This window comes from Acinonyx jubatus, chromosome A1 (genome assembly GCF_027475565.1).
Source record: "Acinonyx jubatus isolate Ajub_Pintada_27869175 chromosome A1, VMU_Ajub_asm_v1.0, whole genome shotgun sequence".
Classification (NCBI taxonomy): domain Eukaryota; kingdom Metazoa; phylum Chordata; class Mammalia; order Carnivora; family Felidae; genus Acinonyx; species Acinonyx jubatus.
Window position 1 is genome coordinate 93512391 of NC_069380.1, and position 127940 is coordinate 93640330.

At 42.4% G+C, this 127940-nt stretch overlaps 2 protein-coding genes and 1 non-coding gene across 8 annotated transcripts; all 3 read left to right on the forward strand.

Moving 5' to 3' along the window:
* The first annotated feature begins 19739 nt into the window (after nucleotides 1-19739).
* Nucleotides 19740-96892, forward strand: LVRN (laeverin). 6 transcript variants are annotated; one of them, XR_008297276.1, is made up of 21 exons: nucleotides 19745-20649; nucleotides 39730-39872; nucleotides 41721-41860; nucleotides 46329-46455; nucleotides 53233-53387; nucleotides 55339-55452; nucleotides 62227-62370; nucleotides 63131-63196; nucleotides 63299-63364; nucleotides 63594-63766; nucleotides 65829-65905; nucleotides 66269-66408; nucleotides 69619-69674; nucleotides 72969-73122; nucleotides 75017-75111; nucleotides 76888-76995; nucleotides 78537-78704; nucleotides 79149-79286; nucleotides 86924-86999; nucleotides 92075-92292; nucleotides 92818-96881. XR_008297276.1 is itself a non-coding variant. In XM_027076867.2 (20 exons), exons 1-20 carry the CDS (start codon nucleotides 19952-19954, stop codon nucleotides 92213-92215), a joined length of 2979 nt encoding a protein of 992 aa, XP_026932668.1. In that variant the 5' UTR covers nucleotides 19745-19951; the 3' UTR covers nucleotides 92216-92685. The 6 variants fall into 6 exon arrangements, 2 of the variants coding, with proteins under 2 accessions (XP_026932668.1, XP_053075888.1); XR_008297281.1 differs by lacking the exon at nucleotides 92818-96881 and adding an exon at nucleotides 81828-81945 and having other exon boundaries at nucleotides 92075-92092; XR_008297277.1 differs by lacking the exon at nucleotides 78537-78704 and having other exon boundaries at nucleotides 19740-20649; nucleotides 92818-96892.
* LOC113604583 (U2 spliceosomal RNA) lies at nucleotides 89587-89779 on the forward strand. The gene has a single exon (XR_003426562.2). It is a non-coding gene; the product is annotated as a U2 spliceosomal RNA (small nuclear RNA).
* Nucleotides 96893-115803: 18911 nt separating the features above from the next.
* On the forward strand, nucleotides 115804-124691 carry ARL14EPL (ADP ribosylation factor like GTPase 14 effector protein like). Its single transcript, XM_027076865.2, has 4 exons — nucleotides 115804-116713; nucleotides 118026-118140; nucleotides 120309-120448; nucleotides 123975-124691. The coding sequence occupies exons 2-4, from the start codon at nucleotides 118048-118050 to the stop codon at nucleotides 124195-124197; spliced, it is 456 nt and encodes a 151-aa protein (XP_026932666.1). The 5' UTR covers nucleotides 115804-116713; nucleotides 118026-118047; the 3' UTR covers nucleotides 124198-124691.
* The last annotated feature ends 3249 nt before the right edge of the window (nucleotides 124692-127940 follow it).

The window sequence follows — 127940 nt, forward strand, 5'->3', positions numbered from 1 at the left end:
GAGATCATGACCTGAGCTGAAGTCGGACGCTTAACCAGCTGAGCCACCCAGGCGCCCAACTTTGAGGTGATTCTAATGCACACCCAGGGTTGGAACCACTGCTCAAATTCTGGCACATCAGGCTCACTGACTGTAGGTTAGTCAGTGAGTTAAACTGCTGAGTTTAGGATCCAATTAATTCCAGTCCAGATCTCCAAGCTAACATATTAAATATGGAGTCTTCAATGAGTTCACCAATATCAAGAAATTTGACCTGATTCAATCGTACGCAGTAAAACCTTGGTTTGTGCTTATAATTTGTTCTGGAAACACGCTTGTAATCCAAAGTACTTGTATATCAAAGGGAATTTCCTCATAAGAAATAATGGGAACTCAGATAAGTGGTTCCACAACCCCAAAATATTCATATAAAAAGGATTACAATACTGTAATATAATACAAAATAATAAATATAAAGTATTGTAGGCTGTAATAAAATACAAGATATAAAGAAAAATAAACAGATTAACCTGCACTTACCTTTGAAAACCTTCGTGGCTGGTGTGAGAAAGACAAAAGAGACAAGGGTTATTATGTAGGATGACTTTCACTATCACTAACGGATGTCGACTACAGTACAGTATTAATAAACTCTTGTCATGTACTGTATTTAATGTAACTGGCAGTAAGACAGAAAAGGAAAGGGTCTATATCTGCCGGCAGGCTGACTTATACTGAAGCAAAGCATTCCTAAACTTACTCTTATAGGGAAAAGCAAAGAACTGTCCATAAGTGCTTTGAAGTGACAAAAAATACATTAGTTCCAGTTGTGGGCACGTTGCAACGTTCTGAAAAATCGCTGATTTCTGCCAAACACTGTGGCCTGCGACTAAGCATCCAAACATGAGAGACCATCACCCACAATCCCACAGAAATAGAGAGAGAGAGAGAGAGAGAGAGAGAGAGAGAGAGAGAGAGAGAGAACCATTGGGTCAGATGTGATCATGTAATGTTAGGCATCACGTACTACTCGTATTGCAAGACATTGCTCGTTTATCAAGTTAAAATGTATTAGAAATGTTTGTTCATCTTGCAGAACACTTGCAGAACAAGTTACTTGCAATCCAAGGTTTTACTGTGTTTGGTGTAACACCCTTAGAATCTATTCCCATATATGCTCCCCAAGCTTCTGGGGGAATTAGAAGAACCCAGATGTGTAGGCTCTCTTCCTGGAGAAGGAATAGAGCACTTCTTCTTCTGGGCTATTTTAGGGCCTCATTTTAAGCCTTAGGGCAATGAGAAGTGAGTGAGTGAAGCCTGAGAATAAGTATCTCTTTATAAGGCACCTGCTCCAGATGAGGCACAAAGGTGTTTCTGCAAGAAGACACTGTTTCCTCAGACAGAGTGGAGGGTTGCTTCCCCTGGTAGAGAAGGGTCTGAGGGAACTGATGGCTTGAAATTCTCAGCTTTGTTTTTGTCCAAATATCCTCATGCCCCTTCTTAGCCTCCTACTCTTTTCCAAACGGTGCCATTACCTTAGCATTTATAGACCTGGTGGGGTTGCCCATTTAACTGATGTAGCAACCAGGGCCCTAATCCAAACTATGCTGGTCTCCCATATGACCATAAGATGGTCACAGGATATGAGATGAGATAAGGGACTTCTTTAAAGTAACTGTAGAAGTTTTCTGAATGTTCACTTATACCTTGGAATGGGAATTTAAAGCCTTATACTTATCTTTCGCTTTTTGGCTCTCCCTGGGGCATTCGGAAGAAGCCATAATAATCCATAACCCTCATAATCACCAGCTCAGTCAACAACTCAGTCCTACAGCCTCTCCATCTCTCAATGCCTTGCTTTCTCCCTGTAATCCATCCTGTGCTGCCATTGGTGAAGATCTGGGTAAGCACCATCCCATAAAGGAGGATATTCATGTGCTCTTGAAATATGTGAGCTGCCCAATCCCATAGTCACATTTCGAGAGTCTGTTTCCTGGGACGTATATTCCTGATTAGATGATTGTATCAGGTCCCAACAGAAAACACATTGCACAATCCAAGGGTTTACCTGGAGGGAATTTAGCAAAGCAGCTGTTTCTGGAGTTGTGGACATGATAAAGGGAAGCAAAAAGGAATCATCACACACCCAGGGATTAGCAACCACGAGAAGTCGTTACCACACTTGGATCCCAAGTGGCAAGAGGAAATGGTTGTACCAGTCCCTGGAGAGAGCTGGATTGTGCAAGAGAACCCCTCCACAGGAGCTGAGACTACAGACAGGCTCAGCGCCTGCCAGAATCATAGAGCTGAGTGAGGTCCAGAAGGAGTCAGGGGGAAGAAGTACCTCAACCTCTCTCTGCCTTTTGATCTCTTGATGATGCCTCCCACTGGTCAAACTCATCTGGACTCAGAGGTCAAGAGAGGCTGGCTGATGCAGTTAGCAAAGATCGGCCTCCTACAGCAGAGCACAAGGCAAAAATTGAATTAGGTGCTGGGAAACTGAGAATAATTTGCCCGAGATACCAATCTGTGTCCAAAAAGCTGCTGCAGGAGCGAAACAGATCATTTTGAAATCTCTGCTGATCGTAGCCTTTGCTACCTATGAATTTATCTTTGGCCACCGATGAGATGCTTCCAGGATATGGGAATTAAAATAAATATTTTATCATTCTTGATCTTATTTTGATACTGTCCCTCCACAGAGAAGCTTCTTAGTGAGGTCGTAATAGAACCAGGAAGGAAAATGAGATGATCTAACTCTTAGCCTACTGTTCGGTTCTCTATCTTAACTCCAGAACATTCCCTGTCTTGCTTTTGTATGGTGAACCTGACTGACACAAATGCTGAAGCTTCACTTGATGCTGGCTAAGAGCCTTCTGGCCTCTGAGCAGGCTGAGTGAGATGCCGATTATAGGGCAGGGCTCAGTAAAACTCTCGCCTTCTTAGGGCATAGGAAATGGGGTGGAGTGGTGGTAATTTCAGACAGAACCCTGGAGAAGTGAAGATGAGTTGGTAGCTCTGAGCCTCATTTTGGGGGTGAACTTCGTTGCTTTCCTATGGCTCATAAACTGTGTGACAAACGATAACCACACTGTGAGTGATTTCTGTGCATTCTTAGATAAAAATAACGTTTGGCATTACACAGCATTTTTTCTGAAGTTTAGCTTCGTGGCAGCTTCCTCTTTGTAAGCATTTTATGTAAATCCTGAGGCAAGAATGACTGCACTAAACTGTTTTTTTTTTTTCCCAAGCATGGCAAAATGGCTAATTGTCTTCAATATCTGTTTGTTCCTCCTTTTAATAATAGAAATCTTTCCATAGGATTATAGAGACAAATCTCGTTTTCCTTAGAGCTAGATAGATACAGCCATATGATTTCCTAATCGTTGGAATATGAACAAAAAAGACATGTGCAACCCATCTGTGTCCTAAAAGAAAACACTAGCCCTCTACTTTCTCTCTCTTCCCTCCATGGGGCTGGGTTGCAGCTGTATCGGTGGACCGGTGCTGAGCGCGTGCACAAGGACGACCCGCTTGGGGGACAGGTGATGTCATGGCCAAGAGCCACCTGCCCATCTTGGATCCTCCACGTAGCTCTGGACGATCCTGTGAAAAAGTAAACTTCTGTTTTGCTGGAGCCACTGCTCTTTTGTGATCCCTTTGTTACAGCAGCTTAGCCGAACCCTTAACTAACGCTTCAGGCTCGTCTGGAAATAACTGGCCATTTTGCACAAACGTGTCTGAGAAGTTCTCCTGTGATCCTTGACTTCCCATCTCAGTAAACAGGTGTCCAAACGCAGTGTTTTATTGAAAAGCACCTTTATTGGATTTTATGTAATTAAATGGCTAGCTGGAAGAAAGGAAAAGAATTGAGCAGAAATTTAAAAAAAAAATTTTGTTTAATGTTTATTTACTTTTGAGGAAGAGAGAGAGAGAGATCGAGTGTGAGTGGGGGAGGAGCAGAGACAGGGTGAGACACAGAATCTGAAGCAGGCTCCAGGCTCCAGACTGTCAGCACAGAACCTGAAGGGGGGCTCGAACTCATGAACCATGAGATAATGACCTGAGCCAAAGTCAGGTGCCCCTACTGAGCCACCCAGGTGCCCCTGAGCACAAGTTTGAACGTACATTTTTTAATAGATTGGTTTTCTCCTTCATGTGTTTTTCTTCCTCTCCTTTTTTTTTTCTAGTGACAGTTTTCCCTACTTCTAGTTCCCACGCCAGACTGTGTTCAAGATACTCCACAGAAAAAAACATTCATGACTTCATCTTTCTCTTCTTTACAGTTTGTTCTCAATTATTATATATGAACTGCCAAAGTCAGGCAGCATGTTTGCCCATTTAGGAGAGAGGGTTGATTTACACAGTCGAACTTTATTTTAAATACATTAACTTAGCGAAAGTACCAAAGATATATACCATATGACAGAGTAAGAGAACTTAACTCTTTGGGGGAACTAACTGCTTGGGTCCCATCGTTCAGTACACAAACATTTATTGAACATATTAGGCTGTGAGGGTGCTGTGCTCAGTGTTTCATTAACACAGTTCGTGCCTTCTGTGCCAAACGCCTTTCGCGGATGGTTCGTGTGTCTAGCGTAAGACTGCTAAGTGATGAGGGGAGAGGCCCTCTGTAAAACAGCCTTTCAAGAGAGCACCTGGTCCACCCTTCCCGGCTTGCCACTACAATACCCAATCAGCTAGAACTCCACTATCGACTCCTTAGATCAGACACAGTGGTGCCGGTGGTAGTGGGGCAGAGAGTGGAGACTATTTCGAGCTCGGGAACACAGCCCTGACTTGAAAGGGCAGGCCTACTCCGGCCGACTCCATCTTGTTCTCTGTGTCCTTCACCTACACCACGCCTCCTCCCCTTGAGTAACCTCCCGCTCACCCATTCAAACTTCCTGATCAAAACAGCCCAGCGACCTGCGTAACAGGACTCTGACCCTTCCCCAGCCAATCGGCCGAGGCCACGCCCCTTCCCCAGCCAATCGGCTGCCCCTAGACCCCTATAAAACCTTTGTGCTTTGGAAACTGGCTACCGCTGCGTCAGTGCAGATAGGGGACTGAGCTTGAGCTAGCTCGAATAAAGGCTCTTTTGGTTTTGCATCGGACTCAGCTCCCTGGTGGTCTTTGGGGATCACGAATTCTGGGCATAACAGACTGAGAGCCACCGTCACCATCCGTAAGTGTGTGAGACTCTTGATTTCACTCTCTACTTGGTCAAATATCTTTCTCAATACAAAGCCTGGATACTGTCCTTACCTGAGTCTCGATACTGAGTAGATTTTGTCTTTTTGTGCAGCTGTGCTGTGGGAAGAACACACTTGATGAAGTCTCCAAGAAATCCAGAGGAAAATGACTTAAGAAAAAAATAAGGAGGGGGGCTCCTGGGTGGTTCAGTCGGTTAAGGGTGTGACTTTTGATTTCTGTTCAGGTCATGATATCATGATGAGATCCAGCCAGCCATGGGCCCTGTGCTGACAGCAGGGAGCGTGCTTGGGATTCTCCCTCTGCCTCCTTTCTCTGCCCCTCCCCCACTCGTGCCTACCCGCGCATGCACACTCTCTCTCAAAATAAAGACACATTTTTGGGGGTACCTGGGTCGCTTAGCTAGTTGGGCCTCCGACTTCAGCTCAGGTCATGATCTCACAGTTGGTGAGTTCCAGCCCCACGTCAGGCTCTGTGCTGACAGCTGGGAGCCTGGGGCCTGCTTTGGATGCTCTGTCTCCCTCTGTCCTTCCCCAGCTCCCACTCTCTCTGTCTTTCAAAAGTCAATAAACGTTTAAAAATTTAAAAACAAATAAACATTTTGAAAAAAATCAATGAAAGAATCTTGTTCTTAAACACAATGGCAATAATTTTTGAATTATGAAGATAAAAAAATTCTGTGTATATACTGACAAACGTGTGACAGAATTTTATGTATTTATTTAATTTACTTATTATTAAAAATGGAACGCTTCCGAATTTGCTCACCATCCTTGCTGCAGGGGCCATGCTAATTTTAGTATATGTGGTTGCCGAAGCGAGCACGTGTCACAGAATTTTAAACAGGACTTGTTCTATCATGTGCTAGTGTGGGTGGTCCAAGAAGCTCCAAGATGGGATTAGATGTGGAAAGGATTTGCTGGGGGAACTAAGTGCGAGGGAAAGGTCATGGAGCCAGGGGAGGTGGGTCAGCCTTCGGGCTGTGATGCTGTTGTGACTTTCTCCGTTGGAGGGAGGGAAGAGGAGGGCTGGATAAGAAGCGTCTCAGACTACAGCGCTGGGTTAAGAAAGTTTCTGGCTGACCAATGGGAAGTTTTTCAGCTAAACTTGTCCATCAGCCAAGAGTCCTTCCTAGGGCCTTCATTGACATCCCTGCTAGGCTCAGTCATTCATTGGCCCGGAGGAGACCAAGGAGGCGTGGCCTCAGCATAGACAGGAAATGGCGGAGGGGGGCGGGGTTCACAGCAGCAGCTGGAGCTGTCAGTCAATTGCATTTTCTCTCCAGCCTGAAGGATACACTTTCATGGTCACCGCATGCAATCAGCCAAAATCCTAAACCTGAGAACCATAGATGGTAAATATTGACTCCTTTACAGTTTAGACACACATAAGCAGGACTTGGTAACTGACAGCGGAAGTAGTCTAGAGACTGGTACCCCAACCAAGCTCTATAAGGAAAGGCTACAATTTGGAATTTCCAAAGAAAATAGTTGAAAGGAAATTTCTCTCTTCCTGGAAGGCTACTATTCTCTCTTCAGTTATCTCTATCCTGCTTTAATATCAGGTATGTGACATATATATCCAGCAAAGGACTCATATCAAAAAAATATGTAGTCAATAAGAAAAAGACCACCGATAGAAGAACATGCAACACCCTTGAATAAGCCCTCCACAAATGAGGAACCCAAAGACCTAATGATTATGTGAAAAAGTCCTTAGCTTCACTGTAAATCAAAGGGTGAAAACTGAAACCACACACCAAAGCAGCTAAAAATCACAAGATGGGTAATATTACATATTAGCAAAGTTATGGAAGACTGGGAACTCTCCCACACAGCTGTTGAGAGTGTGCCTTAGTACCACTAGTAGCTTTGCAACCTCTACTTAAGTTGAAGGTACACACATATTGTATAGTTTAATAATTTCATGCCTAGATATATACTCAACAAAAATACATACCAGAATACATATATACAAGAGTACTTATAGCATCATTTTTCATAATAGGTCCTTATTAAAAATAACTCAAATATCTATCAACAGTAGAATGGACAAATCATGGAATATACATGCAATGGAATACTGTAAACTCCATTAAAAATTAAGAATAAATCAAAAGTTGGGACACCTGGGTGGCTCAGTCAGTTAAGCACCAGACTTCAGCTCAGGTCATGATCTCACGGTCTGTGGGTTGGAGCCCCACATCAGGCTCTGTGCTGACAGGTCAGAGCCTGGAGTCTGCTTCAGATTCTGTGTCTTCCTCTCTCTCTGTCCCTCCCTTTCTCGCACTCTGTCTCTCTCTCCCAAAAATGAATAATCACTAAAAAAAAAAAAAAAAGAGTAACTCAAAAGTTAAATGCATTATCATGCATAAATGTGACAAACATAATGTTGAACCAAAAAAGCCAGACATCAAAGAGTAATATTAATGTTCTTTTCTATATAAAGTCTAAAAATAGTAAAAACTAATATATAAGGATTAGAGATGCACATATAGATGGTAAGATGACACAGAAAACAAAGTGAATATTGTAAAACTAAGAAGACAGGAGTTTTAGGGGGAAGGGGGATTTACCATCAGGAGGGAATTGTAACAAGGTTTCTAGGGGATGCTGGTAATGTTTTCTTTCTTTTTTCTTTTTTTTAAAAAACTTTTTAATGTTTATTTATTTTTGAGAGAGAGAGAGAGTGCGAGTGGGGAAAGAGCAGGGAGACACAGAATCTGAAGCAGGCTCTAGTCTCTCAGCTGTTAGCACAGAACCCGATGTGGGGCTCAAACTCACAGACCTCGAGATCATGATCTGAGCTGAAGTCGGACGCTTAACCAACTGAGCCACCCGGGTACCCCACTTTCTTTTTTCTTATTTCTTCTAGTCTTTTTTTTTTTTTAATGTTTATTTATTTTGAGAGAGAGAGAGAGAGGGAACGCAACTGGAGGAGGGGCAGAGAGAGAGGGAGACAGAGAATCCCAAGCAGGCTCTGCACTGTCAGCAGCCATGTGGGGTTCGATCTCACAAACCATGAGATCATGACCCGAGCCACAATCATTTGGGGAGCCTGGGTGGCTCAGTCGGTTAAGCATCCGACTTCAGCTCAGGTCATGATCTCACAATTCGGTTCATGCTTGGGTTCAAGCCCCACATTGGTCTTTGTACTGACAGCTCAGAGCCTGGAGCCTGCTTTGGATTCTGTGTCTTCTCCTCCCTCTGCCCCTGCCCTGCTTGCGCTCTCTCTCTCTCTCTCTCTCTCTCTCTCTCAAAAATAAATAAGCATTAAAAGAAAACCTTAAAAAAAAAAGAGTTGGATGGCTAACCGACTGAGCTACCCAGGTGCCCCTGGTCCTTTTTTTTTTTTTTTTTAATTTTTTTTTGAGAGAGAGAGAGAGAGAGAGAGAGGCACTGAGTGGGGGAGGGGGCAGAGGGAAAGAGAGAGAATTTTAAGCAGGCTACACGCTCAACTCAGAGCCTGACTTGGGGCTTGATCCTATGACCCTAGGATCATGACCTGAGCCAATATCAAGAATTGGGCCCTCAACCGACTGAGCCACTCAGGCACCCCTCTTCTAATCTTTTATTCCAACATAGTATTTATTTTTTCCCCTAGAAGCTCAACTGTTACATTTCCAAAGCAACACATACAATTGTAAACAAGCATTCATGGACTAAAACACCCAGTGACAACAACTCTTAACCTAATGCTGTCTGCATATTCCTGAATTTTATTGAGTAATAGATCTTGATCACTATTAATAATAAAATCTTACTATTATGCTTAGATTTACAGTCTGTTTTTAATGGTGTATATATATATATATATATATAAAATGTATATATATCATATATGTGTGTGTACATGATATATATATCATATATATCTATCTATATATATATCATAAGCTTTATCATTTTAACCATTTCTCAGTGTATAATTCAATGGCATTAAATACATTCACACTGTTGTGTAAACATTACCACTATCTATACCTGAAGCTTTTTCATCAATCCCAACAAAAACTTTTTAGCCATTAAACAATAATTTTCCCTTTCCCCTCCCCCCAGGCCCTGGTAACCTCTAACCTGCCTTCTGTCTCTGTGTGTTTGCCTCTTCCAGGTAACGTCATATAACCTCACACGATCACACAATATTTACTTTTCTGTGTCAGCTTACTTTCCTAAGCATGCTTTCAAATCCCATCCATGTAGCATAAATCAACATTTCAATCCTTTTCATGGCAGAATAATATTCCATTGTATGTATATACCACATTGTGTTTATACACTTATCTGTTGCTGGACATTTGGGTTTCTACCTTTTGGGTGTTGTGAGAAATGTTGCTATGAACGTTGGTATACAAATGTCTTTTTGATTCCCTGTTTTCAATTATCATGGATATATATACATAGGAGTAGGATATGCTTGGTCATATGGAAGTTGTGTGTTTAATCTTTTGAGAAACCACCAAACCGTTTTCCACAGAGGCTGCATCATTTTCTGTTCCCACCAGCAACGCATGATAGTTTTTCCACATCCTTGCCAACACTTAGTTTACTTTTTTTTTTAATTGTAGCAATCCTAATGGGTATGAAATTGTATCTCATTGTGGTTTTAATTTGCATTCCCTAATAAGTAATGATGTGAGGCATCTTTTTATGTGCTTATTTGACTGCTTGCCTGTCTTCTTTGGAGAATTGTCGATTCAAGTCATTTTCCCATTTTTGAATTGGGTTGTTTGTTTTTTGTTGTTGAATTGTAGGAGTTGTTTCTATATTAATAAAATAACATATTAGTATTATTGTAGTATATCAATATTATATTAATTAATAATTACATTATAATATAATTATTAATATATAACATAATTATATTAATGTTAATTACTATGCTCATGTTCATAAATATAATTATTAATATATACTATATTATATTACATATAAGGTATGTTAATACCTTATCAGATATATAATATACAAATATTCTCATTCTTTAGGTTCTTTTGTTTTCTTGATAGTATCTTTTGAAGCACAAAAGTACTTAATTTTGATAATGTCCAACTTAAGTTTCTTTTACTCTCTGTGTCTTTGATGTCACATTCATGAAGTCATCACCAAATCCCATGTCATAAATACTTTCTCCAATGTTTTCTTGTACAAGTTTTAGGTTTTTAGCTTTTACGTTTAGGTCTTTGATCCACTTTGAGTTTATTATTTTTAGATGGTGTGAAGTAAGGTTCCAGTTTCATTCTTCTGTGTATGGATATCCAGTTTTCCTAGCACCATCTGTTGAAAAGACTGTCCTTCCCCCATTGAACAGTCTCAGCATACTTGTGAAAAGTCAACTGACCAGGAGCACATGGGTAGCTCAGTTGGTTAAGCATCTGACTCTTGATTTCGGCTCAGGTCATGATCTCACGGTTGTGAGATGGAGCCCCACGTCAGGTTCTGCTCTGGGTGTGGAGCCTGCTTAAGAATCTCTCTCTTCCTCTCCTTCTGCCCCTCCCCAACGTTCTCTATCTCTCTCTAAAGAAATACAATTATAATCAACTGACCATATACAAAACTTTATTTCTGGGCTCTCTATTTTATTCTGTTGATCTATATATTTATCCCCATGCCAGTGCCACACTGTTTTAATTACTTTAGCTTTATATTGAATTTCAAAGTCAAGAAGTGTTTGTCCATCAGCTTTCTAAAAAGATTACATTGGCTATTTGGGGCCATTGTAAATCATATGAATTTGAGTACCGGCTTTTCTATTTCTGTGAAATAGGCTGTTGGGATTTTGATAGGGATTGTGTTGAATCTGTATGTCTTTTTGTGTGACATTAACATCTTAACAATGTTAAGTTTTCCTATTGATGAATATGGGATATCTTTCCATTTATTTAGATTTTCTTTAAATCATTTCAGCAATGTTTTATCATTTTTGTCATACAAGTCTTTCACTTTCTTGTTTCGATTTATTCCTAAGTATTTGATTCTTTTAGATGCTATTTTAAACAGAATTGCTTTCCCAATTTCCCTTTCAGACAGTTCATTGCTGGCATATAGAAACAGAACTGATTTTTGTGTGTTGATCTTATATCCTGCAACTTTGCTGAGTTCATTTTTTAGCTACAATACCTTTCATGTGAATTCTTTGGGATTTTCTGTACATAGGATCATGTCTTCTGCAAACAGAGATAACTTTATCTCTTTCTTTCCAATTTGGGTTACTTTTATTTATTTATTTATTTATTTCTTGTCTAATAGCTCTGGCTAGAACTTGCAGTACAATGTTGAATAGCAGCAATAAAGGCAAACACGCTTGTCTTGTTCCTGATCTTGGGCGGGGGGTGGGGGAGAGGGAGTATTCAGTCTTTCACTGTTGAATATGTTATCAGTTGTGGGCTTTTCATAAATATTCTTTATCATGTTGAGTAACTTTCCTTCTACTTCTAATGTCTGAGAAGTTTTATCAATATAAGTTTTTATAAATAAAAGGTTGTATTCTGTGAAATGCTTTTTTTCTGTATCAATTGAGATGATCATGCTCTATTAATGTGTTGATGCATTTTCTTGTGTTGAACCACCCTTCCATTTGGGGTACAAATTCCACTTGTATTATTCATCATGATGTATTCATCATGATGAATAATCCTTTTAACTCTCCTGGATTTTATTTGCTAATATTTTCTGGAGAATTTTGCAACTATATTCATAAAGATTTTTCTTTAATGTTTATGTATTTATTTTGAAAGAGAGGACGGAGTATGAGCAGGAGAGGGGCAGAGAGAGAGGGAGACACAGAATCTGAAGCAGGCTCCAGGCTCTGAGCTGTCAGCATAGATGCAGGGCTTGAACTCACGGACCATGAGATCATGTCCTGAACCAAAGTTGGAAGCTTAACTGACTGAGCCACCCAGGAGCCCCTCAATTTCTTTACTTGTTGTAGTCTGTTGAGATTTTCTGTCTCTTTTGAGTCAGCTTAAGTAATTTGTGTATTCAGAAAATTTGTCCATTTCTTTGAGTTAACTAATTTGCTGGCATATAATTGCTTATATTTTCTGTTATATTCCTCTTGATCTCTGTAAAGCTGATAGTAATGTCTCCACTTTAATTTCTGATTTCATTTTTTTATGTCTTCTCTCTTTTTTTTCTGTCAGTCTAACCAATCGTTTGTCAATTTTGTTGATCTTCTCCGGGAACCATATTTATTTCCATTGATTTTCTCTATTATTTTTCTATTCTCTATTTTCTTTGTTTCCACTCTAATCTTTATTATTTCCTATTTTCAACTTTAGTTTGCTAAATTTAGGTTACTGATTTGAGATCTTTATTCTTTTTTAATGTAGACATTTATACATTTATAGCTATCAACTTCCCTCTGAGCATTGACACATTAGTTGTTTGAGATTTGTGTTGTTTAATTTCCACATATTTGTGAATTTTTCAATTTTCTTTCTGTTATTTATTTCTGACTTCATCTTTCTATGTTCAGAAAAGATGTTTTGAATAATGTCTTTCTTTTAAATTAATTGAGAATTGTTTTCTGGCCTAACATATGGCCTATCCATGGAGAAATCTCAGGTGTGCTTGAAAAGAATGGGTATTCTGCTGTTGTTTGGGTGGAATGTTGTGTATAGACTGTTAGACCTAGGTGGTTTCTTGTATTGTTCAAGTCTTCTAATTCCTTACTTATTACCCAGCTGATTGATCTATCCATTATTGAAAGTGGGATGCTGAAGTCTCCAACTATTATTGTAGAATATTATTGTGGAACTGTCTAGTTCTCCTTTAGACTTTGTTCATTTTTGCTTTATGTATTTTGCGGATATGTTATAGATGTGTATAAATGTTTATAATTCTTACATCTTACTGTATTGAACCTCTTACTGGTATGTAATATCCTTTTTCTTTTGTAACATTTTTTGATTAAAAGTCTATTTTGTCTGATATTAGTATAGCCAGCTCAGTTCTCTTTTGGTTACTATAAGCATGGAATATTGTTTTCCCTTCTTTCACTTTGAACACATGTCTTTGGATCTAAAATGAGTCTCTTGTAGACAACAGGTAACTAAGTCATGTTTAAAAAAAAATCATTCTGCCAATCTCTGTCTTTTGGTCACAGAGTTTAATTCATTTACCTTTAAAGAAAATTACTATGAGGAGGGATTTAGTTCTGCCATTTTGCTATATGTTTTCTATATGTCTTGTAATTTTTTTCCATTTCCCCCATTAGTGCCTTCTTTTGTGTTTAGTTGATATTTGATTGAAATATTTTGATTCCTTTCTCATTTCATTATGTGTATAATCTAAAGATCTTCTTTGTAATTTCCAGGGGTATTATATTTAACATTCTAAAGTCATACCAACCTAATTTGAATTTATACAAACTAACTTCAGTAACATACAAAGACTCTCTCCCATACAGTTCAATCCCCCCTTCTGTTAATGATGACACAGATTACATCTTTATACATTGTGTGTTCAATAACATAAATTAATATTTGTCTTTATGCCTTTGTCTTTTTTTTTAAATGCTTATTTATTTTTGAGAGAGACGGAGTACTAGCGGAGGAGAGGCAGTGAGAGGTGGCCAGAGGATCTGAAGCAGGCTCTGTGCTGACAGCAGCGAGCCCACTGTGGGGCTTGAACTCAAGAACTCTGAGATCATGACCTGAACTGGAGTCAAATGCTCAACTGATTGAGCCACCCAGGCACCTCTATGCCTTGTCTTTTAAATCACATAGAGAATTAAAAAATGGACTTACAAACCAAAAATTACAATACTACTAGCTTTTATAATTGCCCATCTGTTTACCTTTCTCAGAGATCTTTATTTCTTCTTTGAGTTACTGCCCAGTGCCCTTTCATTTTAACCTGGACTCCTCTTAGTATTTCTTGAAGGGTAGGTCTAGTGGTTCCAAACACCTTCAGCTTTTGTTTATCTGGGAATGTCTTATGTCTCCCTCATTTTTGAAGAACAGTTTTGCTGGATATAGAATTATCAGTTGATAGGGATTTTTTTTCTGGCACTTTGAACAGATCAACCTTCTCATCTCCAAGATTTCTGATGAACAGTCAGCTGGTAGCCTTAATGGGAGTCTCTTGTGTGTGAAAAATCACATCTGCCTTGCTGCTTGCAGGATTCTCTCTTTGTCCTTGGCTGTCGACATTTTGAGTATAATGTGTCTTGGTACGCATTTCTTTGAATTTATCCTACTTGCAATTTGTTGAGCTTTGTTAGATTTGTAGATTTGATTCTTGCAAAAAATTGGGGGAATTTTTGGACATTATTTCTTCAAGTCATGTCTCTGCCCCCTTCTCTTGCTATTTTCCTTCTGGAACTTCTACAATCTGTACACTAGTCAGCTTGATGGTATCCCACAGTTCTGTTAAGCCCTCTTCATTTTTCTTTGTTCTTTTTTCCTTTCTGTTACTCAGACTGAATAATCTCATTTAGCCTATCTTCAATCTCATTGATTATTTCTCCTTTCCGATAAAAAACAAAAAAACAAAAAACAAAACTGCTGTTAAGACCCTTTAGTGATTTTTAAATTTTCAGTTACTGCACTTTCAGCTCTAGAATTTCTATTTGATTCATTTTTATTAGGTCTTAATCTTTTTATTGATATTTTGCATTTGATGAGATATTATTCCCCTACTTCCCTTTAGCTCTTTAGACATGGTTTCTTTTGGTTCATTCAACCTTATTTAAAATAGCTAATTCAAAGTCTTTGTCTAATAAACCCAATGTTTGAAAGTCCTTAGGGACACTTTCTATTGATGACTTTTCTCTGTGTATGGGCATACATTTGTGTTTCCTTGTATGTCTCATAATTTTTTGTTGCTGTGGGAAACACAATATGTTAAATAATATGACAAGTCTAAGATCTCTTGCCCTTTCAGGACTTGTTGCTGATTATGGTTGTAGTTATTTGTATGCTTAGAGGCTTTCCTGAACGAATTCAGTAAAGTCTGTATTCTTTGTTTTGGTGGCTACTTATGTCTTTGCTCAGTAGCTTAGAGGTCAGCTAATGGTGAGACAGAGAGTCCCCTGAATACCTGGAACCAGTAAATCTCCCATTTTTTAAGATTTTTAAAAATGTTTTTATTTATTTTTGAGAGAGAGTGTGAGCAGGAGGAGCACAGGGAGAGTGGGGGGACAGAGGATCTGAAGCGGGCTCTGCACTGACAACAGAGAGCCCAATGTGGGGCTTGAACCCATGAACTGTGAAATCATGACCTGAGCTGAAGTCAGACACTCAACCCGCTGAGCCACCCAGGCCCCCTAAATCTCCCGGGTTTTGCCAAGGGGCTCTGTGTAGGTGTTGAGGTATCCCTTCAACATTCAACCAGGCAGTTGACAACTCTGTCTTAGGCTTGACATCCAGTTTGAGCAATGCCTCAAGATAAGCTGGATGTGCTTAGGGCTTTCTTGGGTCTTTTCCAAGCATGTGGGTAGCCTTAGTTGTGTGCACGGCCCATAGCAGGCATATGGCCTTTTAGTTTTTCAGGAATCTGTTGGAGCTTTTCAAAGCCCCCTCTAGATATATAATTCCTGCACGTTTCCTTTTAAACTTTCTGACAAGCTTAATGTTTGCTTCAATTGTTTGCCCGCCGCAGGCAGTTGCAAAATTAAATAATTGCCTATGGTTATTTTCAACCAGTGCCCCTTAGGAAAGGCTGTTCACACAGACTGAACTGTGAATCAGGTCAAATAAAGATAACCTTGAGAGCAGTCTTCCAGGGAACACCCCGGTAGTTCAAATATGACAATTCTCTGAGAATGAGGCTTTAAAGGGTCTTTAAAGGGACTATATGCTCCTTCCAGTGGTGGCCAGGCTACTGATTTGCACCATGATAGCAGGCTGTTGATTTTTAAGGCTACTGCAGAGCTGAGAAGAAGGAAATGAGAATAAAGCAAGTTAGAATGTTATAAAGCTCAGGTTTGTTTCTTTTTAACTGAGATTGGGCTGTTTATTTTTGAACAAACACTCTCCAGATTGCTCCAAGATTTTGGCTATTTCCCAGAGTTCTTAAATAGTTAATTCAGACCATTTTTTCCCAGCATTCACCTTGCTTTCACAGAGGAGAGGATTTTCAATGCTCCTTCCTCTGCCTTAATTCTGGTTATTTGGTTTCTGACTCTTGATCAATTTATTATGTGTTGACTCAGGTCTGAAATTCTCCCTGGAGACCCCTAGCGTTAGTTTTGTTACTGGTAGTTTGCAGTTGGATTTATGGGTCTGATATACCTGGCTTGATTATTTAAAAGGGGTTCTCTAAGAGTTTCTCCTTTGAGCTTTCTGTAAACAAGGTTCCTCTCACAGACCTTGGTGGACTGAGCTGGTGACACAGCAGGGACCATTTATGCAAATAAGGGCCCTTGGGGAGCTGGCACTGGTGATGTCTCTCTGACCTCCTATACTTGTCTGTAATCTCTGTTGCTGCACTGTATCCTTTGCCTTTGTTTTCCAGAGAGAGAGAGAGAGAGAGAGAGGAGCGTGAGTGGGGAGGGGCAGAGAGAGAGACACAGAACCGGAAGCAGGCTCCAGGCTCTGAGCTGTCAGCACAGAGTATGACGCATTGCTCGAACCCACAGACGGTGAGATCATGACCTAAGCTGAAGTCGGACGCTTAAATGACTGAGCCACCCAGGCGCCCCTCCTGTGCCTTTAAATATAAGCCTTTGTGAAGATACTCTGTGGAGTCTGGTGAATCCGTCCAAATAACCAAACTAGGAAAATCTCTGCAATAGTATAGCCATACAATGCAGCTGTAGAAATGAATGTGAAAGATATCTGTGGAGTGATATGGAAAGATCCCCAGAATATAATGTTAAATGAAAATGCAAAGTGCAGAGTGCACTTTACTACACTATTTCTTATGTAAGAAAGGGGAGAGATACAAGAGTATGCAATTGTGTAAGGAAACACAGAGAAGATACACATAAAAACTATGGAAGCAGTGGAAGCAAGATATCTCAACATAACTGTCCATACTGTTTTGATTGTTGAGCCTTATGACTATATTACCCATTCAAAAAAATCAGATTTTCAAAGTAAATGAAGAAAAATGAAAAGAAAAATTGAGTCATATGGCCCAAGGGAAATAATAAAGTATCACAGAAGTTCATAATAAGTACCAAGATATAAAGATGGAAGAATAGGGGCACCCGGGTGGCTCAGTCGGTTAAGCACTGGACTCTTGGTTTCAGCTCAGGTCAGGATCTGGCTGTTCATGAGTTTGAGCCCTACGACAGGCTGATAATGTAGAGCCTGCCTGGGATTCTCTCTCTCTCCCTCTCTCTGTCCCTCCCCCGTGTGTGCTCTCTCAATAAATAAAGCTTTTAAAATTTTTTTTAAAAGATGCAAGAATAATAGACATGTCAAAGCATAAGCATAAACAAAAGTAAATAGGTACAAAGATGCAAAGGTGAAGTCCCATTTGGACAGTATATAAAAGCCTGGACCTCTACCCACTAGATGCCAATAGAACTCGCTCCCCCAATCCCCCACCCCCGCCAACCCTTCAAAGTTGTGACAATCGAACGTCTCCAAAAATTGTCAAATGTCCAGGAGAGAGTCAGCAAAAGCACCTCCAGTTGAGAATCACTGCTTTTAGCTGGTCTGAATAGTGAGTGGATTTTCTGAGCATCTCCTTAAGTTTTTTGTTTGTTTTTAGGGGCATGTGGGTGGTTCAGTCTGTTAAGCATGGGTCTCTTGAGCTCAGCTCAGGTCCTGATCTCAGGGTCATGAATTCAAGCCCCGCCTTGGGGCTTGGTGCTGGTCGTGAAGCCTACTTGAAAAAAAAAAAAAAAGAATTTTGTTAAAATTTTTAGTGAATGTATTCCCGGCAAATGGTCTATTTCCCAGAACTATTCTTTCCCTGAAGTGTCAGAAATTTCATGTAATAATATTCTCCAGTTTTTAAGTAATTGACATAAGCATGACTCGGCTAGTGTGTTATTTAGCAACTTTTGAGTGACATGAACGATTTCTCAGAATCATTTGGTGCCATTTTATTACTTTGAGTCTTTGTGTGGTGGCCAATTTCTATTTGTTTAATGACAAACTGAGGGGAGGAACACCTCTAATACGAATTTGAAGTAACTGAGTTACTGACTCCTTTTATCTCTTTAACATTTCCTTGGGAGTCTGGAATCCTTCAAGAAATTGTCCTGTGGGTGGTAAGGACAATTATTAGCTCTACATCTGGGACACCCCACTAGCTCAGTAGCACACAGTTCCAACCGAAGGAGCTGTTTCTCCCTCAGCTCTACCCAGGACCTTCTGGAAGTGATGCAGGTGGCCACCATTATTTTCAAATATGATCGTTTCATTGCAGAAGAAAGCAGGTCAAACCTGTAATCGGGACACGGGTCTGTCTACAGATTACAGCACAACCATCTGTGTGAGCTTGGTGTTGAAGTTTCCTTCTTCCGCCCTGTCCCGTTCCGGAAGTTTATTTTTAACGTGATTAATTTCATTGGGAAGGTCAATTTGCCAGGGGAATCACCTTGGTTTACCCCACCTCTGAACTCAGGTGGAAGGGTTTCCTCCTTGGATGGGACCTAGCAGGAGCGTGAAGACTGTTTTCTGGCAGAGATGGAAAATTTCTCTGAGTTCTGAAAGTCTGAAGATGGGATGCGCTCAAGTAAATCTTCAGCCAGCAAGAGAATTTTTAACCACCCTCTTGCCTCCCCCAGTGCCTCCGGAGTAAGCGCAACCCCATTCGCAACGCACGCGAGCGCTTGCTTGCAGACTCGGAGCTCCGCTCCCAGGCCGGGGAACTCTCCCTGCAGCACGGGCTAAATAGCAAACAGATGCCCGGCAAGCCAAAGATCTCACCGACTGGGGCACCGCCTGGGACACGGGTCCCGCCCCGGCAGTTTCCGAGTGGAAAGGCTGGCCGCACTACTATGTCTTGAAACGGACCGGTTTGGAAATCAGAACGTCCCCTTTCCCAGGGACGACCCCTCTCCACCCCGCAGCCCCGGAGGAACTCCCCTTGCCTTTCGGTCGGCCCCTCCTCCAGCCCCACCTCGCCAGCTCGGAAAGGCTCAGGGACTCCTGGCCTTGTCTCCATCTTCGCACTCTCTGTCTGGGCTGCGTGAGTCCTGAGCTTATTCAGGAGGCGAATGTAGGCCCAACGGTTTGGCTCCGGGAGATAGTGCTGATGGTGTGGATGTCCTTCTGAGGGTCATTTCAGAGTGCGTCTCCAAAAGTCCCGATCCTTAAGCCCCTCACCCAACCCCTAGCACTGGCTTCCCCAGCTGATGGCCAGCAGGTGTGCTGTCCGCAGACCGTCCGGCAGTCAAGGAGCAGCGTGGGCCCTGCACTTGTCTCTTTTCCGACAACACCTGAGACCGCACTGGGGCGCATCGAACAAATCCCATGAATCCAAACATCCTCGTCGGAAGTGTCTAAGTTCGAGTGTGGTCCGACCGTCCCCTTAGCGCGTCGTCTCTGGAAGCCTCTTGTGCGAGGTCTTTTCCTTTGGACCCAAAGGGGCGCGCGCTGCGGTGCGCGGGATCCGCCTCTTCCCCAGGCTCCGGCGGGGCGGGGGTGGGTGGGCAGGGACCTGGATCTGATTAGCTGGGAGGGGGAAGCCGTGGTCCCAACCGTTCGCTCCTGTCTCCCCAGCTCCTCGCGGAGGAGGAGGCGGGACGGTACAGAGAAGAAGAGCGAAGGGGGTCCCATCACTGAGCACCCGGGCCACGATTTGAGCCGCCGAGGTCTCCCGGCTGTCGCCCGGTCCTCGCCCCGGCCCCAGCCATGGGGCCCCCTTCCAGCTCTGGCTTCTACGTGAGCCGCGCGGTAGCCCTGCTGCTGGCCGCGCTGGCCGCCGCACTCTTGCTGGCGCTGGCGGTGCTCGCCGCCCTGTACGGCCGCTGCGCGCGCGTCCAGCCGTCCGACCTCCATCACGGCGGGGTCCCGGACGCCGCGTCCTCGCCGCGCGGCACGCAGGAGGAGCAGCTGCCCACCTGGCCGCCCCGCCCCACTCGTGAACCGGCGGGTACGGCCACCCCGGGCCACTGGCGACCCCCGGGCCCCTGGGACCAGCTGCGCCTGCCGCCCTGGCTCGTGCCTCTGCACTATGAGCTGGAGCTGTGGCCCCGGCTACGTCCGAACGAGTTCCAGTCTCCGACGTTGAGCTTCACCGGCCGCGTGAACATCACCGTGCGCTGCACCGCGGCCACCGCGCGGCTGCTGCTGCACAGCCTCTTCCTGGACTGCGAGAGCGCCGAGGTGCGGGGTCCTCTGTCCTCTGGCCCCCGAGACGGCGCGGTGGGTCGCGTGCCCGTGGACGACGTGTGGTTCGCTTTCGACATGCAGTATATGGTGCTGGAGCTCGGCGCGACCCTGCAGCCCGGGAGCCGGTATGAGCTGCAGCTCAGTTTCTCGGGCCTGGTGTACCGGGACCTCAGGGAGGGGCTCTTCTTCAGCATCTACACGGACCAGGGCGAGCGCAGGTAAGGACAGGCCGGCCCCGGTCCCCCGCTCTAGCTGGGAGTCCCGCTGCTACCTGCGTCCCAGTGCGCGTCTCCTGCGCTTCCCCGCAAAGCCCCCACCCCTCGCGACGCTTGCTTGCAGAGCCAAAAGGCGAGCGCCTCCACCCCCCGCTGCCCTGCAGAGACCGTACTTGTCATAAAGCCTCTCGGACCGTGGTCCTGCCTCTGGCCAGTTTTCAGCCCCATTCCTGCCCGTCCAGTTTGTTTCTGTCCTTGCTTTTCTAAGGTCGCTACTACCCTAGAGGTTGATGGAAGGCTTCAGAAAGCCCCGCTTCTGCTCTAACCCCGGAGGGCTTGCTTCACCACAGGGGTCAAATAAATCCCTTGCTATTCGGTTTGGTCCGCGGGCCGGCGGTCGCTGTAATATCTGGGAGCTCGTCCGAAATGCAGATCTCCCCCCGCCCCACCTCGATCAAAGGGATCAGACTCTGCGTTTTAACGAGATCACCGGGGGATTTCTGGGGGTTAGAGGTGGAGAAGCCTGGGGCTGCCGCACCCACGGGCTCGCCGAAGTTCCCTCCCCCAGCGCCCCTCCGCGCTCAGCTCCCTGCTCTGCCTTTCCCCTGGGCGCTCCGTAGATGCTACTCTTGCAACAGGCAGACTCACGTCGGTGCTCTTCTCATTTTTTATTTCTTTTGCTGAGGGTTCTCCCAAATTTAAGAATCCCCTTTAATTCATCCCCTCCCACCCCCTGCCTGGGGAAGGCGTCTTGTTTTGGGGATGAGCAGCAGCACCCCCACCCCTCCCAAGCTTTTTGAACGGCTCTCGGGACGCTGCTTGGGGTGGGGGTGGGGGGAGTACTAACAGCGGTGACAAGAGACCTCCCCTCTGAGTTTGCAAGCTCATGCAGCTTACATGTGTTCTCTTTACACTCATTTGGGATAATGTCTTCCACACGGAATGTTTCCAGCGCAAGAATTGCCTCTTTCCACGCCCTGAGATCACGCTACTGAACTCAGGAGAGCGCTGGGGAAATCGTTTCTGCGGAAGACACCAGAAAGGTCTTTCTCCAGGCTGGCGAGCTTCTTCACTCACGCACTGGTGGGGCATTTGCGGTTTACACAACTGCATGTACTTTGCCTTTTATTATTAGCGAAAATGTTCTCAGATGTTCTCTGGGGGAGAGGAACCTAGTAAATTACCCCCTAAATCATCTCCTGCCCTGTTTTCAAAACGCCAGGGGTTTTAAAATAAGTTTAATAAGCTGCCTTAGCGGATGTGTAATCTGTAACTTTTGTTTTTAAGGACTGTATGCTTTGTTTGTTTGTTTGTTTGTTTTCTTTCAAAAATGCACCAGTGCTTGAAAAAGAGTTTTGGAAACTTTCTCATTGGGATGATGTGTCACGGGACTTATGGACACCAGAAACCTTTTAAAGTGACTGTATGTGTATTTCAGAATGCAAGATTTTTAGAGGAAACACACACACACACACACACACACACACACACACACACACAAGGGACCACTGCACATACACCTGACAGTATTTTCTGCTGTCAGCCAGTAAATCTTCATCTGCTAATCCATCTCTTCCTTTTTCCTAATAAGGCCACGGCCTGGATGAACTGCCCTAGAAATATGGGAAACGAAAGGCCCCTTTCCATTTTTCCATCGTGTGGCCAACTCTAGTGGTAACTAGAAACCATATTTTGAGAACATGAAAATTCAAACAAGCAGAAATCCTAATCAAGTCCCACAGATGTTCATAGACCGATATAGAGTTCCAAAACTGTGGCATCTTGAAGGGGCTGTTGCTCAGGAGTTGTTCTCCTGGGTCTCTGCTTTGCAAACCGCAAGGAAAGCAAACGGCCAGTGGAGCTGGAAGCCAAGGTCGCAAAGAACTTGGACAAAATGATGACTTATGGTGAAGCAGATTTTGGAAGCCCAGCAGGCCCGAGTCTGAGCTGTGTGCCTTGAGTCGGTCTCTTCATGTCTCTGAGCTCATTGCCTCATTCACGGAATGGAGCTGAGTGTCAGCTTTTAGGGCATTGTGAGAATTAACGAGAGAGAGGTCGGTGCCTGGCACATGTCTATGCAGTGGCAGCTACTGTCGTTAGCTCACAGTGTAACTGTTAGGGGCAGCTTCTTGTCACCTAAGCGAGAAACCTGCCATGTTCTGGGTAGATCTGAGTCGAAGAAGAAGAGGGCCCCCACCTGGGGCACAAACTGCCTAATCCCAGCTGCCAGTGGTTGAACATGTTTGCCTCTCGTTTGGTGACCCCTTATCACAGTCTGGACAGGCTGAAGCCTTTAAATAATTTTACTACTCAACACTAAGGGAAGAGAAAAAGAAAACCCTTCCAGAAAGTGCAAAGAGCATCGCTGTCTCACACTTCTAAGGCTTGGGTGAAGATTTTCTGGCTTAAGAGTTTGCTGGGGAAGCTTCTCTGCCTTTCTGCACGTGGCAGGTGCCATCCCATGTCTGCATGTAGGAGCCATCCACTGAGTGCCTTAGATGTGTGCTTCTGTGTGTGAGTGTGTGATGCTCTCCTCATTCCATGTGCCAAAAGTTGAGAGCAAACTCCAAATGTTAATGTTCTTTGAAGCGGTGTTTCCCAGACTTGATTCTCTGGCATATTGCTACCCAAGGTTTTGCCCTATTCACACACCTCTGGCCATATTTTTTTGCTTAAAAAAATTGCTCAATTTAAACAAAAATAATAAGTAGATTCATTAAAAGGCAATGCTACGTTATTATCATAAGTCAGAAACCATTTGGAATTTATAGACATGCAACCGACCAATGCAATGAAAAACAATGTCTCTAAGTTCTCCCTGCTTTTATCGTCTGCTGAAGAATCCGATGCCTCTGAATCCACGGGCTGCTCTCTCTTTCTTAAAAAGGGAAATTGGAACTAGGTGTTCAAGAGAAATAACACCAAACCAAGGTTTTTTCTTTTGATCTTACCAGAATGATTCATAAAATTTGAAAAAGACTGACGTTCTCGTGTGTGAGTCAGATCTCTATAATAGTGTGTGAGGGCTACCCCAAATCCTTGCCCATCTACACGTGAGGAAATCCTGAATTAGAGTTGTGGTTCACAAACTTTTAAAGTATATTAGAGGGGTGCCCAGGTGGCTCAGTTGGTTGAGCGTCGGACTTTGGCTCAGGTCATGATCTCGAAGTTCGTGAGTTCAAGCCCCGCGTTGGGCTCTGTGCTGACTGCTCAGAGCCTGGAGCCTGCTTCAGATTCTGTGTTTCCCTGTCTCTCTGCCCCATCCCCCTCTTGTACTCTGTCTCTCTCTCAAAATAAATAAACATTAGAAAAATAAAAAAATATAAGAATAAAGCATATTTAAAAAATAAATAAAGTCCATTAGAGCCACCAGAGGAGTTTATGAAACAGAGTCCTGGGGCACACCTTCAGAAATTCCAGATCCGTACACATGTTCAGAGCAACATTAGTCAAAACGGCCACCAGGTGGAAGCAATGCATGCCCATCAATGGATGGATGGATGAACAAAAGGTGGCATATACATAAAAGGGAGTATTATTCCACCTTAAAAAGGAAGGAGATTCTGACCTATGCTACAGCATAGATGAACCTTGAGGGCATTGTATAAGTGCCTAGAGTAGTTAAATTCAGAGACGGAAAGTAGAATGTAGGTTGTTAGGAGCTGGCAGGGGCAGGGAGAAGCTGTTACATGGGGACATTTTGGTTGTTTCCAGGTTTGCCTATTACAAACAAAGCTTCCATGAGCAATTTTGTATACGTTTTTGGACAAACACAAGTTTTCATCTTTCTGGAATCAACACCCAGATTCCACGATTGGTGGGTCATACGGTTGTTTCACATGTAGTTTTCAAGAAACTGCTAACTTGCTTCCCAAAGTGTACCATTTACATTCCCACCAACAATGTATGAATGATAGTTTCTCTGCCGCTTAGCCACCATTTGCTTTTACCACTGTTTTTATTTTTTATTTTAGCTGTCATGATGAGTATGTAGTGATACCTCATTGTGGTTTTAATTTGCATTTTTCGAACGGCTCATGATATTCAGCTTTTTCTCATGCTTACTTGGCATCTGTATATCACCTTTGATGAAATGTCTCCTCATGTCTTTTGCCCATTTTCTAATTGAATTGTTTGTTTACTTTTGAGTTCTGAGAGTTCTTTATACATTCTAGATCTGAGTCTGTTGTGAGATATGTGGTTTACAAATGGGTTCTCCTGGTCTGTAGCTTGTTTTTTTCATCTTAATAAGGTCTTCCAGGAACACCTGGCTGACTCAGTTAGAAAAGGATGCAACTCTTTGTTTGTTTATTCTTGAGAGAGAGAGCACTTGAGCAGAGGAGGAGCAGACAGAGGGGAACACAGGATCCGAAGTAGGCTCTGTGCTGACAGCAGAGAACTCATGAACTGTGAGATCATGACCTGGGCCCAAGTCAAACACTTAGTCAACTGAGCCACCTACGTGCCCCTAAAAAAGGACGCAACTCTTAATCTCAGGGCCGTGAGCCCCGTGTTGGATGTAGAGATTACTTAAATAAATAAAACTTTAAAATAATAGTAATGATAATAATCATCTCCAGGGAGCAAAAGTTTTTCATTAAATGAAGTCCGATTTATCAATTATTTCTTTATTTATTATTATTTTTTTCCGATTTATCAGTTGTTTAAATAGACCAGGCTTTTGTATCATGGCTAAGGATGCTTTCTTAAAAAGGCTTTTGTTTTAGAGCAATTTTAGGTTTACAACAAAATTGGAGGTAAGGAGATTTCCCATATAGCCCCTGCACCTACACCTACATGGCCTCCCCCATTATCAATACCACCCGCCAAAATGATATATTTTTTTTAACCAAAGGTGAAGCTATATTGGCATACCGTAATCACCCAGAGTCCATAGTTTACCGTAGGGTTCACTCTTACTGTTATGCATTCTATCTGTTTGGACAAGTGTGTAATGACATATATCATTATAATATCATACAGAGTACTTTAACTGACCTAAAAATTCTCTGTTATCTGCCTGTTCATCCCTTGCCCCCATCACTGATCTTTCTTGTCTTCATCGTATTGCCTTTTCTAGAATGTCTTATATTTGGAATCATATTATGCAATATGCATTTGAGATTCCTTCATGTCTCTTCATGTCTTGATAGTTCATTTCTTTTCAGCACTGAATAATATTCTATTGTCTGGGTATACCATTGTTTATTTATGCATTCACCTACTGAAAACTATCTTCGTTGCTTCAGGTTTTGGTGATTCTGAAAAAGTTGCTCTCAACTGTTTGTGCAGATTCTTGTGTAGACAAAAACTTTCGGGTAATTTTCTTTAGTTAAATACCAACGAGCATAATTGCTGAGTCATATGATAAGACTGTGCTTAGTTGTACAAGAAGCCACGAAACCGTCTTTCAAAGTGGCTGCACCATTTTACATTCCCACCAACAATGGATGAGAGTGCTTGTTACTCCATATCCTCACCAGCATTTGGTGGTGTCAGCGTTCTGGATTTTGGCCATTCTAATAAGTCGATAGTGGTATCTCGTTGTTTTAATTTGCATTTCCCTGATGACACATGATGTGGAGCACCTTTTAATGTGCTTATTTGTCATGTGTATAATTTCTTCAGTGAGTTGTTTGTTGGGGTTTTGGCCCATTTTTAAATTGAGTTGTTTTCTTACTGTGTGTTTTAAGAGTTCTTTGCATATTTTAGGTAACCATCCTTTATCAGATATGTCTTTCGCAAATATATTCTCCTAGTCTGTGGCTTGTCTTCTCGTTGTCTTTATATGTCTTTTGCAGAGCAGAGTTTTTAATTAAAATTTTTTATTATGTTTATTTATTTATTTTGAGAGAGAGAGAGAGAGAGAGAGAGAGAACCCAAGTGGGGGAGGGCCAAGAGAAGGAAAGACAGAATCCCAGGCGGACACGGCACCACCAGTGCAGAGCCCGATGCAGGGCTCAAACCCACAAACCGTGAGATCGTGACCTGAGCAGAGATCAAAAGCTTATAACTGACTGTGTTACCTGGGCACCCCAGAAGTCTTTAATTTTAAAGAAATCCCCCTTATCAATTATTTCTGTCATGGATCATGTCTTTGGTGTAGTATCTAAAAAGACATCAGCATACTCAAGGTCATATAGGTTTTCTCCTGTGTTACCTTGTAGGAGTTTTGTGTTTTTGCATTTACATTTTAAAGTGGCCCATTGTGAGTTAATTTGACCCTTTATGAGCTTAATTTTTGTGAAAGGTGTAAGGTTTTGTGTCTACATTCATTTTTTTTGCATGTGAATGTCTAGTATTCCAGAAACATTTGTTGAAGAGACTGTCACTGCTCCATTGCATTGCCTTTGCTCCTTTGTCAAAGATCAGTTGGCTGTATTTGGGTTTATTTCTGGGCTATTCTGTTCATTGATCCATTTGTCTGTTCTTTCAGCAATATCACAGTCTTGATTACCGTAGCTTTCTGGTAAGTCTTAAAGTCAGATAGTGTCAATCTTCCAACATTGTTCGTCTCCTTCAATATTGTGTTGGCTATTCCGGGTCTTTTACCTCTCCATATAAATTTTAGAATTGGCTTATTGATATTCACAAGTTTAGCTTGCTAGGATTTTCGTTGTGATTGCATTGAATCTATAGACTAATTTGGTAAGAACTGACATCTTGATAATATGAGTCATCCTATCTATGAACATGGAATCTTTCCCCATTTATTTAGTTCTTTTTAAAATTTCATTCTTCAAAGCTTTCTATTTTTCCTTGTATAGATCTTGCATATATTTTGTTAGATACCTAAGTATTTCATTTTTTGGGGGGAGTACTAATATAAATGGCATTCTGGTTTTAATTTCAAATTTCACTTAATTGTTGGCAGGTAGGAAAGCAATTGGCTTTTGTGTATTAGTCTTGTATACTGCAACCTTGCTATAATTGCTTATGAGTTTCAGGAGTTTCTTTGTCAATTCTTTTGGATTTTCTACATAGATAGTCATGTCATCTATGACTAAAGACTGTTTTGTTTCTTCCCTCCCAATCTATCTACCATTTATTTCCTTTTCCTGACTTACTGCATTAGTAAGGACTTCCAGCACAATGTTGAAGAATGGTGAGAGGGCACATCCTTGCCTTGTACTTGACCTGAATGGGAAAGCCTTCAGTTCTCACCAGTAAGTGTGAAGTTAGCTGTAGATTTTTTTGCAATCTTTAATTCAGGATGAGTAAGTTCCCTCCTATTCCTATTTTACTGAGAGTGTTTTTTTTTTTTTTTTAAACCATGAATGGATGTTGGATTTTGGCAAATGCTTGTCCTGCATCTATTAATCAGATCATGTGATTTTTTTCTTATTTACTCTCTTGATATGATGGATTACATTAATTATTTTTCAAATGTTGAACCAGTCTTGTATACCTGAGATAAATCCCACTTGGTTGTGGTATACAATTCTTTTTATACATTGTTGGATTCAATTTGCTAATATTTTGTTGAGAATTTTTGCATCTGTGTTCATGAGAGATGTTGGTCAATAATTTTCATTTTTTGTAATGTGTTTGTTTTGATATTAGGGTAATGCTGTCCTCACAGGATGTGTTAGGAAGTATTTGCTTCTATCCTCTGAAAGAAATTGTAGAGAATTGTTATCATTTCTTCCTTAAATATTTGGTAGAATTCACCAGTGAACCCATCTGGGCCTGGTGTTTTGTTTTTTGAAAGGTTATTAATTCTTGATTCAATTTTTAAAATAGATATAAGCTTATTCAGATTGTGTCTTCCTATGTGTTTTGGAAGATTATGTCTTTTAGGGAATTGGTCCATTTCATCTAGGTTACCAAATCTATGAACATAGAGCTGTTCGTAGTACTTACTATCCTTTTAATGTTCATGGGATCTGTACTGATGTCTCCCTTTTCATTTCTGATCTTGGTTTTTTTTTTAATGTTTACTTATTTTTGAGAGAGAGAGAGAGAGAGAGACAGAGTGTGAGCAGGGGAGGAGCAGGGGCGGGGGAGGGGGAGACACAAAATCCAAAGCAAACTCCAGGCTCTGAGGTGTCAGCACAACACAGGGCTCAAACCACGAATCATGAGATCATGGCCTGAGCCAAAGTTGGATGTTTAATGGACTGAGCCACCCAGGCACCACTCTGATTTTGGTATTAATATAGTTGAATTAATATTTATCACATGCATTATTGTTTTTTTTTAATTGCCATTGCTCTTTGCTCCTATTTTTGTCTTCTACTCCTGTTCTCCCTTTCTTTACTATGTTCAATCTGCCAATCCATGAACATAGTATGTATGTACATTGTTTAGATCTTTGATTTATTTCATAAGCATTTTATTGTTTTCACCATACAAGTCCTATACTCTACCCATGGGTAGAGTGCTTTGGGTTTCCTAATCCAAGGTCAAATTGGGCAATTGAAACTGTATCTAACCCCTAAGCACTTAATTTTATTTGAACAATTGTGAATGGTATTGTATTTTTAATTTGAGTCTTCATATGATTGTTGCTACTCTCTAGAAATACTGAATTTTGTATGTTTGTTTTGATATCCTATGGCTTGCTCATCTCACTTACTAGGTCTGGGAATTTTTTTTGTAGATTCCTTGGGCTATTATACACAAAGATTTGAGAAGTATTCATGTATCAGTCTGTGTATGAATTCTTTGTGTGAATTCCTTTTTTTTCCCAGTAAATAACTAGTGGAGTGGATGACTGGAAAATACAGTAGGTAGGTGTTTAATTTCTTAAAAAATTATAAAATTATTTTCCAAATATTTTTACTATTTGACATTTTCATCAATACTATAGGAGAATTCTAGTTGTTTATCTTCATCAACACTTGGTATTGCCAGCAGGCTTTCTCATTTTAGCCATTCTAATAGGTGACTCTCACTGCAGTTTTAATTTGTATTTCCCTAATGACTAATAATGTGCATCATTTCCTGCACTTGTCATCCATGTATCTTAGCAAAATGTCTGTTAAAATCTTTTGTCCATTTTTGTTGTTTTGTTGTTGAATTTTTAAAGGGTCTTTTCTCAAACATAATTTGCAAATATTTTCTCAGTCTGTGGTTTGTGTTTTTATTTTCTTAATAGCATCTTTGAAAGCAAAAGTTTTCCATCTTGATGAAGTCCAATTTATCATTTTTTTCTTTTATGTATCAGCCTTTTAGCATTGTATCTAAAAAAGCATTGTCTACACAAAGTTCACAAAAAATTTCTCCTATGCCTTTTATTACAAGTTGCATAGTTTTAGGTTTTGTAGTTACACCTATGATCCATTTTGAGGTAATTTTTAAAAAATGTTTATTTTTGAGAGAGAGAGAGAGAAAGAGAGAGAGAGAGAGAGAGCACAAGTGGAGGCCAGGAAGAGAGAGGGGAACAGAGGGTCTGAAGTGGACTCTGTGCTGACAGCAAGAGGGCCAATGCAGGGCTTGAACCCACGAGCCATGAGATCATGACCTGAGCCAGAGTTGGACACTTAACTGACTGAGCACTCAGGCACCCCTGAGTTAATTTTGGTATATGATATGAGATATGGATTGAAGGTCATTTTTAAATTTTTTGCATACAGATATTGAATGGTTTTGATACGATTTGCCGAAGAGTCTACTGTTTCTTCTTTGAATTGTCTTTATACCTTGTAAGACATCAATTGTCCATATATAGGAGGGTGTATTTTTGAATTTCCTCTTCTACTTTATTGGTTTATTTGTATATCTTTATGCCAATTCCACAGTGTCTTGATTGCTAAAGCTTTATAATAAATCTCGAAACCTGATAATATTTATCACCAACTTTGTTTTCTTTTTAAAAGTTGTTTAGGCTATTCTAGATCCTTTGTGTTTTCATATGAATTTTAGAATTAGCTTGTCATTTTCTACCAACAAAAACATCTGCTGAAATCTTGGTTAAGATTGTGCTGAATCTATAAAGCAATGGGGGAGAATTCAAGTTTTAAAATATTGAGTCTTCTAACCCATGAATATGATATATCTCCCTATTTATTTGTGGTCCTCTTTAATGTCCCTTGGCAAGGTTTTATAGCTTTAACTGTACATATCTTGCACATGCCTTATCAAATTTTCCCTATTTTATATTTTAAACGTATTATAAATGGTATTTAAAAAAATTCCAATTTCCAATTGTTTGTTGTTAGTTAATTTTTGTGTATTGATTTTCTATGCTGTCACCTTACTAAACTCACTTCTTAGCTTTAGCAGCTTTTTTGTTAATTCCTGTTTTGACTTTGTTAAATTAACATGTTACATAGCCTTGGGGTGTTAGATAGTGAGCCAAGGTTCAACAGAAGACCGCAAAGGAATTGAAATGGAGAAGTTTATTATTCCTAGGCTCTGGAGGAAGTACATGGCACACCTTGAGGGGTCACATGGGGAGATCAAGGCAAGGTATAGGTAGAACAACAGGAGCTGGGGCGCCTGCCTTTATTAGGGTTCATGGCCAGAGTGCTTTGGGGTTCTTAGTCCATGGCCAGATTGTGTAATTCAACTGAAAAAGAGTGAGGTTTTGTTAAGCTTTGCAGGGATGGCCCTGCAGGTGGGGAAGGCTTTATCACAAGGTATATCAGGAGTCACATCAGGAGCTTGTATATACCTGTGACTCTGCAGGCTGTTGTCTAGAGCATGTACTTGTATGAGGCTAATGTCAGGTTAAGGCCCCTAAAGGCTGCTTGGCCAAACAATATGGATGCCAAAGCAGCAATACCATGGAGTAGCTTAGCTAAACTGAGAATTCCATTAAATTTTCTGTATCAGTGATTATATAGTCTTGAATAAAGAGAGTTTTACTTTTTGGTTACTTTAAGTAGCTTTTATGTCTTTCCCTTGCTTTACTTCCATGGTTAGAGCCTCAATACAATGTTGGATAAAAGTAGTTAAGTACAGATATCCTTGTATTGTTCCTTACCATAAGCTGAAAGCATTCAGTCTTGCACTGCTAAGTATGATTTTTTCCTGTAGTTTTTCTTCTTTCTCTTCTTCTTCCACCTCTCTTCCCCTTCTCCTTCTCCTCCTCCTCCATCTCCTCTTCCTCTTCCTTCTTCATCGTCTTCTCTTTATAGATTCCCTGTATCAGATTGAGGAAGTTCCCTTCTGTTTCTAGTTTTCTGAGAGTTTTTATCAGATTGGATGCCAGATTTTGTCAAATGCTTTATCTGCATCTATTGAGATGATCATATGGTTCTTTTTTTAGCCTGTTAATATGGCAAATTACATTACTTGATTTTCTAATGATAAATTAACATTGCATTTGCAAGATATATACTACTTGGTTTTGATGTATTATCCTTTTTATATTTTGTTGCATTTGATTTACTAAAATTTTGGTTTTAATTTTTGCATCCCTGTTCATGGGGTTTCTTTTTCTTTGTCTTGTTTTGGTATCAGAGTAACGCTGCCTTCAAAGAACACATTTAGAAGTTTCTTTGATTTTGGGGGAAGAACTTATATGGAATTGGCATTGATTATTGCTTAAATTTTTGGTTGAATTTCACTAATGAAGCCACCTGGGCCTCGAGGGTTTGTTTGTTTGTTTGTTTGTTTGTTTTTGTGGGATGGTTTTAAACTACAAATTAAATTTTTTTAATGAATAGAGGGCTATTCAGGTTATCTATTTCCTCATGAGCAAGCTTTGGTTGTTTGGGTCTTTCAAGGAATTTGCCCATTTAGTCAAAGTTGTCAAATTTAAGTATAATTAATGTTCAAAATATTCCTTTATTATTTTAATATCTGTAGAATCTGTAGTGATGTCACTTCTCTCACCCCTGACATTGGTCATTTGTGTCTTCTCTCTTTTGGGAGCTGAAGCCCTGGTTGTGAAATCACCTCTGCCACTTACTAGTTGTCTAACCAGTGGCATACACTCTGGGGTGTTCAGCTTTTTGTAAGGTAAAAGGATGGGGTTCTCCAATGTCTCTTCCACTTCTGACAGACAATGAGTTTGATCAGTGTGCCTTGAGATTTATCTACTTTGTTAATCTGTTTCAATGATTTTCTCTACTGTTTTTTTGTTTTTCACTGCAATGCTTTATGTATTATTCTTTATTATTTCCTTTCTTCTTCTTACTTTGGGCTTCCTTTTCTTTTTCTATTTTCTTAAGGTGGGTGCAAGGTGAGTGATTTAAGGTATTTTTTTCTTCTCTAACATAAATATTTAGTGCTATAAAATTTCCAGTAACTACTGCATTAGTGGCATGCCACCAATATTGTCATGTTGCTTTTAAAATTTTCATCCAGTTCCACGTACTTTGTAATTTCCCTTTTGATTTCTTCTTTGAATCATGGGTTATGTAGAACTGTGCTATTTAGTTTCCAAATATTTGGGCATTTTCTCATTTTTTATTGCGTGCCTGACATTTCAAAGTTTATGTTGCTCAATGCCACATTTTGTTACATTGCTTTAATGAATGCTGGTCTTTTTTGGATAGGTGTACAAGTTATTTGGTGACCTTGATCCTTGTTTGATCCCCCATGTCTTGTGTTTAAGTTCTTTGAGAATGGATCTAAAGTCCTCTAAAGTCACTAAAGGGGCACATAGGTGGATCAGTTGGTTAAGCATCTGACACTTGATTTTGGCTCAGGTCATGATCTCATGGCTTGTGGGTTCAAGCCCCGTGTTGGGGTCCATGCTGGCAGTTGGAGCCTGCTTGGGATTCTCTCTCTCCCTCCCTCTCTCTCTGCTCCTCCCCGACTTTCACTCCCCCCCCCCAAGATAAATAAATAAATTTAAAAAAAAATTAAAGTTGCTTTTACTCCAAGGCTACTTTAGTTCACCGCTCAGGCATTACCTTCCTGGTCTCTGTTGAAAATCCATTTATTCTAGCAATTTCTGTACTCTGGCTTGTGGGAATTGGAACAATTCCTAGCATTGTGTGAGCTCCAGGAATTGTTCACCTTTCCTCTCCATGGTAGCTGTTCTTTCTTTGCTTGACCTCTTAAAGTACAGGTTAATATTTGACCAAAGGCTCGGGGTGAGGAGGGGTTATGTGGACTCTGCAGATTTCTGGATTTCTGCCCTGAAGATTCTAGCTATCTAGGTCTCCCTGAGCATCAGTCATAGTCTCCCCAATTCAACGAGACCACTGCACTCTGTTTTTGTTCCCTTTCCTTGTGCTGCAGTTGAGAAATTACATCCAGGTAGGCGAGGTGATTATAGAGTTCACATCTTTTGTTTCTCTTCTCTTGGAAATCACAGTCCAGTGCTTCCTGTTACCTAATGTCTGAAAACAGTTGTTTCATATATTTCATCAGAGTTTTTAGTTGTTTTCAGCAGAAGGCTAATTCTAGCCTGTGGTACTACAGAAGTCTCATCATCTCTAGATTTGGTAATGTTATTAAGTATAAAGTTAATCCTCAGTTCTTCCTCATGATATCTTGGTCTGCTCATAGTTTCTATTACATGATGTTCTACAAAGCACGTAAAAGGATCCCAGGAGAGGGAGCTAGCTGGAAAGGACCCCAGGTTGGGAAGCTGGAGCCTTCGTTCCGGTACTACCCCCGACCCCTGCCACTTACTAGTTGTCTAACCAATTATATAAATTCCCGGGGTGCCAGCTTCCACATCTATAAATTGAGATGGGACTCTCCAAGGTCTCTTCCACTTTGGAAATTCAGTGAAAGAAAGAATTTGTAATCCCATTGTTGTTCAAAGTGTCCTTTAAGAATACTTGTTGCATTTCCAATCATGCCATGTCCTGTATAAAATATAAGGTAGAACAGGGAGGTATTCAGGGGAATGAGAGTAGGAAAATTAAGAGATGAGGGTGGCTCACTAGTGTGAAATGGCTGGAGAAAACTAGGATTTTTATCTGGGACCCGTTAAGGGGAGAACCATGTGATTAAAATCCATCAGCATGTGCAGGTGTAGAAAGAATGAACAGAGAACTGGAAAAGACGTCCTTCCAGTTGCTGTTTATGCTAGGAAATCTGGCACCAGCCTCAGAGAATGACACACGAGAGAGAAATTTGAGCAATATTAGGAAAGAATTTAGAAGTATCCAAACAAGGTCAGTGAACTCAAATACCGAGCACATGATCTCACTGGTGTCACAGATAAAAGAGGTCATTTCATTATCCTATAGAGGTGTTGAGGCCACATGTCTCACGGGGCCCAGCTGTCTTCTCTGGGAGATGGTTTTGCTCATCAAAGATTCAGATCCTTTATCTTTTGCAAACAAGTGTAACCAGCCTATCGAAAAGGCACACCTCCCAGTTCAGTAAAAATGCAACTGTGTTTCTCCCACTGTGCTTTTACAATTTAGTCTCAGAGATCATCTTTCCTGCTCCTGCTTAAATACTCTAACAGCCCCATAATTTACTGCTCATTCTTAGGTGACAGATGAGCTACATTCCCTAAGTCACAAACACTGTCCAGATGCAAAAATTTGAGCATCCAGTCCTGTGTCAAAGCTTTTAAAAGCTTTGAACTGAGTTAGCTGTTAAATCTCCCTTTCTCTCCCTCCACCCTCACTCCCCCAAGCTTGGGTGGGCTTTCAGGTTAGAAGCCTGCAGTCGGTCAGGGGTAGTGGTGCTTCCTTCCCTTTCTCCACCTCAGGGTTCTAGCCCCCCCCCCCTTTATCTTGAGAGCTGCTTCTACACCCCGACCAGGTCCGGTGGGTCTGGGGGAGACATGGAGAGGTGACACGTAGGGCAGTTCTCACCTGAGCCAGCACTCTTGCTGTTTGGCCTGACTCTGGCCTAGCACATACCTTTTTTCCCTTGAGATGTCATTTTCTCACTGTTTCCCTTTCTACTACAATGTTCTTGACCCTGCAGAATGCTGCCTCTAGTTCTCCATTCTGGTGGTCATTAGTGGCTACTTCCTCAGCCCCTAGACATGGAGGAGTGCATCTCCAAGCTCTTCTAGTTTCATGCAGGTGGGCCCTGTTGGACAGAACCCAAGTCAGTCCCCGTCCTGGCTCAGTCCGCATCTCAGGGCCCACAGCTGTTCCAAGGAACACTCCTAATCCCTGGCCTGGGGCTCACGTGGGTCCCAAGGCAAGAGTATTCTTCTGGTTCCGCCTCCAACGCCTTTCCTTTTGCCTTTTACATTCCCACTGGTGGGAGTTCAACTCCAACCGGGGTCAATTTCGGCTTTCCCAGCAGTAAGCTGGGTACCAGGCTCTGAGTCTCTCTGCTTCTGCTCTCTGAGGGATCTTCTCCCCCATGGCTCACCCCAGTTCGGGAGTTTCCCTCCTCCCAGCACCCTGAGATCAAGAAGCTTGGCTAACCTGCACCACCTCCTCCCCCCCACCTAGAAATCTCTCCTCTCCTCCCTGGCCTCCGTTGCCTGACCTTCCTTCCATGTGTTTTTGGTGGAGCCCAGAGGCCCCAGAAGGGCCCCAGGTTCTCAAGGCCATCTACTCCGAAAACTTTCATATGGTGGTTTGGCACCTCTCTCTGGGATTTCACATCTATTGTGTTTTGTTGCCTGGTGGAAACTTCAGCTTTAAGATCCTATGATACAAGTAATAAACAAACATGATTCATGGGCCAATCCTTGAACCACAGTCCAGTGGTGTAATATCCGTCTTTACTAAAACATTTTGATTTCTGAGGGTGTTGTTGTGTAAAAACAACTTGGGGAGACAAGCTTTCCGGTCTTATTTAACCCTTGACCAGTTATGTCATGTAGCACTTGCTAGCTAGAGCTGTAGGCAGAGTTCATACAATGATTTGGAATGAATGAATGGATATTTTTTATATGGCAGTAGATGGATCCCAAAGGATATCATGTGGTCTTGACCCCTAAGCCCTCTTCTAGCACAAGAAAGTGGTGAGCCCATGATTCCCTGGCCACACAAGAGGGCAGGAGAGTGGCTTTGCAATACTGAGCCGTTACGGGACAAATTGTCCCAAATTAACTCCCTCACCAACTGACCGCGCTAAACCCAGACTTGTCAGGCACCATAATAGCATGTTTCGGCGAGGTTTGAAGGGAGCAGAGGGTGGATGGTTCTATTTTCTGAGGTCAAGATATCTTTACAGGGTTGCTTGAATCCAAAGCAGAGAGAGAGAGAGAGAGAGAGAGAGAGAGAGGGAGAAGGGAAATAAATACCAGTGCTGAGTTCCCAGATGTGGCATAACCAGATCGTGTGTGTTTCTGGCTGGCCCTGACCTTTGTAGTTAGGACTGTGAGCCAGAAGGGCTGTGTGTTGTAGGGACTTTTTTCCCTTTTTGTTTGTTTGTATAAAACCAGGGAGGGAAATAGTTGAGTAAAATCCAAGAGTTTCTTCTATTTCACCTCTCAAGAGGCCTGAATCATGGAATAGGAAGGCACTTGCTTGCTATTTGCTTCAAGTGGTGACTCTCTGAGCTGATGTCTCTTAGCCTTTTTGAACCTGTAGCCCCCTTTGGGAAGGTTAAAACTTTCCCACTTCCTTGAAGAGTCTGATTTTCTCTCCTGACCTTGCAGCTTCCTTGAGAGGCCTATGCTTTGTGAGGTCATGGCAGTGGAGATGTTACCAAGCTTTATGTTTTATAGTTTCTATTACAAAAACAATAGGCATGTGGTGGCTTTCCAGATGGATAAGCACGTTTTATAAAATTGGCTGTGCTTTTTCACTCTACATTATACTTTTTCAGGCTAATTTATTACCATTAGTACAAAATGACCTACAATTCCAGGGAGCTCACAGGCCTCATGGAGGCCAGGCATGAACTTCCAAGGGGGCTGTTTCTCCCAACCCTAGATGACTCAGTCATGGTCACCTCAGGGGCTCCTTTCTCAATTCTGTTGGATGTCTTTATCCCTGTTAGAATCCATTTTGGGGGGCACCTCGGTAGCTTAGTTTGTTAGGTGTCCCAGCTCTTGGTTTCTGCTCAGGTCATGATCTCATGGTTCGTGAGATCAAGCACCGTATCAGGCTCTGCACTGACAGCGTGGATTCTCTTTCTCTGACCCTACACCACTCATGCTCACTCTCTCTCTCTCTCTCTCAAAATAAATTAATTAATATTAAAATTTTTTTAATGTTTATTTTTGAGAGCGAGCTCAAGTGAGAGAAGGGCAGAGAGAGAGGGAAACACAGAATCTGAAGCAGGCTCCAGGCTCTGAGCTGTCAGCACAGAGCCCCATGGGGAGCCCGAATTCATGAACCACAAGATCATAACCTGAGCTGAAGTCAGACGCTTAACCGACTGAGCCACCCAGGCGCCCCGTCTCCTTGAATTCTATAGTTCATCTACGTGGAGAGCAGTTTGTGAGGTTGCAAGGAATATAGCAGAATTCAGAGGTGGTTTGTTGATACATTCAGCTACTAATAATGTGAAAGCTCAAACAGCAATAAAAGGTTGGTAGTGCCATTGCTTTCTGGATGGGGAAACTGAGGCTTGGCAGGAATGTGGGACCTGTCCAGGATTACTCAGCTAGCAGGAGATGGAACAGAGTCCTGCAGACAAAGTGGCTGGTATCAGAGTTCACAGGCCACCTTCCAGTCCATGCAAGCAAGAGCAACGTACAGTGGGAAGCTGCAAGTAGGGAAGGCTTGTTGAAAATTACACTTTTGTCACGGTGAGGTGATGAACACATCCAGTTAGCTGACTGTGGGTTGCTTTTGAACGTGCTGATCATTGCCTGTGAATTTTCATGTGAATAGAGGCCTTATCGTGGTAGAGGAGGGATCCCAGAGGTGGGTGGTGGTGACGGAGGGACCATACTCTCTTGTGGCACCTGTTGAATTCCCCTGTTACTTATCTAAGAGCTGGGCCTGAAGTAAGAATAAATCCATCAGGGACACTAAGTCTCAGGGTCTTAGGAGAAAAAAAAGAATTAGCATCCACAGTTGTCCTCCCAAAACAGGTTCCCAAGTCCCTAAGTCTGTCTGTCTTTCAGAAAGAGAGAGAGAGAGAGAGCTAGGAGGGGAGGGGCAGGGAAAGAGGGGGACAGAGGATCTGAAGAGGGCTCCATGCTGACAGCAGAGAGCCCAATGTGGGTCTCGAACTAGTGCACTGTGAGATCATGACCCAAGCCAAAGGCAGATGCTTAACTGAATGAGCCGCTCAGGAACCCCCCACCCCAGGTGACTGAGTCTTAGTGATTCCACAGGTTTATTCTGACGAGAGTTGTTAGCTAGGCCCCATGTCCTGTCAGACTTAGGCCCCATTGACACAGAATGAACCTGACCATCTCCTCATTTGCTCAGGACACTCTTGACCCTAAACTATTCCCCATAAATCACCAGTGCACTGTGAGATAATGCCACTTTTTAAAAATTTTTCCATGGAGATGGGGGGAAGGAGCAGAAGGGATTTGATAAATCTACCCACCTGGAAACAAAAATTGTCTTTTGCACTTGACACGCACCTGTATTGTTTACCCCAAAGAGAGTGCAAAATAAAACATTTTCTAAATTTTCAACCCGGAAGAACAGGTGAGAAAAAGATAAAAATGTGGACATTCTTGGGGTGCCTGGGTGGCTCAGTCACTTAAGCATCTGACTTCAGCTCAGGTCATGATCTCACGGTTCGTGAATTTGAGCCCCACATCAGGCTCTGCACTCACAGCGTGGAGCCTGCCTAGGATCCTCTCTCCTTCTCTCTCTCTCTCTCCCCCCCTTCCCCAATTCGAGCTTTCTCTGCTTTCTCTCTCTCTCTTAAAATAAATAAATAAACTGTAAGAAAATGTTTAAAAAAATGCATTCTTCAGCAGACACTGCTTACACTTTGGTGGAAGATGAAAGCAATAGTCCGTTCCCCAAAAAGAAATCCTAGTTTAAAAAAATACTTGGTTCTCAAAAGCCTGCCATTGCATATTTGCTATATTTGTTCCTATTTTGTTTGCAGAAGGTTTTAAAGGCATATGATGTAATGAAGTAAATAGTATTTTGTGGTTGAAAATTAAATAGGTCTTTTGTATTTTAGGTCTTACAAGAATTGCAAGGTGCGGTGAGCCTTGGGAGCGTGTGTGTTTTAACTGGAAGGCAGTGCGGAAGATGAGGGGAAATGTTCTAGCTCCTTCCTGAATATAATTACAAGCCATCATCCCTCAATATTTTTGTGTGTGTGTCCACTAACTTGAAATAAAAATAAATAGGGTTTCCCCCCCCCCCAAATGTGTTACAGGGCCCTGTTAGCATCTCAGATGGAGCCAACATTTGCCAGGAGTGTTTTTCCTTGTTTTGATGAGCCAGCTCTAAAGGCAACCTTTAATATTACAATTATTCATCATCCAAGCTATGGGGCCCTTTCCAATATGCCAAAGCTAGGTAAGTAAGATTTCCTGTCATGGTATGTGTGAATATGTTAATTACAATAGTGTGCATATATATGGACCTACAGATATATGTGTATACTCGCACATACATATGTATTTAACTCTTTAATAGCTTTTATAGCAATGGCTTTTCTAGGCCGTGTGTTGGTAGTGTATTATAATTAGGGAGAGCAGTCACATGGGGTACGTATCAGCACCCACATTTTAGAGATGGCAGGTCCTGATTCTTTTTGCACAGGAATCTGGGGACGCCCTTTCGTTCTACTTTGGTAGCCTGTCTGCCCACGAGTTTGGGCTTCAACATTGATCGTTAGTGATAAGCTCGCGGACTTAGGCTGAATCTGGTACACAGATGTGTTTCATTTGGCTCGTGTGATTTTTTTTTCCTTCTGATTGAACTTTTAAAAATCCAGAGATTTCTCATAAACATCGAGATTTTTACTCCCTTGTAAACTTAGAAGATCTAACAATGCAGGGCCTGCAGCTCCTTTGTGACAGCAATAGTTACAGCTCACGAGAGACTGTCCCCTGCAGACGCCTCCCCCCCAGACTTGCCATGGTCCCCACCACTGCCCTGTTAATGTTTGCCAGCCTGATTCACATCAAATACCTGCCCTCGGCTTTGAAGGCCCAGCTTGCCTCTACTGAAGATCTCGCTGAAACCTAGCAATGGCAAAATTATCCTTCCATGACCTGTCATAGGCTCTAGATTAAGCATCATGAGAGGTGGCCTGGTCAATGAAACAGTAGAAGTAGATGGAAAAGATGAGAGATGGGTGGTGGGCGTCACTTGAGGTGCCCATGGATTAGGTCCTCAGTCAAGACCGTGTTATTCAAGATACTGATTCGGAGCAAAGAGGCTGTCCTTAGACCTTCCTAACACGGTTTGTTTTTAAATGTCTATTTATTTATTTTGAGAGAGAGAGAGAGACAGAGAGCACAAGTGGGGCAAGGGCAGAGAGAGAGAGAAGAGAACCCCAAGCAGGCTCCACCCGATCAGCGTAGAGCCAGATGTAGTGCTCGATCTCACTAACCATGAGATCGTGACTTGAGATGAAATCAAGAGTCAGATGCTTAACCTACTGAGCCATTCAGGTGCCCATTGTTTGTTTGTTTTTAATTGAAGTACAGTTGACTACAAGACTACATTGGTTGCAGGTGTATACCATAGTGATTCAACAATTATGTAATATGCAATGCTCACCATACAAAGTTAGGACTTTTATTTTTTTAGTCTTTATTTTTGAGAGAGAGAGAGAGAAACACACATTCAGGAGAGGGGTGTGGGAGGAGGGAGACACAGAATCTAAAGCAGGCTCCAGGCTCTGAGCTGTCAGCACAGAGCCCGACGCGGGGCTTGAACTCATAGACCGCAAGATCTTGACCTGAGCCCAAGTCGGACGCTCAACCGACTGAGCCACCCAGGCGCCCCTAAAGTTAGGACTGTTAATGACAGACTTCTCTCTGCTGTACATTCTTTCCCCATGGAATTGGTTTTATAAGCTAGAAGTTTGTAGCTCTTAATCTCCTTTCCCCATTTTGCTCATCTCCCTAGCCCCCTCCCCATTGGCAACCACCATTTTATTCTCTGTATTCCTGAGTCTGTGCTTTTTTGTTGTTGTTGTTCATGTGTTTTGCCTTTTAAATTTCACATGTCAGTGAAATTGTATGGTGTTTGTCTTTCCCTGACTTATTTCACTTAATATGGTTTTGACAGGCTTAGGGGTGCAGAAATCCACACTGCTAGACTATGGGTGACAGTCGACTCCACACATTGTTTCAAAGGTAGCTATTACTGCTTAGGTTTAACAGTGATTTGGACTAAAACCAATTTCCGTAGGTCAGTCTGAAAAAAGAGACGTGAATGGAAGCGTGTGGACCATTACCACCTTTTCCACCACTCCCCACATGCCAACTTATTTAGTCGCGTTGGCCATATGTGACTATGACCACGTCAGCAGAACTGAAAGGGGCCAAGAGGTGAGTGAGGAAGATTCTGCAGGTAAGGGTGCCTTCATACTGGCCACAGGTGGTTCATCCATTCTCTCTGCATCCAGGGGTTATGCCTACATTTCCCATCGTCACCTCCTGGTGGCCCCTCTGACTTTTTCCAAGCCCCGTTGAAACCCTTAGGGTGGCTTTGCAGATGGGACGCCACCATTCTCCCTTTTGGCTCTGTGGAAAGTCTGCACTCAAGGTAGGTTCTGGGCCCCCTCTTCCCGGGCTTTTGGCACCTTTCAGAAGACAGGGGAGCTGCCAAACTAGCACCTCGAAGCTCAGGTTTACCTGTTGTGTAGCCGATGCCATTCATGACGCGGGGGTGATAATCCAAGTGTCCGGCAGTCTGGGCACCAACCGACCAGAAGGGACACCAGCTGGGAACAACTGTAATGGCAGACGGAGTGCCTGCAGGACGGATACCTGTAGGTAGGTATCGCCCCATCGAGAAGGAGCCCCGCTGGATTCCTCAACTCTGAGACACCCGGCACCTCCCCACAGTTGTATGAAGTGGGCGCTCTGTCCTGAAATACCCAGTTTTCACCCAGTTACAGCCTCATCACATAATAATCCTCTTGGAATGGGACGCCTGGGTGGCTCAGTCGGGTACACATCTGACTCTTGATCTCAGCCCGGGTCGCGATCTCACGGTTCGCGTGTTCGAGCCCCACGCTGGGCTCCGTGCTGGCAGCGTGGAGCCTGCTTGGGATCCCCTCTCTCTCTCCCCCCCCCCCCACCGCCTCTCTCTGCCCCCCCCCTTCAACATAAATAAATAAACTTCAAAAAATAATAATTCTTTAGGAAAATGTCAGGGCTGCTGTGACAAGTGCTTTACATGCTGGTTCACTGTCTCTTCTGCAGTGTGGAGGGAAGGCCGATTCCGTAGGCCGGGATCTTGCTTGCCAGATGGACTCCACAGAGCTGAGGAAAATCAGGCCCCCACAGTCCCGAGGAAAATCAGGCCCCCACAGTCCCATCTGAGACTCTCTCCTGGGCCTGCCCCAGATCTTCCAGGCTTGTCCCACTGACTTGTGGAGATAACAAAGCTGTGCATGAGCCAAGTCTGTCGCCAGGGGGAAAATCACCCAGAGCTGCTCCTCTGGAGGATGCATTAGTAACACCATGTTAGACGGAGACCACAGCTTCTCTTCCTCAACTGTTGGCTCCAGCCTGAAGAATCACTGGTAGACCATTGATATCCACAGATGGAACACAGGCCACGTCAAGCACAGCCAGAAATTTTGGGCACGATTTAGTGTTTTAATCTTTCTTAATGTTTATTTATTTTTGAGAGAGACAGAGAGACAGTGTGAGCAGGGGAGGAGTAGAGAGAGACAGAGACACAGAATCCGAAACAGGCTCCAGGCTTTGAGCTGTCAGCACAGAGCCCGACACAGGGCTCGAACTCACAAACTGTGAGATCATGACCTGAGCCGAAGTCGGATGCCTAACCAATGGGGCCACCCAGGAGCCCCCTTGGGCACTATTTACAAGCGTGTGCTTTGTGCCTGGCATGAAGGAGCCGAGCCCTGGAGCTCACGAGCGACCCGAGGTGGTGTGTCAGTATCCACATCTCAAGTGGCTTGCCCATCTCAGTGCTGCCATACTGCAACCACGTCTCACAAAAGGGACAGGTCTGTTTCTTGGTGAAGGACAGCCCTGAAAAGAAAACCAGCTGCTGTTGGAAGCAGAGAAGAAATGGAACATGCCTGAGAAGGTCATGTGCTTAGCCAGAAAATTGAAATTTGGGATGAATTTATCAGCGGAATGCTGCATTTGGCGATGGCTCAGCTCTGCAAAGGGAAGGAGTCCACCATAGTCTACAGGGGAGCCAGAATGTACTCTTGGAATAGTGTCCAGAGTATATGAAGAGTTGCTTATTAAGTAAGAGATAAAAATTTAAGTAAGAGATAAAAATATTAAGTAAGAGATAAAAATTGAAAATGCGGTTAATCCTTGTTGACATCAAGATAAACGTGGAAATGTAACTAAGGATGGAAATCATATATATATGTATATTATAAATATTAAGTTTATTTATTTTTGAGAGAGAGAGAGAGAGAGAGGAGGATGAGTGGGGGAGGGACAGAGAGAGAGGGAAACACAGAATCTGAAGCAGGCTCCAGGCTCTGAGCTGTCAGCACACAGCCCCACGCAGGGCTTGAACCCATGAACCGTGAGATCATGACCTGAGCTGAAGCCAGACGCCCAACAGACTGAGCCACCTGAAAATCACATACTTTGAACAGAGCTTAGCACGCACAGGCATGTGTAAAGGTACTCCTCTCTCAGGCGGTAAGGTCCGCTGTGTTCGTGGAGAACCACAAGAATACACTGGTGGACTAGCCGTGGTGTTGAAAGAACTTTGTGGCCGCATCTCCAAAGTGTTCCTCACTATTTTGTGCTCCTGGCGGCCCTGCTGGGGGCTCCCTGCCCCTTCCCACACAGCTTGAAATCTCCATCCTTTGCCTCCCCTTTGGCTTATAAAATGGTAGTTTATGAGAGGGGCTTTGGAAACGTTGAGTTAAATATACAAAGGCTTGATTATTTTCCCATAGGTTACAGTGGAAATGCACACATCTTGAATGTGGGGAATGGGGACTATTCTTTCCACTCGGTAGCTTAGGTTTTGGTTCAGCAATCTTCCCCTTGCCTCTGGAGTTAGAAATGAGGGGGGTGGGGGGAAGGTGGGTAGGTGTAGCACAGGGGCAGGGCTGAATCCTGGGGCCTCCTTCCGAGATAAGGAGGCCTCTGCAGCATGGGGGAGGCCGAGGAGAACGAGGTAGGAGGCCTCAAAAACAGGTGGTTGCATTTTGTGAAAGGGGAACATTCCTGAAGACCTCACGTAATGCAATGTTCACATAATTCAAGACAAGTTTTCCAGCAGAAATAAAAGTGAAGTTAAGGTGGATGTGTTCTTGGGCTGCAGCCATCTGCAAATATCGTCGCTCTGCTTCTCATTTTCCTAGCATTCTCTCTAATGTTTTGCAGAGAACCCTTTCTCAAAGCAACTGTGTTCACATCAGGACAATTGCCCTCACGCCCTCATTGCTAACTTTTGTAACAAGGTTACTGAATTTCACACACGTTCTGCGGCATGAATGTTAGCGACTCCATTAAAAAGTGCTCCGATGGTGGTGGTGTGGGATAGAAAGTGATTTCATATTAAACTAATAACGAACGGTATAACAAGAGCAAATTAGCCACCGAGTCGCGCAAATAAATTCCCGAGTCCCCAAACAACAACACAGTTACATTAACCTAACAAAACGTGGCAAGGTTTTCTCTTTACCTGCTACAGAGGAAGGGGGTCCTAAACAGAATAGAATTCCCTTGTTTAACAACTGTAAAATCATAAGACTTGTGATGCACTTCTTTAAATTAGGGAAATTAACCTTATTGAAAAACTTTGAAAACAAGATCACACTGTTAATGATCTTAGCATTGAAAACATTAACAAACCGTTTTAAATTTGCACAACTCAGGTGTGTTTCATAATGTACCATATCGTGTGAGCCCTGCTAACTGCACAGTTCTGTTTTGGAACATTGGAAACATGTCCTAAAAAGGGAAGCAAGGGTCTGAGATACCCTCTTACTCTAAGATAGAGTCTACATTTTCTGTAGGGTTAGATACCATCCCAGAGATTATTTCTGAATTCCAAAAGTTACACATGTTATTGTGAAAAACAAAACAAAACAAAACACGACTAAATAACACCCTTTCCAGAGAATCACAGCTCACATCTTAGTGACTAGCCTTCTGGACTTTCTCCAGAGCATGTACACATTTACAGTTGACCTTGAAGAACACACATTTGAACTGAGTGGGTCCATGTACACACAGATTTAAAAAGAAATTTTTTTTTTAGCACTTATTTATTTTTGACAGAGCGTGAGCGGGGGAGGGGCAGAGAGAAAGACACACACAGAATCCGAATCAGGCTCCAGGCTCCGAGTTGTCAGCACAGAGCCCAACATGGGCCTTGAACTCACGAACTGTGAGATCATGACCTTAGCTGAAGCTGGATGCTTAACCAACTGAGCTACCCAGACACCCCAACTTCCTCATGATTTTTTAAAATAACATTTGCTTTTTCTTTTTACTACCTTTATTGTAAGTTTACAATATATGATACATATATAAAATATGCATTAATCTACTGTTTACGTTATCGGTAAAGGCTTCCCGTCAACAGTAGGCTGTTAGCAGTTAGGTTTTTGGGGAGTCACAAGTTACAGTTATATGCAGATTTTTGACTGCACGGGGTCAGCACCCTTAACCTCCATGCTGTTCAGGATTCATCAACTGTCAACATTTTGTCGTGTAGCTTCTTCTGGAAAGGTAAGTCTTTGACTCGAGAGCATCAGAAAATTGGCCCATGCAGGCTGCCTCTTTCCAAAGTTCACTACCGCTTTCCCTAATCACTGCTTAATTGTTTTTGATTTAGATACGCATCTGGGCCCGGAAAGATGCCATCGCAAATGGAAACGCAGCCTTTGCTTTGAACATCACAGGTCCTATCTTCTCTTTTCTGGAAGATTTGTTTAATATTAGTTACCCTCTTCCTAAAACAGGTGAGCCATCTTCTGTTCCAGTGCCATTGGTTTCCTATTGTTGGGGCCCTGGGTTAAGGTCAAGGGTACACAGAAGAGCCTCCTTGGACCCATTGTTACCACTTAGCCACTGTCAGAGGCAGCCCTGCGGGCGTCCCATCCGTAAGTTTGACACCTTCCCAAACACAGAGAGGCCTATCGGCTATTTCTCCATACACTGCCCAGTGCCCGCAGGTATTCTCAGCATTTAGATTCCTCCTGGGTGTTCGATGCCAGGCTCTCCCCCTACAGAGGCTGCTGTCCCTCCTGCATTCTGTCCTTTCCTCTCCTAGTGCATGTGTGTGACAACACAGTTCTGGATCCTTTTAGCAGGCCTACGTGAGTTACTCCATGTCCCATGAATAAGGTTGGTGGTGGTTTATGGGGGGTAGCGTTTGTATGTCTGTTTTTTAATATTCTTTAGCTGTGAGTCATTGGATTAGGACGTGGGGGTCCTTTCTGTCGTACAAACTTGGAATCACGTGTGAACCCTATACAGTCCTTGAGGAAATATAGAGACATTTTGTTGCTCCTAGATCTGTACAGTATGCCCTTAAAATTGTGTTGAGCCCCTCCGCTCAGAAAGCTGTCCGGCGTTTTCTCTGTCTCTGGTATCGTGTCAATGTATCTTGTTCCTCTGACCTGTTCTGCGAAGTCTTGGAAAAAGTGTGCTCTGCCTTTTTCACCATCAGCTCGGCTGATGGTGGAAGAGGGTAGGAAGTAATTGTCTGGGAGCTCAAGCCTCCTGAACACCGGCGAGCCAGGGGTCTAGGCAGCTTGAGCCTTCTGGCTGGGGAGGAACGGGGAGCAAACCAGGCTTGGCCCATTCAGGGATCCCGGAAGTGATACCTCTCCTTCTGGGAGTTGGAAGCATCAGGAGCCTGGGCTTGGAGACATCTGTGACTGGAGGATCTCACGGTGACACTTGTCTAGGCAAGAAAAGTTCCATTTGTCTTTATTTACATAAACAACGGTCCAGAGTCACCCTCCGTTCCCTGTTCCGTAAAGCACCTCCTCCCTCCAGTTAGTCTCCTCATTATTGTCCCCACCCCTTCCCTGCTGGCCCCCTTGAGCCCGTCTTGCAACACTGAGGCACGGGGGATCTTTCCACAGCAAAACGTGACAACCGTGGTACTGTAATATTACATATTGCTGTCCTCTTTAAAACCTCTCTGTGGCTTCCTGTTGCCCTGAGGATACAGTCCAAACCCTGTGCCCTGTCTTTACAACAGTGCGTCTCTGGCCAAACTCTCAGGGCTTTTGGCAACTCCTCCGAGTTGGAAGGATGCCCTAGCATCCGCTCTGTCCCCTCTCTACCTTCCTTTTCTCCTCTCCCTCAGGCTCTTGCACATGGACTTTGTACATCCTGCAATGCAGTCTCTCCAGCTTGTTAATTTGTATGTTTCTCAACCCAGTGCCTCCTCCTCCAGGAAGCTTTCCCTGGTTCCCTTTTCCTCATCCTTCCACAGCATCCTATGCACCCCTCCATTTGAGCGCTTGACTTAAGTACAACTTAATTGTTTCTCTTATTAGATCAAGAGTAACTTGGGTTCAGGATCCGGCTTGTCTTTTTCTTTGTGCACACAGAGCCTATTGAGACTTCTTCTTCTAGAATGGTAGACAGTAACTTTTTTTTTTCTTTTTTAATGTTTATTTTGGGGGAGAGAGAGAGAGAGAGAGAGAGAGAGAATCCAAAGCAGGCTCCAGGCTCTGAGCTGTCAGCACGGAGCCCAACACAGGGCTCAAATCCACAAACCATGAGATCATGACCTGAGCCCAAGTTGGATGCTTAAGTGACTGAGCCACCTAGGCGCCTCTGCGTTGTTAGAAGATTTGAAAGAAGAAGTGGCATGATGCTTTTAAGAATAAATGTGGACATTTAAAGATTTATAGACTTTTAGAATGGCAACTTCTCTTCTAAGTTTTAATTGTGCTTTTAACTTAAAAAAATTTTTTTTAACATTTATTCATTTTTGAGACAGAGAGAGAGCACGAATGGGGGAAGGTCAGAGAGAGAGGGAGACACAAAATCTGAAACAGGCTCCGGGCTCCGAGCTGTCAGCACAGAGCCCGACGCGGGGCTCGAACTCACGGACTGCGAGATCATGACCTGAGCCAAAGTCAGACGCCCAACCGACTGAGACACCCAGGAGCCCCTGTGCTTTTAACTTTAAATAAGAGTCCAAACTATATATACTACACATCCACACGATTTGTATTTTTGGTAGCAATGAAACTCAGGTACAATATAAATCATAAAACAGTGAAATAATGACCATAATCAGTGAGAATCTATGGAGCAAATACTGGTTACCTATTACTTTTTTAGGTGCTTCTTTTTTAAAGATTTTTTTGGAATGTTTTTATTTATTTTTAAGGAGAGAGAGAGAGACAGAGCGTGAGTGGGAGAGGAACAGAGAGAGAGAGGGAGACACAGAATTCGAAGCAGGCTCCAGGCTCTAGCTGTCAGCACAGAGCCCGATGTGGGGCTCAAACCCACAAAGTGTGAAATCATGACCTGAGCCGAAGTCAGAGGCTTAACTGACTGAACCACCCAGGTGCCCCTCTAGGTGCTTTTTGAATGCAAAAGAAGTGGCTGGGGCTCTCTGTTTAAGTAGCTGAGTTGGGGTGATACTTTCAATATGTAGAAACAAAAGCAACAGATCACCAAGTAAGGGATAATGTACTGGCTAAGTAAAAGTCTTAAAAGAAAGAGGGTTAAGAAGTGGTAATGGGAGTAGCCTACATATATAAAGAACACCTACAAATAAATAAGAAAATACAGTAGAAAAAAATAAAAGATACCTGGATAGATGTTATAAAGAAAAAGGAACACATGTAGCTAATACACTTATGAAGAGATATTGAACCTCATTAGTAACTGAGAAATGAATGTCCAAGGCCATGGTGAGGCCCCATTTTATACCTACTCACTTATCAAAAAGGAGGCATGTGACAAATGCCAAATGTTAGAAAATGGAAGGGAGTATCAATTGCTACAACACCTTTGAAACATATTTATCATCTTGCAATGTTGATCATTAGAATACCTTAAGACCCAGGGGCGCCTGGGTGGCTCAGTCGGTTAAGTGTCCGACTTCAGCTCAGGTGATGATCTTGTGGTTTTTGAGTTCGAGCTCTGCATCAGGCTCTGTGCTGACAGCTCAGTGTCTGGAGCCTGCTTTGGATTCTTTGTCTCCCTCTCTCTGCGCCTCCCCTGCTCACACTCTTTCTCTCTCTGTCTCAAAAATAAATAAATGTTAAGAAATACTTTTTAATTAAAAAAAGAATATCTTAAAACCCAATAATTCCATTTCTAAATAGATCTCCAAGAGGAATTTGATCACTTATGTACCAGAAGACAAGTGCAAGAATGTTCATAGCTACAGTTCTTATAATAGCCCCAGACTGAAGGCAACCAAAATGGTCATCGACAGGCAAATGGATAGATAAATTACAGTTCATTCACACAATGAAAAACTCTATAGCACTGAAAGTGAACCACTTTTTCTAAAGTTAAAAAAAAATGAACTTGCCGATAGTAATTTAACTTCTGGAAGAATACACTGAAGGGTGAGTTGAGAGGCAGCCCAAAGAAAGATACAAGTCAGAGGTTCTCAAACTTTAGCATGCATTGGAACCACCTGAAAGGCTTGTTAAAACACAGATTGTTGCTGCTGTCCCAAGAATTTCTGATTCAGTAGGTCTGCAGTTGGTCCCAGAATTTCCATTTCTAGTAAGTTCCCAGGTGGTGCTGATGATGTTGGTCTGGGGGGGGGGGGTGGATCACAGTATGAGTTATTACTAATATTCTCCATTAGGGGCTGGCAAACTATCAAATATGGCCCACTGCCTTTTTCTCTACGGCCCACGAATTAAGAGTGGTTTTTACATTTTTAAATGAGTTTAAAAAATCAAAAGAAGACTATTTTGTTGACATGTGACAGTTATATGAAATTCCAATTCCAAGGTCTGTAAGTAAAGAGCCAAAGTTGGGTGCGTAACCAACTGAACTGCCATGGTGCCCCTGCTTGTTTATTTTTAATGGAAATGGAACTATAGTTTGAGACTGTTCTTTGACTTTTTTTTTTTTTGGTTGTTTTAAAAGGTTGTTACTGTATGTAGCAACATGGTCCAGGTAACTAACTATTCTTTTGTATCGTCATTTTTATTTTATTTTTTGAGAGAGAGAGAGTGAGTGTGTGTGTGTGTGTGTGCGTGTGCGCGTGCACACATGCACACGAGTAGGGGAGAGGGACCAAGGGAGAGGGAGAGAGAGAATCTTAAGCAGGCTCCATGCTCAGCACTGAGCCCAAGGTAGGGCTCGAACTCAGGAACTCTGAGATCCTGACCTGAGCCTAGGAGTCAGACACTTAACCTACTGAGCCACCCAGGTGCCCCTCTATTGTCATTTTAAACACAGAGAATGCTTACACATTGATTTGACGAAATAACTTATTTAATCCTCTGTGGTTGAACATTTGGACTAATTCTACACCTCCCCTCCCCCCCCCCCCCCCATTTTGGGCCACTTTAGAAACACTAAAGAGGGGCGCCTGGGTGGCTCAGTCGGTTGAGCATCTGACTTCGGCTCAGGTCATGATCTCACGGTCTGTGAGTTCGAGCCCCGGATCGGGCTCTGTGCTGACAGCTCAGAGCCTGGAGCCTGCTTCAGATTCTGTGTCTTCCTGTCTCTCTGCCCCTCCCCCACTCATGCTCTGTCTCTGTCTCAGAAATAGACATTAAAAAAAAATTAAAAAAAAAAGAAACACTAAAACATAAGGAGTGTGTACAAATATCCATGCTGTTTGCCCTAGTGTAAATTCCAAAAGTTAAATGACTTAGCCAAAGCGTAGGAACGTTTTTAAAAATTATAAAGCATTTTGCTGGATTGTTCCGGAGAGATTGTAGCAGTTCACACCCTTATCAACAGGCATTATGCCAGTTCTTCTTTACCTAATTATTAATACTAATACAGTACTAATTATTAACTTTGAAAGATTAAGTTATATCATTGTTTTAATTTTTGTTTCTGATAATTAAGTTGAATGTTTCAAGTAAGATTTTTGACTATTTTAATTGTTTCTCTAGTGAACTGTTCACATTTTTTTTTAATTTTAATTTGTTAGGGTTTTTTTTTAAATATTGAAAAAAACCATTGTCTAGTTGTTTGTGCTATATGCTGCAAATATTTTTTCCAGTTTGTGGCTTGCCTTTCATATTTGTTTATAGCGTCTTTTGGTGAGCTAAAATATTTCATTGTAACTAGACGACTATCTAAAGCAGTTGCAGGTTTATCGGAAAATTACACACAAAGCGTAGGGTTTTCCCATTTACCTCCTCTCCTCCCCCCGCCCCCAGTTTATCCTTCTGTAAATATCTTCCATTAGAGTGGCACATTTGTTACAATTGATGAACCAGTATTGATACGATATCATTAATTAAAGCCTGTAGTTTACATTAGGTTTCACTCTTGGTGCTGGACATTCTATGAGTTTTGACAAATGTATATTGACACGTGTCCAAAATTACAGTATCCTACAGAATAGTTTCACTGTCATAAAAATCCCTTGTGCTCTACATATGCATCCCCCACTTCTACCCGGAGTCCTGATAAGCACACATCTTTTTCCTGTCTCTCTGGTTTTACCTTTTCTGTAAGTAAAACCTTGGATTGCGAGTAACTTGTTCCAGAGTTCCAGAGGATGAGCAAACATTTCTAATAAATTTTAACTTGATCAACGAGCAGTGTTCTGTAATATGAGTAGTACGTGATGCTGAACGTCACACGGTCACTACTGAGCCAATGGTTCCTGAAATTCACTTGGATACACCAGTGCTTTGGATTACCAATGTTTTTCTGGAATGAATTATGCTCGCAAACCAAGGTTTTGCCGTAGTTGGAATGGTACCATTGTTTAGCTTTTCCCAGCTAGCGTCTTTTGCTTAGCAATCTGCGTGTAAATTTCCTCTGTGATCTCTCATAGTTGGATAGCTCATTTCTTTTTACTGCTGAATGATGCTCTATGGTATGGATGGATATACTGAAGTTTGTTTATACGTTCGCCTTTTGAATTCCATCTTGGTTGCTTCTGATTTTTCCCAGTTACCAATAAATCTGCTGTAAACATTCATTTGCTATTTTTTGTGGACTTAAGTCTTCAACTCACGTGGGTGAAGAACTTTGGAGTTCAATGGCTAGACTATATGGTCAGCGTTTATTTAGTTTTTTAAGAAACCGCCGAACTGTCTTCCAAAGCGTCTATGCCATTTTGCCTTCCCACCAGCAATGAGGGAGAGTTCGTGCTGTTCCGTATCTTCTCCAGCATTTGTTGGTGTGATTTAAACCATCCTAATAGTTGTGTCGTAGTATCCTGTTGTTTTAATTTGCAATTTTCTGATGACCTATGATGTTGGGCATCTTTTAATATGCCTATTTCCTTTTTGCCTATCTTATGTCATAAAGTGTCTCTTCAGATGGGTTGTTTGCCAAGTTTGAAAAGTTTATTTTTTATAGTTATGTTTTAAGAGTTCTCTGTGCAGATTCTTTATCAAAAGTATGTGATTTTCAGATAATCAAAGCAATTTGTTTTCTGGATTCTGTCTTCGGTATTAGTCTTCTCTCCCCTCAGATTAAAAATACTCACTTGCATTTTCTTTGAGTAATTTTATGATTTCATTTTGACATACTTATATCTGGAAATCTCAAACTTTTTGGAAGAGATGATTTCATTTTTCCCTCCATTTAAATCCACTTAGATATAATTGCCTTGCCTACTTTTGACAACAGTGCAATGGAAAACTGGGGACTATTGATATTCGATGAGTCATTATTGTTGATGCAACCAAATGATCAAGTAACAGACAAAAAGGCTGTGATCTCCTTCATTCTCTCCCACGAGATTGGACATCAGGCATGTGGTAAAATGTTCTTTCTTATTTCACATGAAGATATTCTCCAGCTGCTCTACCAAGGATAGCAAAAACCAAACCAAAACAAAACAAAACAAAAAACTGTATGGTACACCAGATTACTTTCTTTCATTCATTCATTCGTTCATTCATTCATTCATTCAATGTTTATTTATTTATTTTGAGAGGGAGGGAGAGAGAGAAAGCAGGGGAGGGGCAGAGAGAGAGAGGGAGACAGAGAATCCCAAGCAGGCTCCATGCTGTCAGCTCAGAGCCAGATGCAGGGCTGGAACCAATGAACCCTGAGATCATGACTGAGCTGAAATCAAGAGTTGGATGCTCAACGTACTGAGCCACCCAGGTGCCCCTATGGTACACCAGATTTTAAAAAATCATTCAAAAAGTGGGACAGTGAAGGAAGGATCTGTGTAATCAGATCTTGTGTGGATTTGAACTATTGGTGATGGATCATAGAGATGAGACCTTACAGGCCATTCAGAGGTCAAGTATTCATACCCAAAGGTAGACTTTACTCCACAGAGCCCTGTTTAAGGAAAGTAAGTCAACCAGAGGGATGATAATTTGTTTTCATTCCATCTTAAAATAAGGGATATTCAAAAAGGTCACTGAAAGATATCCACATTTCTTTCATCACTACATCATTATAGACTTTGTTTTGTTTTTTGAAGAGAGGTTAAAGGGGTGTCAGCAATGTTAATGTCAGTGGGATGAGTAGTTAACAATCCTCAAGCTGCATACCCAAAATCAGTGTAAACAAGGAATTATTTCTTTAGATCTGTGCCTTCACACCGTGATTTTAGAAGCTTTGCTGTGTGTTTAATGGAGGTTCTCACACCTGCTTTTTGACCTTGACTCCATTCATACCAGTTTGTCAAGAAAGAAATGCTCTAAGCTATGAAATTGTTATCTTCTTGCCATGTGGATCTATAAGAAGTTTTGGGAAAGAGTGATTTACTAGGATAGAATAACCCCTTGTTGCGTAGTCAAAACAAACCTTGACAAGTTTTGATCAGTCCCCCCAAAATGTCATTTTTTTATGATTCTCAAGCGACACATTGTTTTGGAAGACAGGCTGATGACTATTAGTATATCACAGCTGTTATAAGAACTTGACTAAATACTAGGGTATGGATTAGTTGGTTTTAGAAATTATTCTGTTTTTCTTTCCTGATTCTATGCATCGTCCATTTGGCACTTTCTTTCTGTTAAGGTCAAATAGACAATAATTACAGCTGGACCACTTTGTAGAACATATGAGTGATTTGTCTATGGCACAGCTCAAAACATGTTCTTGAAACATAATAACTGCTTCCAGAAAAATCCTGATGTAGTCTATTTGTAGGATGCTATAATTAGTAGGTGTTAATTGAACATTCCAAACTTCTGCTTTATTTAACTTAATGTAACTTTTGAGGAAGTGGACAGTTTAGGAAATGATACTCTAGCTTACCTCATCTTTGAACATGACAGTTTTTTTTTTTAATGTTTATTTACTTTTGAGAGAGAGTGAGAGTGAGCGAGGGAGGGGCTGAGAGAGAGGGAGACACAGAATCCGAGGCAGGTTCCAGGCTCTGAGCTGTCATCACAGAGCCTGACATGGGGCTCGAACTCGGGAACCGTGAGATCACGACCTGAGCCGCAGTTGAACACTTAACTGACTGAGCCATCTAGGCGCCCCTGAACTTGACAGTTTTAAAACAAATTGCTTTCAGTCATTTGGATGTGAAATAATTATTTCAGAGAAATGCACGACTGCTATCTCTTCATGTTAAAGCAACAACCTGCTTTTTGGAGTCCTATTTTCAAGTTTGATTATTGAAGGCAAATAACGTTTAATTGTGTCTTTGACCTTACATTTATTTAACATGCAATTACAGTAAATATTACTTAAGTTAAATTTAAGAAAGCTCTTTTTTCTCCCATCTCCAAAAGTGGTTTGGAAATCTGGTTACCATGAATTGGTGGAATGATATCTGGCTCAAAGAAGGTTTTGCATCTTATTTTGAATTTGGAGTCATTAACTACTTCAATCCTAAATTCCGAAGAGTAAGTGTGTCTGTTAAATTTACTTATATTTTTTTCTCCTAATTATAAAAGTAATGCATTTCATTGTTTCGAGTGTGTGAAATACAGAAAAATATAGGGAATGTTAAATTATCTGTAATACCAGAGATGATCAGTGTTCTCTTTTTCGTGATTTCTTTTTCCAGGATTTTACTCATTATAAATATTCGTAAAAGTGGGAATTACTTTTTTTACACAGAAACATGTAATGCCTTCTGTACTACCTATTGTATCAAGAGAGTTTCCACAAATCATTATATCATTTTTGAAAACAGGAATTTTTTTTAATATGAAATTTATTGTCAAATTGGTTTCCATACAGCACCCAGTGCTCATCCCAACAGGTGCCCTCCTCAATGCCCATCACCCACTTTCCCCTCCCTCCCACCCCCATCAACCTTCAGTGAAAACAGGATGTTTAAGGGTTGCCTAATATTTTATTATGTCACCTTATGAGATATATACATATTTTATTCCCCTACTCTCAGATTTTAGGTCATTTTCACTTATTCCTACCTAGACTAAATTCTAAAGCCACTGTAATTAGTAGTCTCTGACTTTAATGGTAAGTAATATCATTAAATAAAATAGAATAATATGGATAATATAATATTTTATAGTATTTATAAAATATATATGTAATATATAATATGTAATGTTACAATATTTATAATATTATATTATTGTGAAATTATATATCAGCTATGTTGCTGATAGCATATGGAATAGTATGGATAACATATTTTATGGTATTTATAAAATATACTATACATAATATATAATATGTAATGTTATTTATAATATGTTATTATATTATTAAATTATATATCAGCTATGTTGCTGATAGCATATATGTTATAGTTGATAGTATTTTGCCATTTTCAATGAATAGTAGTATGAAAATATAACTTCATGAATATGCAAATCTGGTGATTTCAACTATAAGTTGTACTTCTGGTCGTTTAGGTAGATTAATTAGGTACTGCTTTTAGAATGTCATGATAAAGCTGAATTGATTTTACTTGGCTTTGATCTTTAAATGTTTAGATGTAATATCATCCTTTGCCATGTCCCTCATTTTTTTATAGCAGCCTGGGGTCCTTGCTTCCCCTCTGTCCCTGCCTCCCTTTACCTTTGTTTCTTTCTTTTCATTTTTTAAAATGTTTATTTACTTTTGAGAGAGAGTGCGGGGGGGAGGGGAGGAGCAAAGAGAGAGGGGGACAGAGGATCCCAACGGGGCTCTATGGGGACAGCAGCAAACATGACGTGGGGCTCAAACTCATGAACCCATAAGATCATGACCTGAGCCAAAGTCTGCTGCTCAACCAACCGAGCCACCCAGGCACCCCTGCCTTTACCTTTCAGATGCTCAGGGTTGCTTATGCCGCTGCTCTTTGCTGGCCTGTCCCTCATCCCTTCCCCCCGTGTTTCCAAGCTTGGTTCTTGGCCTCTTTCCTTCTTTCCCCATCCTCACGCAGTATACTGATATTTGAAAGGCTGATTAATCTCCACTGGCCAGGTCATTATTACAGGCTAAATGTACTTACTTCGAAGGAGATTCTAAGCTTATGTTTTTCCTATTACATTGGCAATAAAATTTCTCTGTTTTTAATGAGAGGATGGAGACGGTAGGTAGATGATATTCTGGTTTTTTTGCTGATAATTTGGCAGAATAAAACATTGGCAAACCTAACTTGGCCCCATGGAAACTTTATTTAACCCCCCCCCCTTTTTTTTAACCTATTCATGAATTCAGTTTGTGGGAAGCACTGATGTAGCAGCCTCTTTTTTTTTTTTAAGTTTATTTATTTATTTTGAGAGGGAGAGAGTGAGCATGGGGGAGGGGCAGGCGGAGATGGAGAGAGAGAATCCCAAGCAGGCTCCACGCCATCAGCACAGAGCCCAACGCAGGGTTCCATCCCACGAACCGTGAGACAATGACCCGAGACGAAATCAAGAGTCGGATGCCCAACTGACTGAGCCGCCCAGGCACCCCGCAATACCCTGGTTCCATGCAACTCACCGTATACTTTGTGGACTTCCTATAAATTGCCCACCACCCTGCAGTCCAGCTGCCCTGAGGTGCCCCTGCCCTCCTTCCCTTGGGTTGGACATCATTACGTAGATAAGGAAACTAAAGTACTGGATGGTCAAGTGACTTGCCCAAGTCATTTGCATGATTGAGACAGAAGTGTGATTATAACCCAGTTGTCTGGGTCTGGTCTGATGACGAAGGTGATGACAATAATAATGGCAATAATACTGCCTTTCGTATACACCAAGTGCTTAGGACTTACATCCCAGGTAGTGTGAGTTTCGTACATGCCTCAACTTACTCAGTTCTCAAAATGATCATAGGAGTCTAGTTGTCATTTTGTCCATTTTCCGGTAGAGGAAAGTGGCTTAGGAGCATTAAGTAAGTTGTTCAAGGTCTCATGGCTACTAGATATCAGAGATGAGGTTCGGTCCCAGGTTTCTCTGACTCCGAGCCCATGCCTTCACCCCACTGTGCTCTGCAGAGAAGATTCACAGGAGTGTTCTTGTCCTCTAAGAGCTAATGGGATGTGTGTGTGTGTGTGTGTGTGTGTGTGTGTGTGTGTGTGTGTGTGTGAGAGAGAGAGAGAGAGAGAGAGAGTTCATTATATGACTCTTTCCATTTAAACTTTAAATATGTAAACATCAGTTGTCTTCAAAAGTCCTTTCAATATACTCTATACCTACAAAATTGTTTATATCTCTCTTTGAAAAGCTAGGATCTATGCATGGTTTATGTCATCCATAACTGTTTATGAAAGCATTTGGTTGTATCCCAAATAAACCCTGCTTGGATTCAATAAGAAAAGAAGTTCCATTCCTGCGAAACAATTAGATTCATCCTTTATTTTCTTAGCTGAATGGAATATATCATTGCCATCGATCAATTACCCCTTAATGCAATTGAAATGGCTAAGGTATTATCATATCTGGGAAAATTTGGTGAAAATATATTACTGGTGTTTTTGAAGCAAATATAAGATTAGCCTCTTTTTGTAGCATTTAGTTACTTGTTTTAATCGTTGCTTAAAAAAATTTGTTTTATACTTAAAAAAATTTTTTTAATGTTTATTTATTTTTGAGAGAGACAGAGACAGAGTGTGAGTGGGGGAGGGACAGAGAGAAAGGGAGACAGAATCCGGAGCAGGCTCCAGGCTCTGAGCAAGCTGTCAGCACAGAGCCCGACACAGGGCCTGAACCAACAAACTGCGAGATCATGACCTGAGCCAAAGTCAGGCACTAAACCAACTGAGCCACCTAGGTGCCTCAGAAAAATTTTTGAATGTTTACTTATTTTTGAAGGAGAGAGTGAGCATGAGTGGGGGAGGGACAGAGAGAGAGGGAAACATAGACTCTGAAGCAGGCTCTAGGCTCTGAGCTGTCAGCACAGAGCCTGATCGCAGGGCTCGAACTCAAGAGCTGTGAGACCATGACCTGAGCTGAAGTCAGACACTCAACCAACTGAGCCACCCAGGCGCCCCATAAGCCTTGCTTTCTTAACACCTCTTTTCTGAATCTACATTTCTCAGTGTTTGTGAAGCTGACTGAATATAACTCTGGGCAAAAGAGCGTGAGATCCTGGCGCTTGAGGAATCTCCCGTGAGCTTTGTGTTTTAAAAGCTTAAAGCCTTATTTCAGTGATCTTTGAGAGATCAAGAACTTTGGCTTCCTTTTAATCTGGTCATTACATTGACATTGGGGAAGAGAATCACAGAACCATATGCCGAATCAGATTCCCGTTTTTTTTCTTTCTTGGTCTCATTTCAGCTGAAAGTCATTAAAACATGTTATGAATGGGTCATGGTCCCAGATTCAGAAAACATCAGGCACCAGTTGGTTTCTTGGTCCCTGAAGCCCCAGCTCTGATGCTGCCACCCACTGACTTTTCTGTCTCTCTTTCTCTGGCTTAAGGAAGCAACAGACTTGGCGGAGGGAAAGGAACATAGGAGCCTTGCAGACAGTCACGTCTCAACTCTGTTTTTATAATCATTGTAAGCTGCCCACCTCTAAGCTTTAGTTCCTCATTGGTAAAGTAAGTTTCATGCAGTCACACAACAAATTATTGAGGATCTACGAGGCAGCATCGTGACAACTACCGTTTATAGAGCGTCGTATCCATCATCTGACTCAGTCCTCAGCGAACTCTACAGAAATCATAATAGTGACAATTTTGATAAGTAATTGTGAGTGAGTAACCCTCACTGAGCATGTTCTGTTTGCCAGGCACTGTGCTACGAACTTTATGTAAATTGATTTAGTCCTGATAATAATCCCATGAGGACACTTTTCTTTCCTCCATTTCTAGATGGAGAAACCAGAGTTTCAGAGAGATAAAGTTGGTTGCCTTTTATGAGTAACACAGTTCCAAAGAGGGTAAGGTAGGATTCACACTCAGGCAGCTCAATTCCAAATTCTGTTTTTCTTTTTTTCTTTTTTTCAGTTTATTTATGTATTTTGAGAGACACAGAGAATGAATGGGAAAGGGCAAAGGGGGGGGGGGGAGAGAGAATCCCAAGAAACTCTGTGCTGCCAGCACAGAGCCCGACTCAGGGCTCGAACCCACCAACCATGAGATCATGACCTGAGCTGAAATCAAGAGTTGGATGCTTAACCGACTGAGCTATCCAGGTGCCCCCAAAGCCTGTGCTTTTAACCACAGTGATAGTCCATGCAAATTGATTGTAATAAATACTGTTGTGTTTCTTAGGATAAAAATAGATTTAATAGGAGTAGATCTTTTTCTCTATAATCTCACAGCTACCGGAAGAAAGTAATGGTGAGTATACAGACTCCCTGTCTCCAGTCACTGTATGTAGTGGCTAGATAACGAATTTCTAAAAGTCTAACATCACTTTTTGTGAAGTGTTTTCCTCCAGCAGACTGGAACAGGCTGGAACAAGCATTAATTTATGGGAGGCCCAGAGGAGAATCGACCTCAAGGATATTGAGGAAGAGGTGTTTGCCCCATTCATCACAGTTAACTTGTATGATTATAATGACAACTAGAAGATGATATAAGATCTTACACCAGGCAGGCAGAAGAGAGAATCCATTCAGGGGGCAAGGGTGGAGTTCACAAAATCTGGAAAAGTCTATGTATAAAGGTGTTGTTAAAACAGTGTTCATAACAACAGAAAGCTGGAAGCAACTTCAATGCCTAACTAACAGGAAAATGATGAAGTCAGTTATGGTTCATTCATTGACTCAACAATGGGCCGTTCTGCAACTCTGCATTTATTTATTTGTTTTTATTATTTTTTTTAATGTTTAGTTTTGAGAGAGAGAGAGAGCATGAGCAGGGGAGGGGCAGAGAGAAAGGGAGACACAGAATCCGAAGCAGGCTCCAGGCTCCGAGCTGTCAGCAGCACAGAGCTCGATGTGGGGCTGAAACCCACAAACCCTGAAATCATGACCTGAGCCAAAGTTGGACACTTAACCGACTGAGCCACCCAGGTGCCCCTGAATTCACACATGTTTGATTGTGATCAGATCCACAAGGCATCCTTATTCACATTAAAGTTTGAGATGCACTGGTCTAAATGACAGGCTTTCTCATTTCTAGAAGAGCAGAGTTTGATAACCACAGAATCAATGGTGTTAGTAAATGAAAAAGGAGAGAGTTGGTTAGAACATTGGCTAATGGAAGCAGGCAGAAATTGAAGGAGTCAGCTTGAGGACCCCAGAGATAGCCGCTGGGGAGTTGAGGCTTCTTGTGGATTATTAGGGGGCTCGCCCAGCTCTGTGGGGTCTGAGCCAGCTGTCTCTGTCTCTTCTTAACCACTATCCTTTCTTCAGCTTTGCCGTCCCACGCACCTCTCTGGCTGTACCTTGGTTTTCCTTTTATCTTTCCTTCCAAAAAGAAATGCCCTTTGTCGTGTGTCTGAGAGAAGTCTATTTTTTTTAATAAAATTATTTAAGTTTATTTATTTTAAGAGAAAGAGAGTGTAGAGGAAGGGCAGAGAGAGAGGCAGAGAGAGAGTCCCAGGCAGGCTCCATGTTATTAGCATGGAGCGTGATGCGGGGCTCGAACAAACGAACTGCAAGATCATGACCTGAGCTGAAACCAAGAGTCGGACGCTTAACTGACTGAACCACTCAGGCACCCATATTTTTTTTTTTTTTTGCAGAGTTCTGTTATTCTCATTAAAATATAATAAGTTGTCATCTCATAATGCATGATCTGTAAGCTGTACTCTCCAGTCTGTGGATTTATTTCCAATTACAAATTCTGACATCATCATTGGATTTGTAAATCTGGCCTGGTTTTGGTTTGCAAATGTTCATATAAGAGAGGTTGATCCATTTTAAGGGGTTACTAATAAAATAACCAATAAAATTCTAGAGGATTAAAACCACCTAAAGATGCTATTCTCTGGTAGGTCCTGTCTGTATGGCCAGGGATCTGCTTCGGGGGAATGTAGATAAGCTCTCTTGGAAAACACATCAACTTTGTAATGGGTTTGGTGTTTGTTTGTTTCTTTGTTTGTTTTCATTAAAATAAAAAGGGCTATTAAAGGGGAAGGAAAGTAGCTTAGAATTTTGTTATTCAAGGATTCCTAACTTATTTGGCATACGACAGCTCATAGAGCACATCGGAATGATTTTTGTCCCCTCTTCTGTGTCAGTTTTTGAAAGTATTTTTTGTAAGCATTTTGAAAGCATTTGGATTTTGTGTTTCTGTGAAACCTGAGAAGTTAATGCTGCTCACTCTTTTCCTTTTAGAATGAGGTCTTTTTTTCTAACATTTTACATCATGTCCTCAGTGAAGATCATGCCCTGGTGTCTAGAGCTGTGTCCTTGAAGGTGGAAAATTTCACAGAAACCAGTGAAATAAATGAACTCTTTGACTTATTTACTTACAACAAGGTAAAATTAGTTACATATTTTCTTTTGTTTTGCACTCCCGCATGAAGGTGCATAAAGTGGATTCTAAGAATAATAGATTAATAATAGGATACTAGAAAACTTTTGATACAGAAAACTGTGATTTTATTGAGTGGGTGCATTTCAGAAGAGGTGTATAAATAAATCAATTCTCATCTAGCAAACATTAATCAAGCCTATTTTAGGTGCTCAGTACCATCCATCATTATAAAAACACTGAGACAACTTGCTGCTTTTAAGGAGAACCCTTCTGTTTGGTGGAAATTTATTCTTACCATGTAAATATCTCAGCTTAAAACATGTTGTATATCCTGAATTCTTTTTTTTAATTTTATTTAATGTTTGTTTATTTTTGAGAGAGAGAGAGAGAGAATGAGCAGGGGAGGGGCAGAAAGAGAGGGAGACACAGCAGGCTCCAGGCTTCAAGCTGTCAGCACAGAGCCCGCCATGGGGCTCGAACTCACAAACTGTAGATCATGACCTGAACCGACGTCGGGTGCTTAACCAACTGAGCCACCCAGATGCCCCCTGAATTCCTTATATGTAGGACATTTGTTCACTTTTTACCTAGTAATTAGTGACAGTCTACTATTTTATCAGCAATTTGGGCATAACCCAAACATTCAACTCAAGTCCACAAAGCAATGAGGAGAAAAGCCCAGAATATTGCTCATCAGAATGGAATGTGTTGGTATTTATATGTTGAATTTGTTCAAATGATGGACTGTTTCTTATGTCTTAGGGAGCATCTTTGGCCCGAATGCTTTCTAGCTTTCTGAATGAGAATGTATTTATCAGTGCACTCAAGGTGAGTTTGCAAAATTGTTGTTACTTGGCAGAAGTAGACCTACATGGTTTTGGCATGTTATTTATTTTAACCTTGGCTTTTCCATTCTTCTATTTTTTACAGTCATATTTGAAGACATTTTCTTACTCAACTGCTGAGCAAGATGATTTATGGAGGCATTTTCAAATGGTAATTGTCCTACTTCCTGACTTGTGTTGAATGAATGAATGAATGAATGAATGAATGAATACACTAAGGATTCATTCACATATAGAGTTCAATAGGGTTCTGAATTTGGCCCTGAAGATCACCCACTGGGAATCACTGCATAGATGAGGAACAGAATAGCCAGGTAGTTTCTTTTAGGCAGAAGATTTTGATGGTAAATATCTGCTCTTGTGATGATTTTCTAAAACAGGTCGTAGACGACCAGAGTAAAATTCTTTTGCCAGCGCCAGTAAAAAGCATAATGGACCGTTGGACACACCAGAGTGGTTTTCCAGTCATCACCTTAAATGTATCTACTGGTGCCATGAAACAGGAACCATTTTATCTTGGAAAGGTTAAAAATCAGACTCTCCTAACCCACAAGTAGGTACATTTGCTTCTCTGTACTCACCTTCCTTGGGGGTAGAGCTCTCTGATCAAATGGAAAGCAGCCTGCGGGTGAGGAAGCATGTAATTCCAGCTGGGTACACACTCTTCTGCAGAGAGGCTCTGGGATGGCAACTTCATGGTCCATGCAGGGTGTTGTTCCTGGGGTGCTGGGTTGAGGCAGAGCCCCTGATGTCCTGAGCAAGGCCAGAGACCTGCACTGAAGGGTTCAAGGCAGTGCCCCTCCCCTGGCATTTAGGATGACACCACCAGCCAGTGCTTTGGGGGTTATGTATTTTATCCGTCCTTCGGACAGAAGGAATGCATTTCCTCAGGATTCTGGGTGAGAGACAAGAAAGTAGAACCATGCATGGCCTCATGTTAGTTGAGAGAAAAGGGGATCCTGCAGCACAGCTGTCTCCTTTTTCCTAGAAACAGAATCGAACGGTCACTGCATCCTTGAGAAATCATTCTGTGCGTGTCTGCACGTACACCTACATGTGTATTTATCGCCATGCCTATAATATTAGAATGAGGGCCTTTAGATTCCCTGACATCTGGGTTTAAATATCAACTTCCCCGAAATTCAAACCTTAGGTAAGTCTAATTTTAAAAATCTCTTGAGTTTCTGTTGCCTTAGCTCTAAAGTAAATGTGACAGCGTATATCCCAGGGGACTGTTGTTAAAATGAAATGAAAAAATGAGTATAAGGCAGCCTAGCGCCCATCTCTTCCCCTATTTCCCTTCCCTTCCCTCTCTTAACTTGTTGGAGAATGTTCCAGGGTGTTGGATAAAGTTCTGATATTCACTTCTCACTGTGGTGAGTTAGGGGTACACACGAGGGAGTAATTTTCAAACAGCATCACTGTGGTATGCAGGCCATCGTCTTCTTCCTCTAAAACCCCAGGAGAAAGAAAGAGAACTGAAGTTCCCTCACCACGCTGCTATTCTGTGACTTGCTTTTTTTTTTTAAGCTTTTATTTTAATTCCACTTCGTTAACGTCCCGTGTTGTATTAGTTGCGAACCTACAATACAGTGATTTCAACACTCCCTTCCATCACCCTGTGCTCATCAAGGCTCCGTGACTTTTGAGAAGATGTGAGCCTTAGCAATTAGATCAACACACCCTCGTTCAAAGTCTTTTGAGAAACCAGGCTTGTGAGCGTTTGAGCCAGATGGCAAGTCTTGCCCAAACTCCGAGGGGTGTGACTCTTCAAATGACTAATGTCCTCCTCGTGGTCATCAGCTTCCTCCAGGTCACGTCTACCAATGTGGGAAGAATGTCGGCATTCAGTAAATATGAATAATCTGGCTGATCCGTGCTGAACACTTTTCAGATGGGGAGAAAGCTTGAGGCAGAAAAGCATTTTGAAATGTTTGTCAAGCTTTTTCTTCTTAAATTACTCTTGGCCTCTCTTGGCACGGATGGATTTGGGTCTGTCTACAGCATTTGGACAACCCCCCCAGTGAGGCCAAGTAGCTGTAATTTAATATAAACAGGCCTTGAGAGTTTCAGATACAAAAAAAAAAGAAAGTTTCAGATACAAGATAGTCTTAGTAGCTACTTTAAGCTGTAAGAAAAAGTAAAGAAGAAATAAAAGAGTAAACAGATGGTCAAAGCAAAACTGGCTTATAAAAACAACATTGAATGGGGTCGCCTGGGTAGCCTAGTCGTTTAAGTGTCCAGCTTCGGCTCAGGTCATGATCTCACAGTTCAGGGGTTCCAACCCCCGAGTCGGGCTGTGTGCTGACAGCTGGGAGCCTGGAGCCTGCTTGGGATTCTATGTCTCCTCTCTCTGCCGCTCCCCTGCTCGTGTGCTCGCGCTGTCTCTCTCTCTCTCTCTCTCTCAGAAATAAATGAGCATTGAAACAAAAAATAAATAAATAAATTAAATAAAAACCACATTGAATACTCCTAAGAGCAAACCCTTGCAGATCCAGAGAAAATGACCAAAGAATTCGGGTTCTGTCTGTTATTTTATCATCTCATTTAATATTGGCTCAGAGTTTATATCTTATCTGTGAGAATAAACTGAATTTGTTTTTTTTCCAAATAAGCGACACATGGATTGTACCTATTCTCTGGATAAAAAATGGAATCACACAGTCTCTAGTTTGGCTAGATAAAAGCAGCAGTAAGTAACACATTTTTAAAATATTTTCACATACATGCATGAATATATATTACCCACACACACATATATCAAGGAAGGGAATAAAATTTTGAAGCATATAGCTTTTGAAAAGCTGTCTGGCTTTAAAGTAAAATGTTATATCATTCTGGTTGAACACAGAGCCATAAAGAAAAGTTTTAAATCAAAGCCATTACTTCTGAAAAAATATATATGGTAAGATCAGTATATATTTTAGAATTCCTTTCTCTTTTTTTTGTTGGATTTACTGGGTTTACTATTTAGGATTAAGAGGATATAGTATAAACAATTACTGGAATATTTTTTAGATGGACCATTTCATACTTTTCCCATATTCCTTTGTAGAAATATTCCCTGAAATGCAAGTTTCAGATTCTGATCACGACTGGGTGATTCTAAATTTGAATATGACTGGATATTACAGAGTTAACTATGATAAAGTAGGTTGGAAAAAGCTAAAACAACAGCTTGAAAAAGATCCTAAGGTAAGATTATTTTATGCCCGTTATTAAATAACATTAATATTGCACTCTGGAGTCTTCTTTTTTTTTTTTTTTTTTAAGTTATCTATTTTGAGAGACAGAGAAAGCATGGGAAGGGCAGAGAGACAGGGAGAGAGGGAGAATCTCTCTGCAGTGACAGTACAGAGCCTGACCTGGGGCTCAAACTCACAAACCATGAGATCGTGACCTGAGCTGAAATCAAGAGTCAGAGGCTTAACCCACTGAGCCCCTCGGATGCCCCTAGAGTTAAACCTTCATAAACCTGTCTGGTGGGAGGAACTCTACCCTCACTGCCACCTCTCACACCATGCCATACAGGACTTTTTCTCCCTCATTCTTAGAAAGGGGAGGTTTGGGTTGAACGTATTATTTTTGAACATTGATATCATTTTTCTACAACAATTTTACGTTTCTAGGTGAAAATCAGAATACAATTTCCTATTAACTATTAGTTTTGTGATCTTAGACAAGTTACTTAAATGCTCCGTTTCCATATCTTCACTTTAAAATAGGAATAACAGGGGCACCTTGCTGGCTCCATCGGGAGAGCATGTAACTACTGATCTCAGGGTTGTGAGTTCAAGCCATACACTGGGTGTAGAGACTCCTTAAAAAAAATATTGAAAAAAATAAAATGGGAACAATATATTTCTGTTATTTATCACAAGGATTAGAGACAACGTAGGTAAACATATGTTTAAAATTTTTAAGCCCTTAATGGGTACTCAGTATATGCTAGAAAGTGTTCATTCTTAAAAAATTATATTCCTGGGGTGCCTGGATGGCCCAGCCGGTTAAGCATCTGACTCTTGGTTTCAACTCAGGTCATGATCTCATGGTTCGTGAGAGCCCTGGGCTCTGTGCTGACAGCACGGAGCCTGCTTGGGATTCTCTCTCTCTTTCTCTCTCTCTCTGCCCCTCCCCTGCTTACTCTCTCTCTCTCTCAAAACAAATAAACTTAAAAAAATGTGCGCATATATATGTATGTATGTATGTGTGTGTATGTGTGTGTGTGTGTGTGTGTGTGTGTGTGTGTGTGTGTGTGTGTGTGTATATATATATATATATATATATATTCCTACTCTCCCTCAGGGAAGTTAATTCACAAAATATCAATAGAATCTAACACCACTTTATCACAAAATATAAGTCATTATGGAATGTATAAATATTAAAATGTTGGCTAGGTCTAATCAGTCAGATTTTAATTGGTTCCATGAAACCAAATCTCCATTGGTACAGATGGATGCCGCCGTAGGGGTCTACGGAGTTGGCTCTGCTGTGAAACCATGGGCGGTTTGTTGAGATGGCCTTGTTCAAGCTAGAGTGTTGACTGGAAGATATCTTTGGTGTCTCTGTCTTCGATAGCTCTCTGAGACACAGAGCAGAAGACAAAGTACAGTATATTGGTGGGGGTTCTGCATCAGGTAGACTGTGTTCATCGATCACCAGATGTACAACCTTGGGCTTTCTTATCTGGCAAGTCATGCCTCAGTTTTCCCATCTGTATTATGACGTTTGAATAGACCAACCTTAAAGGGTTGGGAAGATCAGATAAGGTGATACATGCATTATGTTTAACAGAGGCCAGACACAAGCCAGGCCTTCAGAATATAGTAAGTTTTAAAAATTATTATAGGGCTTTTGAATAAGACCACACAATCCACTCGTAAGAAAATTTTACTTTTTTTAAATTTGTTTTAACATTTATTTATTTTTGAGAGAGAGAAAGAATGATTGCGAGCGGGGTGGACGAGCAGAGAGAGAGGGAGACACAGAATCCGAAGCAGGCTCCAGGTTCCGAGCTGTCAGCACAGAGCTGGATGTTGGGCTCGAACTCACAACCACGAGATCGTGATCTGAGCCGAAGTTGGAGGCTTAACCGACTGAGCCACCCAGGCACCCCATAAAATTTTATTTTTAAATTGTTTTCAAGGGTGCCTAGCTAGCTCCATGGGCTATGTGTCTGACTCTTGATTTCAGCTCAGGTCATGATCTCTCAGGCGTGGGATCGAGCCCCATGTCGGGTTCCATGATGGGTGTGGAACCTGCTTAAGATTCTCATTCTCTCTCCCTCTCTCTTTCTCCCTCTCTCCCTCCCTCTGCCCCTCCCCTACTCATTCTCTCTCTCCCTCCCTCTGCCCCTCCCCCCGCTAATTCTCTCTCCCCCCCACTCCTCCTCCACTCATTCCCCCCCCCTCAAAAAAAATCTTCCAGAGTAGCTACATCCTTATTGATTTCTAAGGGCATGGTAAGCTACGGAGACAAGGTCATCCCGGTCTAGCGATGATTTCTTGAAACCATTGTAGGCTTACTTTTTGAAAAACTGAGGTCAGTTATTTCTACTCTGTAATTGGGGAGCAAATGAAACAGCATGTCTGCCATTAATATTAATTTAGAAAACCTAAGTGTTGTTACTGCCAGAAAAGAAATGAGAGTGCTACCAGGGAAAGATTGAAGTCTGGCTTGCTAAGAAGTTCAGAGAGATGTTGTAAAGATTGATTTTTCTGGGACCAAACTTGTGAAAATGTGCGAGGTGTGGAAGGAATTCTATAGGAGGCTTTGGGCCCCCTCAGGCCACTCAAGCTGTGACAGAGTCCTGTGGCCGGGCAATGCCACGGAGCTCAAACAGAAGGCTAAGCAGCTAGGTTGGCAGTCGACCCCTGCCTTTTCTGTGATTCAAAGGGCTCTGTTGGTGGATTGGGTCAAATTAGGAAAATCTTGAGAAGACAGGATCCTGCTTACCAGATACTGTATTCGATACTGTATTATCAACATGATGCTAAATAATATTTGCATAAGGCTTCCTGTGCCTAAAAGCTTCCTGACAACAACTTGGACATTATAATACAATTTAATGTACACTTTCTGTTTTGGAGAGCTTTTTAAACATGGCCTCCTGTTTAATTTTCTAACATGCCGTTTTTCGGGGAGTATTTTGGCAAAACGCTCGACCAGCTGAAAGCCTGATGATTGATGTCCAGAGGGATCATTTAGCAAAACCAGATGCATAATAAATAAATCATGGGGACTATCCTTAGTAATTAGCATTTCTTGGCACACGAGCCAATTCACGTGAAAGTGCTTTGTAAGCAGCACTGATTCTGAAATGCTGTTACTATTTTGGAAATTATTTTGGTACTAAAAACATGTTCTCATCTCTTTCTGCACATATTTGGGTCTCATTTGCAGGCCATCCCTGTTATTCATAGACTGCAGATGATCGATGATGCCTTTTCCTTGTCGAAGTGAGTATATTCTCTTCACTCATGGTTTTGTTTTGTTTTGTTTTTTTAACATTTATTTATTGTTGAGAGACAGAGAGAGAGAGCACAAGCAGGGGAGGGGCAGAGAGAGAGGGAGACACCGAATCCGAAGCAGGCTTCAGGCTCTGAGCTGTCAGCACAGAGCCCGACTCAGGGCTCGGACTCGTGAACCACGGGATCATGACCTGAGCTGAAGTCGGACGCTTAACCCACTGAGCCACTCAGGCGCCCCTCTTCACTCATGGTTTTAAAAGTGTACCTTGAGAACTTCATAAAAATAAACAAAAAACCAGATCAGTATGAAATGAAATTGGTTCTTCACTGTATACAGGGCCTAACTTACTAGGATTAGGATCAAATTCCATGGATACAGTGGAATTTTATAACATAAAAGTTGCTGGGGTATGCAACAGCGTGGATGTACTTTGAGGCCATCGTGCTAAATGAAATAAGCCAGTCACAGAAAGACAAGCGGCTTGTGATTCCATTTATAGGAGCTACTTAAAGTAGTTAGAAGCATAGAGACAGAAAAGGGGAGGGTAGTTTCCCCGGGGGCCACGGGGAGGAAGAATGAAGAGTTGGTGTTTAATGGGGAAGGAGTTTCATTTCTACAAGATGAAGTGCAATTTGACTTTAAAAAAAATTTTTTTTAGTGTTTATTTGAGAGAGAGAGTGAGAGAGAAAGAAAGAGAGTGAGGGAGGAGCAGAGAGAAAGGAAGACACAGCATCTGAAGCAGGCTCCAGGCTATGAGCTGTCGGCACAGACCTGGACATGGGGCTCGAACTCACAAGCCATGAGATCATGACCTGAGCCGAAGTTGGACGCCTAACTGACTGGACTACCCAGGCGCCCGTAATTCAACATTTTAAAATGAACCCGTTAAAGGAGAAATTTTAGAAGGATGCAGTAGAGAAGATGTAAATTGAAAAGGTCACAGAATTTAAATATTTATCATAAATATTTATAGGATTATCACAAAAAGTGTAAGAATCATTATTTTTTACATTTCCAGTAAGACTAAAATCTCAGGTAAAAATACAAGTGATTCAGGCTTAGCACTTGTAAAGGCCATTAAATATTAAAATGGATAAATGTAGGAAGAGCGTAGATGCATTGGTATTTTTCTGTGATACTGTAAATTAAGGAAATAGCTAACATACCCCCCCCAAAAAAAGAATTGCTTGAAATAAATACACAATCAACTGAGATTTTGAAATGAGTTTTGTTACCCTAGGCTGATGGCCATAGGTATAATTTTAATGAGATATGGCCTATATTTTAGTATCCTACAGAATTACATTTTATCTTTATCGCATTTATTCAATATAAGATGTGCTAAGTAGTTCAACAGGTAGATTAATATGTGCTCAGAATTTAAATTTTCAGGCAATAAAATTGAGGAGTATACATGATAAGTTATCCAGTGTGTTCTCTCTTTCTTTCGCCTGTCCTATTTCTTAAATGAATATCTATTTATTTTGTCCTTCATGCCTTTACCACTTTCCCCTCTGACCTATGGCACATGCCCTTGCCTGCTGCCTCGCTGACACCTCTCTCTGGGACATCCATGACTTTGAGACTTTTGACCACATCCTCTGGGAAACTTCTCTTTTGTCTTCCCGAGACTGGGATATGCAAACCCGGTTCTCCTCCTATAGCTCACGTTTCTCCTGCTGCCGTGAGCATCCTTAAGACCAATCACAGTTATGGGACACCTGGGTGGCTCAGTCAGTTAAGCATCCGACTCTTGATTTTGGCTCAGGTCATGATCTCAGGTTTGTGAGTTTGAGCCCCGCATCAGGCTCTGTGCTGACAGCACGAAACCTGCTTGGGATTCTCTCTCTCCTCTCTCTGCCCCTCCCCCGCTCTCTCCCTCTCTTCTCTCCCTCTCTTCCTCTCTCTCTTTCTCTCTCAATCAATAAACTTAAAAAAAAAAAAAAAGAACAATCATGGTTCTTTTCTCTCACCTTTCTCTTCTGGTTTCCATGATCGTTTTTATTCTGTGCACGTCCAGTGCCCAGCAGATACAAGGTGATCAGGAAAGCCTTGTGAAAGGATCACGAGTCCGCCTGTCCCCTCCTGTCTTCTGTTTATCCTGTGGTCATTTACACTCAGGATTTTGGCCACTGCACTTTATTTCTGTCTCTGAGTTGCTTCTGTTATCGATTTCTCTCTGTCAAAGTACCACTCTACTTCCCATGGCCCAAACTTGAAGAATCAGAGATATCCCGGACTCCTCTCTCTCTCTCTCTCTCTCCATCTGCCATCTAGCCACCCTGTCTTATCTGTTTGTTCCAGAGGATGTCTTCTGGATTCTCCCCTGACTTACCAGCTCCACTGCTTCCATGCTAAGCCAAGTACACGTCTTCTTTCACTTAGCCGGTTACGTGAGCCTTAACCTTCATTCAGTTCCTTTCAATACCATTCTGTCTCCTTCGGCACCGTAGCAATAAAGTTTGTCGGCAACAACTTCCTGATGTTACCCCAATTGTTGAAACACCTTCTCACCACACGTAAACTCTTGGTCCTGACATTCGAGGTTCCCCGCAGCTTTCATCCACCTGGTCTACTGGCCCTCCCCCTCTTGACTCCCCACAAAAGAAATTCTGTGCCTCAGTTGTGTGGTCTGCCCATCACACCAATTCCTGCTTTATCTTCTTTGTCATATGCTACCTTCCTCTTTCTCTCCAACCATTTCCATCCTATCCATCCTTCATTGCCCGTCTCAAGTTCCTCCTCCAGGAAGCCTTCCCTGACTTTTCCATCACATGCCTGTTTTCCTCCTCTGCTACTTGATTCTGGGACTCATTAACAGCTTCTTCTGCAAAAGTCTCAGCTAGCTCTTGACTGAAATAGTAAGTTCCCCACTAGTAGACAGTTGTGTCCTACATACCAGTTTATGTTCCCACAAGTAGCTGGCAGAGCATTAGAGAATGACTTCTAATTAATACTTGCTGAATGAAAATTATACTCTCATAAGAACGCATACTAAGTGCACAAGTATTCTTTTGCCCAATGAGCCATCCAACATTTGGCCTGGATTTTCCCATAGCCTCCTAGAATTTGGGCACTTGAACGTACCAAACTGCAGTGGAGGGCCTGTCGGCATGGGTTGGCTTCCATTTATCAGTGAGATGGACCCTCGACCCTCTAACTTCTTCATTTCACGTACCTTGTTGAAATCAGGCATCGAAGCATGGAACAAATATGGAAAGTGTACACATTATTTAGCAAGTGGAGGTTTTTTTGAGTGTGTATCTTTTTGAACCAAACAGAAACAATTATGTTGAGATTGAAACAGCCCTTGATTTAACCAAGTACCTTGCTGAAGAAGATGAAATCATAGTATGGTATGCAGTCTTGGTGAACCTGGTAACCAAGGATCTTGTTTTTGATGTGAACAACTATGATATGTACCCATTATTAAAGGTAATTTCCTTCTTTGTTATGGGGTGTGGACAAAAATCCTCTCTTCCTCTTTCTGTATCTAGACAGCATCTGTGAAACACATCTTTCCGGAAGTAATAGTCTATTCGTTTCATATATACATTGGTTTTCTTAGGGACGGCTGGTTATTCTTAGAAGAAAACACTTTAGTCATAGACCTGATCTAGGAGTTGAGTGTGAGAGAACTTTGGAAAGGCCTTTAATGCTTGGTGAAGTAAAAGGTGCCCTAAGAATCCAGGAGTGGATGGATATGGTATGCCTTTTCTCTTATAACAACTATTTTCCCAAAAGATTATTAGTCAAACAGAAAGGCTTTTTCTTTAATGTTTATTTTTGAGAGAGAGAGAGAGCACATGCATGTGATGGGGGAGGGGCAGAGGCAGAGGGGGACAGAGGGTCCAAAGTAGGCTCCCCACTGACAGCAGAGAGCCCAATGCAGGGCTCTAACTCACGAACCAAACTCACGAACCATGAGGTCATGGCCTAAGCCAAGGTCAGAAGCTCCACCGACTAAGCCATCCATGCACCCCTAAACAGAAAGACTTTAAAAACCCCATACTCATAATTGAAATACTCTGATTTACAGGACTAGCACTTAACCAGAGAGGTATGTTCCAGAAAAAAAAAAAAAAAAGTGCAGGTTTTGAAGCTGCTTTTGATGTTGGCAAGCAAGAGAGGGAAATTGGAATTAATGAGGCAATGACACACCATCATAACTGAAACAATATAAAAGGAGGAAAGTTCCATTATTAGATCTTAAACAGTGATCAGAAGAAAGATGGCCCAGGGAAGACCAAAGCAACAGTTGGGGAGCAACCGTTTGGAGAGGTAGGGACCAGAAACAAACCAGAAAGTTGCCACGTGATAATGCCAAGTGAGCTTCTGGGGGAGGCTGAGGGCAAGATCACAAATACCTCAGGGGCCCAGGCTTTGCTTCTTCTGCTGTCCAAAGTGCTGGTGGAAACGTCCTTGAACGTGGGCATGGTGACCAAGGAAAGAAGTCACTTAACTGTTCATGGCATCAAAGTGGCTTGTTGATAATATCTGATGCCTGGTTCTGGGTAAAGAAGTAAAAACTAGTATTTGTTTTTAAAAAATTTCAATGAAAAACATCTACTTTGTTCTTAGGGATGTCTTATAAATGGGTAACTTTTTTTTAAGGTTTATTTTATTTTTTGAGAGAGAGAGAAACTGAGCATGAGCAGGGGAGGGGCAGAGAGAGAGGAAGACACAGAATCCGAAGCAGGCTCCAGGCTCTGAGCTGTCAGCACAGAGCCCAACATGGGGCTCAAACTCACATGTGAGATAATGACCTGAGCCAAAGTCGGATACTTAACTGACTGAGCCACCCAGGCTCCCCTCAATAGATAACTTTTATAATCTTATTATTCATCAGCTGATAGAGCAGTTGAAGAAACTTTATTTCAGACTCAGGGCTTAAAATGGTCCAAAGCATAAATCCGTTTTTATTTTCTTGGAGGTGTAAATACTAAGCATGGAGATGTTAAGGTAGAAAGTTTAGTAGTTTAATATTTTTTACATTTCTTTCTCTATGTTCCAGGTGATATTAAGTGGTAATAATACCTAATATTTATTGAGTTCCTACGTGCTAGGCAATGCATTCAAACACGTAATATTGTTTTGTCGTCCCAAAACTGTGCTATTGATATTCTTGTCAATTCCATTTTCCCAATCAGGAAACTGATGTAGAGAGGTTACAAAATAAACCAGTTATACGTTTGGTAACAAATAAAGATAACTTCTGAAGACATATCTGTCACTTCTCTACTAATGTCTTTTCGGACAAAGAGAAATATGATGCAAATCCAGTGTTGCAAGCCAAAATTAACAGTAGGTTTTTCCTTATTGTTTATAGAAGTATCTGTTAAAGAGACTTATCTCAATATGGAATATGTATTCAACTGTAATTCGTGAAAACGTGGCAGCATTACAAGATGACTATTTAGCCCTGTAAGTATTTTTGGAGCAGTGATAATTCAATAACAAGATTTGTATGCATAGATAGGCTCCCAGATTCATATTAAAAAGATCTGGACACCTATGATTTCACTGAGAGATTGTGTATGCAATTTGAGAACAGTAGCTCTGGGACTGGTGAGCTACATGTAGCCTAACAGGAAATAATAGTTTGGGATCTTAATTTATTTGCAAAGCACACGCGTGTAGACACAGAAATTTATAGCTCTAGACTCTCAACTCTGAGGCTGCTGAAATATCCGAGCCATTTACTTGTGAGCATGTGTAAGTATTGCAAATGGTTTTCCTATCATTGGTGTGGTGAGAGGAGTAAGCAGGTTGTCCTGATGGTCTGAGAAGGAGGAGTGAAAGACAAAATAGGGCTGCGGTATCCCCGGCCTCCCTGTGACCCAAGGTTTGTAGGGGAGTTAGGGGCTTCTACATTTAGAGAGGGAATTTGTTATCTACAGTGGTACAGGAATTATGTTTACAGCTCTGGTCAACATCAAGCTGAAATCAATGAGGCCAAGCAAGTAATACAAAATACACAAAATGTGATTACTCACTCTCAGGAGTATCCTTCTGAGAGGGGAGACATTTCAGTGCTAGGGCATGTGACATGGGGTTGACCAAACACGTAAAGGGAAGATGGCGAGGACTAGCTGGGATAGTTAAGTGGGCAGGCCAGTTGGGTGAATGAAGAGGAAGGCAAAAGTGTGTTCACACAGGCAGTACAGACCTTAACCCGCCATAACCTTGGCTCTCCTCAACTAGACAGAAGTGACCATCCAGGGCCAGTTGTCTTCAGAGTGACTTTGGGGAGTTGGTGTACTTGTAGGGAATTCTGTCTTTTGGCAGCCAATTTGGGATGGGTAGGGAGATGGTGTGAGTGTGTAAACGAATGCTCAGAACCATCACTCCGAGGTCCTCCAGCCTTGGACATTCTTCTTGTCAGAAAGTCAGGCCAGGCTGGGTTGAAACAGGAGGGTGAAGCAACCAGATTTGGCCCTTGCATTTTCTGGAAATTTATGGCCACTTGGTGTTCCGTTACCTCTGACTCCAAGTCAGAGAGTAGGGAGTATAGAGAGACGTACCTCAAAGGCATTGCTTATCTGGATTTATGATTACCCTTCGCCATATTCTTTTGAACTATTTTTGTTTTGAACCGTAATGTGTGGTCCTGCTCAGCTATCAAAACAAAACAAAACAAAACAAAATTTTCTGGTCTTTTTCTGGACACGAACATAATAGCCAAACAGAGTAGAGGACGAAACAGAAATTCAAGCAAGGGAAAGCATATTGTCCAAAGGGAGAAAGAAACCATTCCCTCTCCTTTCCGTGTAGAGAGAAAAAAACTTTATTTTTAAGGTAGTAGATCAAATACTCCAAAGCCTTCTTTTTTTTTTCTATCCATAAGGCAAATTATTGTAAAAGGGAGGAAAAAATAAATTGATAACAGATGTGGAGTGTGTACTCCCACGTATGTTTGCGGGAGGTGAGAGATGGCAATAATTTATTCCCAACTTTCAAAAAATACCAATCTTGGGAGTTTATTTGGTGCCTGAAAGCCTCTCAGCAAATATTTCTCTCAGCCCTAAATAAGTTTGCCTTCCACAAAAGCTATTTTTTTTTAACAAACCTGGTATTATTGGAAGGATATTTTAAAATACCCATCCTTTTATGAAACACACATAGTTGGAGGCAGGGGGAAAAAAATGAATATAGTAAACGGAGCAAAATAAAATGTTTTTCTTTGTGCTTTCTTTTAAGCGTGGCCCTGGAAAAACTTTTTGAAACTGCGTGTTGGTTGGGACTGGAAGACTGTCTTCAGCTGTCAAGAGAACTCTTCAAAAACTGGACAAACCATCCAGAGAATGAGTAAGAGTAGTATCAGATTGCCCTTGTTTTCGTCCTGTTTCAACACCAATAATGTCTCTCCCTTTTTGATGTTTTCTTTCTGGGAATGATTGTTTTATTTTTGTTTGGGTAGTCTGTGTCTCCTATTTTCTTCAAGTATCTTTTGTTTTTGTTTTTGTTTTTTTTCCCCTGTCGATTTGCCTTAGGGTTATGAGTTCGAGCCCCACGTTGGGTGTGGAGATTACTAAAAAAAAAAAAAAAAGATATGAGCCCAAGCTCAATTATCAGCATATGTTGATTGAACTATTATAATTTCCTTCTTTCTTAAACCTCTTTAGTTTCCAAGCTAATCTGATGATTTCTTCTCAGTTAACTTTCTAGATCCCTGCTTTTGATCTTTATATCTGATATCTCCATGTTTTTTTCTAGGTACATCCTTCTAAATATATAACAGCATAGATCCCACATATGGATGAAATCATATGATATTTGTCTTTCTCTGACTTATTTTGCTTAGTGTAATACCCTCTAGCTCCATCCACATTGTTGCAAAGGGCTAGATTTCATTGTTTCTGATCGCTCAGTAATATTCCATTGTATATATATACCACAACGTCTCTATCCATTCATCAGTCGATGGACACTGGCTTCTCTCCATAATTTGGCTATTGTTGATAGTGCTGCTATACACACTGGGGTGCATATACCCCTTCAGATCAGCATTTTTGTGTCCTTTGGATACATTAGCTATTGTTGATAAAGGAACAAAACAGATGAATGTAGGAGAAGGGAAGGAAAAATTAAGAAAAAACAGGGAGGCAAGCTATAAGAGACTCCTTTTTTTATGTTTATTTATTTTTGAGAGAGCAAGTGAGTGGGGGAGGGTCAGAGAGAGAGAAAGACAGAGGATCTGAAGCGGGCTCCGCGCTGACAGCAGCGAGCCCAATGTGGGGCTCAAACTTACGAACCATGAGATCATGACCTGAACTGAAGTCAGACACTCAACCTACTGAGCCACCCAGGCGCTCCTTAGAGACTCTTAGCAACAGAGAACAAACTGAGGGTTGCTGGAGGAGAGGTGGGTGGAAGATGGGCCAGATGGATGATGGGCATTAAGGAGGACACTTGTTGGGATGAGCACTGGGTGTCGTATGGAAGTGATGAGTCACTGAATTCTACTCCTGAAACCAATACTACACTACATATTAACTAACTTGAATTTAAATTTTTTTTAACATTTATTTATTTTTGAAACAGAGAGACAGAGCATAAATGGGGGAGGGTCAGAGAGAGAGGGAGACACAGAATCTGAAACAGGCTCCAGGCTCTGAGCTGTCAGCACAGAGCCCAACGTGGGGCTCGAACTCACAGACCGTAGATCATGACCTGAGCCAAAGTCGGACGCTTAACCGACTGTGCCACCCAGGCGTCCTGCTAACTAACTTGAATTTAAAGTGAAACATGTGTGTGTGTGTGTGTGTGTGTGTGTGTGTATTTAACAACCTAAATAAACATATAAATTGACTACTATGAGAAATAGCATTGCACCTTCTACCTTACAGAATACCTTATCCGATTAAAAGTGTAGTTTTATGTTATGGCGTTGCCTTCGGAAGTGATGAAGAATGGGACTTTTTGTTAAATATGTACTCTAATAAAACAAAGGAAGAAGAAAGGATTCAACTCACTTATGCGATGAGCTGCAGTAAAGACCCATGGATACTTCACAGGTAATCTGACCAAAGTTCTCGGCAGAGAGGGCGGGGTGGGTGGCTGGGTGGCCACTGGGTGGCTCAGTCAGTTAAGCATCTCACTTCGGCTCAGGTCATGATCTCGTGGCTCATGAGTTCGAGGCCTGCATCGGGCTTTCTGTTGTCAGCATGGAGCCTGCTTCGGATCCTCTGTCCTCTTCTCTCGGCCCCTCCCCTGTTCTCTTTCTGTCTCAAAAATAAATAAACATTAAAAATATTTAAAAAATAAAAAGGTCCTAGCAGAAGAATGCAATTCATAAACCAAGGGGAGAGAAATAGACCATGTGCTCATATAGGAGTTAAAATAATACCTATTTGTGCGCTGACTCAGAACCCTAAGGGATCTTATGTCCATTTGTTGAAATCCACTCTTTATATTGGATAATGTTTGCATATTTCTTTTCTGCCCATGCATTTTTGCAGATATCTGGAGTATGCCGTCACGGCAGCTCCATTCACTTTTAACGAAACAAATATAATGGAAGTTGTGGCGGAATCTGAAGTAGGCCGGTACATTGTGAAGGACTTTTTAATCAACAATTGGCAAGCTGTGAGTGAAAGGTAAGGAGCTAACAGGCAACCTCTCTTTCATACAGGTCACTGGTTTGGGGCTAGAAGCTCAGCTTTAGCCCGTCGAGGTCCCAAAAGTCCTTTGCCTGGATCAGGAAAGTGACGATTTTGCTTGCATTCAGTCTCATTTGTGGAAGAGAAGGTCGCTTATCCCCAGTGTTGGCTTTCTATGTGAAAATGGATTTGCATGGGATACTTACCTACCTCAGTTTCCCCACTGTGCCCACTAAGAAGATTGTCATCAGACACACAGAGTAGAGCAGGTCATGTGCTTTGGTTTGAGTGCACACCACCCATTCATTTATTTTGTGAAGCAGACCGCTACATTTCAAGAAACACCAACGTTCATCGCTTCCTCGCGTCTTATTTGTTATAATATTCCCTTTACATATCTGGGTTCCGTATTCTTGAATTTTTCATATTTCTCACCTTTTGAGATGAAATCTGCTTGCCTCATAGCCCCCTCTTGGGTGAAGTAAATGCTGACGGGCAAAAATAAGACAGCATGCTGGGGTACCTGGGTGGCTCAGTCGGTTGAGTATCTGACTTTGGCTCAGGTCATGATCTCATGGTTTGTGGGTTTGAGCGCCACATGGGGATCTGTGCTGACAATTTGGAGCCTGCTTTGGATTCTCCCCCTCTCTCTCATTCTGCCCCTCCTCTGCTCACGCTCTCTCTCTTTCAAAAATAAATAAACGTCAAAAAATTAAAAAAAGAAATCAGCATGCCCTTGATGGCTGGTCTTTCTAGAACATTACTTAATCATATCTGATTAATCACATCACTGAAAGCCTAGAATAATGTCTTACAAGTGCTCACATACTCTAGAATTAGCAAATACAAAGTGGCCAACAGTTCAGGTCCAAACACCTGTAAAGGTGGAAGATGCTTTTTTGCAAATAAATTTATCCTTGTGGGACAGAAAGTATATTTAGAATATAAATGTTTAAAGAATGTGAATATAGCTCTCTTAAGGAACAAAATCATGGAATGTTTTTCTTTTGTAAACACTTATTGAATTCCTTTACAATACCAAAATATTGTGCTTTTAAATCGGAAATTTGCAACACACAGGGGCGGCTGGGTGGCTCAGTCGGTTGAGCATCCGACTTTGGGTTCGTGGGTTCAAGCCTCACATTGGGCTCTGTGCTGACAGTGTGGAGCCTACTTCAGATCTTCTGTCTCCCTCTCTCTCTGCACCCCCCCAAATAAATAAACATTAAAAAACAGAAATTTACAACATGGAGGTAGAGACTTATTTGCACAGTATCATTTTTCTGGTCATCAGTGGAACGTAGTTAGCATAGTCACATACTAAGAAAATTGACCTTACATCCAGTTTTATATTTTCTAAGTTCATTGCTTTGGAGGGTCTTTGAAATTCCTTAAATTTTCTCAGATTCCTAAGACTTTGGCAGTAAAGGGTATCCTTCCCTTCTTGCTTCAGTCATTAAAAATAATACCCCCCTTCCTAGGCCCTACTGGGAATTTGGGAGTTGAGATATAAATCAGAATTATTGACATTGGTCCCCTTGTTCCATGAGATTTCAGAGATCCCAGCCTCACAGGGGTGTTTCTTCATTTCTGTTCTCTCTCCCTGGAGTTTGTAACAACAGTGCTGTCTCCACTTGGCTGTGCCTGGCCTGGGAGGTCACCTGTCCTCTTGCTGCTGTGGGGCACTCGCTTCGGCTACAGCCCTTGACTGTTTTCTTCCCACGCTTCCTACCAAACAGTCTAGTAGCAGTTTGGGCATGAAAATGTTGAGAGAGCAGCTCCTTTAAGAAATATGTTTTGATTCACCGGAGGTCCCAGCTTGTCATCACCACCGGCTATTGATTCCTCCGATCCTTCCCGTGCACTTTTGGGTCCCGAGGAAGACAGAGGTTCACAGTTATGAACCAGGCTTAGTATTTAGCCATGCCTGGCACCTACTATGTCCTTGCAAGTGCTGAGGATTGAATTTATTATCATTGTGGCTCATAGTGACATGGTGCCTGGCGTTCAGGCAGGTGATCCCAGCCACAAGGTTGGAAATCGCCTATAGTAGCTAAGAAACCTAAAGACCTCAAGCCCACCCACCCATCCCCCCTTCAAAATAAAAATCTTCCTGGCGCCTGAGTGGTTCAGTCGGTTAAGTGTCTGACTTTGGCTCAGGTCATGATGTCATGGTTCATGAGTTCGAGCCCTGTGTCGTGCTCTCTGCTGTCAGCACGGAGCCTAGAGCCCACTTCGGATCCTCTGTCCCCCTCTCTCCCTGCTCCTCGCCCCCTCTCAAAAATAAACATTAAAAAAAATAAAAATGAAAATAAATAAGTAAAATCAGAGTCTGCCAAAACAGGGCAGAAATCTGCACCTTTCACTAGCTCCCTGGGCAACTCTGGTATAGTTTAACCTGGAACCATTTGGCACCTGAGTAAAATATTATCTGAGGCTGCATTGCTCAATATGATAGCCACTAGCTAACATATAGATATTTGAATTTACATTTGAACTGATAAGTAATGGAATAAAATTTGAAATTCGGTTCCGCAGTTGCACTGGCCCTGTTCTAAGAGTGTGATATGGCCAAGCAGCCGTCACGTTGGACAGCTCTGATGTAGAACATTGTCATCACCACAGAGAGTTCAGCTGGGTAGCACTGCTCCTGGGGGTAATGAGCCCCTCAATTCATTTTTTCCTCTCTTCTTCTTCATGCAGGGCACATGTGCCAACCAAGCCCCCAGAATGCCTTTGACTAACCCATGGGGAAGACTCTTCTCAATTTAAGTGACTTGAAGTGTATTTTAACTTTTATTCCTCAGAAGAACCCTTTTTCTGTGGTTAGAGAATGAGAACATGTTGGTAACACTCTCTGAAAAGTCCACCATGTAGCAATTTATTTAAGTGATGTGCATAACAATATTAAATGGAGAGAATGCCTCCCCTTTCTTTTTAACTCTAAATGGGTCTTATTAACCTCAAGGAGCTCCTAGAATTATAAATGTATAAACTTTTTTTTAAGTTTATTTATCTTTTGAGGGAGAGAGAGAGAGAGAGCGCGTGCGCGCGCATGAGTGGGGTAAGGGCAGAAAGAGGGAGAGAGAATCCCAAGCAGGCTCCACACTGTCAGCACAGAGCCCCATGCGGCACTTGAACTCATGGCCCTTAAGATCATGACCTGAGCTGAGATCAAGAGTCGGACGCTTAACTAACTGAGCCACCCAGGTGCCCGTAAATGTATGAACTTTTAATCCATGGCTTGAATATTTTTATCTCTTATTGACAAAATGTCATGCCCATAAAACAGATACCTATTTACAGCAAATTCATCTCAGCCCCCTCCTCTCATAGAGTCTGTTACACAATGTCTTTCAGACTCAAATAAGTTTGCTTTCTACATCAAGTACATTTATTTTTATTTATTTTTTATTTATTTCATATTAATTGTAATGTTCATCAGTCTTGCTGGATTTTGCCAATAATTTGGTTTCAATAAATGGTGATAACATTTATGGATTTGTAGAAGGAAGTAAAGTTCAAATTAATAATTAAACTATCATATACACTAAACATGAAACAAGAATGCTTAGTCAATTCTTTGTACATCAGAGCAATTAATCATCACGTATTTCAACAGTTACATTTCAAGGGCGTCTGGGTCGCTCAGTCGGTTAAGCGGCCGACTTCAGCTCGGGTCATGATCGCACGGTTTGTGCGTTCAAGCCCCGCGTCGGGCTCTGTGCTGACAGCTCGGAGCCTGGAGCCTGCTTCGGATTCTGTGTCTCCCTCTCTCTCTGCCCTTCCCCTGCTCGCACTCTGTCTCTCTCTCTCTCAAAAATAAATAAACATTTTAAAAAATTAAGAGTTATATTTGACAAGAAGACTAGCATGTTACCTGTCTCCATACAATGATAAAGACAGCATGAAAGGATAAATAAAAAAATGCCTCTGACAAATTAAATTTTACCTTAATTATGTGAGAAAGTCTTATTCTGAGTTTGCTGAAACGTGACTGATGGCGAGCAAGTTAGCTTTGAAATTAGTGTTTCTCCAGTACGTTCCACCGAGCATTGTTCATGGAAGACGTTGCTCAGACTTCCGTGAGCAAGAAAGACCGTCAGTTTGGGAACTGTCTGTTTGAATCTCTGCTTTTTGCAAATTCACAGTCTATGCTAGCATCATAAAGACCCCAAGAAGCCCCACGGAAGGAAATCTAGAGTTTTCCACACCCCTTTTCCTGCATCTTATAGCCATAACTGTATATGTGATGTTCATAGAGTGTCATTTTGCCAGGAGACAAGTTCTGGGAGAGAAACAGATAACAACAAACTGAGTGCTCTGACCCTCTCCTCTGGAGCTGTAACTAAAGCAACAACTGTTTATTGTTTACTTGTTAACATTTTAGCCTTGGTTTCCTCTTACATAGAACGAAAGGTATTCTCTTTGATCGATTCCAAGGTTCCTTCTCGTAGTAAAAAAGTTCTAGTTTCTCCATGCCAGGGCACAGTTAGTTTAAGCTCTTGTCAGGAATACGAGGTGACGAGGACATGGTATCTGACAAATGCTGGAGAGGAGAGCTGGGGAAGGTTTGGGGGAATCCAAAGAGAAGAATGGCATTTGTGTGGGATTTGAACAAGTAGTTGGGAAAAATTACCTTCTGCACGGAGGAGAGGACACCAGAAAATGCCTCAGGGCAGGACTGAGTGTCTGACTTGGGACCTGTCACAGTAAGTGGGCCAGGAAGCCTCCTCTGAAACTATATTTTGGAATATTTGTTCGAAGGAAAAGAGCTTTGGTTTGGTCCTGCCCCTCCCTCCCATGTTTAGGGCACTGGTCTGGTTGCTGCAGGGTATTTGAGTTCATTGTTGGGCCAGAGATGATCTTTTGAGTCCTGATGGCAATGAGGGAGCCTCCACTGACCACAAAGACATCTTGCAGGCTGCAGAAAAATGCTCTCGGGCCATTAGCTACAGATAGATCTTATGGAAGAACGTGTGGATATAGACATGAGGCAGTAGTGTTTGTAGGCATTATTCCTGGAGGCGGTAGAAACCCTCTCTGTGCCCTGGCATCCTGGTCAAGTGCTTCTGGCTTTCTTACAACAATGTAGACCTTGCAGCCTGTGGGAAAACCCTAGCTTTGCGTGAATACAGAATGCAGGGTGTGATCAGTTTCAAATTCAACTGATCCCAAAGGAAATCTTACTCCGTTCTTCACCTAGCACCCGATTTCTTCTTCAAATACTGTTGTTACATGGGCTGAAGTCCTCAGCGTGAAAGCTGGTACACGTCCCTACTCTGTCTCTGTTGTGTTTCATCATGGGGCGTACGGAGCTGAAGAGAGAAATGGAGAACAAGCAAATGGAGAGAAGTTAGGTGTTATGGAGTGGGGCACCCGAGCTCTGAACAGCCTATTCCCACTGCCAGTCATTGGATCAGGCTGGATGCCCTGGTGCCCGCATGCTTATCCAGTGGCCACGCTTGCCTCAGGAAATCAGACATGGCAGGGGAAGGGAGTGGAGGGAGAATTCGAAAGGAGAGAGACAGGAGGTGATCCAGACGAGAGGGGCCCAAATCCCTGTGCACACCCTACCACAGAATGTTACCAATTTTTTTATTTTTTAGTTTATTTAGTTTTGAGAGGAGTCGGGGGGGGGGGGCAGACAGAGAGGAAGGGAGAGAGAATCCCAGGCAGGCTCAGCGCTGTCAGCGCAGAGCCCCTAACATGGGGCTCGAAGACACAAAATGAGATGGTGACCTGAGCTAAAATCAAGGGTCAGATGCTCAGCTCAACAGACAGAGCCACCCAGGCTCCCTTGAATGTTACCAGTATTTTAAAACAGTAACTAAACTGACACACATCGGCTCTGGTCGTTCCGTTCATGAGCATGTATCAGACCACTGGCAGGATAAACTATTTGTAATGTATACAGTTTTGCTCAGTAAGGTTTCAGAAATGGCTCTCTCAACAAGAGGGACAGATCATCTGTGGCAGAAAGACCTCCTCTTGGAATTTGCAAGAATAGTAAGGGATAAAGTGTGCCAGGTACTCTGATGGGTGCTTCAATACACAGCATCTCATTTCATCTCTAGAACAATGCTTCGAACTATATGTCAGTCCCCATCTTTTATAAGTTATAAATTGCTCAAGATAATTTCAAACCCAGCCCTGCCTCTCAGGGTAGTCTTCTTCCTCTGGTAGAAAATCACACTGGTAGGGCCCTAGGTAGCTTTCCACATTTTTTTTTTTTAAGTTTGGAACTCAGTTTGTTTTGGCTTTTTTTGTTTGTTTGCTTTGTTGTTGTTTTTTGCAAATATTGCCAAATTTCTTGAGTTGTTTTACAAGCTTTTAATACTTGACCAATAAAAATGGAGAATTAAGGGGGCGCCTGAGTGGCTTAGTCGGTTGAGCATCTGACTTCGGCTCAGGCCGTGATCTCATAGTTGGTGAGTTCAAGACCCGCGTCGGGCTCTGTGCTGACAGGTAGGAGCCCGGAGCCTGCTTCGGATTCTGTGTCTCCCTCTCTCTCTGCCCCTCCCTGACTGGTGTTCTGCCTCTCGTTCTCTCTCAAAAATAAATAAACATTTAAAAAATTTAAAAAAAAATGGAAAACTAAGAAGTGTGTCCTCTTTTCCTATAGAAACAAATTTGTTTATATGTAGACTATGTCTCCTTCGCTTTCGTCAGGAACACACAGCTTAAGTTACAGCTGAAAACTTAAAAAAGAATGAAAGCATTGTTTTCTCTCACCAATGTTTGATATTATGCCAATGTGAAGTCTTACAATTTTTAGTGTCAAGTATACATTTTTGAAGTAAGTCAGTCGTGTGTATTAACTGTCAACTATCAAAAAAACAGTGTCATTGCAACCCTTTTTTGTTCGGTCCAAAGCATTAACCCTATTTTAATTTTCTTTCTTCTTTAATGCATCCAAAAGTCTTTATTTACCTTTTTAACTTCAGCAAGGCTTTGGGCAGGTATGTATCTGCTGTATTTCCGTAACAATGTTTCCTGGGGTTTTATTGCAGAAGATCCCTGTTGGCTACTCAAGGACACTAAACTAGAGGGGAAGTTACAGTCACTGTGCCTCTTTGAGGGAACAGAAGTACTTAGCCCTTCTGTGATCACCAACATCTTGAGAATCTCCAAAGACATGGATCATTTCTCCAAAAACAATATACAAATTCAAAATTTTAAATAAGCTTTCAGGGTAGTTTAGCCAGAGTTTCCGAAAGTGATCCCATATTAATAACTGTTTGTTAAGGGGCATAATTTTGCATATTTACTTACCCCTTATAGAGTATGTTAATTTGAGGTGTGTGACCACTATTCTAACCACTTCATTTAAAAAGATAAAAACAGTTGTTGTTGTTGTTTTTAGGAACTTTTTATATGTAACTAAAAGTTTTAGAACTACGTGTACAGAAATCGATATTTAACTGTAAATGTTTCCTTAGTGCTGATAAAATTCTCTATATAATAGATTCCCTCTTAAATGATGACCCTAACCTTATTCATACATGATTTTGCTTAGATTCAGGAGATAGGAATCAATAGGGGCTGTACGCTTAGCATTTACCTGCTATATAAGTATAGCTTTATCTTGCAAAACATTTTCCACGTCTGATTAGCATCTTGTTGCTTCGTAGGTATGGAACACAATCGCTGGTTAACCTAATGTACATAATAGGGAGAACCATAAGCACAGATTTACAGATCACAGAGGTAAGTACTTTAGATATTGTGAATTGTAACAATAATTCAGGAGCCATTTTTAACGTAATTTGGAATTGCTAAAATTAAAAACAACAGGCTTGGGGCGCCTGAGTGGCTCAGTGGGTTAAGCATCCGACTTCAGCTCAGGTGGTGCTCACGGTTTGTGAGTTTAAGACCTGCATCAGGTTCTGTGCTGACAGCTCAGAGCCCAGGGCCTGCGTTGGATTCTGTATCCCCTTCTCTCTCTGCCCCTCCCCTGCTCACACTCTGTCTCTTTCAAAAGAATAAATAAACATTAAAAATAGATTAAAAACAACAGGCTTATTTGAATGATTATATTCCCTGCTCCTACTGGTGTTATTTTCGCTGTATGCAGGAAATTACTTTTAATTCTCTCTCGCTGCTGAAATAGAGACCATTCTTGTTCGCAGAGGGCTGGACTCCGTCCTTCCTCACCTAACTTACTGCAGGGGACTCTGGCCAGGGCCCTGTACCCCAGGCTGGTCTTCCGTGCCTCCCAGCCCTCACGCTGCTGCCACACCTTGCCCAGTTGTCAAAGCTTCAGTAGCTCATTGCAGCTTTAGAAGAGATTTTTTTCATCTTTTAATTAGCATCCTTTATAACCTGGCCCCCATCTGCCTCTCTGGCTTCATTTTTGCCCACCTCACCACCGAGCATCGGGGAGCAAGAGAGACAGACACTCCCAAATATTTTCCCTCTAGTTGGACTGTACCACATACAGGTTTTCTTAAGTTTGCATGTTGTCCCACATTTTCCAGATTTTGGAAACACTCTGCCTTCTGATCTGGGTGACTTCCCCATGCCTGGCCTTGGCTGGATAAATCTCATTACCCTTTAAGACCCTGCTCCAAACACCTGTTCCAGGAATTTTTCCATGAACTGATTTATACCTTCTCCTCAATCATCCTATGAATATCTGTACCCTGGCCGTGACTACATTATACTGTAATTGGGGTGTAAATATGTCTACTCCCTGAGGCTATAATGAGCTCCCTGAGGACAGAGACACATTTTAGTCCTATCTGTATTCTAGAAACTAACAATGGGGCTTGTCATTTCCAGGCTCTGCTTTCTCCTGGGCTGATTTTCTTCTTAGGCAGGCTTTCTCTGCGTGGAGGCAAACATAGCTCCAGGCTTATGTCAGCCTTAACACTGTCACTTGCAGGAAAAGAGGTCCTTGCTCACCTAATGTCAAGTTCCAGTCCCATAGAATGACCCTGATTGGTCCTACGTGGGTCACATGCACCAATCACTGTGTCCGGTGGGGCGGGGGGGGGGGGCAGTGAAATACTCCAATGGCCTCACCTGGGTCATGTGCCCACCTTTGGAGCCAGCCCCACTCAAACCACAGGCCCTGGGATAGGAGAGGAATAGTTCTAGAAAGAAAATGGGATCCTTTAACCAGAAAATAAACTAAGGGGCCAAAGCAAATAACTATTAAAAAAAGAAATCACACACACACACACACACACACACACACACACACACACACACACACTGTAAAACAAGGGTAATATATAAATACAACCTCCACACACCCAGTAGCGTGGATAAAATTAGAAAGATTTATAATACCACACACTGACAGAGAAGTGAAGCAACCAGAACTCTCTTTTTCTGCTGGTGAGAATGGAACATGGTGCAACTATTTTGGAAAATAGGCAGTATTTTATTTTATTAAAAAAATTTTTAATGTTTACTCATTTTTGAGAGAGAGTGTGTGTGTGTGTGTGTGTGTGTGTGTGTGTGTGTGTGTGTGTGTCTGTGTGTGCATAGGGGAGGGGCAGAGAGAGAGGGAGACACAGAAATAGAAGCAGGCTCCAGGCTGCTTAGCCTGTCACCACAGAGCCCGACGCTGGGCTTGAACCCACAGCCGTAAGATCATGACCTGAGCTGAAGTTGGACGCTTCACCCAGGTGCCCCAAGGCAGTATTTTAAAATGTCACTAGACACATAGTGACCTATTAATTCCACTTTTAGGTTTTTTTACTCAAGAGACATTAAAGCCTACATCCACACAGTCTTCTACATGAATATTCATAGCAGCTTCATTCTCGTTAGCCAAAAAATGGATACCATCCAAACATCCATCGATAGGTGAATTGATACAGAAAATGTAATATATCCACACCAGGGAATACTACCCTGCAATTAAAAAAAAAAAAAAAAAGAATAGGCTTGTGTCATGGCCTGGGTAGATCTCAAGATGATGGCGCTGAGTTTAAAACACACACGCACATTCTAAAAAATGCAAATATAATCTCTAGTGATAAAAGGCAGATCAATGGCTGCCTGGGACAGAGGGAGGGTTGCAAAGTGCCTGAAGGAATTTGTGGGTAGTGGAAATGTACTGTGTTTTGAACGTGTCTATGTGTTTCACGGGTGTATATAGTCATCACAACTTATTTGCAACTTATTTGTATGCTTTAGTGAGTGTAATTTATTGTCCATTGATTTCATTTCAATAGACTTAATTTTTTTTTTTTTTTAATGCCTGAGTACAAATTAAACACCGTGGCCTGGGACCATATTCCTAAGAACAGAAGGGGCCTGTGTAAATAAGAAAGGAAACTCAATCGCCTCTTGGCCTTTTGGCTCAGATCAAGCGTCGTATCTGTTCTTACCAGTTTTATAACTGATACATCCTCTCTCCGAGGGCAATATATTAAATGGATTTGGGGAGCAGGGAGATGGCCTAGGAGCTTGCTCCGTCCCCTCCATGCATCGAGCTGGTTAAAAAAACGAGAAGAAAGAAAAAATCAACCTCTCTGCCCCAGCAAATACACCAATACACATGTAAGTCATAAAGGCCTGAGGTTTGATCGTGAGCCAAAAAAAAAAAAAAAAAAAAAAAAGGAGAGAGAGAAGCAGTGAGCTGTGTAGTTGTTGTTAAGAGAGAGGAAGAACCACTAATTCCTGAAGGAATGATCTCTGTTTGCATTTGGGCCTGCCTGAGACTGAACTGGCAGGACGTGATTTACCAGGGACTCCCTGGACAAGAGAGTCAAGGGCACAACCAGAAATGCTGGAAGGAGTGCTCCCACAGGGATGGCGAGTTTGTGCGAGTATCTTCCTTTTTTTTTTTTTTTAAATGTTTGTTTATTTTTGAGAGAGAGAGTGCAAACGCAAGCAGCGGAGGGGCAGACAGAGAGGGAGACCCAGAATCCGAAGCAGGCTCCAGGCTGTGAGCTGTCAGCACAGAGCCCGACTCGGGGCTGGACCCTGTCCATGAGACATAGTTAGACACTCAACCGGCTGAGCCACCCAGGAGCCCCAGTGTGCTGGTGTCGTCTAAAGGGCATCAGTTCATCTTTGTGTCTACAGAACCCAGCAAAGATTTTTTGTTGTTTAATGAATGAATGAATGTTGTTTAATGAATTTAGCTGTCCTCAAAGTTCCGAAACTGTACTCACTGATAGTTGATTTTTATTAATGCAAAAGTATGTTTCGCAGGGGTTCAATTCTTGCAGTTTTGAAAGCAAGTTAAATTAGCTACTACGAATAGCCTTGCCAAAAAGTAGTCCTCTCCAAGGGTCCTGCCGTAATCTATGTGTTCACAGGATCATATGGAGAATAATGACAAGAATAAAAATGAAAAGCCGCACGAGTCTCTTCTCCCTCTAGCGTAGCCCAGGTACTATACGCTCTCCATTATTTCTTGCTCAGGGCTTCATACTGCCCCCGCCAGAGCCTGGCCTCATGCTCTCCAGCACACATGAAGCCCACCTACGGTCCCACAGACCCCCCCCCCACACACACACACTACAGGTGCATCGGGGCTGTGGCCTGTCGCTCCCACGGCAGGCAGGTGTGGGAGAGGCTGGGAGGTCTGTTCCTGGTTCCTTCACCTGCTCTTTCCTCCAAACTGACTTTTCTTTGACATTGTAATTAAGCTTGATGACCTATTTCTGCTCAATTTCAAGTACATTAGTGTTTAAGTGACATTTTGCGAGCGGGGGATGGGTACACAGTCATCTGGGATGTTCTAAATTCTAATCCAGTGACACAGAAATAGACTTTTGGAATATAACTTATTAGTTCATTGGGGTGTGGCTGATGCAGAATATTGAGGTAGATGTTCCCATAAATAAATGCCCCAGCTGACCCAGTGAAGGAATCTAGCCAGTGGACAAAGCTACTATCTCAATATTTTTTTTTAATGTTTGTTTATTTTTGAGAGACAGTGCAAGTGGGGGAAGGATAGAGATGGGGGACAGAGGATTTGAAGCAGGCTCTGTGCTGACAGCAATGAGCCTGATGTGGCACTCGAACTCACGAACTGTGGGATCATGACCTGAGCCAAAGTTGGACGCTCAACCAACTGAACCACCCAGGTGGCCCATTTCAATATTCTTTTTTAAAATAACTTAAAAAGTTTTTTTTAAGTATTTATTTATTTTTGAGAGAGAGACAGACAGAGGGTGAGTAGGGAGGGGCAGAGAGAGAGAGAGAGAGAGGGAGGGAGGGACACAGAATCCAAAGCAGGCTCCAGGCTCTAAGCTGTCTGCCTAGAGCCTGATGTGGGACTCAAATTCAGGAACCATGAAATCATGACCTGAGCTGAAGTTGGACGCCTAACCTACTGAGCCACCCAGGCCCCCCCGCCACCATCTCAGTATTCTTAAATAAAGGATACACTTGTAAAGGCATAGATGTTAGGTGCCAGCTTTGAGCTTGAGGAGTTGCAAAGTTTCTTTTGAGATAAGAGAAGATCTCACTGTATCTCTGCCCACACATCTTGTATAATCCCTGATATGCATTCAGTAGGTCATTATCAAGCACCTACTGTGTGCCCTCGGGGGAATAGAGCAGTGAACAAGATAGATGAAGTTCCCATTCCACAGATGGAATCCGCACCTGATTCTTCAGGGTAGGTGTGCGGTCTCCGCCTTGTCTCAGCGCCCGTCTCCCCCAGGAGCACGCCATCTAGAGGCCGGCCTTCCCACCCGCCCCTGCCCACACGGGCCATTTGCAAGCCTGTTGTTACTGAGCATGAACTTGGCCTTCTTCTGGCTAAACGAGACCTGAGTTTGCACTGACCGGCCTTCCCTTTGTCCTTCAAGCTGCAGCAGTTTTTCAGCAACATGTTGGAAGAGCACCAGAAGCTCACAGTTCGTGCCAAGTTACAGACAATAAAGAACAAAAATCTGGGAAACAAAAAGCTCAATGCTAGGATGACAGCGTGGCTACGGAAAAACACGTAACTGAGCGGCGGCCACTTCCGGCACCCCTCAGGCCCGTCATAATGTACTTTGTGCAGAGTTTTGTCCTCCAATACTTTGTGAGTCTGGAAAACCTCATGTTCTGTCATTCGTGTGTCCGTCACATTTGCTCCTGGGAGTCCTTCCCGTCCTTCCCATATTGTCACGTTCAGCCCTCAGGCTCAGTGATGGCTGAGGGTTTTGCCAGTGCTGCTCCGTTCCGGGGGGGAGATTTCATGTTGGGCTACAAAACCACAGAATTTACTTTAACTGCCTTGTGAAAACAAATTCACCTTAGAAGAGTCTTGCTTGTTCTGTTGTGAAAGTCAGTGGGATGTTAAATCCTTGGCCAAAAGCACACATTCTTTTCTGAGGGAAATACGGATTTGCAATACTCTGGGGTTTATTTAGTGCAGTATTTAAAAGTGTAATGAGCAAATAACACAGCAGGGTAAAGGAACAGAAACCAGAAAAACTAATAGTCCCTAGCACGCAGAAAAGCCAAGGAAAGCAAATTTTAAAAAAGAAGAAATAGGTCATTTTATGAGCCATGTTAAGTGCCCTCAAGGCAAGCGATGTGTCTGCCTGTTTCTCTCTCCCCACAGTGCCCGTTGCCTGTGTCACAGTTTACAGGCTACTGAGCCTTTATTGTGTCACGAAAAGAGCCAGGATCAAAGGATCCACAAAGTGCCCTTGGGATTGCTGTCGTGGAGGCCGGAATGAGAGGAAGGCTTTGCTCTGAAGCTGGAGACTGCGTACCCACCTGTGGGCCAGACGCTCATTTGGCCAAAGTCTCTGTGCAAAAATAATGCTGTCAACAGACAGTAGCAATTAGGGGCAGATCTTCAGCCCCAGGGAAGTGGCCAAATACAGAGAAATAGAGCTAAAAGGCCAACATGCTAACCAGAGCATAATCTTTACAGCCAAGCCCTCAGGGGACTAAGTTTGAAACGCGGTTTCATCTGGCCAAATCGAACCTGCTTGTAGTTTGGAGAACTTTAAAGGCGTTCATCAGTTACGATGTATGGAATTAGCTTAGTTTCGTTACACAGGATTAAATCGGGACCGCTAAAGCAAGGCATCCTGCTCTAGACTTTGTGTGATTTCTGTGTTTTCACGCTGATTTTGTTTTTGTTGAATGGGGGTAAAACCACAGATCTCTGCTCTACCTCAGAGTGATGTAAACGTTAAGAAATATGCCAGTTAAATGCCTTAAAGATGTTGTATAAACTCAAGGCAACGTGATCTCAAGTTTTTCCCTCTTGCTGGAGTAAGTCAATGTAGTCGCAAGTGAAGAAGCAGAACCAAAGTTTCGTTTTGTATTTGTCTCACACAAAGAGGCTCCTGAGTGAGTGGGTGTGGCCATGAAAACCAGCCAAAGCACCACCCACCCCCCAGACTTGACCATGGGTCATAGGTCAGAGTCTTCTTCTCCAAATTTGCAAATTTAAAGCGGGGGCGCCTGGGTGGCTCAGTCGGTTAAGTGTCCGACTTCGGCTTAGGTCATGATCTCACTCACGGTTTGTGGGTTTGAGCCCCGCATCAGGGTCTGTGCTGACAGCTCAGAGCTTGGAGCCTGCTTCCGATTCTGTGTCTCCCTCTGTCTCTGCCCCTCCCCTGCTCACACTCTGTTTCTCTCAAAAATAAAGGAACACTAATTTTTTTTTTTTTAAAGAGCTTATCAAATGCCCACCTGATTGGTTAATAGTCCTTCCTCTGAATATGAAAAAGAATTCTGAGTAATATACATTTGTCTTACCTGGATGAAGACAGTCCAGATAGGCATTGCATTTTATCATATTGTACTTACCCTTGGTATAAAGTGAAGTAATTATTGAGTCACTACTGAGATAGCAAGAAGTCAGGGAGGGATACTGATGTAGATTTGTGTAAAGGGCATAAATACTCCATTCACCAATAACCCAGCTTACCTATTAGTGCCCCCCCATAAAACCACTTCTCCAAGCCATCTAGTTTACCCAGTTTGCTCTGTACTGTTCACCTGATAAAAAAAAAAAAAGTTTATAAGATGTACAATGTGATCGTGACTGTTTTCCATTTGGTAACTAGAAATGAAAAGTTTTCGTTACAATCTTCTGCTTCTTTCCTGATCAACCCACTCAGTGACTTCCCATCGCTGACTTTAAAGGAAAGAACAGATGCCTTGGTCTTGAGGACTGGAGATCGTCTGTAATTTAGAGCTCTGGGGTCAAGCTGCACTGCAGTTTATTCTGAGGAATGAATGAAGGAGAGAAACGAGCTTTATTTTGTTTTTAATTCTTTTTAGTGTTTATTTATTTTTGAGAGAGAGAGAGAGAGAGCGTGAGCAGGGGAGGAGCAGAGAGAGGCAGACACAGAATGTGAAGCAGGCTCCTGGCTCCGAGCTGTCAGCACAGAGCCGGATGCGTGGCTCGAATTCACAAACTGCAAGATCATGACCTGAGCCAAAGTCAGAGGCTTAACCAACTGAGCCACCCAGGCTCCCTGAGATGAGCTTTAAAAGGGAAGCCTGCTCGATTGCTTTTTCTGTTTGCTTCAACAAATGCTATCTTTTTTCCATCCAAACTCTAGCAGGATTAACATGGCCAGAGCAAAGCCTTAATGGGGTTCACAGTAAATAGAACTGCCTCCCTCACGCGGAGGAGCAGGAATCAGCATTCGAGACCATGTAAATATTGCTTTTGGCCTGCTCTTCTCTGGAATCCAACAACATTCAGCAAAGATATTCCTTACAACACACATATCTAAGAGTCATGTGGACTTTTCCTCTTCTCCTCCTTCATAAACAGGTTGGTCCTTAAGGTGAGGCAGAGCTAGGCAGGCCTCTTTATGAGGGGGAGTCAGGGGTGGGGCTGGGGAGACCCATGACCCGGAGTGGGTGGGGGGGTTTGGGTGGGCAATGGGGGAGTCTGTACAGTGGGGAGCAGCTTGGCACAGGATGGCAGAGCCCAGGAAGGTGAGTAGGACATGCACACGGGGCAGGGAGGGGGCTTACAACATGGAGAGTCAGAGCCAAACAGGGTAAGGTGGACATCTAGCAGGGGTCCATCTAGCATGGGCAATCGGAGCCCAAACAGGGTGAGAATGGGGAGTCCAAGCCCTAGTGGGGTAAAGGGAACTTTCAGAGCCAGGGCAGTGACCCAGCATGAGGTAAGGGAGCCTGAGGATGGTGAGGAGGGCATCACGTGGGGTGGGGGGAGGACAGTGATGGGAGCTTGGTGACCACAGATGAGTGAATCATATCCAAAGATACATAAATGATAATAGGACCCAGGTTTCTCACTGTTGGAGAAGAGCATAGCAAACATTCAAAAAGGGAAACCTAGAAGGGACCTTTTGTCGTTGGATTGGAGTCGGAGGTATGGATGTGAACAGTCCTCACAGTTTTCAGTATATGGATAGAGTCCTGCATAGACATGTAAATGTGTGTAGATGCATCTTGCCCCTTCTGTAGACGAACAGATGTGTAGGTACAGATATGTATACAGATACGGATATAGATATACATGTCAACATCAATCCTACCTTCTCAGCAGAGAGGGCCTGGGAGCAGCCACACCCTACCAACAACGAACACAGCTAGTGCCCAGATCTTGGCTTCTAAACACCATGGTCTACTATGCAAACCAGGGCTCCACAGAGAAATGACTGATTTCAGGGCTTTCATGGGAAAGGGACAATTCGAGACGGAATGTCTTTTTGTACCGAAAGACAAGGAAGTGTTCAAAGAATGATGGGAACATTGATACTTAAGCCAGCTTGAAGCACCCCCCTTTTAGTCCAATCTGGGGAAATTTGAGCATCATAATAAAGACAGCAACTTATCAAATAGGGACTCATGAATCTATAGTTTTCTGTCTAATGAACAATTGAAATGTTGATGAGGAAAAGAATATATACACAATTTCAAGGCGACTTACCATAAAACACGAATAAATTACAAAGGGAAAGTGAGTAATTTACAATTATCACCTGGCAGACATCCCCTCACTCCACCCGTGAGTGTGAACATCATCCCAGTGGAATTAATTTAAAAAAAAAATTGCTCCATTTAAAAAGGCGAGATGACACTTTTGTTATATCCTTGACAAACCTCCATGACATGAATCTAACCATGAGGAAACATCGGACAAACCCAAATTAAGGTACATGCCAGAAAGCAGTCTTCAAAAGCCTCAAGGTCACAGAAGTAAAGGAAAGATAGAGGATAGAGGACCATCTTAGACTGAAGGGAATTAAAGATACATGACAACAAAGTGTAATGTGATTCTGAACTGGATCCTTTTGCTATGAAGAACATTACTGGGACAACTGGAAATATTTGGAGTCTGAGGATTAGATACTAGAAATGTATCAACATTAATTTTCTGACTCTGACAGGTGTGTTGTATTAGGTAGAAAATATCCCTGGTTGTAGAAAGTACACATCAAGGGGTGAATGGGGCATCCGGTGACAACTCACTCTTAATGATTCAGGAAAAAATATTTTTGTATTGTAATTCCAATTTTTCTATAAATGTGTGATTAAATAAATTTAAAAATAAATGTTATTTTTTAGTAAAACTGTAATATATTTTTCTTTCAAACCATTTTTTCCTTTCAGGCGTGGTAACAGCCACTCATAGTCCTAAAGTTTATCTGTTAAACATTTCAGTTAACACAAAGTAAAAACTTAGGTTGTCCCAAGAAACCTAATGTCTTGTTTCAGCCAATATTTTCCTAGAGGAAATTTTAGTCCTAGAGGGACTAAAAACTTAAAAAATTATTGGGCACCAGTGTGACTCAGTTGGTTGGGTGTCTGACTCTTAGTTTCAGGTCAGTATGATCCCAGGGTCTTGGGATCAAGCCCTGTGTCGGGCTCGGTGATGAGCATGGAGCCTGCTTGGATTCATTTCTCTCTCTCTCTCTCTCTCTCTCCCCTTCTCTCTGTCTCTCTCTCTCTCTCCTTCTCTCTGTCTCTCTCCCCCTCCCTCTCTCTGAAAAAGTGTTATTCAAGGGGTGCCTGGGTCATTCAGTTGGTTAAGCATCTGACTTTGGCTCAGGTCATGATCTCACGGTTCATTGAGCCCCGCATCGGGCTAGGTGCTGTCAGCATGGAACCTGCTTCAGATCCTCTGTCCCCTCCTCTCTTTGTCCTTCCCTCTCACTCTCTCTCTCTCTCTCAAAAATAAACATTACAAAAAAAAAAAAAAAAAGAATGGCCCCTCAACACTAGCATCTCTTACATGGGATCAACACAGTCTGATAATTTCACCAATTCATGCGAATCAGGCCTTAGTGAGGCCGTCAGTCTGAGGCCTCATTTAGGAGATTGTCCTAAGAATGCCCTGTGACAGAGGATAGGTATGGTTTCTTTCAGAAGGCGTTTCTTGGACTTCAACAGTGAGCAGAAGGCCTTCCGAATCACCAGTGCCAGATGGTGGCTTCAGTCTTAGGAGCTTCTGTGAAAGCTAGGCAGGGGGAGGGGACAGATTGCTTCCATAAGGTTGGTGTTCTCCCTGCCCCCGCACCAACACACCCCCTGATTTTACAGAAAATACACTCTTTTTATAAATAGGTACAGAGTGGGGCGCCTGGGTGGCTCAGGCGGTTAAGCATCTGACTTTGGTTCAGGTCATGATCTCGCGGTCTGTGAGTTCGAGCCCTGAGTCGGGCTCCGTGCTGACAGCTCAGAGCCTAAGGCCTGCTTCAGATTCTGTGTCTCCCTCTCTTGTCCCTTCCCCATTCATGCTCTGGTTTTCTCTGTCTCTCAAAAATGAGTAAACGTTAAAAAATGAAAAAATAAAAACACTTAAAAAATTTTTTAATTAAAAAAAAAAGCTTATTTTAGAACTCCCTTTGAAGTTCTCTGGTTCAATGACTAGGACTTGAGCTGGTCATTTGCTTCCTGTAAGTGCCCAGCACACTCACAAATGGCCATGTTGTCCCACCTCCTCCCGGTGACAGTGGCTAAACAGCAGCCGCTGAGGCCTTGAAGGTGCTTGTTTGCTAAGTACCCCCTTGTAATTAATCTGATCGATGGGCCGTGTGAGTGCTGCGTCCAAGGCCAGGGGCGTGATCAGAATCCCACCTTGAGAGTCTATTTTCTGGGAGTCTGCTGCCCTCCCTCAGGCCTCAGTCAGGAAATCAGAAACCAGATCTGCTTTTTTTGGACTCAGAGAATCTACCATAAAAAAAAAAAAAATGGTATAGAGGAGCCTGCGGGGCTCAGTTGGTGAGTGTCTCACTTTTGATTTTGGCTCAGGTCATGGTCCCAGAGTCATGGGATCCGTTCTCTGAAGAGAATTTCTCTCTTTCTTCCTTTTTTTTTTTAACGTTTATTCATTTTTGAAAGACAGAGGGGTGAGCGGGGGAGGGGCAGAGAGAGAGGGAGACACAGAATCCGAAGCAGGCTCCAGGCTCTGAGCTGTCAGCACCGAGCCCATCGTGGGATTTGAACCCATGAACCGAGAGATCATGACCTGAGCAGAAGTGGGACGCTTAACCGACTGAGCCACCCAGGTGCCCCTCCGAAGAGAATTTCTTAAGAGATTGTTAAGATTCTCTCTCTCTCTCCCCATGCCCCTCTCCCCTTCTCATGCTGTCCCTCTCCCTAAAATAAAAAATAAACTGGTGCATCTGGGTGGCCCAGTCGGTCGGACGTTTGACTTCAACTCAGGTCATGATCTCAAGGTTCGTGAGTTCGAGCCCCACGTGGGGCTGTCTGCTGACAGCGCAGAGCCGGCTTCAGATCCTGTCCCCTCCCCCACTGGTGCATGCGTGTTCACTCTCTCTCAAAAATAAATCTTTAAAAATAAAATAGTAAATCAATAAATAGTATATAAGGAACCGAAGGGTTAAAAGAGTAACAATGAAATAACCTCAAGGGGGGTGAAAAAAACCTGCAAGAAACGGCTAGCACCTCCCGGGCAGGAGTAACAAGCGGAAGAGGTGAGCTTATGCAGAACCTAGAGGCAGGTGCTGCTGCCTCAGAAGCTCAGAGAAAGGGCGGGCAGGGCGGGGACCCAGACCTTGAGCACGGGGCCCCTGGCACTCTGAGGCGACACACCAGGCGCGGTCTCGGAGACCACGGGGAATATCTCAGGAACTGGAATCCAACAACCACCCTCAGGAGAAAGGGTCATTGCTGGGGTGATGATGGCAGAGCGGGAAGCAAAGAGGAAGGAGCAAGCCCCTTCGCCCCACCCCAGCTTTTCCGTGAGCCTCAGCGCCCCCTGCTGGCAGAGCTGGCACAGCCCGGATTTCGGTTTGCAGAGCCGGGTCCTGCCCTCGCTACAGCAGAGAACAAGGAGGATTTGGGACTGAGAGACGGTGGCCTCCTAACCAACTCAGGTCAGTGTAATTGTTCCGATTTCAACACACGGAGCAGCAGACGCAGAAGCCAGAATTTAACACACACGCTGTGTACTGCCAAACCTCATTTACTGTGGCATTTTCTTTTACCTATCAGTTCAGGACACGGTGAAGATGCTCTTGTAGGAATGCTGTTAATCCACACACACTTACTATGGGCCAGAACTAGAGAGCGGGCAAGCTTTTTTTTTTTTTTTCAAGTTTATTTATTTATTTTGAGAGAGACACAGCACAGTGGGGGAGGGGCAGAGAGAGAGAGAGGGAGACAGAGAATCCCAAGCAGGCTCCTGGCTCTGAGCTGTCAGCGCAGAGCCGATGTGGGGCTCGAACTTACCAACAGCAAGATCATGCATGACCCGAGCTGAAACCAGGAGTCAGATGCTTAACCGAGGCATCCAGCTGCCCCTCAAGTAAGCAGCTCTTGGAAAAACAGGCAATGCTTCATGCAGGCACAGCCTTCAGAACAGAAGAAAACTTTCTAAGAATGATTTGTATAAGAACATTAGATTTGGACCTGTATTGAAAAGAAACTTTAGGTAAATGCATTTAAAGAGGTTATTGGATCTACTTTGCAAACACTATTTACATAGATTTTTAGGGAATGGCCAAAGTTCTAAAATAACTAGCTTCACGTTGTCAAATCATTAATTGCTATGGTTTATAATTACATTTAAAACCTATGGATTATACAGAAAGTATAGCCTAAGGATACTTTATTGATAGAAATAAACTTTATTCATGTAAATGTGACTCACAGATATGCTTATGTTACTCCTGAAAGCTAGCTTTAGTGGTAACACTCCATTCCTACAGGTTTCATAAACCACATATGGCCATGAAAAGGATTTAAGTGAGGGGCGCCTGGGTGGCTCAGTCGGTTAAGCGTCTGACTTCGGCTCAGGTCATGATGCTCAGGTCATGATCTCACGGCTTGTGGGTTCGAGCCCCGCGTCGGGCTCTGTGCTGACAGCTCGGAGCCTGGAGCCTGCTTAAGATTCTGTGTCTGCCTCTCCCCTGCTTGCACTCTCTCTCTCAAAAATAAATAAATGTTAAAAAAAATTTTTTTAAAGGCTCTAAGTGACTCCAAAGTTAAAAATCCCAGAAATTTAATTTAATATGAATTCCAAATGCAGATGTCAAATTTGTGAAAAAGTGCTGAATTTATTGGTGCATTTTGACTGTCCTTAGTGAGTTTTTCCTTTGAAAGCAATTAATGATTTTCATCTTTTTATGTATTTTTTTACATTTGAAATTGGAAACTCTCTTCCTCTGAGCAATCCTTTTCCTTGGTAACTTGAAAGTAATGCAAAATGAATTATTGATTTTCTCTAGCGTTTCTTGGAAGTATGCTATGGATTCTATAGACGTTGATTAAGCACCGCCAATTCCTTGATTATGTCAGCCACCAATGGGGGGCAGGGGAGGACTCAGGCAAAGGGAAGCCCAAAAGGGTTCTTGTTCCCAAACTCCATTTCACTTGAGATGGCTCTGGTTTTGTGGGTTTCACGCGTTGGGGTTGATTTAGAGGAAAATCTAAAAAATGACGTTTGAAAACTGATGGACTCCGTGATCTCCAAAGCCCTTTCCAGGCGCGACATCACAAAGACACCTAGCTTGTTTGCTCCTCAAGAACCTTCTAGACAAATCATGTTATTCTGCAGCCTCTGTAGGTCCCACACATGCCCTCCTCAGACGCCCGTCGCTTACCTCTGACATGACTCACCTAGGGCTGTAGAAGAGGTCAAACAAATGATATTTGGTGGGCATGAAAATTCTGGAGCAGCGTCCATTTACTGATGCTTGGCCGGTAAGAAACGTGCCCTCCACAGGGCGTTCTTGAAGATTTTCTCTCTGGATTGAGGTTTTGCGCCATCTGCTGGGCATATTTATTTTGCACATACTCTGAGAAACTGCGTTTATTCTCAGACCTAGGTTTCAAAATATTTATTACTAATTTTAAAAACTGTAAAATAGATGGTCAGTCTAGGAAACATGTAAGTGTAGGGGATAACGAAGGGTAAAACAAAAATACAAAGATACCTACTATTCTTAATGACAGTTCCTTGTACATACACACAAGAATATGTTGTCTTTTGGTTTTGGCTTGTGTTTTTTTAATTTTAATTTTATTTTAGAGAGGGAGAGAGAAAGAAAGAGAGAGACCAGGGTAAAGGGGCAGAGGAGGAGAGTGAGAGAATCCCAAGGAGGAATCCCACAGCCCTGGGATCATGACCTGAGTCGAAATCGAGAGTGGGACCCTCAACTGACTGAGCCACCCAGGTGCCCCTTGTGGTTTTTTTTAAACACAAATTTGAGATCAACACTGTATTAGTTTAGGTTGTGTCAGTAGTAAAAGGAGAAGACACATTGCAGATCTAAGATTCATGGGGAGGGACGGTTGTGTGATTTACTTTTGCTACGCAAGGCAGGAATCTTATGTTCCAATTTAACAGGCAGGCAGGATAGAGGTAGGGTTAGGGGACTGGGTGAGACCCTAGAAGAGTGCCCTACAGTGCTCAGAATCACAGGAAACAGATCCCCAAGTTACTATTTCCAGTGGTAAATGTGGCATCCCGCTTTTCTCTTAGTGGATATGTCATGAGCCCCAATGTGCTAGTCACTGAGACACGTGTTCTAGAACCAGGAGGCCTTACAGATGCTGCTTTGAAGTGAGAGAAGGCCAGGAGGGGACGTAAGTGTGTACAGAAGCAACTATAAATACAGACTTAGAAACACAGAAGCAGGGAGCTTATCCTAATTGGGTAAAGGGACTGTGTGGAACACATAAGTGGGTCCTGAAGGTGGGAACGTTCCTTGCATTTAGGAATGGCTAATGGAAGTCAGGTTGAGGGAAGGCTGCGGTGACAGTGAGCTGGGAAAGTAGATGTAGGCCATGTCACGGATGGCCTGAAATACGGGCCAAGGATCACACAGCATCACCAAGTGTTGGAAGGGGAAAACGACACAATGGAATCCATTTTAGGAGGATGTCACTGTGGTTGTGATGTGTGAGGACGTGAAGGACTGAAGGCGGAGACACCAGGTTCGAGTCAGAAGGTGGCTTTGTAGGTATGGGAGGTATTAAACAGACATGAAAAATCACTATTCGGCGGACCTAGGAACAGAGCGCGGTCAGGAAACCACAGTCCACGAATAATGACTGCTAAATAAAGCAAAATTTGGACCCAGTTGTGAAAGAAATCGGACAGCAAACATGGCCCTGTGGATCTTTAACGATATGCAGCCTTCCAATTTACATCATGCACGCTGACGGAAACCGGACATCCTTGAAACTGCAAGCCTCAGGCTTCCAGAGCAAGCCTGGGGCCTGAGAGACATCCTGGAAAGACAGAAAATGGAACAGAATGGGGACATGCACAGACAAGCCACCTTGCTACTGGAGTGGTAGGGGGTGGGGGTGGGGCAGCCAGTCCTGCACGTCCTGGCCTCCATCAGTGAAAGGACCAGAGGGCCTTCCAGGCTTGATTGTAAGCCAAGAGCACAAGTGGAGGCTTACACCCAGAGCAGGGGGGTGGTGGGAAACTTTCCAAGTCAATATCTCTCTGCTCTCCCCGGTTCACCTCCCCAGTCCCTTTTCCCATTATCTGTCATCAAATAGCTGTCCCAGAAAGCCTGGCCTCCATGCATGGTCTCCAGACAATCAGAGAAAATCAGCCTGGAACCTTTCCAAAGGCACTGGGGTAAACACCACAAATAACTGATAAAGAATACATAAGACAACAAATATACCAGAAAGCAGAGGAAAATACAAAGAAACTTCTCCATGGAATAAAATATTAGGAAAATATTTCTTCTTTGAAACAAGAGTTCAAATTGTAGATAGGACTCAAATATAGTAAAAGGAGACAAGTAAATCAAGCAGACAGAAGCAGACCTAATGAGATTTATATCCACAAATGCTCATATTAGAAGAAAAAAAGGAATAGGGGTGTCTGGATGGCTTAGTCATCTAAGTGTCCAACTTCAGCTCAGGTCATGATCCCACAGTTCATGGGTTCAAGCCCCACGTTGGGCTCTGTGCTGACAGGTCAGAGCCTTGAGCCTGTTTCAGATTTTGTGTCTTCGTTTCTCTCTGCCCACCCCCTCAAAAATAAATAAACATTAAAAAATGTTTTTTAAAAGGAAAAAAAAGGAATAAAAGCCAATGAGCTGAGCATGCATCTTAAGACAAAAGAAAAACAACACGAAAAGAGACCCAAAGATATGAAATAGAAAAATATATATATATATAAGAATGAATGAATGAATGGAAGGAAGAGAAAGAAAGAAAGAAAGAAAGAGAAAGAAAGGAAGAAAGAAGGAATGAAAGAAAGAAAGAGAGAAAGAAAGAAACAAGGAAAGAAAGAAAAAGAGCTTTTTTTGATAGGATGAGAAATGTCTAAGAGAGAAGGCACAGATAGCATTAGGAATAAAAAGGGAAACATAACTACAGATACTTCTGACAGAAAACATAATGATGTTTTGAACAAATTTATGTCAATAACATTGAAAACTTGGAAAAAATGGTTAAGCTCCTAGAAAAATGTGATTTACCAAAATACCTCTAGGGGAAAAAAAATACACCCTGTAGATTCTCATCTGAAATGTTCTTTCTTTCTTTCTTTCTTTCTTTCTTTCTTTCTTTCTTTCTTTCTTTCCTTCTTTCTTTCTCTTTCTTCTCTTTCTTTCTTTCTGTCTTTCTTTTTAATGTTTATTTATTTATTTTGAAAGAGAGAGAGAGAGAGAAACAGTGTGTGTGCACGGGAGTGGGAAAGGGCAGAGGAAGAGAAATAGAATCTTAAGCAGGCTTCATGTGCAGTGTGGAGCCGGACGCGGGGCTCCATCCCATGACTGTCAGATTATGTGAGATCGTGAATTGATCCGAAATCAAGAGTCAGCCGCTAACCCCCTAAGTCACCCAGGCGCCCCTGGAATGTGCTTTCTTAACATTCAAGTATGTATATCTTTCTTCCTGTTAACAAATACATTTCCACAGCGTCATTTTAAGGGCTACATTGTATTACATAATTTTGTTTAATAAAGAAGTCGTTAAATTTTTGCTCTCCCAACCTAGCAACTCTATAATCTAGCAATTAAAACAAGATGCTAAATTTTTGCAAAGAGCTTTATCTTTCCTTAGAAGAAGTCCCTCAGAGTTAATTGCTGGGTCAAAGATGCCTCTCTAAAGATTTTTTACACACCACCTGTCTATAGTTTTTTTAAGGCATGATGGGAAGTCACTTCTAGAAGACAGAACAACAGAAACAAATTGAGGTACAGCAAATACAAAACGTGTCCTGAAATTGGGAAGTAGTTCATGAAGAAACAAATGTTACTATGACATTAGTAAATGAAAATAGCACAGCAATATTTACTTAATAGTTATGCTAATAGCAATAGTAAATATACAGTAATAGTAGTGTCATAGTAATAATAGTAAAACAATTCAATCTTTTTTTAAAAAATTTTTAACGTTTATTTATTTTTGAGAGACAGCAACAGAGCACGAGTGGGGGAGGGGCAGAGAGAGAGAGACACGCACACACAGAATCCGAAGCAGGCTCCAGGCTCTGAGCTGCCAGCACAGAACTCGACACGGGGCTCGAACCCACAAACCAGGAGATCGTGGGCTGAGTAGAAGTCAGATGCTGAACTAAGCCACCCAGGCGCCCCAAACAATTCAGTCTTTTTCAAAAGAAAGCAGTTTGCCTGCACACCATAGAAACTTCTACTGATCTTTGCTCAGGTTAGAAATTGTGTGAAATCAGTTTGACTGGTTTTCCAGAACAGAGATGCTGGAGCTGTCAAAGCTACATACCTCTGCTGACGCTCTTCTCCCTTGCCTCATTCATGTCATCTGCCAGCAGCTACTCTATTGTTGTCTGGGAAAGGCATTTAGTAGAGTCTATAAATACACAGATGCTATCTCCATGCACTTGTGGCTCGGCCTTACCGTAGCCTGGACAACGCCTCCACCTGCCAGCAGACCCTTCTGAAAGATGTAGACTTCCCCTACCTATAGCTCTTGCTTAGAGCATCTCCATCTGCCTGGAATGCCCTTCCCACTGTCTCTCTACCTAGTTTCTCCGTTCTTTTTTCAAAATGAACTCAATTGGCACCTCTTCTCCGGAGCCCTCCTTGATATCCCTTTCCAGGGAAAGCCACTAGTCTCTCTACCCCATCCCCTGGCCCTGGCAGTGTCCTGAGCAATTATGATGCATATGTTGTATCTGTTTGATTTACATATCTCCTTCTAGACTTAGGAGCTCTTTAGAGAGAGAACCATGTGTTACTTGTCTTGTTATCTTTCACACAGTTCCTGGAAGGTAACAGGTATGTAATCAATGCCTGCTGAGTGAATGGTTGGAAAAGCAGATGCCCCTTGGACGCCTCTGGAGCTGGAGCCACGGCTCCTGGCTCGGGTTATCAGCTTCATGCACCATCGGACTTCCATGGAGATTTCCCGCTAGGAAGTCTGCCTTTTCAAAAGTACAACTCATTACAGTTTCATAGTGTAAAAGCACCTTAATCAAACACTAGCACAGTGAACCCACAGCAATAGTGCCCAGACAATGAAGATTATTCTCAGTTGGATTCTTTCATTAGACTGTTAATAAGCCCAGCGCGAGCTTGTCCAGTAGCCGACGAGGACGCTAACACATTTAGGAAGATAAAACTAGAAACTTACCTACCGCAGATTTCCTCCCTAGATGCTTACCGCTCTCGGAGCCAGTGACTTTTTGATTATTTCATAACCAACACCTTACACCATACTGAATTTATTGAAATTGTTTGGCTACAAGTAACAGATTGTCTCAGATCTCTGTCTTCCTTTTTTTTTTTTTATTGTTTATTTATTTATTTTGAGAGAGAGAAAGAGGGTGGGGCGGGGGGGGCGGTGGGCAGAGAGAAAAAGAAAGAGAGAATCCCAAGCAGGAACAGTGCTGTCAGCACAGAACCCAACACAGGGCTTGAACTCATGAAACCGTGAGATCATGACCTGACCTGAAATCAAGAGCCAGTCACCCAGGCACCCACAGATCCCTTTCTTTCCTACATGAAGGGTAGTATACTTCCTTACCCGGAGAGTAGATATTCTATCACACTCTGTTATTTTCATTAAATAATACAGTCTATAGATCACTCTATATCGCATCATAGGGATCTTTCCTACTCTCTTCTCATGTTTATGGTACACATGGATATACCATACTTTATTCAACCACTTGCCCGTATATGGGCATTCCAATATTTTGCAATAATAAGTGTTATCACAATAAATTAGCTTATAGAGCCATGTTCCTTGTATAGTACAGTGTATGTTACACATTAATATTCAACTAGCTACAAACTGATAAAATAAGTTAATACAGCTCTCCAACGCAAAGATTTTTACTCTCCAGGAATTAGTAAGTGAACCGAAGAGTGTTTTAGTACGTGAATCCTTCACTTGAAAAAGCAACCAATTTTAAATATTGTCCAGAAAACCTGAAGACATCTGAAGATGAAAGAAATCATAGTTTCTTAGCAAAAGCTATGTAGAAAATGCAATACATTCAGGAATAGCAAATTTAGTGAGGTATTATTAATTTTTATTCCATCTTTTAAGATTAAATTTTAATCTTTGTGAAAACATGATGTAAAACTCTTCTGAAGGTTTGCCAGTTAAACCATGAGTTTGAACAGCTAATAGATTTTGCTTGAGAAAATTGGAAATAGTACAGGATAATTATTTTGTATGATTTATTTTCTTTTTTCAATTGAAGCAATAAGAGGAAGTAATAATTTTCAATCCCCTGGCGCACTGTTCTTTCTTAGCACTTTAATTTTTTTTCTTTTAAAGTTTTCAGTTGGAACTTTTGGTTGGTGAAAATCCTCATTCTTTAGACGGCTTTCCTCCATCTGGTTTTAAGAGGATTCCTGTCCTTGTGTTTGGCCCTTGATGTGATCATACCTTCTGTGTTCATCTTGTGTGGTAAAATCAGGGACGAGTACTTTTTCCTGTGGAATGTGTAAGAACAGAGCCAAATGCTGGCCAAAGAATGTATATTTGTAAGATGTGATTGTGGGAAAGCCTGGTGGGATTTTTAGCTGCTTTGAGGTTTTTGGATCTTTCATCAGCGAGATGGGATTGGCAATCCTTAAATGGCAAGATGGCAACATTTTTATATGCAAAGTTTCCTGTGTGATCTCAAAAATATGGCAGTTGCTTAGCGGATATAAAGTTTAGATCAAATATACTTAATTCTGGCACCACCGTAAAGTATTGTATCTTTGCCAGATGGATTGCAAGCTCTTATAACTGAAGATTTTGTTTCTTTTCCCTTGTTCTTTGTAGCAAAAGTAATTAGGAGTAAAATGGTGGTTTTTTACCCTCTAATTCACAAATGAACAGGGCGGGTATGAACCTGCCAGTGAAGCGGTTTTAATGACTCACAGCACAATATCAGAGTCCTGGTGGCAGAGGACAATCGTTAGAGGGCTGTAATTTAGAGATTAATATATACCTTAGGCATGACTTGTAAACATGATCTGGCTTTCTCTTGGGACCACACAATTTTTTCCCTAAATGGTTTTTAGCTTAAATGTATATATGTTTAAATTTTGATCTGCAAGGTTTACTGTGTAATCTGAAAGATACAGCAGTTTGCTTAAAGGATGTAAAGTTTAAATCAAATATACTTAATCCTGGCACAACCTTAAGGTTTTGTAGCATTGCCAGATGGGTTATAAGCTTTTCTAAGTGAAGATTTTGTTTCCTCTCCTTGTTCTTTTTAAGAACACTATATATATACTTTGTATATATATATACTATACTATGTATACTGTAATATATACTATATAAATAACAATGTATAGATAATATATAATATATACAAATTATACATAATATGAATATATAAAATATGATTATCATATTATATTACAAGATATTATAATACATGAATATATGAATCATAATATATCACATAATGTAAATGATGCAAATAATAAAAATAAGAATATATAAATAATATATAATTTTACAGTGGTAATATAGTACTATAATATTAATGTAGTTATACATTACATAATATAATTATAAATTGTATGATAAAATAATTACAAATTATATAATAATATAGTTATAAATTACATAATAATACAATATAAACTATACTTTATAGATACTATATATCTGTGTGTGTGTATATAAAGTATCTCTATTTTGAGATACTATGTGGGGGTGTGTATGCTGTTTACACTGAAATATAAATACAGCCTGGGAGCAACTGGGGTTAACATTTGTTGAACATTTGCAGTCAACGTAGAAGACTCAATAGTAAAGTCAAAACTTAAGCTTGAGACTCACTGCTTCGGGGCGATGGGAGATGGTGAGCAGATGTACCTTCATTCCCTGATGTCGTATGATTTTAGAACAGGGTCTCGGTGGAAGAGAAAGTCAAGGATCACTCTCCACCCCTGACATCCACCCCCCTTCCCATTTGCCACCTCTGCTCCTCTCCACCATTATTAAAAAAGCGTTCAACTGTAGGAGGACCTTAGAGGCCTTGTGTCTTTTTCCCTGGAGGGCTCTACGGTTTCTCAGCAAAACAAAGGAAACAAGGAAGAACATTTTCTCTTGTTTCCACTATTCCTTCCTTCTTTTTCATCCAACTGAAAGGTATGTGCTCTTTCTCTTTACCCCCCATCGCTGGGCTTGATGAGTCGACTCTCCTTAGGAAGGAGAGAGTGAGGGAGAGTGGGAGGTCAGTAATTTCAAGGATGCTCCTTTTCTGAGGATGCACATAAACTTGATTCCCTCTGAGGCTGGTAGAGAGAGACAAGGCTAAAGCAGGCCACCAGATATTGACTCTGAATAAATATTGCGATGCTACTGTGTTGTCGTTCAGAGTGGAAGAAAATTGGGGTCCTGTTGTTACAGTGTGGACTGAAATAAAAACGGCAGCAAAGAAATGCATAGAAAAGAAACTTACGGGGGTCTGGAGCGAAGAACCTCCATCCCTAAAAGGTGGGATGAGTAGTTGGAAGTATATCTATCAGGACAATGCTGTGGCAGGGAGGAAGAATTTCCTCTGCCCTTCAAGATTTTTCTCACTGGACTTAGAATCAAATCGACAGGAGACAGATTAACAGGAGAAAATCAGATTGAATAGTGTACATATGGGGAATCTACATGGACATGGGCATTTCAAAGACAGTAAGGCAACAGGACACTTACACAAACTAAGAAGGGGCTGGGGGTCTGAAGATAGGAACAGGAGGAAAACTCAGCAGGAAGGTGAAAGGGGATGTTTGAAATACAGAGGTGCCCTCTTATGTAGATACGTTTCTTAGGTAAAGGGGAGTCTCTGTTACTGGCTCTCATCCTGGTGCAAACAGGCAGTTGAGGGGGGAGTGTGTGTAAAGAGCTTTTCCTGAGTCTGCTGGGTTTTGATTGCGTTTCACTTGCAATAATGTTCATGCCAAAGGTCCCCCTACAGCGGAAAATGGCCTAATCTTCTGGCGTCATTAAAGAGTTGTCTTCCTTCTTTCCTTTCCATTGATGGGGCAGGCTAAACACACAGCTTTCTGGTTTTTGTAGTCTTTGAAATTGCAAGGAAGAATGAAAATGTGTAATTCAGGAGATCCAGTTATAACTAAAGTGTGACTGGAGAGGCCCTTGTGGCTGCGGATCTTTAAGTGACCCAGATATGCTTTTCAGGAGGTTTAGTCACAGAGTGATGCCCGGTTACCACATTCTAGCAATGGCATTAACACCCCTGTGGTCACATTGTCAATTTCCGGTGACCGTCCCTTGAAATTACTTTAAAAGCATGATGTTTGTTTTCACATTATTTTATATTGAGCCACAGAAGGGTGTGTGTATGTGTGTGTGATGTATATTTTATATTATTTATATATCTTTATAAAATATATATAGTATATATATAGTTGTATACTATATATTTATAAAAATATATATTTACAGCAATATATATATAAGATATATATAACTAGGATACATACTTATATTTTGTAAATAAAGTTGTTTCTAAAGTGTCCACATTGTTTATCTAAAAAACACCCCCAAAGGCTTGGATCCAAGTTACTATGAATACTTTTGGACAAATGGCAGTCGAGGTTTTGTTAGAGGTTATGGTGCAGTTTTGTGGCTTTGAAACCAGCTGACTCAGCTGGGAGGGAGCAGCAGGGGAACGGCTTAATTGATCACCAGCACAGTGTTTCTCTTTACCAGGGTGTCCCTGGTGGGATCTGCGTCACCTGTCAATTACCTCAGTGACTTATCATTTTTAGCAGGTATGGGAAACTAAGGCTGGAGACAGAATGAGATCAAAATAGCTCGAATCTCTACTGTGAGTCGCAGCTTTTAATGAAAACCTTTCGATCCATTCACTACCACACTATGCATTTGAATGTTCTCTATGGATGTCTATGTGTGTGTCTTTTCTAAATATTTTCTGAGGAGTGTCTTCCAGATAGTTCTCAGATTACACAGCTTTATCAGTTCCTGAATAAAAGCAGAGGTCAACTTTTGGGCTAGAGTATAAACTGAACATTTTTCTTGCTTTGATAATTTGCTAGTGTCATTCGGGATAAAAAGTAAAAAAATAGGGGCGCCTGAGTGGCTCAGTTGGTTGAGCATCTGACTTCAGCTCAGGTCATGATGTCGCAGTTTGTGAGTTCGAGCCCCACATGGGATTCTCTGCGGTCAGCGTAGAGTGTGTTTCAGATCCTCTGTTCCCCTCTCTCTGCCCCTTCCCCCACACTCAAAAATAAATAAACATTGAAAAGAAAAAAGAAAAAAATGTACTTATTCCACCTTATGGAAGATATAATCAGCCCTTGGGGCACCTGAGTGGCTCAGTCAGTAACGACCTGACTCTTGATCTCAGCTCAGGTCTTGATCTTAGGGTCGTGAGTTCAAGCCCTGTGTTAGCCTCCTCGCTAGGCATGAAGCCTATTTAAAAAACAAAACACAAAAGGATATAATAAGCCCTCAAAAATTCAACTCTATGGTGCTGGGGGCATCCTAAAAATAAGTGTGAATGATTCAAGTGTGAGCCATTTTCCTGCATTCCCCTCCATGACCAGTGCCCCAGAGTGACCAGGAAGATGATCTGGACCTGGGCTGCTTCTAGGGTGACATAGTTCCCAAGGCCTCCATAGAGCCAGCAACTTGCCAGGCGATGTGATTCTGAGGTTTCAAGGTAAACAATTTATCCATGGTGGCTCCTACCCTAAGCCAACTACTTCATTTGATGTTCAATCGAAGAAACAATGATTTATCCTGATGTTGGTGAAATGTCTGGCTGTATAGAGCTATTCTCTATGCAGCATTTTCTGAAGGCGTTTTCAAGGTAACTTTGCCTACACATGGCTTTCTTCTTTTCTCTAAGTAATCTGTGCTCCCAACATGGGGCTTGAACCCATGACCCTGAGACCAAGAGTTATGGGCTCTACTATCTAAGCCAGCCTGGCACCCCACTGGCTTTCTTCTTTTATGCTGACTTCTGAATCCCATCCTGAAATCAGATGTGGCTCATGTGCCTCAGGTGGAAGTCTTTTCCCAGCACACCCTTTGAGATGTGAGGGCAAACTTGAGGTTATCTAAAGTGCCTCCTCCCTCAGTCCTTCTCCATGCCTTCTTTTGCAAAGGATAACAACATCCCCTCCCTCTGCAATGTCCTGTGTAGAAATGGTGGTCATCATTAAAACAAATACATATTTTTAAGTTTATTTATTTATTTTGAGAGAGAGAGAGAGAAAGTGTGCATGAGTAGAGGAGGGGCAGAGAAAGAGCATCCCAAGCAGGTTCCACGCTGTCAGCATGGAACCCAACAAGAGGCTTGATCTTGAGGTTCTTGAGATCATGCCCCAAGCCGAAATCAAGAGTCAGAGGCTTGACCAACGGAGCCACCCAGGTGCCCATAAAACAAATCTTAAAGCTGTGTAACATCCTGAGAAAAGCTTAGTTTGGGGGCCAAAGAGATCTGGGTTTCAGACTCATGTAGCCTACTTGTACCTGTGGGGCCAAAAGGATCTTTCTGGGCCTCAGTTTGGTCATCTGAAAGATAGACATAACATCTAATTCACAGTCATGGAATTGAATGAAGTAGTCTAAGTGCCTGGCGCTTAGTAGGTCTCTAATAATTGGCATCCACTAGCCTAATATTCAGGGGGTACGTATCGAGCAGTAGGCACTAGGTAAAGAAAGGTGTAAGACCACTTCCAGAGCTGAAGACCCAGTAGAACTCCAGTTTTCTCAAGGTCCTCAATCACCGCGAATTAGAGCTTATGCCAGCATGCCTATCAGTGAACTGCCTTCTCCAGGAAGACCGTCTTGCTATGAATAAAAATGTCTGCTAAACTACCCAGTGTTCTGGGGGCGCGTCTGGGTGGCTCGGTCGGTTCAGCATCCAACTCTTGATTTTAGCTCGGGTCATGATCTCACAGTTTGTGAGTTCGATCCCTGCATCGGACTCTGCACTCGTGGACCGTGCAGAGCCTGCTTGGGATTCTCTGTCTCCCTCTCTCTCTCATTTAAAAATAAATTGAGTCAGTTGATTTTCATTTGGGCTCAAAGCCCCATCCTTGGCCTCACCTGGAGGACCCCTGCTCTGGGAGTCTCTGCTCCCTTGGGAGCCTCTTCTTTTTGGGCTAGATCATATTTTGGGTCTTTCATATGCAATTTGATGTAATGTGAGGACTGAACACAGAGTTTGTTAAATCGATGTTCTCTTTGCGTTCCATTCAGTGCGATAGCCTAGGACATACCACATTGCTTCCAGCCCTATGAGCCTCTTCTACAGCCTGGAGCTGTTGTTTTTCAACTCCAGGATCAGCAGAGGTGGTGGCAGTGGGTCTTCCCGCCTCTGTGCAAGGGTTTTAAATCTGATTTTTGTGTCCTGGACCCCTTTCGGCCAATGGGGTTAGATCTATGGACAATTTCCAGAATGTTCGTTTGTTTAGGATGAATTTTTATGTTTTTTTAAAATTATATTTAAAAATTTTGTTGTTGTTGTTATTTACGTAATCTCAACATCCAGCGTGGTGCTCGAACTCACAACCCCAAGATCAAGGGTACCATGTTCCTCTGACTGAGCCAGCCAGGTGCCCCTAGAATGATGTTTTTAATCATATGAAATAAAATCTGTGAGGTTACAAAGGAAAGCAATTACACTGAAAGACACTTATCAAAATGTTAAAAACAATTTGTGATAGCAGTATATGTGTTTCATTATTCACCTATCAAATACATTCTAGCAGTGGGCCAAGAACTACCATCATTTTAAACAAGGGGTAAGTGTAAATAACATTTTGACGGGTCGACAGCAATTTTAATGGGTGATGAAAACATCTGTGTTTTCAGTGGCAAGAAAGTCACAGTACTGCTAACACTATTATTTGTTGGTTGCGTTGTAATAGAAGGAAATGCCAGAATTTCAGTTAGAGGTTAGTGGGAATAAATATGTACTGTATTCTTTACTCATGCAAGGTCAAGAGCCCCTGCCTTGGGAAAAACCAAGCAGGGAGGGGGGGGGGGAAAGGGGAATTCTGAACACTTTTATTACTTTTCCTGGGACAGATATTTTGGGCTTATAATAGAATCCAATTAAACTTCAGTCCCCAGGGATATTGTATCACAATTTCCTTTTGCTTTATTTGTAATATGAAGAAGCAAGTCCCCCTATCCCCACCCCCAATCTATTTGTGGAAAAGTGTATTTCACAAAGCACTTAAATAAAAGGCTCTCAGGCAGAGGATTTACATAAGATATTCATTTCTCTCATTGCAGTTACACGGATGCCTTTTCAGGAAAAATTCTAGCTTGCAAGGATAATCATGAGCTCGTATTTATTCCCATGAGGAGGAAAACTTGTTACATGAAGAGGGTAGAGGGTTTAGGGTCCCTTGGTGGGGGGGTGGGGGGTTTGGGGAGGAGAGATTTTCTTCAGGAAGCACCAAAGAGATCCCAAGCCTGCAGGGACTAGAGAGGTCAGGGGAGGTTTCTGGAGCCTTCTTGGAGCAGAGACCAGAGTTCAAAGGTCAAGTGCCGTGTTAGGTGGGAGGTGAGAGGTGTGTTTGTTACTGGGAATGGTGAGATCAGGCAGGCTCAGCCCTGAATGGGGGTGTGCGGGGAGTCGAGTGTAGACATGGGTGAGTTGGGGGTAGTTGGGACCGACCTTCTCTGCTATGGTGGGCTTGTGGGGTGTTATTGTGGGAACTCATCAAAGTCTTATAATAGGAATGAGATAAAGAAATATCGGATTTAGGAAAATATTATCACAACCACAATGGTTTGGATGAATTGAGGGTGGGAAGAAAATACAGACAGTAGTTTTAGGATCAGATGGCAAGACTGGTTGGAGAAAACTAACACCTACTTGTTGTTGTTGTTTAAGGGGAGTTTAAGGGGATGATTCACCTGCAGGGCTCATTAATTATACAGATTACCAGGATTCTGCTTTGCAAATTGCAAGCCCAGTAGGTCTGGAATTTGAAAGTGTAACTGGGGGCCAGGGGTGCAAGAGCGAAACAGATGAGGTTCTGCTGCTCATGGCTCACAAAATCCAAAGGCAGAGAGAGGAGGGATGGTGAAACAGGAAAGGAATTTATTTCAGCAAGGCCAACACCGGAAAGATCTCAAAGATTGTCTCCGAAGTGCTAGAAATACTTGTAGGTTTATATAAGGGAAATGTGGGACAGAGGTGGGTGGGTCTCCACAGGTGGGCAGTGTAGGTCAGGTGTATCTTTGTCTTGGGATCAGTCACTTGGGGTCTTGCTGGCTCAGGCCAGACCTAATTGCTTGAGCCGGTAGTTGGGTTCCCGTAGGGGCTGCTTTGCTCTCAGGGTCTTTTGCCAGAGTTAAGAGGTAAGCTGGAGATTTCACTCACATGTGGAATTTAAGAAATAAAACAGATGAACATAAGGGAGGGAAAAAAGAAGAGAGAGAGAGAGAGAGAGAAGCAAACCGTAAGAGAGTCTTAACTATACAGAACAAACTGGGGGTTGATGGAGGAATGGGGGGGGGATGGGCTAAATGGGTGACGGCCACTAAGGACGATACTTGTTGGGATGAGCACTGGGTGTTATATGTAAGTGATGAATCACTAAATTCTACTCCTGAAACCAATACTACACTATATGTTAACGAACTGGAGTTTAAACAAAAATTTGAGAGGTGCCTGGTGGCTTCGTTGGCTAAGGGTCCAACTTCGGCTCAGGTCATGACCTCACAGTTCGTGAGTTCAAGCCTGGTGTCGGGCTCTGTGCTAACAGCTCGGAGCCTGGAGCCTGCTTCAGATGCTGTGACTCCCTGTCTCCTCTGTCTCTCCCTTGTTTGTGCACTCTCTCTCTCTCTCTCAAAAATAAATACACATTAAAACAATTTTTTTTAAATAAACAAAACTTTGTGAAAAAAGATAAGCTGGAAAGATCTTAATTAGGAAGTAGACATGGAGGTCAGAATGGACGTGGTTCTAAGTCCTCCTTCTTCAGGAAATTTACAATTTTTAAAATAGCTCCGTGTGATTTTAACTTCAGATGAATTGGAAAATACTCCGCATGAGTGTTTGGCTGATCACAAGTGACACTGCATGTGAGACTGTCAAAGGAAAAATTGCACGGGACACAGGTAAACAGGCAAGACTTGGTTCAAGACCGTGATGACAGGGGAGAGAAGCCAGAACTCAGTGTGAACTCAGCGTGACCCAAAAGGCAGAAGGAAACAACTGGAGGGCTTGACAGAGGCTGATCCAGGAGATGTGTCGAGCACCTTGAGTTTGCAAATGGTTTTCTCCGTGATTAAGCCACCTGTGTTTGCTAATTGGCACCCACCAATTAGCAAGTTAGGCTCTACCTTCCCACAGAGACTGGCAAACGCAAACACAGGTGCCATCTTCCTGGCTGATTGCATTTCAAAGGGTTGCCTCCTAATCTTTGAGCAAGACATTCCTGGGTTGTAAAACTGGCTGGAGGCTCCGAGAAGATTTACATGTCAATGGGACAGAGAAAGAATTTATAACAATGAGTTTTCTGAAGTAAAAACTCTGGGAAAAAGGAGGTCAGTTTCAAGAGTCAGGAAGAAGCCTGGGCTGGGGTTTCGTCAAGGTGACGCAAACATTAAAGCTGTCCCGGTCAAAGGTAAGTACCATTAACACTAAGACCGCTATCTGTAGGGTGGATTCCACCTGATAGAGAATGAAAAGGAAAATCAATTGTTAGGGAAAGAAAACTCAACTTCCTGACCTACTATGGGGAACTGGAGAGTGTGGGATACAGAAGAGTGGACAGTCTATGACTTAGACCTGGGAGAATGCAGATACGCTGATAGATCCAGCTGGCAAGCAGCAAGCCTGTGGTGCCAAACGCCCCCAGGGACCTTGGTAAAGCATAAGTCAGGCTTCTTCGGTAGAAACAGCACCCCTGTAGACAGTCCCAGCAGTGGATGAGAGGTAAGACAACCCGCAGGGCTGTGGGAGCCGCCTCTGGAGCTTGGTCCTTTCTGAGAGAGAACACTGCAGAGCAGCCTGGGATGTGCAATTTGCGATTAGCATCCCGTGTTGACCTCACCAGAGTCACGCATCCATAAACGGCACCCTGTGTATACAACCAAGTATTTCAGAGCAAATTGCAGGCATGTTAGCAGCTGGGTTTTATGGACACCGGATGCCTTCCCTTTTGCCCATGTTGTACTAGAAATGTGTCAGAAAACTTGAGTGAGGAAGCCAGGGCTTTTAGAGCACCCTGAGGAACTATCTGCGCAAAGAGGTGACACTGAACCCACAAAAGCGGATGGGATTTTCACAATGTTACTGGGGACATATGACATTCACGTGTCTTACTTTTTGTCAAGGGATTACGTGTAATGGGGGTACGATGGGGGTCTAAGAATGCAGACTCTTAAAGAGAAGTGGGGTGCCTGGGTGGCTCACTGGGTTTAGCATCCGACTCTTGGTTTTGGCCCAGGTCATGATCTCACGGTTCCTGAGTTCGAGCCCCACATCAGGCTCTGTGCTGACAGCAAGGAGCCTGCTTGAGATTCTCTCTCCCTCCCTCTCTCTCTCTCTCTCTCTCTCTCTCTCTGCCCCTCCTCTGCTCACGCTCTCTTGCTCACTCTCAAAAATAAAATAAACATTTAAAAAGAGAGTGAGAGAGAGAAGTGGATGGTCCCGGGGTGGTCTGCTCCAGCGAAGTCTGTGATGCTAAGAATGGTTAGAAGTTAGGTGTGATTTGTTCATGGAACTCCCAGCAGAGAAAAGCATTGGTCAGGTGGTCTGGGGGGAGGCAGATATGGGATTTTGGAGTGACGGGTAAAAAAAGAAGCCAGGAGAGTGGATGGCTTTTGCAGGAAACCTGGCTTTGAAAGAAAGAAGGATGTAGACAGAGAGCCAGAAAGTCCCAGGATTAGGTTACCGGAGATGTATCATACTAATGTGTTCTCTTTCGGTCCCAGTTCCTTCGTTTAGTGATTGGAAATGAATGAACAATCAGAGAAGAGTGTCACGCAAGAGGGACACACAGGTCAAAGCTCTCCTGAGAAAGACTGTCAGATTGGACAAAAGCAGCTGGTATGGCAAGTGGATATTAGGGTTTCATGGTATTTGGAGAGGTCTCAGCTCGGGGATCTCGGAGGTGAGCCTGGTCTTGGGTGGAAGGTGGGTCCCGTCAGGATTTCACAGGAAGGTTCTCTGCTCCTCCATACGGGTGGGGCTTTTCCCCCATTTCTTTCTGCTCTCTGAGGGGCTGGTCTCACTTCACGTACCTCCTCTCTGCCATTCACCTCCCTTGATTTACAACCCAGTGTTCTGTGCAATAAAATCCTGCCCCTTGGAGAAAAATATTTGCAGAGACTATAGTCCAGTGTTTTTATTTAACAAGCCCTAAGGGGTTTTTTTGCCCCCTATTACCTGCTGGTCATGATTCTAAAACTTGGTAGATATTAATTCATCAAACTTGTATCACAGGATACTACCGTGACCCCGTTTTGCAAAGGGAATCAGTGAGGCTTAGAGAGGTGGGAGCTTGTTCAGTGCACACCCCTGACAAGTGGCCAAGGTTTGAACTTGGTCTCGTGTCTGTGTTCTTACACTTTTGTCATGGAACTGACAATGACAGTAGACGATATGAAGTTGTCTTTATTTCACAGCCATACCTAAATACAGAATTGTTTCATACGGTCTAGTTTGTAAAACAAACCCATACACACACACCAAAATGAAAATTTAAAGAAACATGGGGCACCTGGGTGGCTCAGTGGGTTAAGCATCCAACTTTGGCTCAGGTCATGACCTCGTGGTTTGTGTATTCAAGCCCTGTGGCAGGCTGTGCACTTACCACGTTGTGTCTGCTTGGGATTCTCCTCTCTCTCTCTCTCTCTCTCTCTCTCTCTCTCTCTACCTCTCCCTTTCCCTCTCCCTCTCCTTCTCCCTCTCTCTCTGCTCTTCCCCTGCTTGTGCTCTCTCCTTTCTCTCAAACTAGTAAATAAATAAACTTAAAAAATAACCCAGAAAGTTTAAAGGAACATATTTATATTATTTTAGACAAACTGGACTATTATTATAAGCTAAATCAACTGCAGTCAAGGCTGAAGTTGTTACTGACTTGTTACGTTGAAATTCACACTTGAAAGTTTCCCTTTTGTTTCCAGGTGTGGTATTTCATCTCTGTATGACAGCCTGTGTGTTTTGGGGCCAATGAGATTATATTCTTCTGAAATCCTTCAGAAGAGCATTCCCTTCCCTGGTGACCTATGTGCCACATTTTTGAAATAAGGTGTCAGGATTTATCAAAGAAGCATCTTTGTTCCTTGTCTTTCTCAATTGGGCTCCATTTCTTTTCCATCTGTAAATGTCCCCAGATGGAGTCTTTTGAAAATATCCACTAACACTCTAGAAAGCCATGCGAGGAAGATTTTCTTCCTCAAATCTGGCTCTTACTGAGAGTGGACCCTTCAGGTGGGTGCACACTGCCTCGAAGTGATCTAACAACATGATTGTTGTAAAACATTCCAGAACACAGAGGGCGGGGGGTGGGGGGGGTGGGGGATGGGGCTGTGTGCACTTTGGGGTCCCATTGTGGTTTGAGACCCTTCACCTTGAGTTTCTGCAGCCAAGAGTTGCAGAAGGGCTCTCTTCCCTTTTTCTTTCCCTCCATAAAATGCTAATTCTGACTTTCATCCCCATCAGATTTGAGAAGCCTACTGGTATTTTCCAGGTGTAAGAGGAATTCTGTTCCTGCTGGGTTGTTTTCTGTGGTTTTCCTTTTTTTTTTTTTTTTTAATTTTTTTTTCAACGTTTATTTATTTTTGGGACAGAGAGAGGCAGAGCACGAATGGGGGCGGGTCAGAGAGAGGGAGACACAGAATCTGAAACAGGCTCCAGGCTCTGAGCTGTTGGCACAGATCCCGACGCGGGGCTCGAACTCACGGACCGCGAGATCGTGACCTGGCTGAAGTCGGACGCTTAACCGACTGCGCCACCCAGGCGCCCCTGGTTTTCCTTTTTTAATTATATGAGTTTTTTACTGTGGATTTCTTCATTCAGAAAGAATGACCTAACGTGAGGAAATTTACACGTGAGGCTATTTACATCATCTTTAGAGACTTAATCAAATAAAACTGTTTCTTTCTCTGGGTAAAACATCTGTGCTTTCATGATATTATGGCAGAAGTTTATTTTGACACAACATAAAACAACTCTCAAATTCTTACTAATAATACATTTTATTTGTTTCGTAGCAACAGATAGAGCGGCAGTTAAAATGCTTGGCATTTCAAAACCCGGGACCACAGGTAGCGGACTTTAATCCTGAAACAAGGCAGCAGAAAAAGAAAGCTCGGATGTCAAAGATGAATGAGTATTTTTCTGTGAAATACAAGTAAGATCATGATTTATTGTATTTGATTTGTGGGATTGTAACATGCCTGAGTTCTCCTGGATAAAGCAAAGATTGCCTCTTCTTTATGTTTTAAAAATATCTTTTCTCAAGTGCAGTATTGCCCCATGTATTTGGAAGTTAGCAACTTCAAGAAACAGACAATAATCCCAGACTAGTAATCAGTTTTTTAAAGGTACCAGAAACCCTTGGATTAGAGTAATAGCTTTAGTAAGAAAGATGATTAAAAGTAAGAAAGATGTAGGGTCCAGCTTTGGCTCAGGTCATGGTCTCATGGTTGGGGGGTTCAAGCCCCACGTCAGGCCTTGTGCTGAAGGCTCGGAGCCTGGAGCCTGCTTCGGATTCTGTGTCTCCCTCTCCCTCTCTCTCAAAAATAAACATTAAAAATTTTTTGAAAACTTAAAAATTTATGCCCATTAAAATACGCCTTAAAAATAGTGAAAAGACAAACCACAGGATAGGAGAAGTTATTTATAATTTGGAAGGTCAGTATCCAGAGTTTAGATAAGTCAATAAGAAAAAGATAAACATCTAAAGAGAGAAATGAACCAAACAATGAAGAAAAGGCTAATGAACATTCAGGATACAGAAGCTCATCAGTACAGCAGAGAGGTTCCAGAGAGAGGCAGCATTTAGTCTGACAATACCAATGTTGATGAATTTTGGTTTTTTATGTTAAATCTTTTTTAACATTTATTTATGTTTGAGAGATAGAGCACGAGTGCGGGAGGGGCAGAGAGAGAAGGAAACACGGAATCCTAAGGAGGCTCTAGGCTCTGAGTGCCGGGCTCAAACCCACAAACCGTGAAATCATGACCTGAGCTGAGGTCGGACGCTTAATCAACTGAGCCACCCAGGGCCCCTTAATTTTTTTTAATGTTTATTTATTTTTGAGAGAGAGAGAGACAGAGAGTGATTGGGGAAGGGGCAGAAAGAGAGAGAGAGAGAGAGAGAGAGGGAATCTGAAGCAGGCTCCCAGACTCTGAGCTGTCTGCACGGAGCCCAACATGGCAGTCAAACTCACGAGCCATGAGATCAGGACCTGAGCCGAAGTCGGACACCGAAGCGACTGAGCCACCCAGGCGCCCCAGATGCCCAATGTGGGGCTTGAAGTCACGACCCCAAGATCAAGAATTGCATACTGTACTGACTGAGCCAACTCAAGACCCCAAGGGATTGTTATTACTTAACGCTGTGGTTCCTCTTGGAGGGTGGGGTTGAGGGATGTTGTGGGCGGGCCATGGAGAAGACCTCAGTGCCATAATACCCTTTTATCAAGCTGGGCAGTGGGCAAGTGGAGATTTGGTTTATTCTTCTTTACCTGTGCATTTATGTTTTGCACACTTTATTTTTTAAGTTCATTTATTTATTTAAAAATAATCCCATTGAGCGCCTGGGTGGCTCAGTCAGTTAAGCATCCGAGTCTTGATTTTAGCTCAGGTCACGATCTCACGGTTCATGGAATCAAGCCCCACGTTAGATTCTGTGCTGAGTGTGGAGCCTTCTTGAGATTCTCTTTCTCCCTGTCTCTCTCTGTCCTGCCCTGGCTCACGCATGTGCTCGCATGCTCTCTCTCAAAAAATAAATATATAAACATTTAAAATAATCTTTGCCACCCAACATGGGGCGCAAACTCATGACCCCAAGATCAAGAGCTCTTCTAACTGAGCCAGCCTGGCACCCCTGTTTTGCACACTTTTGTATGTCTGATAGTTGAGAGTTTTATAAAAGAAAGCATCAGATGGACAGGAAACTATAAAATCTGTGTGTTGGTATCAGAGTGAAGGCAAAGGAATATTTTTGGGTTAAGGCAAGGTGACAAGGACAAGATCTGGTATGTGCTCTCTAGTGGCTTCATGACCATGGTTTCCATATTGGATTTTTTTTTATTCATTTATTTTTTAATGTTTAGTTTTGAAAGAGAGAGAGAGAGAGAGAGAGCATGAGTAGGGGAGGGGCAAAGAGAGAAGGGAGACACAGAATCTGAAGCAGGCTCCAGGCTCTGAGCTATTAGCACAGAGCTCAATATGGGACTCGAACCCACGGACCGTGAGATCATGACCTGAGCCAAAGTCAGACTCTTAACTGACTGAGATTAGATTTTAAATCTCCTGGTCTGCTGGCGCCTGAATTTCCTGGTGGACATGGGAGGGGGTGGTCTGTGCATCCCACAGACAAAGCGCTTCAGATGTAAATCCTCTTTGGAAGGTATTCCCGATAAAGTGAGAAAATCGGGCAGCAAGTTTCCATAGTAATCCCCAGCCTCCCCTGCTTTGTTAGGAGAGGGAGGAAGAAGGAACAGCGTTACTCAGCTGAACCGGAAGAGAGGAGATTCTGTGCCTGTTTGAGGATAAAGGGAGCAGAAAAATGGACTGTCTCACCACACCAGCTTAGGGCCAGCCCTTGTTAATTTTTTACTTCCAATTGTTAATAAGGGATACAAGCTATATAGAGGCACTTTTGTCACATGGAGGCTTTCATGCGGCTCACTTTTGAAGGGTTTATTTCAGAAGGGCTCTGTTTGGAGAGGGTGGCAGAATTCTTGTGGAAGCTTTTGCCTCCTGGATGTGTTGCGGGGGCTGACAGAGAAAGTGTGGGCACTTAGAGCGGGGTGTGGGCTCCGCTGCTCGCTTCGGGTGCAGAACTAATTGCCTTCACTTAGCTCACGACGGATCCTACCACCTTGATCACCTGCTTTCTCTCCTTCCACACTGGGTAAGAAACAAAATCAGAAAGGAAGGGAAGCAAGGGTACCTGGAGACTGTTAGGTAGCAAAGGACTGTTAGTGCGTGTGTGTGTCTTTCTTCTTAATGATGATGGCGTAGTAATGCACAGTTCTAATATTTATCTCGAGTTATTAAAAATATAACTGTATTCACTGTAGTGCTTTAAAAAAAAGTTTATATATTTTGACAGAGAGTGCGTGTGCATGCGCAAGTGGGAGAGGGGCAGGCAGAGAGAGGGGGAGAGAGAGAGAGAATCCCAAGAAGGCTCTACGCTGTCAACCCAGAGCCCCACGCGGGGCTCGAACTCACCAACTGTGAGATCATGGCCTGAGCAGAAACCAAGAGTCAGGTGCTCAACCGACTGAGCCACCCAGGTGCCCCTCCCTCTAGTGTTTTTTTTTTTTTTTTTTTATAGAAAGAAAAAAACAGTGCAATTTTTCAGGGAAAACTTCATCAAGGATGATTACAGTTTTGAAGAAAAATTAGGGGCATTCGTAGGAAGAAGCTTTTATTCAGCTGTTCTTTCTCATTTGCTTCGGTGGAATATTCTGTTCCCCGGCATGCTGGGAAAACGAAGTGACTAGCCTGGCCGTGTTGGGAATCCGTGGCATGTTGGCTGAATTTCCCCAAACACCGCTGCCATATCACATTCTGGAGTGTGGCTGGGTAATCTTGAGGATGACATTTGCTCAGAATAGACGGGCTGTATTTTTGAAGTGAGCTGCATAGTCCTTCATTCTCCGTGCTGAGGAAACTGGGACTGTCGTCTGCTTTCTCGGCAGGGTCAGGAAGAAGTACGACAAAAGTGGCCGGCTGATCTGTAACGACGCCGATCTGTGCGATTGCCTGGAGAAGAATTGTCTGGGCTGCTTCTACCCTTGTCCCAAGTGCAACTCCAACAAGTGTGGGCCCGAGTGCCGGTGCAACCGTCGGTGGGTCTATGATGCCATTGTCACCGAATCTGGGGAGGTGGTCAGCACACTGCCATACCCCGTTCCTGATTAGGAGCTGTTCCCTGGGAACAGCTTTGTTTCTTCTTTCTGTTTCTTCTTGACAGTGAAGCCAACCTCTTTCTCTTGGGTGGATTTTAGGGCTTGGGGGAAATGCTGGAAGAAGATGCTGAAGGCTCATGTTCTCTGAAACTGTAGAACAATGTAGAATGGGCAGTCGCTCCAATGCCTTCACTTGTGACCAAAGGGTGACAGTGCATGGTCTCAGCATCGCCTCGCCCGAACACCTCTGTCTCTGCCCTCAAGTCAAAAATGTCTTTCGTCTTTACTGGTACCTGAGAAGATGTAGTTTTAAGATGTTCAGAACTCTGTAGCTGAGAGCTCTCCTTACAGAGAACATACAATCATAAGTTTGTAAGAGCTAGCTACCCTTCCAACCTTACACACAAGTTCCAAGTCCGACTCGCTTCTTGAATTAAAAATATACCCCCACACCCTGTGACTTTGCACTGTATTGTCTTGTTTTTTATTAATATGTTGATAACATTAAAATTAAATTTGGTAATACCTGGCAGTATTTTTATGAAAAATTTGTATTTTTTTTTTAATTTTTTTTTTCAACGTTTATTTATTTTTGGGACAGAGAGAGACAGAGCATGAACGGGGGAGGGGCAGAGAGAGAGGGAGACACAGAATCGGAAACAGGCTCCAGGCTCTGAGCCATCAGCCCAGAGCCCAACGCAGGGCTCGAACTCACGGACCGCGAGATCGTGACCTGGCTGAAGTCGGACGCTTAACCGACTGCGCCACCCAGGCGCCCCTGAAAAATTTGTATTTTATTTGCAAAATTGAGAAATTGGGATGACAGTATCCTACATGCCAGTGGTTGACTTTTTCTTTCCAATTCAGGATCAGTATTTCAAGATTATTCAAAAGGAGGAAACAAGTTATGTAAAAGTGTGTTGTTGTAGGTTAGTTGACTAGGTAGATGATGTGATTTTTTTCAATTCTGATACATTGTAGAAGGTTATACAGACCTTTGAGCTGAGCCTTCTTTGGATTTGCTTTTATTTTTTTAATTAATTCCTTTTTATTTGGGAGAAAGAGCATGGGTGGGGGAGGGGCAGAGGGAAAAAGAGAGAAAGAGGAAGAGAGAGAATCTCAAGCAGGTTCCAAGCTCAGCATGGAGCCCAAGGCGGGGCTCCATCCCGTGAACCATGAGATCATGACCTGAAAAATCAAGAGTCAGATGCTTAACTGACCGAGCTACCCAGGTGCCCCTGGGTCTGCTTTTGTAACAGAATCCTCTGCTTTTGTTACAGAATCCTGTTTACCCTAAGTCAGGGGTCTCATACTTCAGAGTGCAACAGAACCACCTGGAAGACATTTACATCATTGATTTTGCTGTCCCCCACCAAGAGTTTTGGATGCCTTAGGTCTGGGGCAGGGCTCAAGAATTCGCATTTCCAAGGTGATGCTGCTGGTGTGTGCATTTCACCTGCAGAACCATTAAGTCAAGTTATATGAACTATATAATATATGGAAGCCTTTAAATAGAGTAATGTATAATTTTTAAAAAAAAGATTTAGTATCGGGGCGCCTGGGTGGCTCAGTCGGTTGTGTCCAACTTCAGCTCAGGTCATGATCTCGCGGTCTGTGAGTTTGAGCCCCGCATCGGGCTCTGTGCTGACAGCTCGGAGCCTGGAGCCTGCTTCGGATTCTGTGTCTCCCTCTCTCTCTCTGCCCCTCTCCCACTCACACTCTGTCTCTATCTCTCAAAAATAAATAAATGTAAAAAAAAATTAGTATTTGATTTTAGAATAAACTTGAAATGTTATAAACAAGAGTTTTCAGGGTTTATTTTTCCTTCTTTATCAGTGTCCCAAGCACATGTGCCAGGGAAGTTTCCGAATGATTCTCGACTTGTTACTTGACAGTATGTTTTGGGACTAAATTAACAAAAATCCTAAAAGTTATGCTATGACTATGGTATTCCTGTGTACGTGGCCCGAGAACTTACTCTGTTTTCCACATAATTTCCTGGGTTTTCCAGATTCAACTCCCTTTTACTGAGCCTCTACTTAACATTTGTGAGCCACACGTGATGCTAAGTGCATCCACTTCATCACCTTGAACCGTCACCATCCTGTGAAGAAGGCGTGAAACCCAGTGACCCAGGTCTGATCCTTTGAAATGCTCACCAGCCACCTTCCAGTCAAAGGAGTGGGGGGAGCTGTTTTGTCTGTTTGTTTATATTTTGTCTTGTTTTGAGAATATTGTTTTGCAAATGGCTGACCAAATGGATTATTTTATTATTGATTTCAGAATCATATGGTTTTAAATTTGAAAAGGAATCTTCTATGTTGTTGAGCTAGTGAATTGGTCAACAAATAATAACCAAGAGGTTGTCCTGTGCTGGGGAACTGGGCTAGGCAGAGATCCAGCTGTGAGCATAGTCCAGTGGGTTCCTGTCTTCAAGGGGATTTTGGACTAAAACCTGTCTTGCTGTTGTTTGATTTTTACAAGCGAGGAAATTTAGCCCCAATGAGATCAAATGACTCAGTTAAGGACACACAGAAGACCTGGCCACTCTTGGTATTTTTGAACCCCAGTAGTAGGTCAGTCTTCTTTCCATGAAACCAAGCATTTCCCTGGTTTGCCTGATCATGAAATTCCTTCAAATGCTTTTAATAATACTCATTCTGAGCCCTTCCCTAAACCTCAGGAATCAGAGCCTCCAAGGAGGGGACCTGGAAATCCATACTTTTTTTTTTCCTCCAGCACCCCAGGTAAGTCTTATGATCATGTAAGTTTGAGAAACACTGCCGTATTGCTAGCTGTCCTATTTTCATGTTAATAAATAAATAAATAAATAAATAAATAAATAAGGCAGGGAAGCTGGGTAGCTCAGTTGGTTAAGCATTTTACTTTGGCTCATGTCATGATCTCACGGTTTGTGGGTTCGAGCCCTGCTTTGGGCTCTCTGCTGTCAGCACAGAACCTGCTTCAGATCCTCTGTCCCTCTCTCTCCCTATGCCCGCCTCGCTGTCTCTCTCTTTCTCCCCCAAAAATAAACATTAAAAATAAAATAAGGCAAATTAACCTTAAAGTGTCTTTACCTTTGGTCTCTTCTTATCATTGAGTCTTAAACATTAGATGAGATAATCTGATTTAACTGGTTTGGGGGTGCCTGGGTGGCTCAGTCAGTTAAGCATCCGATTTCTGCTCAGGTCATGATCTGATGGCTCCTGAGTTCGAGCCCCGCATCGGGCTCTGTGCTGACAACTCAGAGCCTGGAGCCTGCTTCAGATTCTGTGTCTCCCTCTGTCTCTCTCTGCCATTCCCTGCCTGTGCTCTGTCTCTCTCTCTCTCTCAAAAATAAATAAACATTAAACAACATTTTTTTAATTAAAATAAAATGTATTGATTTAAAAAGTGTGTTGGTAAATCATGTTGGTAAGTTCTCCAAGTAAAGCAAAAAATAAAATAAAGTAAAAAAATTGAATGGTTACTAAGCAGACACCTCCTACTGCTTTTATGGAAACCTAGCAAAACGTTTGATGAAGTGCTTTTTTAGGAACCACATTATTGCATCTTGATCTAATGCCATTTCTATGCATTTTTAAAAAGGCTCATGCACTAAATGATTATGGCAAAAATAAATCTAGGAGAATTGTCAGAAATTTATTTTGCAAGTATCTAATTTTTATCACAAAATGAACAAAGCTCTTTAGTGATCTGAACTAAATTCAGATTAGCCAAGGAATGTAGCTGTCCTGTCTGATGACACGAACCAAG

Coding starts and splice junctions, on each gene's coding strand:
- LVRN (XM_027076867.2), top strand. CDS start 19,952: ATGGGGCCCCCTTCCAGCTCTGGCTTCTACGTGAGCCGCGCGGTAGCC. Junction 39,873..41,720: donor TTCCAATATGCCAAAGCTAG/GTAAGTAAGATT, acceptor CAATTTCCGTAG/GTCAGTCTGAAAAAAGAGAC. Junction 62,371..63,130: donor ACTTATTTACTTACAACAAG/GTAAAATTAGTT, acceptor CTTATGTCTTAG/GGAGCATCTTTGGCCCGAAT.
- ARL14EPL (XM_027076865.2), top strand. CDS start 118,048: ATGAATGAACAATCAGAGAAGAGTGTCACGCAAGAGGGACACACAGGT. Junction 118,141..120,308: donor AGATTGGACAAAAGCAGCTG/GTATGGCAAGTG, acceptor TTTGTTTCGTAG/CAACAGATAGAGCGGCAGTT. Junction 120,449..123,974: donor TATTTTTCTGTGAAATACAA/GTAAGATCATGA, acceptor CTTTCTCGGCAG/GGTCAGGAAGAAGTACGACA.